The sequence below is a fragment of the Archocentrus centrarchus genome, chromosome 4 (genome assembly GCF_007364275.1).
Source record: "Archocentrus centrarchus isolate MPI-CPG fArcCen1 chromosome 4, fArcCen1, whole genome shotgun sequence".
Classification (NCBI taxonomy): domain Eukaryota; kingdom Metazoa; phylum Chordata; class Actinopteri; order Cichliformes; family Cichlidae; genus Archocentrus; species Archocentrus centrarchus.
The window spans coordinates 1,063,649-1,206,847 of record NC_044349.1 but is presented as its reverse complement, the minus strand read 5'-3'; the positions used below and the strand labels follow the sequence as shown (position 1 = coordinate 1,206,847).

General features: G+C 44.5%; 8 protein-coding genes across 12 annotated transcripts; 5 read left to right on the top strand and 3 right to left on the bottom strand.

Moving 5' to 3' along the window:
- Window positions 1-3,027: 3,027 nt before the first annotated feature.
- cpt2 (carnitine palmitoyltransferase 2) lies at window positions 3,028-8,146 on the top strand. Its single transcript, XM_030726925.1, is given in 7 exon segments — window positions 3,028-3,525; window positions 4,790-4,870; window positions 4,972-5,078; window positions 5,163-6,261; window positions 6,263-6,465; window positions 6,863-6,950; window positions 6,997-8,146. Coding segments are annotated over 7 exon segments (2,019 nt in total). The 5' UTR covers window positions 3,028-3,325; the 3' UTR covers window positions 7,238-8,146.
- A 10-nt stretch (window positions 8,147-8,156) lies between these two features.
- magoh (mago homolog, exon junction complex subunit) lies at window positions 8,157-10,896 on the bottom strand. The gene is made up of 5 exons (XM_030726923.1): window positions 10,707-10,896; window positions 10,357-10,413; window positions 10,046-10,158; window positions 8,458-8,540; window positions 8,157-8,380 (listed from the first exon to the last, which is right to left on the bottom strand). The coding sequence occupies exons 1-5, from the start codon at window positions 10,795-10,797 to the stop codon at window positions 8,281-8,283; spliced, it is 444 nt and encodes a 147-aa protein (XP_030582783.1). The 5' UTR covers window positions 10,798-10,896; the 3' UTR covers window positions 8,157-8,280.
- A 1,378-nt stretch (window positions 10,897-12,274) lies between these two features.
- aatf (apoptosis antagonizing transcription factor) lies at window positions 12,275-15,234 on the top strand. The gene is given in 4 exon segments (XM_030726563.1): window positions 12,275-12,593; window positions 12,596-12,672; window positions 12,675-12,713; window positions 12,716-15,234. Coding segments are annotated over 4 exon segments (1,614 nt in total). The 5' UTR covers window positions 12,275-12,322; the 3' UTR covers window positions 13,943-15,234.
- A 1,073-nt stretch (window positions 15,235-16,307) lies between these two features.
- On the bottom strand, window positions 16,308-22,577 carry uck2a (uridine-cytidine kinase 2a). Of its 2 annotated transcripts, none has more exons than XM_030727653.1 (7): window positions 22,453-22,577; window positions 20,793-20,952; window positions 20,578-20,674; window positions 20,119-20,261; window positions 19,682-19,779; window positions 19,542-19,590; window positions 16,308-17,604 (listed from the first exon to the last, which is right to left on the bottom strand). In XM_030727653.1, exons 2-7 carry the CDS (start codon window positions 20,929-20,931, stop codon window positions 17,468-17,470), a joined length of 663 nt encoding a protein of 220 aa, XP_030583513.1. In that variant the 5' UTR covers window positions 20,932-20,952; window positions 22,453-22,577; the 3' UTR covers window positions 16,308-17,467. The 2 variants fall into 2 exon arrangements, with proteins under 2 accessions (XP_030583513.1, XP_030583512.1); XM_030727652.1 differs by having other exon boundaries at window positions 22,373-22,572.
- Window positions 22,578-23,662: 1,085 nt separating this feature from the next.
- On the top strand, window positions 23,663-31,074 carry tmco1 (transmembrane and coiled-coil domains 1). Its single transcript, XM_030727096.1, is given in 8 exon segments — window positions 23,663-23,846; window positions 23,849-23,878; window positions 25,920-26,000; window positions 26,091-26,150; window positions 26,257-26,303; window positions 26,572-26,639; window positions 29,875-30,019; window positions 30,597-31,074. Coding segments are annotated over 8 exon segments (567 nt in total). The 5' UTR covers window positions 23,663-23,809; the 3' UTR covers window positions 30,696-31,074.
- Window positions 31,075-33,538: 2,464 nt separating this feature from the next.
- Window positions 33,539-37,917, top strand: aldh9a1a.1 (aldehyde dehydrogenase 9 family, member A1a, tandem duplicate 1). Its single transcript, XM_030727292.1, has 12 exons — window positions 33,539-33,697; window positions 33,852-34,009; window positions 34,475-34,620; window positions 34,923-35,052; window positions 35,136-35,270; window positions 35,609-35,805; window positions 36,290-36,430; window positions 36,525-36,713; window positions 36,803-36,890; window positions 36,965-37,106; window positions 37,282-37,394; window positions 37,482-37,917. Exons 2-12 carry the CDS (start codon window positions 33,868-33,870, stop codon window positions 37,574-37,576), a joined length of 1,518 nt encoding a protein of 505 aa, XP_030583152.1. The 5' UTR covers window positions 33,539-33,697; window positions 33,852-33,867; the 3' UTR covers window positions 37,577-37,917.
- Window positions 37,918-39,930: 2,013 nt separating this feature from the next.
- Window positions 39,931-44,286, top strand: med8 (mediator complex subunit 8). 2 transcript variants are annotated; one of them, XM_030728340.1, is made up of 7 exons: window positions 39,931-40,937; window positions 41,153-41,271; window positions 41,467-41,611; window positions 41,693-41,833; window positions 41,925-42,012; window positions 42,094-42,333; window positions 43,803-44,286. In XM_030728340.1, exons 1-7 carry the CDS (start codon window positions 40,932-40,934, stop codon window positions 43,871-43,873), a joined length of 810 nt encoding a protein of 269 aa, XP_030584200.1. In that variant the 5' UTR covers window positions 39,931-40,931; the 3' UTR covers window positions 43,874-44,286. The 2 variants fall into 2 exon arrangements, with proteins under 2 accessions (XP_030584200.1, XP_030584199.1); XM_030728339.1 differs by having other exon boundaries at window positions 41,150-41,271.
- An 11,709-nt stretch (window positions 44,287-55,995) lies between these two features.
- LOC115778950 (pre-B-cell leukemia transcription factor 1) lies at window positions 55,996-118,091 on the bottom strand. 3 transcript variants are annotated; one of them, XM_030727337.1, is made up of 9 exons: window positions 117,401-118,091; window positions 116,535-116,608; window positions 72,177-72,421; window positions 69,556-69,746; window positions 66,166-66,301; window positions 64,700-64,859; window positions 62,214-62,326; window positions 60,808-60,897; window positions 55,996-58,763 (listed from the first exon to the last, which is right to left on the bottom strand). In XM_030727337.1, the coding sequence occupies exons 1-9, from the start codon at window positions 117,586-117,588 to the stop codon at window positions 58,671-58,673; spliced, it is 1,290 nt and encodes a 429-aa protein (XP_030583197.1). In that variant the 5' UTR covers window positions 117,589-118,091; the 3' UTR covers window positions 55,996-58,670. The 3 variants fall into 3 exon arrangements, with proteins under 3 accessions (XP_030583197.1, XP_030583198.1, XP_030583199.1); XM_030727338.1 differs by having other exon boundaries at window positions 64,811-64,859; XM_030727339.1 differs by lacking the exon at window positions 62,214-62,326.
- Window positions 118,092-143,199: the final 25,108 nt, after the last annotated feature.

Genomic DNA, 143,199 nt, shown 5'->3' with positions numbered 1-143,199 from the left:
CCACATTATCAGGTACCTTGTTTTTTCCAAAGGTGTTGATGGCGAGGAATCACATAATTATAAGAGCACCAGATTACCTTCAAAGCAATAAAATCAATAAAGTAATGCTGAACAAACATTAAGGGAAAGTGGACCGATGGAGACAGTCAGCTGTTCCTGTATGGCTGATTAGGGAAATCATGCAGTGATGCTGCAGCTATTCTGTGGAAGGTAAATCACTGATCTGGATATCAGAGTGTTCAGATCACTGAAACAGAAACACTGGACTGGCTGAAGGCTGTGATCGAGGAGACACGCAGCTGTCATCCTGCTACGTGGTTACATGAAGGCAGGCATTGTTTAAGCTTTGTGTAGGCTGTATGCTGTAGTGTCACACTATAAATAAAATAATGTAAAAAAATAAGAGGCTGTACATTAAAGGAAAACTTAAAATATAAGGAGAAAATACAGTAATAGGATGTGCAACTGGGTAGTATAATTTGGGGGAAAAAGAACAAATTTACAGAATAAAATAATTTGAAAAAATGTACAGACTGATGTAGTGACACCCGGCAACAGCACAAGTTGAACCCGAGCTCATATTCCAACTAATAAAGCCGCCTGTTACAGCACAAAGTAACCGAATTTTGTCATTAATTCTGGCTCTGACTTTGGGTAACCGGAAGTATAAAACCGTACAGTGGAAGTAGCCGTCTGTCATGGCAGCCTACGTATGCTCTCACAGAAACCTGTGGATAGTCTCTGTAGTGGAGGCAGAGCAGGTTTACTGCACACAGAGTGAGGCAAACATCAGAAAATCTCATCAGTCTAATGGACACCCTGTGAACCTGCCTGCTTTTGTAGGGCAGCACAGGGAGGCCGGGTGCCTGGTTGGGTGGGCTTCAGATAGCAGCAGAGGGCTCAAGGCCAAGCACCTCATTCATGCTGGCTTGACCACTCCCTCGCTTATCACAAATACGGGCTTGGCACAAGCCATGGGAAGCCAGGTGATGCTGCTGGTACGCTTCACTGAGCTGTTTTTTCCTGCGTGGAGGATTTGAGCTCAAACCACACAGCCGCTCAACAGGAAAACACTGCACTCTGCTGGCTCAGAGGCCACATAACGACATATCATTTTATAATTTAGCTTTTACAGCGCAGGAAATAATTATTGAACAGTCTCTAATTTTTATGTTAGTTTCATTTTAATGGAGACAAAATATCAACCAAAATCCATTCTGTGGACAGGTGTATAAAGCACACCTGTCCACAGAACCAGTTTCTTCCATTCCAGCCTCTGCACCACCGTGGGCCAAACCAAAGAGCCGTCGAGATTGTAGAAGAAGGTTGGAATGGACTACAAGACCATCAGCTGAAAGCTTGGTGAGAAGGTGGCAACTGTTGGTGCGATTATTTGGAAATGAAAGTGAGCATCAATCACCCTCAGTCTGGAGCTCCACCGATTTTGCCTCATGGGGTGAGGATGATCACGAGAAAGGTGGCGGATCAGCCCAAAACTACATGGAGGAGCTTGTTAATGATCTGAAGGCAGTTAGGACCACAGTCACCACGAACAGCATCGGTAACACGCTACGCTGTAATGGACTGAAAGGGTTGAGGTCAGATGAAACCAAAATCTAGTTCTCTGGCATCAACTCAACCCGCCGCGTCTGGAGGAAGAGAAATGCTGAGTATGACCCAAAGAACAGCATCACAGCACAGAGGTGGAAACACACGGGCTGACTTCACCGCATTGAGGGGCCAATGGACAGAGCCACGTACCATTAAAATCTTGGACAGGAACTTCCTTCCCTTCACCGGAACAATGAAGATGGGTCATGGATGGGTCTTCCAGCATGAAAATGACCCAAAACATACCACGAAGACAACAAAGACGTGACTAAAGAAAAAGCACATAAAGGTCATGGAGTGTCCCGTCCAGTCTCCAGACCTCAGTCCTACAGAAATCGGTGGAGGCAGCTGAAGCTTCGAGTTGCAGCCAAGAAACCTGAAGGATTCAGAGTTTCTGTAAAGAGGAGTCGAGCAAACGTGACCAACTACAGGCAGCGTCTCACCGCTGTGCTCGCCAACACACTCAAAGCAAATCAATTTATAATGTTTATGTAACATTTTTTTTCTGGAGTTTTGGTTGATATTCTCTCTGCATTCAAATTAAACTACATAAAAATTACCAGACTGTTTATTTCTTTGTAAGTGAGCAAACTTACAAATTCAGCAGGGATCCATATTATTTCCCCACTGTATCTCAATTTTTAACGATGCAGACAGCATTTTTGTTCAATACTTATCATTTCCCACGATATTAGATTAGATTAGATAAGATAAAACTTATCAATCCCCATGTCCCTTGCGGGGTTCCGTAGTTGTGCCCCGGAGAGCTTTCTTTTTTGCCTCTCCATCTTTAGCTACCTGTCTCATCAGATGATAGCACGATTCAAATGAAAAAGCGCGCGCCGGAGCGCCTTTTGTGTGTATGTGTGTGTGTGTGTGTGTGTGTGGGGGGGGGGGGGGGGGGGCTAATCAGGCGCCGTGCCTCTGTTATTGATCATATCATATGCACACTGTTAAATACAGAAAACTAGAGAAATAATTTCCCCGCATCGCTTTGGCGCCCCCCTCTTGTGCGGCGCCCCTACGCATTGCATAGTGTGCATACAGTGCATACAGTGCATACAGTGCATAAAGTGCATACAGTGCATACCCACTTTTAGCACTTTGGTGATGTGGTGAGGAGCTGAAGCACGAGAGGAGAGCAGGTTTGGGAACAGTCCAGCCTGCACAGCTGGTTTGGCAGAGCAAACTCGATTCACCTGCACTGAACTGACTCCGGCCGCTTACCTGCTCCAGCCTGCAGTTCATGTTTTAATTTTTAAACAACATGAAGGCCTTAGATAATTATTCACAAGATATTTAACACACACACACACCACACCACACACACACACACACACACACACACACACACACACACACACACGACTCCCCCGGAAATCTGGATGCAGGATCAGGTGTCACGTGACACGTTGTACTGGTTAACTTCCTGTTGTCGGTTTAGTTAATTATTTCTTCCCCTCTCTAACGTGTTTCTTTACCTTCTTAAATTATCAATTCGTGGCCTTTGTTCCCCTTTGCTGAACTGTCCCCGGGTGTTATTCGGAGGCGACCAAAGGAGGTTTATCGGCTGCTAATGTTAGCTAGTTAGCTTCCTGCAGTGACAGGTGAAGCTCGCTCCCGCCAGGCTCACCTTTCACCCGTCAAAGCCGTTTTTCCGCCGTTTTTCTCCGCCTGTAACCCTGTGCAGGTCCTCGGTCCTCAAACCAGCACCATGGCCGGTCTGCTTTCAGCGCGCTGCGCCGCCTCTCTGAGGAAATCCGGGGGTCTCATTTATTTAAGGAGCGCTGCTCTGGGGGTTCATACGAAACAGTACAACAGCAGAAAAGCTTCATCCTCCTCCTCCTCATCAGCATCGGAGTATCTGCACCGTAGCGTCGTGCCATCCATGCATTACCAGAAGAGTTTACCCAGGTGAGGAGCTGCATGGCGAATTTAGCCACAATGTCCTTTTTTATGTTACCCAAAAATGTCGCTCCGGCTCCTGAAATGTGTGGTTTCATGTGCACCGGAGAGGTCCAGAGTAAGAAAGGTGTCAGAACCAAAGGTGACTTATTTTACTTTCTGAGGAATGTAGGTTAAAGGGCACGCTGGGTTTAAGCTCAGTGACCACTAGGGGGCGGTGATGCTTAAAGAGACAAAATGTGTGCAGAGTTTGGGGTCTGAGAGTTAACCATAGCACAGGAACAAAAGTGTGTAAAAATATTTCCACTACTGTATAAAATTAAAGATCCTGGATCAAATGTCATTATTCAGTCATTATATACTGTATTGTTCCCGAATAGTGCCATGCATTACCTGCAATGCAGAGGTTTGGGGGGAAACACATAGTATTATTGTAGCAGAACTACACACCACAGGTTTCAGTATGCACACACAGATGGAAATATTTGAGAAGATGTCAGTTTGAGGTGATCTGAGTTTGTGACATGGTGCATCATCCCTGTGGAGGCAGGCATCAAAGGATGGACTGTGGTCATAATGTGGTCACATGATCACAACAATACTCCGCAGCATTGAAATGATGCTCAGTTGGTGCTAAGTACAAAATCTCCAACACGTTACACCACCACCACAGCCCAACCATTGGAAGGAGGGATGAATCCATGTCTAATTCTGGCCCTGCCATCCAAACGTTGCAACAGAAATCGAGACACATCAACATTTTTCCGATCTTCAGTCGTTCGATTTTGTGAGCTGTAGTCTCAGTTTCCTGTTCATAGCTGAGAGGAGTGGCACCTGGTGTGGTCTGCTGCTGCAGCTCGTCTGCTTCAAGCTTTGGCGTGTTGCACGTTCAGAGAAGCTGTTCTGCACAACTTGGAACAAACTGGTTATTTGACTTCCTGTTGCCTTTCTCCTTTCTCTGGCATCAACAAGGCAGTTTCACCCGGAGACCTGCCGCTCACTGGATAACAGCACTCAGGCAGCCCATCTGGCACCAACAGCAGCTTTTAGTTATTACAGTTAAATAAAATTAGATGTAAAAACCATTTTATTTAACTGAAATAAAAGCTTAAGTCACTGAAACAACACCAAGTGTTTACAAAGCAAAAATGAAATAATGTTGAAAATACTCTAGTTTTTGCATCAGGAAGCTGTGGTGGGTTTTTTGAGCGTGCCTGGATGACTGTGGGTCAGCTGCCTTCACTGAGACTTGTTTTTATTGTAACACATATAGATTACCCATACCAAAACTGGAGGATACTATCAGGAGGTATTTGGCTGCCCAGAGGCCTCTTTTGGATGATGACCAGTTCAGGTGAGTTTCCACAAGTAAAATGAACCTTCTTATTTCATTATCTGATTGTTGAAACCCACAGTTGAAACCCACACGGAGCCGTCGCTGTCATGTCCCTGCAGAACCACAGAGAAACTCGCCCAGGATTTCCAGGATGGTGCGGGAAAGCAGCTGCACGAGGAACTGGTCATTCAGGACAAGAACAATAAGCACACGAGCTACATCTCAGGTAACTATGACCAGACTAAAGCTCAGCTTCTCTGGTGGAATGACCACCGATAAATGAGGTTAAAAGATTTCTTTTGTTTTTCAGCTCCCTGGTTTGATATGTATCTGTCTGCACGTGACTCTGTGGTGCTCAACTTCAACCCCTTCATGTCCTTCAATCCCGACCCCAAGACGGCGTACAATGAGCAGCTGGTGCGGGCGACCAACATGGTGTGTTCAGCTGTGCGCTTCATGAAAACGCTACGAGCCGGCCTGCTGGAGCCGGAGGTTTTCCACCTGAACCCGGCCAAGAGCGACACAGACGGCTTCAAGAACTTTATTCGCTGGGTCCCGTCTTCGCTGTCTTGGTATGGGGCCTACATGGTGAACGCGTACCCTCTGGACATGTCTCAGTACTTCCGCCTCTTTAACTCAGCTCGGATTCCCAAGCGTGGGCGAGATGAGCTCTTCACCGATGAGACAGGGCGCCACCTGTTGGTCATGAGGAAAGGAAACATGTACGTGTTTGACATAGTAGACAGGGACGGGAATTTGGTGAAGCCTGCAGAGATCCAGGCCCACTTGCAGTACATTTTGTCTGACTCGACGCCGACACCGGCCTTCCCGCTGGGCGTTCTGACCAGTGAGAACAGGGACGTTTGGGCTGGGCTCAGGGACAAGCTGATAGCTGCTGGGAACGCAGAGGATTTACGGGTCGTGGACAGCGCCCTTTTCTGCCTCTGCCTGGATGACGAGAGCATGCGGGACCATATTCACATCTCCCACAACATGTTGCACGGCGACGGCTGTAACCGCTGGTACGACAAGTCCTTCAGCCTCGTTCTAACCAAAGACGGACAGACTGCTATTCACTTTGAGCACTCCTGGGGCGACGGCGTGGCCGTGCTCCGGTTTCAGAACGAGGTCTTTAAGGACACCACCGAGAAGCCGCTGGTGCACCCGGGTTCGGCCGCTGCTGCCGTGGATTCGGCCTCCGCTGTGCGCAGACTGCACTTCAAGCTGGACAGGGAGCTGGAGCACGGCATCAAAAAAGCAAAGGAGAACTTCGACTCGGCCGTGTCGAAACTCACCATTGACGCCATGGAGTTCAAGAGAGGCGGGAAGGAGCAGTTAAAGAAGAGCAAGCTCAGTCCAGATGCTGTAGCCCAGCTGGCTTTCCAGATGGGCTTCCTGAGGCAGTACGGACACCGTAGCCACGTACGAGTCCTGTAGCACCGCGGCGTTCAAGCATGGCCGCACAGAGACCATCCGATCAGCTACCGTACACACCAGAAAGTGCTCGCACGCCTTCGTGAACCAGCGGGGCAAACATAGCGTGGAGGAACTGCGAGCCATGTTGCACGAATGCTCCAAATATCACGGGCAGCTCACCAAGGAGGCGGCCATGGGTGCGTGTGACACACCAGGATGCAGAATTTCATATACCATTAAATACAGTATTATAATTGCAGATATCGTCCCCTCTTGCTACATTTTAAACATTTAATAACCTCCTACCAGCCAAAGGCAGTTTTTGCAGCCCTCCCAAAAGCTTTTAATCAATTGAAATGTTATCTCATCAGGTTGCCTAGCAGCGGGCTAAAATGACCCATTTTAGCTCATAAACAACATCTGTCACCATGTGATTAAATATCAGTTTGCCAACAGCATGAACATGCCAAACAGTACTGTAGTACGGTATGTTTTAGACTCATTCTTTATGTTGATGAGGAGATTGATTTTACACAACGCTGACCTGAGATCAGTGCTTCCTTCACTGACTGCTCTTCTCACGCCTCTCTCCAGGTCAGGGTTTCGACCGTCACCTGTTCGCCCTGCGGTACCTGGCCACCTCCAAGGGCCAAGCTCTGCCCAGCCTGTAAACTGACCCAGCTCAAATACAACAACAACAAAAACAAAACATACATTACAATCAAAATACAAACCGCCATCAACCACAACATCCTCTCTACCAGCACCCTCACCAGTCCCGCCGTCAGTCTCGGCGGCTTCGCCCCCGTGGTGCCCGACGGTTTCGGCGTCGGCTATGGCGTCCATGACGACTGGATCGGCTGCAACGTGTCCAGCTACCCGGCCCGTGACGTCCACGAGTTCCTGCGGTGCGTCCAGAAGTCTTTAGAGGACATTTTTACTGTGCTGGAAGGAAAGCCTCTCAGCTAAGAGTGAAAAAAGGGTATTTTTACACTGATGCAGGTGAGAGCAGGTATCAGTCACAGCACCTGATCAGCTGATTACATTTTTACTACAGTGGTTTTTTTTGATAGGAGATACAGGGAGAACAGAAGTTCTCAAAAAAACAGTTTCCTCTGTCAGCAAATGTGGATACAAATCATAACTGTTCAGTGATAAATGAGTGATGGTGTTATTTTGGGTCAAAGCTGAGATTCAGATTATTTGGTGAAAATGTGCCCTGATCTGTAACACAGAGGATCGAAGCAAAATCAAGAGCAGTGACATCATTGTTTTGTCTCCATTGTTGTCATATTCACTGAAACTGCTGAGCTCTAATAACAAAAAATGCCATTCAGACGTTAGTGCCTGACTTTTATATGCACAGACATCCTGACAGCAGCGTGCTGCAGCCTCATGTTAATGTTAGCTGTGATTTAATTCTGCTACTACACACTTGTAGTGGTTTCTCACTGAGGCTCTCCCACATTAAGCACCATTTCCTTAAGTCATTTTCCAGTAATGGTATGATTGTATCATAAAGTGACACACAGGCCGATTAACAGAAGCAATAACTCAGAGAAAGTCGAGGCTGTCCTTACCCTGGAGTCCATTTGGCAGTCACACAATTAAGATGATCTTTGAGTGAGTGTGCAGGAAGCTGATCGGACTTCATTCATGCAGTTAAACCTCCCGGCAGCAGGCGGCAGTCTGGAGGCAGAAGCTGTGCCTTACTGAATGTGAAGCTCAACCGGAGCATTTACAAATGACTGTAATGCTGAACTGTCATCGCTGTTTGTTTGCTGTGCTTCAGTGTATTTTGAAATTAAACCTAATTTAATTTTTTCTGCTCTTATTTGCCTTCCTGGTTCTTCACTAACAGCTGATTAAAGACGATACCATGAAAAGATTTCTTTTCTCCAATCACTATTTATTTAAAATAAAAAAAATTGTTCCACCAAAAAGCAAATGTACAAATGCGGTAGTACAACAGAAACATGAGCTAAAGTAATTAAAATGAGCAAAACCACATTTTAGATGGGCTTGATCTTGAAGTGTAGGCCGATCAGACTGAAGACGAGACATTTCAGATCTTGCACCAAGTAGTAGAAAACACGAAGGCCTTCGGGGTCCCTGAAAACACAGACGCGCCCTCACGTCAGTAACAAGCTCACACTTTACAGTCCCCGACTCCCGGATGCGTTACTCACTTTGACTGGTTGACGTCGATCAAGGAGCCGATTTTGGAAGTTGTGAATGAAATGTGCTCGTCCCCGATGACGATCTCCAGCTCCTGTGAAGGGTGAGATTTAAATAAAAAAAAAACAGCCTCAGAAAAATGTTCTTGTTGAAAATCATTAATGCAGAGTTGATTTAGGAGAAATTTTAGGCCACTTTCTTTAACGTGTGTCACACAGTTCTATTTTTACTCTGTCTCCACCTCCTTTTGCTTGCGAGGGGCAGCCAATCAGAGGATCATTGGCTTCATCACCCTCCTACACAGGACACAGGTTTGAATCACAGGATGAACCAAAGACACCAAACCGAGGGACTGATTCCAGTTTGGATTAACACATGCATAACCTCACTGAGCATTTGGCCTTCTGCTTTTATAATCATTGCAGTTGGCTGCTCACCTCTAAGGAAAGCAGCTACGACTTAGGGAGCATCTATCAAACTAGGACACTCCTCCCACCGGAGAAACAGATTAACTGCGTCCGGTTTTTAAATACTTCCCCAGGACATGAAGCCATTTGATTGATGACATATATCCACAATATCATATAAAACAAACATTTTATAGCCATACAAGCAACGAGCATTAGAGCATGACTATATTAGAAAATTATTCTGACGCAAAGATGAGCCTTCAGATGATTTAACCTTTCATCCCATATGGCGATATGACCTTTGAAAGTTTACCTAAAAAATACACAGATCAAACATCCAGAGTATGAATGACCGGCTCTGGTGCAGTTTTGCTGTGGAAACTATGATATATCCCATGATATTAATGCTCAAAGTTTATAGCCACCCCTATTCACGTCGAGGGCCTCTAAATAGGAAAATATTCGTAATAAGAAGGTAAAATTTTGCATGGTGTCATTAAAGAGACTGCAGCTACTGTACAAAGAAAATCAGCTGATTCTGAGGGGAGGTGGGAATTTTGTAGACTGACATTTAACAGGTCTCTCCTGCAAATGAGACCAAGTCTCAATAGGATTACCTGTATAAATAAAGGTTAAATTAAAAATTAAAATATCTAACTGTTGAGATGACTTTGCAGCCATTTCTTTGCCAATTCCTGACTCCAGTTAAATTCTGTTGTTGGGTTTTAAGTGTTTTGTTTTTTTTTTTTTCAGAATGTGCACTTCAGATATTTGCTTTAGCTGGAAACAGTCAGCCTCAGTGCAGCTGTGAGGTATGGGCATCTCTGCAACTGGGACCCAGAAGAAAGGAAGGCTGGAAACAGTCCACTTCGGACAGGTTTGAACTCGTGGGTATACTCAATGTGGTTCAGGTGGGAGAGCTGCGTGGACAGAGCGTGCAGAAGGCAGGGAACATGATATCTGCTCTCAGTGAAGCTACCAGAATATTCTCACACTGGCACAGAGACGTTATGCCAGCAACGTGGTGGGTTAAAGACCAGCTGATGTCTGATCTGACCACGCTGAACATTTGCCTTCTCACATGGACCTTGTAGAACACCTCTGGTCTGCACTGCATGTCTGAAAGCAGCTGAAATGTAAGAACTGGGAGCCCTGCAGGTAAATATGGAGTAATAAAGTGCTCACAAACCTGTCTGCCAACTCTGTCAGGAGGCGGCCACAGAGCATCATCTTCTTTGGTGATTTCACTGTCGTCAATGATCCTCTTCAGCTCCTCCATCACGCTTTTGTGTACGTACGCCTGATTGTCACATAGGAAACACATAACTCGTTTTTAAGGTTGGCCATCATCTTCCCTGATTAATAACCACACCACCTACTCTCAGGTTATAGCACCAATTACACATAAAACATATGCAAGAACATCCCAGCGCCATTGCTACTAATTAGGCTCTCACTAAGATCAATCTATAATCGTTTATAATCACACGTCACCTCTTCCTTTCCTGATCATCACGTCATTCTTGTAGTTGCTGTTGTTGGCGTACCTCAGTTTACCTGCGAAAACACAAATATTCAGTTAACGTGGGGAGCAGCGCATCGCTTCCAGATGTTTGTTATCGTCCCTGCAGGCCGCATGGCGCGTACACACTCACGGCATTACTGCGTTTATCCTAAAAAAAACACGTTACCGTACTAATCTATCCATAACGTCAACGAGCAGCATTAATGCTACACCTGAACCCAACCGGAGAATTTGGCGCTTCGAGTCCGCTGCGGCCTATCCAACCCGGTTAGCTTCAAACCACGGACGGCTAACGCGTTCGCATTACCGCTCAAATTACACTCACCGTCAGGCCTGAACTCAAATTCTAGAAACTCGTGTCCAAACTTTCCCTTGTGCCCGACATAATATCTCAAATAGAAGTCGCTCGTTGACATCTTTATTCTCCTGAAAGCGCTCTTCCTGCTCAAGTCTGACGAACAAAACTGAGCTAGCAAGAACAACCCGGAGCCTCGCCACCCGTATACGCATGCGCAATGGATTGTGGTTGGTGGGGCTTTCTTGACCCGAGTTTTATCTTACAGGCAGGACACAGCCGCGCGACGATTCACACAGCCGGAGTTCAAGTCTTTCCCATCCATCCATCCATCCATCCATCCATCCATCCATTCATCCGTTACTGTTTTAGGGTAATTTGCACTTTTTTATTTTTTGGTATCTTTCTGTAACAGATTTATAAACCTGTATTAAAAACAATGAATATTATTAATTGTATTAAACCTATAAAATTACACCTGGCTAAATAAGCTTCTTATGTTTATATTACTCTTTTCTTGCATATTTCTATTATTTGACTTATTGTACTTCAGGATGGTGTTTATGCATTTGCGTGCTTTTACCCATAAAACTATGAAATATGAAATGCATGACTGATTAATGCTCTGCTGCATTTTTTCATGTTAATGTTCTAAAGTTAAAATTTTAACAGAATTATAATTGTAAAAGAAATGTTATGTTTTATTTATTTAGTGAGTTATTTTTGCATTCACAACCCCTTCATAAATTAAATTTCTAGTTTCCTGTTGTGGAATTTGTGAGTGTTTGAGAACACTCAAAATCATCAGGACACACAACAGTGAGGACTCACCTGGTCTCACAGCAGCAGCTTCTGAAGCAATCACAGGAAACGCTGTAAAATTTGGCATGTTGACCAAAATCCTCATCAGCGTCTACAGATGTGGAGCTGAGAGCATCATCACAGCGTGGTGTGGAAGCTGCACAGTTCAGGGCAGGAAGGCTCTGAAGAGTGTGATAATAAACTGCACAATACATCACTGGAGCAGCCTTCCAGCTTCTACCCACAAGCCATCAGACGCCAGTCAGCACCGCCCCTCCACCCTCACACCACTGTTGACTGTTACTGTAATTATTATCATCTGCTTTTGCACTAATTTGTACAGATCTGTTTGCAAACGTACACAGCACAGGTACGACTCAGGTTTTCAAACTCATGTCTTTTTTTAAAAATTCAAATTTATTGTTTGCAAATTATTACTAGCTATTTCTTTTGTAAATTTACTGCCTCTTTTATTTTTTATTATAATTTTTATAGTTGTGCTGTGTAAAGGCAGTTGGCAAAATAGGAATTTCATCGTGTGAAGCACCGAGTTTATTTCCACTGACTGTGTGACGACATAACTCCTAAACTCCTGTTCAGTTCTTAAAAATAAAAATAATAATACTCATTCTAATAATTAATAACTCATTGACTTGACTTCTACTTAAGTCCTCAAATTTTGTTCTGGTTTCTGCAGTTGAGTCAGCAGCAGCTTCAGCCTGACAGTCCGCGCGCAGGGCAACACTTTTATACGTTTTAAGAAATTGTCGCATTTTTCTAACGTCATCAAACTGCCGTCGCACACGGAACGGGTCCGCACGTGCAGTGGCTGTAAACTTTGAGCCATGGCGGGCGCGTTTTCACAGGAGCTCGAGGATCTGCTGAACCCTTTGCCTAAATTCGCGGATCCGGAGGATGATGATGATGACGAGGCGACCAAAGCCAGAGTGGTGGACAGGTTTGATGAGGAAGACGAGGAGGAAGGGCCGGTCAGCGCTCTGCGGAAGCGCAACACGACCCTGCTCTCAGACACGGACAGACGGTACGTGGGGAAGCCAGTGTCCCGAAAACAGCTGCTGATGGAGACTGAGGAGGAGGATGATGAGGAGGAGGAGGAGAGGGTGAAGATGATTCAGAGGGGGATGAAGAGGCAGATGACAATGAAAAGGGTTTAGATGATGATGATGAAGAGGAGGAGAGTTGATGGGCAGTGATTCAGAACTGAATGCTAAACCTGCATCAACGACAAGATGAAGACCTCTGACCTCATCTTTCCTCAGAAAGTGGACTTCCGCAAACTGACAGATGGTATGGATAATCTGGGAGTGAGTGAGGAGGATGATGATGATGAAAGCGGTGAGGAGTCTGAAGGCAGCGATGAAGAGGAGGGCTCTGATGATGATGATGAATTGGAAGGTGATGACGATGATGGAGCCGTGCGCACGTTTTCTCGGGACAAAGTGGACGAGGAGGTGGAGAAAGGGAAGGCGGTGAAGAACCAGCTGGACCTGTGGGACCAGCTGCTCGAGGGCCGGATCAAAATCCAGAAAGCTCTGGTGACCGCCAACCAGCTCCCTCAGCCGCAGACCTTCCCAGAGTTCAAGAGGAGGGGGGAAGGGGAGTTCGCGGCGGCGCTGAAGAACACCCACAAGGCTCTGAAGGCTCTGCAGAGGTCCCTGCTGGAGCTGCACGACCATCTGCTGCACCAGAACGCCGACACGAGATCCATCGCCACCGGGGAAGACGAGGAGATAACCAGCGACGATGAAGAGGAGGGGTCGGTGCGGGAGGCCGTAGCGCCCAAACGAAAACTGGAGATGGCAGAGTACCCGGACTTCATGGCCAAACGCTTTGCAGCCTTCCAGCCTTACCGCGACGCCACGCTGCAGAAGTGGCACGACAAAACCAGGCTGACGACGGGCAAGAGCGGCAAAGGTTTTGGAGCGTTCGAGAGGAACATCCTGACTCAGGTGGAGCAGGTGCTGATGGACAAGGAGAGGCTCCTGAAGCGGACCCAGACCCAGCGCTCAGAGTACCGGGTTCTGGGGAAAGTGGAGGCCCCTCCTCTCACGTCTGAGAATGCCCCCACGGAGGGAGGCGAGGCAGCGCGGCAACAGCTGAAGTCGAACACGCATCTGAAAGATCTGGATGAGGACGTATTCGACGACGACGACTTCTACCACCAGCTGCTGAGGGAGCTGATCGACCGCAAGACGAGCGCGGCGGACCCCAACGATCAGGTGGCTATGGGCCGACAGTGGCTGGCCATCCAGAAGCTGCGCAGCAAGATCAAGAAGAAAGTGGACACTAAAGCCAGCAAAGGGCGGAAAGTCCGGTTCCACGCCCACAGCAAGCTGGTCAATTTCATGGCGCCCGTTGACCACAGCTCGATGAGCGACGAGGCCCGCAGCGAACTGTACCGCAGCCTCTTCGGTCTGAGCGCGTCCGTGAGGGGGTCGCATTAACACAGAGATCAGGACTGAGAGCGAGCAGCAGCTCTCCTGGAGCAGGAACTCAAAACAACATGCAGTTATCTAGAAAAGTCTTCTATTTTAGATATGACCTGAAAACGCGCACACTGTGTTTCCATCACATGTGGATGAAGTAAACTGATTATTTGCTCTCATTTTGAGTTTCTCTAAGTAATGAGTCCCGGCATATCCCTACAGTTGTTGTTTCATGAAGTTTCCTGGAGCTGCAGGTTTATCCGTGTTTTTGGTGCTGTTAGTGCGTAGTGTTGATTTTGGGGCACAGCTGGGAATATGTGACATTACATATGTTACAGCTTCCCTGGATGCACTCCTCGGCTACAGTAGAAAATTAATTTTCAGGTTTGACCATTATGTAATCGTTAAATTCATGTTGTGTACTTTATTACAGATTTACACCCTGACAGGAGCATTTTGGGAATCTGTTCACGGCGGCGCTCACAGATATAAGGACACATTTAAGCTCTGATAAAAACTGAAAGCTAACTAATGACACGCCCACCCAGACTGTGCAATTTAAAGCCAAAGCTTGTTTTTGTTCAGCATCACATTTTTCTATAACCAGCTTTGAGCCCTGATTGGCTGGGGGCCCGTCCAGGCTGTACCCCACCTCTCACCCTGTCACAGCTGGATGGGTGTCGGCCTTCCCGTGATCCTGAATAGGATACGCAGTTAACATCTATGACTTCTACTAACGGGAGGTTTTATCTGTTTTCTGTTAATTCGCTGTTTTCACATGGAGCTGCAAAGGCCAATTTAAAAAATTACCCCAAATGCTTTTTTTTTTTTCTTTCTCCAGTGAATTGAAAATTTAATTGAATCTGAAAATCATTATTTCAGCTTATTAAGTCAAAATTAGGGTTATAATTGGTCTGAGGCTTCCCGACTCAAAATGCTGAGAAAATAACCAAAAATTGAGTCGAGTCACAGTTTTGAGATAACTGCCTGAAATTTCGACTTACACGTGGCAACATTTTTTCTTCGGTCATGGAAGTTTTTTTTTTCCAGTGGTGAAAATAAAACAGATGAAACCTCCGATGCTTGTTTCTGTTACTCTACACTGGTGACGTTTTAGTATTGAAACTGATACACGACATCGCTCTGATTTGGGCTTCAGATCGTCACGCTGTGCTTATAAACTATGACTTCGCCGGTCCTGATACAGATTTCCTTTTATGCCTTTATGATGATGTGTAGGTTTGAAGAGCCAAACTTAGAGATGAAGTTTTATAGAAATAAAATAAATAAATTTGTGATTAAAATCAAAATCCAGATGTTTCCTGGTTGTTAAGCTGACTCCTGTGAGCAGGACTCAGAGATGTCTCGTTGCTGTTTCGGTTGTCTGCACAGGACAGAAGTTGTATATGAAACGTGCTGATCGATGGTGCCTGTTTGCAGTTTAAGCTGCACATCTGCTGACTTACAGCATCCCGCAGTCGATTCACACCTACTCTGATGAAACGTGTTCATGCTTCCGGTTGTCAGTGAAGATGATTATGAGCAGCTTCATGAATATAGACAAAGCAGAAAGGAGGCTTTGATGTACTGCAGGTGTGCCTATTTCATATGTTTTTATTGTAATGTTGGTATTTACCGGAGACAGTAAGTCCCTGTAGTAAATGTAATAACTGATCAACGTGTTGATTTATTCTTCCTTACACAAACCTGGTTACAGCAGGATGAATATTTTGGGTTAGTGGACTCGGGGGTGTTTGTTCATTTGAACTGTTTTAACATCCATGTAGATGCGGAGAATAAAAATCACTGCATTTAATCTATTAATAGATTCAATTGGCTTCTCTCATAATGTAAAAGAGCCCACCCACCACTTTAATCATACTCTGGCTCTTGTCCTAACATATGGCATAGAAACTGAAGACTTAACAGTATTCCCTGAAAGCCCCCTCCTGTCTGATCATTTCTTAGTAACATTTATATTTACTTTAATGGATTACACAGCAGTGGGGAATAAGTTTTATTACAGTAGAAGTCTTTCTGAAAGTGCTGTAACTCAGTTTAAGGATCTAATTCATTATTATGCTCTTCAGTGCCAACACAGTGCAGAGCAGCTACCTAAACTCTGCTCCCAGTGAGGTCGATTATCTGGTTCTGTTGGAGGTTTTTCCTGTTTAAAGGGAGTTTTTCCTTTCCACTGTTTGCTCATAGGGGGTCGTTTTCACTGCTGCGTTTTCTCTGGGTCTTTAACTACAGCATAAAGCACCTTGAGGCGACTGTTGTTGTGATTTGGTGCCATATAAACAAAATTTAAGTAATTTTAACCAAATGCAACAAAGTCATTGTTGATAACAAGCATCAAAACAACGCTGCAGATATCTGGTATCACGTTCTTCTCTGTGGCATCGTTAGTTCATCGATGATTAACGACACTACAAACTCAGGTTGTTCTGACAGAAGTGAACTTTATTTTGTTGCCTCCTCCGTTTAAAGCACATGCTCGTGCCTCACCGACACTTCTCGAAAATGCGCCACAGCTGAAGGAAAAGGAGGACAGCCACCATCGAGGCCGGCTACATACCGTTCAGCACCGGCTCAACCCACAAGCCTCAGCTCAGCATCGAGAATAAACTGAATTCAGGGTTCACATTTGACCTGCAGCAAATAGTTTCAAGTGCTCTTTAAAGCATTTTTTTATTGCTTGACTGCATAATTAAAGTAACTATACATCTTTTCTCCCTCCACTGTATCTGATACTTGGTCACAGCACTAAGCAGCATGTGGCACATCAAGAATAAGAGAACTGAGAACAGAAGAAGAGTCTTCATTAATAGAAGCTTTTAAAGTGAAAATAACAGTACCTGAGTAGTCTCACACACACAGAAAGAAAACTCAAACATTTCCATATTATAGAGCTCAGTCCTTTGTAATGAAAATGTACCTAAACATGTGCATCTGAGGGTTACAAGGGAAAATTATACTTTGTGGTAATTCCATAAAATAACACGTTTTCCTGATTTGTTAACATTAAATGAGCGACAGCGACATTAAAGTGAGATTTAGACCATCTTTGGCGGTGATGTCATACATCAGGTGTTCGAGGCTAAACTGGTTGTTTCAGCTGAGCTTTAGTATCATTTTTGTTAAACAGGCCTTAAATAAAGGTTGACGAGGTCACGCTGATAAAGGGATTCGAGCCCTGCTGTTGAAGAGCATGTCGCGGCGCTGCAGTAACTGCAGCTGTCGAGTGTGCGTGAATCTTTCTGCAGTTTCCAGCTCAGTGCTGGTTAAAGGCAAGCAGCAGTTTGAAGTGAAATTAAAACTCCTCCCTCTTCAGTTTCATCCAAGCTAAACACAAAATTGTACCTCTGCTGGGAACCAGCTCCACAAAGCCTCCTTTCATTTAAATCAGTCCAAGCAGACTCGCACCAAAAAAGGAGACCTTCTGGCTGCGTGGCAGTTGTGCCACCTCGTTAACAGTAGCAACGATGAAGGGCAGCACGTCCGGGCAAACCTTCCTCTTTCTCCCTGAAGGACCGGTGAGCTTTAGTGGGGCCGGGTGTTTGACTCCACGCTCGGCTGCTTCTTCGCCGTCCCGTAACCGCCGAACCACCCGTTCAGCCGTTTGGTCAGACCGCCGTTCAGGATGTCCTGGATGTGCTGAACGATGAGATTTATTGCGACTGCATTGAGAAACAAAGATGTTTGATGGTCACGGTTAGTCTCAGTTTACCTTTGACCCACAGAGCAAAGCATCTCTGCAGGTCACCCTCAAAACCTAAAGCTGACCTTTAACCCTCACACGGCCAAGCTATTTCACAAAGTTATAAAACAAAGTATCTTTTATCTGTTTGTTGAATCTGTTCATCAGACCAATAATATTTTATTTTTACAGCATTTCTATTATAAAACGTTTAAAACCAAAATTATTGAGACAATCTTGGTTTACAAACACACCTGTTCATTGTTTCTATGACACCTGAAAAAATACGTTTTTAAAACTTCACTCACCGGCCACTTTATTAGGTACACCTGTTCAGCTGCTCATTAATGCAACTATCAGCCAATCACATGGCACCAACTCAGTGCATTTAGGCACATAGACATGGTGAAGACAACATGCTGAAGCTGAAACATCAGAATGGCAAAGCGAAGTGATTTAAGTGACGGTGGAAGCAGCGCGGTCGTTGGCGTCAGACGGACCGCTCTGAGCGACTAGGAAACCGCTGATCTGACTGTTTCTCCCATGCAGCCATCTCCAGGGTTTTCCCAAAAAACCAAGGAGAACATACCAACCCACCAGCCTCGAAGCAGAATGTGACACTGGGTGCCACTCCTGTCACCCGAGAACAGGAAACTGAGGCTACAATATACACAAGTCCACCAAAACTGGACAACGAAAGACTGGAAATATGTTTCCTGGTCTGAATTTCTGCTCCAGCATTCAGCTGGTATGCTCACAATTTGGTGTAAACAACATGAACACATCCCACATTGTATCAATGATTCAGGCTGCTGCTGCTGCTGGTGATGGTGATGGTGGTGTAACGGTGTCAGGGATGTTTTCTTGGTGCACGTTGGGCCCCCAAGTACCAACTGAGCACTGTTTAAACACCACAGCTGTTAACCTTTGACCTTCATGACCCATCTTGTGCTTCCTGTAATGTCATAAAGTTCAAATCCTCTCAAACTGGTTTCTCGAGCACGACGGAGCTCACTGCTCTCACACGGCCTCCACAGTAAGCAGCACCTTTGGGATGTGATGTCAGGATGATGTGATGTCAGGATGATGTGATGTCAGGATGATGTGATGTCAGGATGATGTGATGTCAGGATGCAGCTGACAAATCTGCAGCAACTGTGTGATTTTGGTCCACATCAACACGACAGCATCACACAAACCATGAAGAATTAAAGAGGCTCTGAAGGCAAACGGGGGTCCAACCCAGTACCAGCGAGGTGTACCTAATGAAGTGGCTGGTGAGTATATATTACCTTATGCTAGTATCATTTTACCACCAAATTACAGAACTGGTGACTCCATAAAATTCTGATCAACAACAAATTACAATGACATCATAGTCGAGATCTTTGTACTTTCAAAATAAATCTAAACAAATATTTCAAATGCTACGTGAATAAGATTAGAAGATTAGACTTCTGAAATATCTGAAAACTGACATACCTAATTATCTACAAAATACAATAAAACCAAAGCCTACATATTTGTTATCTGTGGCACACCGATGGGTTACAGTCTGTACAAAACTATGAAACTATGAAATGTGGCAGATTTATCTGAAGGCTGGGGTCCAGACTTTAACTTAAAGACTTTGAACCTGGACCGTTACATCTGAGCAACTCTGTGACTAGCGAGCAGTAACGGGGGGCGCTCGGAGCAGGTGTCCCACAGCCAAATATTTGGAGAGCAGCGCGGTGAAGCAGACAGAACTGTTTTGTCCTCGGCTCCTTTCCTAAGCACGATTCCCAGCAAGGAGATAAACACAGCCGCGGCCTTCCTGATAAACACTGTTGAGTCTCCAAAATTTGTTTCTCTACATAATCTGTAATGTAATATTTATAATGCACTTCACAGGCAAAGCTAAAGAGCAGAACTCACCAATGTTGTCAACTCCTCTCGGTATTATCACATCAGCATATTTCTTTGTCTGAACAGTGAGAAAAGAAAGAAAACCTGATTTATCTGCGACGCCACGTTCAGGGACACTCTGTGGATGTGAGAACAGGACATGTACTCACGGGCAGACAGAACTCCTCAAACGCAGGCTTGACAAAGGTGATGTACTGCGCTATAATGCTTTCCAAATCCCGACCACGTTCACTGATGTCCCGCAGCACTGACGGCAAACAAGAAAGGGCTCAAAGTTCAAATGGCATCAATGTTTCCACAGTCGTTTGCATACGTGCGTCCTTTTTCCCCACAAAGAGATTAAATTAAATAAGATATTATGTTAATTAGTGAGTTGACCTATTGGGAAGCAGTTGTCACCTTTGGGCAGAGCCGGTGTTTCCACAGCTTCTAGCAAAGAAGCTTTTTTCTAAGATATTAAATCATCTTTAATTTTCACGAGTCATTGTTTGCAGCCCCTTCTGGGGCCTCACTTTAATAACGACTGACTTAACGAGCCATAAAACTCACCACCCGCGTTTAAACAGATTGTCTAGCCACACATCACCTCTCCGTGATAGACGAGTGTCTGCGTCCGTGTCCACGAACAGCTTCATCTGGAAAAAGTCTCGAATCTCCTGAGAGTAGAACATCAGGATGCCCTCAAACAGCACCACATCAGCGGGGTACACCGTCACGGTCTCCTCTTTCCTGACATATAAAAGAGAAAAAGAAAAACACTTAAAACAGCATCCGCTGTGGTGAAAATTACATGAATAGACTAAAAAGCCAGTGAGTTATTCTGAAGGGCTCAAATGTTTTTAATGCTGAACGTACCGGACCACGGTAACGTTATTTTACAGGACCTTTACTACAAAGCATTCTCATCTTTTCAGATGCTTTTCTCACCTTTGAGGGCTTCCATTCATTTCACATGAAAATCAATTTGCCCTAAAGGTAACGAACCCACCACAGTGGGCATCATGTCTGCAGCAGCGTGATGCTGCGTCACAGACCTCTGAGTTACCTGGAGTGAGAAACAAAGTCATAAACAGGAATGTGGACCGTTTTCCCCTCCTTGATGTCCCACAGGGTTGTGATTATGAGGTCGTTGTCAAAAGCATCTGTGCAGAAGGAGAGAGCACAAAGCAGAAGCCTGAATGACCAAACAATGCTGGAGTTTCAATCTTCGGTACCCTCGAGGCCCAACGACCCCGCGTGACTGATGCAGAGGGGACGTACCTGGGTGGTCGAAGTTGAACTGGCCCTTGAGCGCCTTGGCCTTCTGCTCCGGGGTGAGGACCCTGTAGAAGCTGTCCTGACTGAGGATGGCCACCTGGCGCTGGTGGTGGTCGATCTCGTTCTGGCCCAGCAGCTCCATGATCTTACTGCACACCGACGACTGAACACAGGAAAACGAGCCGATCACGCGCTGACCCCGTTACCCGATTTAACGCGTCCTCACGTTTTTTTGCACTGAAACCAACATTTATTTTACGCTTGAAGCCATCGTGACGTGAAAACACAGCATGATCCATTCCTGGAAATCATTGATGCCAGTTCAGGCCCACACTCATAACAAAGAGCTGCAGTTTGCTCCCTCTTCAGATAACATGTCTGGGAGAACAGGTGGCTCCGTGAGCAGTTACTCCTGTGGGAAAATGGAGGCATAACACCAGGAAGTTGAAGCCACAAACAACTGCCTGCTGAACCACAACCGCCTTCCCCTATGAAATCAGCCTGCTGCCACCTTTATGAATTATGTTGATTAAAGGAAATACGAGGTTAAATTAGGAGGCTGAAGAGAACCAAGCTAATTGAAGGTGGTTCAAAAACTCTGTTTGTGTGAGGACATTTTACTAATGCTGAGAGGAGCTCTGAAATTTGGACCCAACCACACAAACTGCATGTTGAAGATTATATGAAGGACCAATATGCTTCATTTTATTTAAAGGCAATTTTCCCAACTTGTCAGGAGCATAAAAGGAAGCTGAAGCTTGCTTTATGTTCTTATGTGATATTCTTTGTGCTTATACTGATTGTTCTGTGCCACATTTCCTGATTTATGTAAACTTGAGCCAATCAAAAAGTGGGTCATTTTCCCAAACTGTGGGATAAAATGCTGAAGCCTGATTGCTGGGATTCTCCACTATGCAACAACCTGTGACCCTAATGCAGCATTTTCTGGTCTTCTGAGACAGAACACCAACTGGAAACCAGTGGGAACCTTTAAAACGCTGCACAACAAACAATGATAAAGCAGATATTTAGTCTGCCATGACACCAGAGACGCTGCCAATACTAAATTAACATCAAGTGAGTCTGGGACAGTGCACACATCAAGAGCACTGTGCGACATCAGCAGAGCCTTTAGAAACTGTGCTCCTGCAGACAGCCCTGTGCCTTAGACTTCTGTCTGAAAGTGGATTTTACACTCTCTGCAGCCAACACACCCTGCGCAGCTGATGCCAATTACACGGACCCACACTCGTCTGTTCCCTGAGCTTTGCCACACTTGACATCCCCTCACATGATGAAGCGTGGAAACAAAATACGGGAGTCCTTCACGGAAGTTTGAAATCTAAATGTCAGCCTGCCTTGAGATAAGTGTAAGGCCGGTTTTACTTTTACTACCGATCAGCAGTAACCAGGCCGAATCATCGAGTCAAGATTTTAAACTAAACTTAAAGTAAACGCGTCGTTTCTTTAGGTGAACTGCCCGTCCTCTGCATCCCACAGCACAACAGATACTTCAACATCACACGGCTCCAAGAAATGATCCAAAGGAGGAAAAAAAACAACACAATAATATAAAAGCCGACCTTCCCGCTGGCTGTTCCTCCGGCCACACCGATGAGGAAGGGCTGCCGACTGTGTGTGTCATGATTTTCGGCTTGGTCACCTGGCTTTGTCTCGCTGTCTCCTGCCATGTTTCATCTGCAGCGCGCTCCGCACCTCTACGCCAGGCGGCTGCGCGCTCCTCCCATTTGATGATGATTTAGCAGCGATGAACTCGGTGACGGGCCGTTAAAGGGCAACAAAGAGAAGACGAAGATGCTGCATTTCCTCCTTTTTATATTTTAACGGTCCAGTTGTGGACTTTTTGGCTTTACCACAGCTGGCTTCACCTCGGGTGGGTGTAGGGTCTCCTCGGGGCCAGTATTGGTTTTGGGGCCCCTGCTGACCCCCTTTATTTATGACACTTAAACCAGTGACACCAGTGTGAAACCAGTGTTTTTATTAGAATGAAACTCTAAACCTCAAACGTGTTGATTGAGAAGAAAAATGATGCACAATAATTTTATTAAAACATGAACTGTTTGAATCTTTTTGGCTGCACATTACCAGCAAACATGACTCAGTGGCAGAAACCGCGAAGGGGCCCTTATAGTTCATCAATGCATGAGTGATGCGAGCTTTTATAATATTTTTCTTTGTATTAATGACCTTAATGCCCAAAAGAGGCTACAAGATGGAGGAAGGAGGAATCTTATGGCTGATAATGTTTGTCAGAGATAAAAAAATTTATTTTGGAGCTCCAGATAATATTGTAGCAAGTCAAGTTCAGCATCTGTGTTCTTTCTATGTGTAATATGTGTAATATGTGTAATATGTAAGCCTGGGTCTTGGTAATCTAATGTAGAGTATCGGGGATGAATGTCTGTGGTGTAATAAGGTAATCCAGCAATGCAAAAATGACACAATGTGGTCAGCTGACAAAAAATGTCTCATTTTGGTTTTCCCAATCTCAGAAAATATTATTAGATTTTTGTCTCATTAATTTGTGATTTTTTTCTCTCGAATTTATCTTTTTAATCTCCGAAAACATCAAATTTATTTTTTTTATTTATTTTAAAAATGTGCAACTTTAGTCTTAGATCATTTTCCAGCACCCGTGGCTTCTTTGTCCTTTAAATATATGGTTTTATTTTATTTTATTTATTTTTTACTAGAACTGCCCTATACGTTCGTAGATTATTTTTAAAACATTAAATCACTTATTTAGTTATATTATCAGCACATTAGCAAATATAAACTTTATTATTTAAAAAAACTTTACAGTTAGATTTACCGCGCACAAATAAACACACTTTTGTACTGGGTCCGGTGACCCGGAAGTGCTTCTTCCCTGCCTGACCTCCGCAGTAACGCTGACGGGGCTGTAAGAAGCCGGAGCTCCGCTCAGCGCTCTGGGTTAACTTGTGATTCACACGGAACTTTTTCCCTCTCTGCGGCCGGACAGACGCGACTCTGACACCATGAGCACCATGTTCGCAGACACCATTTTGATCGTCTTCATTCCATCTGTACGGCGCTGTTAGCCGAAGGTGAGCCGGATCCGTCTGACAGGTGCTCCACAAAACACCGTTAGACTTTCAAAGTTCATATTAGCCTGCGTTTCATGTGGGGCAAACGCCTTTAAAACTGCTGATATTCCTTTAATTTTGATACTTTTGTTGAGCTGTAGTTCGTTAGCGAAGGAATACAGCTTAACGTTCGTGTCTTCCGGTTAAAGTTTCACAATAAAAGCTTCGACTCCTGTCTGACGCTTTCCTGCGGGTGAATATTGACCTCAGTTAAAAAAAAATTTTCTGTTACAGTTTTCTCAAATGTTTAGTTTAAATACGCAAATAAGGCATTAATTACTCTGATTTGTGGACGTTTTTCATTAACGAATAGAAATCAATCTAAAAATGATAAAAAGCCAGGATCCAAGGTCTTGTTTCATTTTTTCGTATAGATGGCCTACATATACAAACATTTTGAAAACACCAAATCAGTTTTAGTCAGAGGCTGACAGATGAGGTCAGGCAGGAGTCTCTATGGATTATGAGGAGAGACGACATTGTGATCTGTAGTGAGAGCAGGTATGGTGGAAGAGAGCCTGGAGAGGTGGAGATATGCTCTGGAGAGAAGAGGAATGAAAGGCAGTTGAAGCAAGACAGAAGACGTGTGTGTGTGTGAATGAGAGGGAGGCAGGTGGAAAGGTGAAGCTACAAGGAGCAGAGGCAGTGAGGTTGGATGACTTTAAATCCTGGGGTATTCAAACTCATCCAAAATAATTATTTAATTATTTAAGGAGGCGAAGAAGAGCGTGCAGGCAGAGTGGAGTGGGTGGAGCCGAGTGTCAGGGTGATTTGTGACAGAAGGAGAGCAGCAAGAGTGAAAGGACAGGTTTACAGGATGGCAGTGAGACCTGCTGTGATGGTTTGGAGACGGTGCCCTGAGAAAAAAGACAGGAGGCCGAGCTGGAGGTGGCAGAGCTGAAGATGCTAAATTTCCATCGGGAGAGAGCCGGAAGGCCAGGATAAAATGAGTACATCAGAGGGACAGCTCAGATTGAGCAGTTTGGAGACAAAGTTAGAGAGACAAGGCTGAGATGTTTGGACATGTGCAGAGGAGGGATGGTGGATATATTGGACAAAGGATGCTGAAGATGGAGGAGGAAATGAGGAAGTCCTCAGAGGAGGATCATGGAGTGAAGGAGGACATGCAAAGGGTTGGTGTGACCGAGGAGGATGCTGGGATAGGGTGAGATGGAGACAGATGAACCCCTAAAGGAAGCAGCCGAAAGAAGAAGCAGGTCTTGGTCTTGCAGCAAAGGAATTATTACCAGGACTGTGATTTTATTTTAAGTGAGATTTAATTTACTCGGGCTTAAATACATCTTGTTTGTCAACATGTGAGCATGCATAGACTTCTCTTAAGTAATGTAACGCTGACAGTATGTAGAGAAATGCTCATGTGAGCAGTCACCCCCCCCAAACCCCTGGTTTGTACCAGGAAAACCTCTACAAAGGTTTTCAAAGAGGTAATATCTGTTTTTAATCGTTCTGTAAATCAACAAAAAAATAATTTAAGTCTAAAATAAATCCAAAAATATCGCTGAGTCTGAAAGATGACATGTAGTAAACCCAGAATATAAAATTTGACCAGTGCGTAAAATAAAAATAAATCAAATGCAGAGGCCAAAACAGCTCATGAAGTTTTCTTGTTGTAAAAAGTGATTTTAAATAGTGGGTATTTACTGTGTGCTCACTGATCACTTTACAGAAGCCTCCTTATTTACACACAAGCCACACGTCTCTGACTTCAGCCGTCACGTCACGGTCGTCAGTTGTTTTTAATGTGAATTTCCACAGACACAGATTAGAAATTCTGACCTTCAAATCAGCCTTGAGGGCCTCACTGTTTGCAGCACATTCTTACTCTTTGTTTATGCACAGCTGCAGAAAATGATTCTGAGCCAGGAGGAGGTTTAAGAAAAGTGTAAAAACCTCCCGCTGATCGAATTGATATCGACTGCTGGCCACTCCTGTGCTGAACCGCAGTGGCAGTCTGTTTTTGCTAACTGGTTTCTCTCCTCAGGGATTACCTGGGTCTTAGTGTATCGGACTGAAAAGTACAAGAGGCTGAAGGCTGAAGTGGAAAAGCAAAGCAAAAACGTAAGTGACTCAAGCGCCGGCATCACAGTGGTGTGATATTTGTTATTTTTCTTCAGACTGTCTAAAGCATTCACTGCATCTTCTCTGATGTTAGTTGAGAAGAAAAAGGAAACCATAACTGAATCTGCTGGACGTCAGCAGAAGAAGAAGATCGGTAAGAACCCTGGAAACAGGCTGCTGTCCTCTGACCTCAGTGACCTGCTGTCGTGATGAGGACCTCTCCTCTTGGTGACAGTGTTGTGTGTGTGGTTGTATTACAGAGAGGCAAGAGGAGAAGCTGAAGAACAACAACAGAGACCTGTCCATGGTGAGAGACGGTTTGTTTCCAGTTAATGGGCTTAATGCTCTCTGCTGAGGTTATCCTGTCATCACAGCTGCTGGAGTTTCACGACATCATTCCATAAAATAAAACAGCTTCTGAATCTTCTTCAGAATCAGCTGGTTTGTTTTTTCAGTAACAGGCCCTTAAACCACAGAGGTGGGACATAACTGTGCCACTAATGATGCAAAACTGCAGTCAAACGTTGTGTGGTTTCAAATGTCCGTGTTTAATGTTGAGTGTGTTTGTTTTGTAGGTGCGCATGAAATCCATGTTTGCTATTGGTTTCTGCTTCACAGCTCTGATGGGCATGTTCAACTCCATGTAAGTTACTGCAGCATAAAATACTGTTTTATATTGTGTTAAAATCCATCCATCCATCCATTTTCTTCCACTTATCCGGGGCCGGGTCGCGGGGGCAGAAGCCTAAGCAGAGAAGCCCAGGCTTCCCTCTCCCCAGCCACCTCCTCCAGCTCATCCGGAGGGACCCCAAGGCGTTCCCAGGCCAGCCGAGATACATAATCTCTCCAGCGTGTCCTGGGTCTACCACGGGGCCTCTTCCCGGTGGGACATGCCCGGAACACCTCACCCAGGAGGCGGCCAGGAGGCATCCTAATCAGATGCCCGAGCCACCTCAACTGGCTCCTTTCGATGTGGAGGAGCAGCGGCTCTACTCTGAGCCCCTCCCGGATGGCCGCACTCCTCACCTTATCTCTAGGGAAGGCCAGCCACCCTTCGAAGGAAACTCATTTCTGCCGCTTGTATTTGCGATCTTATTCTTTCGGTCACTACCCAAAGCTCGTGACCATAGGTGAGGGTAGGAACGTAGATCGACCGGTAAATCGAGAGCTTCGCTTTTACGCTAAGCTCCCTCTTCACCACGACGGACCGGTGCAGCGTCCGCATCACTGTAGAAGCAGCCCCGATCCGCCTGTCGATCTCCCGTTCCCTTCTCCCATCACTCGTGAACAAGACCCCGAGATACTTAAAACTCCTCCACTTGAGGCAAGAACTCGTTCCTGAGCCGGAGAGGGCACTCCACCCTTTTCCGGCTGAGGACCATGGCCTCAGACTTAGAGGTGCTGATTCTCATGCCAGCCGCTTCACACTCGGCTGCGAACTGTTCCACTGCGAGCTGGAGGCCCCCCCCTGATGAAGCCAACAGAACCGCATCATCTGCAAAAAGCAGAGATGAGACTCTGAGGCCACCAAGGAAGAAGCCTTCCGCCACCTGGCTACGCCTAGAAATTCTGTCCATAAAAATTATGAACAGAATCGGTGACAAAGGGCAGCCCTGACGGAGTCCAACACCCACAGGAAACAAATCCGACTTATTACCGGCTATACGGACCAAGCTCTCACTGTGGTTGTACAAGGACTGAATGGCCCGCAACAATGGGCCAGACACCCCATACTCCCGCAGAACCTCCCAAAGAACACCCCGAGGAACACGGTCGAATGCCTTCTCCAAGTCCACAAAGCACATGTAGACTGGTTGGGCAAACTCCCACGCACACTCGAATATCCTTGAGAGGATAAAGAGCTGGTCCAGCGTTCCACGACCAGGACGAAAACCGCATTGTTCCTCCTGAATCCGAGGTTCGACTAACGGACGCACCCTCCTTTCCAGCACCCTGGCATAGACCTTACCGGGGGGCTGAGTAGTGTGATACCCCGAAAGTTGGAGCACACCCTCCGGTCTCCCTTCTTAAAGATGGGGACCACCACCCCGGTCTGCCAATCCAATGGCACTGCCCCAGATCTCCACGCAATGTTGCAGAGGCGTGTCAACCAAGACAGTCCTACAACATCCAGAGCCTTCAGGAACTCAGGGCGAATCTCGTCCACCCCAGGGGCTCTGCCACCAAGGAGTTGTTTAACTACCTCAGTGACCTCACCCCCAGTGATGGTCAAGTCATCCCCCTCATCCCCAGACTCTGCTTCCACTACAGAAGGCGTGTCAGTGGGATTCAGAAGGTCCTCGAAGTATTCCTTCCACCGTCCGACTATAGCCTCAGTTGAAGTCAGCAGCACCCCCCCCGCACTATAAACAGTGTGAGTGAAGCACTGCTTTCCCCTCCTGAGTCGCCTGACGGTTTGCCAGAATCGCTTCGATGCCGTCCGAAAGTCTTTTTCCATAGCCTCACCGAACTCCTCCCACACTCGAGTTTTTGCTTTGGCCACTACCCGAGCTGCATTCTGCTTGGCCTGTCGATACCTGTCAGCTGCCTCCGGAGTCCCACAGGCTAACCAAGCCCGATAAGACTCTTTCTTCAGCTTGATGGCTCCCTTCACCTCCGGTGACCACCATCTGGTTCGGGGGTTACCACCACGACAGGCACCAACCACCTTGCTGTTGGTGCCTGTCGTGGTGGTAACCACGACAGGCACCAACCACCTTGCAGCCACAGCTCTGAGCAGCAGCCTCAACAATGGAGGTGCGGAACATGGTCCATTCGGACTCAATGTCCTCAGCCTCCCTCGGAATGCTGTCGAAGTTCTGCCAGAGGTGGGAGTTGAAGATCTCCCGGACTGGGGCTTCTGCCAGGCGTTCCCAGCGCACCCTCACAATACGTTTAGGTGTGCCAGGTCTGTCCAGCATCTTCCCCCGCCACCTGATCCAACTCACCACCAGGTGGTGATCAGTTGACAGCTCAGCTCCTCTCTTCACCCGAGTGTCCAGAACATACGGCCGCAGATCTGATGATACGATTACAAAATCGATCATCGACCTGCGACCTAGGGTGTCCTGGTGCCATGTGCACTTATGGACATCCTTGTGTTCGAACACGGTGTTTGTTATGGACAAACTGTGGTTTGCACAGAAGTCCAATAACAAAACACCATTCGGGGTCAGATCGGGCAGGCCGTTCCTCCCAATCACGCCCCTCCAGGTCTCACTGTCATTGCCCACGTGAGCGTTGAAGTCTCACAGCAAGACTATGGAGTCACCAGATGGAGCACTCTCCAGCACCCCACCCAGCAACTCCAAAAACGGTGGGTACCCTGAACTGTCATTCGGCGCATAAGCGCAAACAACAGTCAGGACCCGTTCCCCAGCCCGAAGGCGCAGGGAAACTACCCTCTCGTCCACCGGTGAAAACTCCGACGTACAGGCAGCAAGCCGGGGGGATACAAGAATACCCACCCCAGCTCGCCGCCTCTCACCGAGGGCAACTCCAGACTGGAACAGAGTCCAGCCCTTCTCCAGGAGACTGGTTCCAGAGCCCAGGCCATGCGTTGAGGTGAGCCCAACTATATCTAGCTGGTATCTCTCAACCTCACGCACTAGCTCAGGCTCCTTCCCCACCAGAGAGGTGACATTCCATGTCCCAATAGCCAGTTTCGATAGCCGGGGATCGGTCCGCCAGGGCCTCCGCCCTCGGCCACCGCCCGACACACACTGCACCCGACCCCTACGACACCTCCTGCGGGTGGTGGGCCTGCAGGAGGGTGTTAAAATACTTCCTCTTTTTATTCAAAAATCAGGCAAAATATATCAAAGTGTAACTTTTAATGTCCATTGCTTTAAACGAGTCATCTGTCTGTTTACGCTCAGCTTTGATGGAAGAGTCGTGGCGAAACTGCCTTTTGTGCCGCTGTCATACATCCAGGGACGGTCACACCGCAACCTGCTGGGCGAGGATTACACCGACTGCTCCTTTATTTTCCTCTACATCCTCTGCACCATGTCCATCAGACAGGTAAGGCCTATATGTCAGAGGACACACCCATCAGGAACAAGTCTGTCAGTCCCAAGTTTACAGGGACCGAATAGCTCGCTGTCTCTCACATTCATGCTAAGAGGAAATCATCATCTAGTCTTCACAAGGAGTCCAAGCACAGCTGTGTCCTCTACTGCCACCCTCAGGCCAGACTCTGTATTGTTTGTCCCTCTTGGCACTGCTTCAGCTCTCATATCCACTTTTGTTTCCTTATGTGTAGCGAGCATCAACAGCCCCAAATTACTCTACAGCAGGAGGTAAACAATGAACTGCACCTCAGACTGAGTATCAGTAACTGAGTCGCTCACTTTAAGCAGCAGGGACTATTTTTTTTAGCAGTGGATGAATACACATCCACATTATTGGTGTTAGCAGGCAGCTGTATGTGCTGAATAATATACAGTGATATATCGTGCACGTGTTTTTAGGGTGCTCAAAGTTATTAAAATATTCAGAAGTCAGTTTTACGATCGAGCTGGAAGCTTTTCTTTTACTGTCACTGAACTCTGAGGTCGAGCGTGTGTCTCTGAGGAGGTTCTTCTGTGTTCTCCAACAGAACATCCAGAAGATGCTCGGCCTTGCACCCTCCAGAGCTGCAACCAAACAGGCCGGAGGCTTCCTGGGACCTCCTCCGCAAGCCGCTAAGTTTTCCTAATCGGCAGCCCGGCTGTTCCTGCGCTGCTGCCTGCGGTCACAGCGCCCCCATCAGAGCGCCGACGGAACTGCTCCCGCTGGAGTCAAGTCTTACCTGTTGCAGCTACTGTACCACTACTTCCTGTTTGATTTCCCATTTATTTTGTTGTTTATTTAACATGAAAGCTGTTTGAGTTAGAAATTAGAGGGAAATTCTAGTTTATTCTGTTGATTACCAAAGGTTACAAATGTCTGCTGTTCATTCAGCACAATTCATGGAGTATTTGGAGATTTTAATTAAGGACTGACACAGGAACATCTGATCCAGCTTCAGTATTATTGTACATCATTGTCTATGTCCTTGTGTCTTACATATTAATAAAGTTTTATGATTATATTCAGGCATGCTTTTCTCTGTGTACTATCATCTAACAGACTGTAACACAGAGGGAAGACATGGAGTGAAACTAATTACGATGACTTGGATATTTTTAATGAATAAAAATGAGAGTATGCTGATGCTATTTCACAGGCCTGTGTTTAACAAAAACTCAGCTTGGATCTTTTTATTATTGTCAGTGATATCAATTAAAAAGTGCAGACTGTGGCAGAAGAGAAATAATCTAAAAGCTGTTACCTGATCTCATGCATGGAGTTCTGCCCACAGACGCCAGAATTTGTCGTTTTTTCTTTATTTTGTTTTGGCATAAATATTCTTTTGGCTCGGACTTGCATCCATTTAGCCTCTTTACCATAAAGGTGTGACTGATGGGAGTGCGGCTGTGGGTGACTCATTTTCTATCACCTCCCTGCCTGAGATGAATTTCTCTGCTGCTGGGAACAATCGAAGCCTCAAAGTTTAGGGCCTAGGTCTACAGAGAGCTTCTTGGACTTGGTTTCTATTCTTACCATTAACTGTATATAAAAGATGGACTTAGCCCCCGTGCTGTCATACTTAGCCTTGGGGTAATGTCGGTACTATTCTTAGGGGTCTCCATATTCCTTTTGGCTGAAAACTCAAACTCAATTAAAACCAAAGTTTCCAAAAAAGCTCACTGGATTGAGCAGGTTCTGATGCAGGCTGTTAGTCATCTTAGTTACACACAACGCAGTTAAAAAAACAAGACACAGACAGTAACGTGGTTAACACTGAGATACACGCACAGAGAGAAACTGTTGTTCGTGCTCCTTTTTCCAGCTGAGGAGATCCTGTGCAGAGACTGAATAAACTCAAACTGTCCAAATGATCCACGGAGATGAGCAAGCTTTGTTGCAAGAAAGTATTAGTACTCAGAAATATTCAAACACAAAAAGTAAAAAAGCCCTCCTGGGAGTGTGTGCCTTAGCTGTTACTGAAAAAGAGGCTAACAATTAAAGACGACGACTAACACTATCACACCCACTCACTACTCACTGTGTTTATACGCTTCCCCTTTCTTTGTCTAAGATTTGTGCTGAGCCAGCACTTTTGGAGACATAGTCATCAGCCTAATATGTCGAGTCATCCTTTCTGTGGCCACCTGCTACCACTCAGGCTAGGCAAACTAGCCAAACATTGGAGAGAATTTGAGGCCAAATTTGCCCATGGGCTTGTTGTTAGGACAGATTTACGCTTTTCTGGCAACAGGTGGGATTGGTGTCCTCAACATGAACCCGATGAGGGCATTTTAACAAACTGCTGAGCTAGGCATGAATTTGAATTAAGCAAGAAGTTCAATGTCTGGCCATAGCAGAAGATGAGAAACGGATAGCATAAGCTTTGGGGCCCTGAACGTGAATAAGAGCAGTTCAGCGGGCCTCACATCCCTCAATTTTATCAATTTTAGACACACAGTATGCATTTTATTTCAGTGTAAAAAGCAGTTTAGTTGCAAGTAAACAGAAGTAGGAATGATACCTATAAATATCAGCATTGGGGTAATAAAAATATTCCAGCAGTAAGCATTTTCACCATACTGATACTGGACACATGAGTCAGGGGTGGATCTGAATAAGAAACCAGGGAACTTCAATCACAAGCCACGCCTGCACCAAAGCCTACTTTATCTTTGTTTTTTTGTTTACTCTAATGGGGATAATCCATCTCATGAACATCATGATAAATTAATCAAGACCTGAAACTGTCTGTTGGGCTCATGAAGTCATCAAGAAAAGAGTTTCCTGTTGTAGAGTGATGATGTTTATTTAAACTGACTTTTTTTTTTTACATCTATAGAAGTCGCCTCCTGCTGGCCATTAGAGAGAATGCAGGTTTAAGCCACCGCCATCTTTTACATACAGTCTGTGGCCCTGCAGAGTGAACTCTGGGTTCTCACACACAGGTGTGTCCCTTTCTAATCTGGTACATTCAGTTTGGCACAGGTCAGGTCAGGACATATAAAACGAGCAGGATGCCACAATCTGACCACAATTTAGAGCCACAGCAAAAACGTTACAGTTCTTTTAATAAATTTATTATAATAAATAACAGAAATGATAAAAGTGTTGTCAGCATTTAAAAAGTAGCTGACTATTTTCATGAAGCATAAATAAAGTGTCCCAGTAAGCCGTGAAAGAGTGACTGTGAGCACTGAAGCCTGCAGGTGGTTATAATTAACATTAATTTTAATGGTCTCTGGGAGATGAAAACTGCATTTATAGAATCAACAGTGAAATCTGATTAAAACAACACTTAGAAACAAGTTGAGGTTCTACCACGTTCTCTGCCGCTGTTCCACGGTTCTCCCACAGATTTCCAGTTAGGACTCTTTGAGGAGCACATCCCTGTCTTTAATAATGTCTCTGATTCAGCAGCTGTTTGCTTTACTCTTCGCACCCTTTGCGCCTCCGGTGTTAAGTGATAACATCCCGAGTTTTGCCCCCCCGGCCTCCCGGGTTTGGATCTCCCATTCGGTGAGGGTGCTATCAGCAGGAATGAGACGCACCCGATGGTAGCACGAAGGAGGCGTGTCCTGTCTGCTTCACTGATCTTAAAATGTGAGCTGCCTTTGAGATCCTTCCCAGTCTTCTGCAGGAGCATAAACGGTAAAGCTGCAGCTTTTTTTCTATTTTCATCATATTTAAACTGCTTTTCCCGCACAAGTTTAGCTCGCTTCGCGTTAGCAAAGCAGCTTAAACCACTGATCCTCAGCATCGTGTGCTCGCTAACGTTGCTGAATATTTTGCTGTGTTGTTGCAGGCGCTTTGTGTGTAAAATGGCCCAGTCAACTCTCGACTCGATGCCCGGAGCCTCGACGGGGACCGTGGTGGTCACGGAGCCTCTGAACTTCTGGGGCGGCCAGCGAGTGAAGCCCAGGGAGGAGAAAAACGCGGAGCCCGTGTTTGAACCCGCAACCGGTGAATATACCGCTCCCTAAAATCTGCTTCAGCCTTTAAAGACGGGCATTCAGGGGAAGATAAGGCGTGACAGTTTAAAGTTTTGCAGTTTCTCTAAGTTGCATCTGAAACTTTAACTTTTTCAAGTGGCCAAAGTGCCATGAAGACGCTCAGAGTTCCGTTATGTAACGTAGGCCTTTTGCCAGTTGTGGAGCAGTTGTGCTTAGACAGCCACCAAAGGTCAGTTTTGAGACGGTAAAACCCTGGAGATTAAACAATATAGATGCGATACATTTCACTGTGCATTGTACTGTGTATATGCATATGACAAATGAACCTTATCTTGTACAGAAAATCAGAAATATTAGGGAACGTGTATGGAAAAGTGTCTCATGTAGAGGAACTGGGATCACTTTACTCATGTTCTCTGCCTCGGGCCCTTTGTTCCCAGCTCAGGTGTGTAACCTGTTCTTCTGCTGTCTGCAGGCCGGGTCCTGTGTCAGATGGTACCCTGTGGGGCCGACGAGGTGGATGAAGCCATACAGAGCGCCTATGCTGCCTATCAGAAGTGGAGCAAGATGGCGGGCATGGAGAGGGCTCGGGTGATGTTAGAGGCCGCCCGCATTATCAGGGTGAGACGGTCAAGCTGTTGTGTAATAACCATGAGCAGTCCAGGAAACTGTCTGGTTCAGTGTTTGTGCAACATAAATTGGAGCGGGCTGTTGGAAGTCTGCAATAAGACACTAGTTATTCATTAACACCCCCCACCCCCTTCATTGCTGGCCTACATTTGAACTAAATTAACCTTTTGTCTGTTTTTTCTGTCACTGCATGATTGTCAAGCAAAGAATCTCATCCCACTTAATTACTGCAAAGTATCAATTAAAAATGATTTTTTTTTTTCCCCTTCATGCACATTAATAAACAAAAACAGGAAAGAAGGGAAAAGCTTGCAAAGCTGGAAGTGATCAACAATGGGAAATCCATCACTGAGGCTGTGGTGGATATCGACATTTCCTGGCAGTGCATCGAGTACTACGCCGGTCTGGCTGGTACACTTGCAGGTGGGTGCACCAATACTTGTTTGTCAAAAGGTGGAAACATCAGTCTGGTGGTTTTTAAAGATTGTGCTGTCGTTTTGGTGCAGGCCAACACATCCAGCTTCCCGGTGGAGCGTTTGCTTACACCAGGCGGGAGCCTCTTGGTGTGTGCGTGGGTATCGGTGCATGGAACTACCCCTTCCAGATTGCAGCGTGGAAGTCTGCTCCTGCTTTGGCATGCGGTGAGTTTTATAACACTGTATATATCATCCTGCTGTCAGTGATCTGCACAGCAGAGCACTGTGAAATATAACAGAGCAGGGGGCTGAAAATATGCACATGGAAAGAGGAAAGGCTGCAACTGTGGCTCTGCTACAAATAGAGCAGCAGAGCCATCTGCAGCTGTACAGATATGTCTGTCGCATCACTGAACATCTTTAAAAATGACCCTTTTGGCCTGTTTAATACTGGACCTCAGCACCCATTCCCACTGGTCTGCCTGTTTTGTCTCCTGTTCTTTAGCCATGGATACCGCTCTCCAGGTCTTAACTCGCAGGGTTGAACTTTGGTTGTTTTTTAGGTAACGCCATGGTATTCAAGCCCTCTCCGATGACTCCTGTGACTGCCGTCATCCTGGCTGAGATCTACAAAGAGGCCGGGGTACCTGACGGGCTTTTCTGTGTGGTCCAAGGTGGCGCAGAGACCGGGAGCTTGCTCTGTCATCATCCAAAGGTTGCCAAAGTCTCCTTCACTGGAAGTGTGCCTACAGGCAAGAAGGTACGCAGACCAGCACAGCAGGGTTTCCCACACATGGCCTGAAATCTGGCTGCTGCTGCATGATGAGTTTTAACATGGGGAGTTTTTACGGTAGTTGACTCACTTCTGGGGTCACCCTCAAGTGGCCACTGGAGGAACTGCAGTTTTGGCACTCCTGCTTTGGCTTCACTGCAGCTGACAATAGTCCGTGTGACCTGATGTGAGCTGGAGGGCCACTCTAACAGACCTGCTGCTGCTACAGAGATCATCAAGGCTGTAAAGAATGACTGTGCTAGCTCCAATCCAAGATGGTGGAGTTCCATTATACACTGCCATAAAGTATATGGGGGGGACTTTCTCTTGTACGTGTGCACACGCTGCTTCCTCACTACTGCCATAAAATACTGTGGATTTCTATGTGAAAACACTGCACAGTGCCATGTTTTAAAACTAGAGATAAGTTGGTTATACAAACCCACAGACCACACCTGCTCTTTACTCTCAGGTCATGGAAATGTCTGCAAAGGGGGTGAAGCAGGTGACTCTGGAGCTTGGAGGGAAGTCTCCCCTGATCATCTTCAAAGACTGCGATCTGGAGAATGCAGTGAAGGGGGCACTCATGGCAAACTTCCTGACGCAGGGACAGGTGAGACCGTACTGTTGTAACATTATTGCACAGCCTGATCCAAGGCAGACTCTCAGAACCTTCGGTGGGTTAACTGTACATCTGAAATATGCAGGTGTGCTGCAATGGGACCAGAGTGTATGTGCAGCGGGAGATCATGCCACAGTTCCTAGAGGAAGTAGTTAAGAGGACCAAGGCGATCCCTCTGGGTGACCCCCTGCTCGAGAGCACCCGGATGGGAGCTCTGATCAGCAAGCCACAGCTGGAGAAAGTGCTGGGCTTTGTCAGTCAGGCCAAGAAAGAGGTGCTTTTCATTAGCTTCAATACCACCTTAAACCACACAGTTTCCATATTGGTGTAGGTGTTCTTAAATGTAGTCATTTCACCCCCCAGGGAGCCAGAGTGCTTTGTGGAGGAGAGCCTTTTGTCCCCAGTGACCCCAAACTGAAAGGAGGGTATTTCATGTCACCATGTGTACTCGGTACGTCTAACGCTGCTGATAGCACAGCGCACACACAATCAGCTTTCTTTAACACACAAAGTCTCTCAACACAGACAACTGCAGAGACGACATGACCTGCGTGAAGGAGGAGATTTTTGGCCCCGTCATGTCCGTCATGCCTTTCGACACAGAGGAAGAAGTGATCCAGAGGGCCAACAACACCACCTTTGGATTGGCCTCTGGAGTCTTCACCAGGTCGGTCTGTCGTGACTCAGCAGTGTGGCGCAACTGCTGATGGCTTGCTGTTTAAGATAATCAGTTTATTGCCTTCTGTTGGCTGCGGTTCAGGGTCTCCACAGTGCAGGCAATTCATTGCACACCAGCTATTTCGAGTTGCATACAGTTTTGTGTTCTCGTCCCCTTCCTGCAGGGACATTTCTCGAGCCCATCGCATGGCTGAGAACCTGGAGGCAGGGACCTGCTTCATCAACAACTACAACATCAGCCCTGTAGAGGTGCCGTTCGGAGGGTACAAGATGTCGGGTAAGACGCTGTGAGCTTTTAATGGTCTGAGTGAATGCTGCATTTGCTGGATGAGTGCAACACAAACGTTTCTCCTGATCTCCGCAGGCTTTGGCAGAGAGAACGGCCAGGTGACCCTCGAGTACTTCTCCCAGCTGAAGACTGTGGTGGTGGAAATGGGTGATGTCGACAGCCTCTTCTAAAGTTTCACACCGCTGTGCCAGAACTAAAACTTTGCTTCTCCCTTCACTTAGCGTGCTAACAAACACATAGTGACTGCAGAGGGTGTACGTGCCTTAAAAAGGCATACATGCTGAACATGAAATAGGACTAGAACTACTCGTTTCCTACTAAACACAATGCACTTCAGTGTTAAGTCAATCAGTGAAGGCTGAATTTCAAAAGGGTTTTACTGATGAAGCACGCAGATGTGAAGCATTGGAGAAATCAGCATAAGAACAAAACGTGTGCCTAACAGCTGGCAGATTTTTGTACTGTTTGGACAGCTGCTCTTATGAAAATAAATTTGTAGAGGCAAAGTGTGTCTGTTTGAGTGAAACTGCATGTATGTGTCACTGAAATCAGCTCCAATTTAAAACGGTCATCTCAAGGCATAAAGACTCCACAATACTTGAAAACCCCAACAATCATGGCTAAGTCTGTTTCCTTCTAACAGGAAGAGATGTCTATCAGAACTGGGGGGGGGCTTTGGCCTCAAATAGTTGGGGGTGAGGGAAAAGGAGAGACTATGGACCCAAGGATGGGTCCTTTAACTACAAACTTTACTGAAAGGAACATTTGAAGCCAAAACCTAAAAGTTGAGCTGGTGTCTAGAGCAAAGTGGTATTTGGATAATATACTGAAATGTCTACGATATGGGGACCTGATTGATCAGGACTGTTTGTGAGGAGAATTTTAAATTCAACCCTGGAGCCCATGGAGAGCAGCTTTGGGACAAATATGAACTCTTTCTTGGTGCTGGCACCTCGGGAATAAATTGATGTTGGTAATAGACTTTCACTAATGCGTTTCACATTAGATTATATGCTAGCAGATGCTTTATATAATTGTAGATCCTTGATTCATAACAGCTGTTAGAACTGTGGCCTCACAGCAAGAAGGTCCTGGGTTTGAACTAGGGATGCGCAGAACTGATATTCAGTATCGGTCCGATCCTGGCCTAAATTACTGGATCGGATATCGTAAAGAAATGAAAAAATCCGACCCGACCCGACCCACATTAGCTGGATTAAAGTTTTCGGTCGTCGTCTTCTTGTGGGTCTGCGGTTGAACAAACCAGCTTAGAGCTGCATTACCGCCACCTACTGGAATGGAGTGGCCGATCAGGAGTTACAAAAAACCCTGAGATTCTATAAAGTGCTCCGTCGTTGCGACGGATTCCCTTTGACACTGATCGATCATCGCTGACATGTTTTTCCTCCACCGCTCTCTGCGTGTTCGTGTGTTGTGCTCGCTGTGCTGAGAATCAGCTGTTATTTCTCTACTTCAGCTCCCGGACATACTGCTAGCGACCGCAGCTGTTAGCACTGGTGACCGGAAGGACCCCTTCCCCGTCAAAAGATTTTTTATACTTTAATCCCTGATTAAATATAGACCTGCAGTAGAAACGTATTTAGGAGAATGCTTGTGAATATAAAGCATTACAAGACTGCACTCACGCAGCCCCCAGTTTTTCAACATAAACACTGATGACGCAACAGCAGCAGTCAGCTGTTTTACGTGCAGTCTGTCTGCAAAGAGGCGGAGCCGGTGAGCTCAGATGGACTAAATGTTTTTTATAGCGTCCAGATGAAGCTTTTCTCCCTGTAACCTCCATTAAACCTTTACTGGGACACAGCTGGAGGTCCTCCATCAACCACCTGATCAGTAAGTGAAGAAAAGAGAACTTTGTAGCTGCTCCATCCACCCTGTTTGTTTCACACAGGGAAAAACTGCAGTACGGAAGTTAAAATATGCAGATGAACTGTTAATACGAAAAAAGTATTTCTTATCCAGTTACTCGGGTAACTCGATGGAATAATCGATAGAATACTTGATTGCTAAAATAATCAATAGTTGCAGCCCTAATGAAATTTGCAACATACCCTAAGCCAATGCATCACCTTCTCACATAGGAGCAGCAGGATTCAGGTGTTGATTGTTGTAAGTAAAGTTGATTTAGATAGTGCTTTACACAGACAAAAAGTCACAAAGTGCTGTACAATAATTAAAACACAATATAAACAACATCAAAAACAGATAAAACACCATGTTAAAAAATAACATTACCATATTAAAAGCAAATGAATAAAAATAAAGTCAACAGAAAGCCTGGTTAAACAGAAAAGTTTTCAGCTGTTTTTTTAAAAGATGCCACACAGTCAGCTAAAAGGAGATGGAGTGGTAAACAGTTCCAGAGGTTTGGCGCCACTGCCTGAAAAGCTCTGCCCCCTAGTCTTTAGTCTTGTATGTGGGACAACTAAAAGATTTCGATTTTGTTGTGTTTGAGACTGTTGACTCATGTAAAATTGATCCAGGCATTTAAAAACAATTTTTAATAATAATACAAAAAAGATCAGATTTGTATCGGCGATATCCAAATGTAAAATATCGGTATCGGTATCGGACATAAAAAAGTGGTATCGTGCCATCCCTACTTTGAACCTGCTGGCCAGCAGGAGTCTGCAGCTTCTTTCTGGGTACTCAGGCTGCCTCCCAGAAGCATGTATGTTAGGTTAATTGGTGTGAATGTGTGTAAGAATGATTCTCTCTGTGTGTTAACCTTGGTAACCTGTGCATGGTGTACCCCCATCTCTCTCACCCTACAGCTCCAGCTCCCCCTGTGACCCTGACTTAAATAACTGGATGGATGCATTACCAGTTAATTTCATGTTTCTGCAGTCACAGACATTTTTAACATGCTCTTTAAAGTGTATAAATATGTCTGATTTTATGATGTAATGATTGTGACAGGAAGGTTCATATTGCTAAACAATAATTGCCCTGTGTTAATGATAAAGTGGCAGCAGCATGTTGTAGTTTTAAAGCAGCGATTTACCTTTTTATACCTGCAGTGCAGTTTTATAGTGCATGCATCAATGCAGTTAATACAGCAGTCATTGATCCTCAACTGAGAACATGCAGAACGCTTTGTGACAAAACATTAAAGTGACTTCTTCTTGTAGTTTTTATCTAGTTTTACAGATGACAGCGTTTTAAACTCTAAACTGAAACCTGTCTCTTTAAATGTGGAATAAGAGGGTCAATTTTACATTTTCAAATTCATTTCAAAATTTGACGATGGAAAAATAAATGATATATTGCTCATTACTGGATTGGTGAATAATAATGAAATAATAATAATAATAATACATGTGTTTCTTTGAGTGGGATTTCTTGATGAAAATGTTTTTTTGGGGGGTCTGACTGAAACTCGAACCGCACATCGAATAAATAAAAAGTGTTTCCGCCACGTCTAACTTGAAGGCTTTTATTTCGGCAGTGATAAACCGGAAGTGTTTCTGTCTCGCTTGAGGCTGGCTAGCTTCTACTTTAACAATGCAGGTAAATAATTTTGAAATATATTGTGAACGACAGCGTGATAGTTTCCTAACTGTATCAGCGTTCATTGAAGTATTTGTTTATAATATCCTGCTAACGTTTTTGACAGGTTTAAATGTTTGTCCCGCTCTCGGCGCCGTTAGCCGTTTCGCTAGCACAGCCGGTGCCGTGTGAGTGTGTTTGTGTGCTTTTTAAACGGAGTTTGTGTCTTTCAGCAGCGGGAGGAGAAGCAGTTGGAGGCGTCGGTGGAGTCTCTGATCTCCCGGGTGGCTCACGTTAAAAACGCTTTGCACAGTTTCATCTATAAGCTAGAAAATGAGTACGAGCGTTTGACGTGGTGAGTAAAACCATAACAGAAGCTCGACATGGATTTCAGTCTAACTCATACTTTGCTGCTCCAGTGATTGAGGACGGGAACATTTAAACACACAGAGTTTCCAGAATCACTTCAGCACCGGGCTGCTGTTAAAGGCTGGCGTGTGGATACACAGATCTGAGCTGAAACGTGTTCTTTGTGGGTGATTTTGATCAGGCCCTCAGTTTTGGACAACTTCGCCCTCCTGTCTGGCCAGCTGAACACGATCAACAAACTGCTGAGGAACGAGAAGACGCCGTCCTTTCGCAACCAGGTTATAATCCCCCTGCTCCTGTCTCCGGACCGAGATGAGGACCTGGCAGTGAGTATCAGAGCTGCGAACACGTGTCCATGTGTCTTTCATTTGAAGCGGCCTCTCTGAGCTGTCCTGACTCGCTCTCAGAAACTCACGGAGCAGCGCGTCCCGGTGTTCAGTCACGAGATCGTCCCCGACTACCTGCGGACCAAACCTGACCCTGAGGTGGAGGAGCAGGAGAAACAGCTGAGTGCGGAGGCAGCGCGCATCGGCCCCGATGTGGCACAGGTCAGCGTGGACGCACTTAGAATAATGTATTCTGTCATTTTTGGGAGCACTGTGCGTTTTTCAAGCCTCCAGGTTTTCTTCTCACCAACAGAAACAAATCCAGACGTTGAATAAGCTGTGCTCCAACCTGCTGGAGAAGCTAAGCAACCCTCGTGAAGACAGAGATGCAGAAAACGCTGGTGTGTTGCACTTCGGCGGCACCTTTTCATAAGAAATCAGACAAAAATAATCCTGACTCTTAATTGTTTGTTTCTCTCCAGCAATGCGGCAGAGCAAACCGTCTTTCAACCCCACCGACACCAACGCGTTAGTTTCAGCCGTCGCTTTTGGAAAGGGACTCTCCAAATGTAGGCCTCCTGGTCCCGTGGCCGCTGGACACCAAGGACAGGGATCCATGATGAGTGGAGGTCCAACCTTACAGCAGGTCACTATTGGTGGGGGTTCAGGCCAGCAAGCAGGTATGGGAGGACCTGTGGCACAACAGCAGCAAGGACAGACAGGTAGGAGACCTGGAGAGCTAGGTTAGTGTTCCACCTGAAGCTCAGCATCACACAGTTCTGTGAGAGCCAAAGATGGACAGTATAAACTGAGGAATTAGGTTCGGGGTCTGAAAAGCAAAATTACCCTCAGTTTTGTTCTTTGACTTCAGTTTGAACATTTTCCTGATGACAGCGGGCTCAGCCAGGGCCATCGGGACGTTTCCCAAACGGCTGGTCATTTCCAGGCCGAACCGGCCGGTGATCAGATTTTGTTTTTTACCCAATTAAGCACAGCAGCACTCGTGGCCACAGGTGTTGTTTACACCTGCAAATAAAAGTTCTCCTGTTTTAAAATTATGGTTTGTCCATTGTACGATCAGATAAAAGGCCCCAGCCCACCCCTGGGCTCAGCCGTTAGTTTCCAGATTATAATGAATGAAATGTGACGCTAGTTTTGTAAACGAGGACATTTTAAGAGGCAGAGAGGAGAATTATCCAGGATATGTTAATAAGTCTAAGTTGGTGATGGCAGAGGTGCTCAGCTTGAGGCTTTCTAACAGGATACTCAAACAATTTAACATCATACTACGGTTTTGAACAAAGGTAAGGTCATGTGCCCGTTTTACCCGTTCTTCCATCAAAAGCAGAGGCTCATGGGAGTGTATCGCCCATCCCTGATTAGGGGGCACTAACAGTCTTATTTAATATAAGTTTCGGGACATAAATTAGTCCATGATGGGTGACTATTATCCCCGGCTTTGCAAACTTGGAGATGATTTAAAATTTGGTAGAAATGTCAGGTTTTTTTACACACCCAGAGCATTTGTTTGTTTCATCAGGGTTCAGCCTTTATCATTTAGTTTACAGAAACATGTTAGCATGTGTGCTGCCTCTTTAATTTGGCTTAAATTGCGCTTCAAAATAACCATCCATCGTCTCTCCTGCCTATCCTGTCTGCGGGGCTGGAGCCTATCCCAGCTGTCACAGGGCGAGAGGCAGGGTACACCTGTGCAGGTCGCCAGCCTGTCACAGGGCCAACACAGAGACAGACATTCGCGCTCACAGTCACACCTGTGAACAATTCAGAATCACATTTAACCTAACCCCACTGACTGCATGTCTTTGGGCTGTGGGAGGAAACCCATCAGACACGGGGAGAACATGCGAGCTCCACACAGTTGGATTCGAACCCAGGACCTTCTAGCTGTGAGGCAGCAGTGCTAACCGCCGTGCTGCCCCCTTAAAATAACCACCACAGTAATAGTGGGAAGTTTCCCAGTACAGCGTTACATTATGAGATGGAAATATTAATTTTCATGTGAAAACCGTTTGCTTAGCTGTGCCGATACCCACTGTGTACTTTACAGCGTTTGGCCTGCGTAACAGCATTTTATGGATGATTTATTTTTGTTTTACAGCTGAAGAAAGAAAACTTAACGATGTGTAATTAAAGCTGATCTCATCTCACTTTTTTTTTTCCTCTTTCTCAGGAAAAATGCCGAGCAGCATCAAGACAAACATCAAATCTGCGTCTGGTTCAATGCATCCATACAACCGATGAGCCCCTTTCTTCTCACCTGTTAGCTTTCAGAGACTCTCCTACAGAGGTGCTGGCCATGGTACTTCTCCTCAGTGGGGGGGGGGGGGGGGACTGCTATGGAGGACCGCACCAATAAGCTGAACTGGATTCTGCCCATTATTCATTTATCATCTGATTTTAAGCTTATTGGTTTCTCACGTGAGGAAAGTTAATTGCCTGCGTCTGAATTATTTTCAAGGAAAATGGGAAAAATATCATCCTTAAAATTCAAAAGCTTTTTTTTAAATCTGTCACTGAAGCTGTTTTTGTTTTTTTGATACCTCATCTGAGCGGCGGTGTTTGAGCCACTAGGTGGCAGTATGCTTTCATTAATGGCTTTATATTTTTGGAACTGTGCTCAGGACACTTTCAATTAAAAAAAAAGTTTTAAAGAATTCCTGGTTGTGTAATAAATACACTGAAATCATAATTTAACTGAATTATTCTTAATGCACCGAAGCTATGTGTACAAATGAATAATTCTTAGTCTCGATGTGGACGCAGTCGTTCCCATCAAATGACCAGCCCCACATGTCAGACGTGCACCACGATCTGATGTCTGTTCCACATTTCTGCCCCTTATTTCTTCTTCTGTGCTCTTTGTCCATTTGGCTGCGGTACCAAAGGTGAGAATAATGAGGGTGGACGTTGCTCTGTGTGGCCTGATAATGTCAAAGTGTTTAAGGGGGGAAATGAGGAAGTATCAGTGCTGACGTGTGAGGGGGGCCTCTCTCTGTGCCGGCTCTCTCTGTCCACTCCAATCCCTGTCCTGCTGCACGGCACAGTGACCGTGCTGCTGTCACAGCGTGCGGGCCCGTGGCTGACCTACATACACCCTCTGTCCCCAAACAGGCGGACGTCTCGCTGTGTCAGCCGCCGTGGTCAGATGCTCTGCTGAGACAGCTCAAAGCTGCACAAGGTCACACTCGTGTCCACGGATGAGGTCTAAATTTTAAACAAAGAGCTAACGGCAACATCCTGCGACCATCAGAGAACGGTTCAGCCGAGGTTTTCTGCCAAACTACCATCCAAACTTCGACACGCAGAGGACGTGCCAGGATGGACCGTTTTCATACGTCCTCATTTTTATTTGGATTATAGACAGAACAACATCTTAGATTCTTTCCTCTATCTATATATATATATATATATATATTTTGACAATCACTGGTGCAATTTAATATGTATATTTATGAATATTTAAAGAGGTGACATTTCCCAAAGGCTAAAATTGTATTTAAATGCATATTTTGAAATCATATCTAAAGCTGGCTCTCCCGCTGCTGTTAAAGTTTTTTGTGGCCATCAAACGTGTTTTCTGGGCTGAACTTCCTGCTCCACAGAAGTTAGGAGGTTCTGTCAGGTTTTCTTCTTCTCGTATAATAATGGCACACAGTAAAGAAGACACCGACTTTTCTGATTATTTAAAAACAAAGATGGAGGCGCTGATGGAAGCTGCACTCCCTGGTGAGGCACATACAGCACTGATGATGGCAGCTAATCAGGTCTCTGCTGTGCAGTTAGAGGATTCATTTGGTCCCCATCATAAAACATGATGAATCTGAACAAAGTCCATTTACACTGTGGTACAAAACCGAAATGAAGCAGCTTCAAAGTTGAATTGGCAGCAGAGTCGGACTTTGTGCCTTATTATAGAAATGACTGTGGATTAAAAATGTAATTCATTTTGTGGCAAAATGGCATAAAAAGTGTACAAAAGTATGAGAAACCAGTGGAAAACACACAAACTCCAGTAACCGAACAGCAGCTGATGATGCAGCCTTGAAGCTAAAATAACACTGATCTCAAACAGGAGCTCTGCTTAGAGCCACAGAGTGACTGCAAACATCACAGCTTCTGCCTCCAATCACTGTTTGCTAAACCAGCCTTTAAATCACATCTAATTAAATACTAATTACTTCATTTTGCTGCCTTATTAGTTACAATATATTTAGGCATCATATTAGACAGAGTTTGGTGCACTCTGTAGAAAACAGGTGAAACACAAACAGCAGTGACTGCGGTCTGCCGGGCTGAAGCGAATATTTTCCTTAAAACGTGTCTGATGATCTGAAATGTCAGTGACTGAGTTTCTGCATGAAGCAGCTCTGCTGAAAGCTAACAGCTCCACGGTTTAATACAGACAGTTTGGCTTGATGTGCTTTTACCAAAAATCTAAATCTCATCATTTCTGGCTTCTAGAGACGTTGAAGCATCGAAGATGACAAACTGCAGCCTATTGTGATGTCATTTAGCCAAATTCTTACCTCCACCTAGGAGGAGCGTTTGGATGCATGTGTGTCAGTCTTTGAATGAATTCTGATAAAACTTTGCGGGGTGCAGAGGTCAGAGGTCATTTTAAGAATCCATTCAAACTTATTTTCTATCCACTGAGATTATTGAGGTCAGCTTCATGACATGTTAGTCCAAAACTGATAAAAAGCCTTAAAACTTAGAAATTATGATTCTTACAGTTGTGATGTGGATTGTCAACATACGAAAAATACCATATAAAGATTTAAAAGCTCATGTCACACTTGACCTCTGACCTCTCCTTCAAGGTCAGTAAATTGATCTGAAGGTCAAAGTGATAATAATGCTAATAATAACGAAGTGGTAGGCCACGTAAAATCACAGAGTGGGGTCAGAGGATGCTGAGGGTCATAGTGCACAGAGGTCACCAACTTTCTGCAGAATCAATCACTACAGACCTCCAACCTTCATGTGACCTTCAGATCAGCTCAAGAACAGTGAGAGCTTCATGGATGGGTTTCCATGGCAGCTGCATCCAAGCCTTCCATCACCAAGCTCAATGTAAAGTGTTGATGCAGTGGTGTAAAGTGTTGATGCAGTGGTGTAAAGCACGCCGCCACTGGACTCTAGAGCAGTGGAGACGTGTTCTCTGGAAGGATGAATCACACTTCTCCATCTGCCAATCTGAGGGAGGAGTCTGGGTTTGGTGGTTGCCAGGGGAACGGTACCTGTCTGACTATGTAAAGTTTGGTGGAGGGGGGGTTATGGTGTGGGGGTGTGTTTCAGGAGTTGGGCTCAGGCCCCTTAGTTCCAGTGAAAGGAACTCTGAATGCTTCAGCATACCAAGATATTTGGGACAGTTTGATGCTCCAACTCTGTGGGAACAGTTTGGGGATGGCCCCTTCCTGTTCCAACATGACTGCACACCAGTGCACAAAGCAGCTCCATAAAGACATGGATGAGCCAGTTTGGTGTGGAAGAACTTGACTGGCCTGCACAGAGTCCTGACCTCAGCCTGATAGAACACCTTTGGGATGGATTAGAGCGGAGACTGTGAGCCAGGCCTTCTCTCCAACATCAGTGTCTGACCTCACAGATGAGCTTCTGGAAGAATGGTCAGAAATTCCCATAAACACTCCTAAACCTGTGGAAAGACTTCCCAGAAGAGCTGAACCTGTTACAGCTGCAAAGGGTGGGCCCACATCATATTAAAGCCTCTGGATTAAGGATGGATGTTACTCAGGTTCATGTGAAGGCAGACGAGCGAATACTGTTGGCAGTGTGGGGTGTGTTTCTTATTGCTGTTGTTTATATTGACAGCATATGGGCATATAAAGAATGATGGGGATTCTAAATATCACATTATAGTTTGCCTCCAAATGTCACCTCACACTTGACCTCTGACCTCACTGTTACATTTAAAGAAAGTGAGGAGAACGAGGAGGAGCTGCCGGGTTAGTTAGAAACATACTTTAGTACGGGTGTGTGTGTGTGTGTGTGTGTCAAACTCAGTCACAGAGGGCCAACAGGATTAACACTGAAACCAAAAATATGTTAATCAGCACTATGAATTTGAATGGCCACAATACAGCAACTTTTTCCTCAACACATTAAATAAAATTATATTTTTCTTCAGAAACAACATCAGGGAAAATGAGAACATTTCAAACTGATGAAAGTTTGCAAAAATTTTTTAAAACTGTGATGCAGAAAGAAAGTCCAGAATCAAGAAACAACAAGCTCTTTAGTTCCTCTCTAATTCCGTTTCTTTCCGTTTCAGGTAGCTCATCGCACCTGTGTGATCAGGCACGTCACCAAATTCAGAAGCTAGTTCCTCCAGAAAGACTGGAACTGATTTAAACCTTTGCCTCTTATAAAGTTCACTGTCTGTGTTTCGGTGCTACGGTGTTTGCTGCGCAGCGTTTCCTGCTGTGTGACGCACGGTCAGCTCACCTGTGCAGGTCTCCCTCTGCAGCTTCTCCCGCATCTGTCCCACCAATCCGCTCTTTTTACCCGCACATCGAGGCGAGGAAATGAGACACGGTTTACCTTCGATGTCAGCGAGCAGGTCCTCTGCCTCCCACCTGCTTTAAAAGTAGTGTGGGGGGGGGTCAGGCAGCTTAAATGTCACTGTAAAAAGTGCTGACCGATGTTTTTGTCCGCTGAGCACTGATCAATGTGCCATTGGCAACGCAGGTTTGTGAGCAGGGCTTGGCCTGTGCGCCAGCTGTTGTCACTGTTGCCAACTCCTCAGTAAGGAAAGTAGCTGCGGGCTGTCCTAGAGGTCGCTGTATGACCCCCTGTGAGGCCCGGGGGGAGGACGGGGGACTCAGTAAATCCGCCGGCTGCATCACGAGTAGGGATGGGAAGTTCGACACTGTGTCGAGCTTCTGAAGCGCAGGTGTTTCGAAACACTGCTCTGAAACACTGCTCTGAAACCTGGTTGAAAACACCTACATCACGTGACCGTGGCTAAGCGAGGCTTCGGCGCGTTTCACTCCTGCTGTTTCCAGGCGGCCGTGGCGCTGGGATTCATTCTTCTTCTCTTTTTTTTTTTTAATTTAATGAACCTGTCATTTTTTTTGAGCTGGACTTTGTAATTGCTCAATTATTATTATTATTATTATTTACCAATGCTTCTATTTAATACAAGCAGTACGGGCCTGGACCTCCGAAACCCGTCCATAACGCTGATGTTTGTAGCCCCTCCTGATGAAAAAGATCTCTTAGAGCCGAAACGGTCGCGACCGACCATCACTGCCTGCGCCTGTGGCCGCGCAAGCGCTGCTGTGCTTATTTGGGTCACTGCAGCTCTCCGTCTTTAACAGTCTCCTTGTTTCTCCAAAACATGTGTTGATCAGAGTTATTGATACTCAGGTATAATCAGGAGCTTTGTTTGGACTTGTGCAGGGCGCGACTGTGTCCTTGTTTCATCGAGCAGCATTACCAAGACGTGGCAATAAGCAAATTGTCCAGCAGGTGTCACTGTGCAGATGGGTTTCAGATTGTTTCGAAGCTTCGATACAATCCCGGCACGAATGCTTCGAACGCTTCAGTGTTTCACAAAGCCTCGTTTTGCCCATCACTAATCACGAGGATTAAGCACACGAAGACCCACCTTCGCTATGAAGGTCACGTGATTTCCGGTACAGCCCACCTTCCGCTATGGTGTTCAGGTATGGAGTTGAGGTATGAGGCACGCTCTTGCCTTCAGCCAGGGACTCTTGGGGGTCCAGGCGATGCCAAAACATACGAAGGGATGCAGTACGAAGGCTGTATGTACACAAAACACGAGGACAGCAGAGGATTTCAGGTTTCCGGTCTATCTCCAAAAGTCGCTGACGTCACCGGAAAAGTCGCTAAATTTTGAAAAACTAGTCGCTAAGGGGGCCTGAAAAGTTGCTAAATCTAGCAACAAAGTCACTCAGTTGGCAACACTGGCTGCTGCAGTGCAGAGTGGGATTTGTAGTATAAGTGGTGGGAGCCCTGTTTAATAGAGGGCCATTAATAGCCATATGAAATCATATCTAGTCCATGGGCCTTGAGCAGTGGCGGCTCCAGAAATATTCTGCAGGTGCTAAGGGGGGGCTAAGCATTTTAGTGAGGGTGCTATGAAGGATCATTTGTTCTTCCTCAACACGCACAGACACTATTCTCTTGGGGGTGCTATGACTTTTCCAGGAGGAGCTATAGCACCCCCTAGCGCCCCCACCCCCCACCCCTGGCGCCGCCACTGGCCTTGAGTTTGACACATGCTTTAATATAATATATTGTTATTATGACTTTATGTACATTACAGTAACAGGTTCTAACAGTTTAAATAATTTGAGTACATGAACCCTCAGCCCCCCCTCAGCAGATGACCCCCCCCTCCCTGAGCCTGGTTCTGATGGAGGTTTCTTCCTGTTAAAGGGAGTTTTTCCTTCCCACTGTCACCAAGTGCTGCTCACAGGGGGTCGTTTGGACTGTTGGGTTTTCTCTGTAATTATTGTAGGGTCGTTACCCACAATACAAAGCGCCTTGAATCGACTGTTTGTTGTGATTTGGCGCTAAAGCCCCCCCACCCCCCAGTTTGTTGTTGGAAAACAAATTTATGATCAAAAGCTTTTTTCACTTGATATTTATTACTAAACATTTGAATGAATTTTTCTAAACAATGAAATGAATACTACACTTATATCCATTTAAATAAAAAGATAATTAGACTCAGATTTATGTGAAGTATATTAAAATAGGTTTGAACAGGCAAATAACTGAAGCTGCTCGTTGCACCGAACTACAAAATCCTTAAAGTACATTTAAAAAGCTTTTCTCTGTTTTTAATACTTTATGCATTTAATGTTAGAGCGTTCGAAGCTCCTTCTGTGTCAGTATTTAATGATACTACAGGATTTTTGTATTTACTACTTTGTTCCTCTTAATAATTGAAAGCAAATTCAACAACTTAATTATTTAAGTTTTCATTCAGAAAAAAATGTCACTTCGGAGACGAGCCCTGCTAAAGGCTAACTGCCTTAGATTAGCTGAGTAAGTGTCCCAACATGCTCCCTCTGTCACTGTGATTAATGAGCAATAAAGGTCAAAGTTGAACTTTTATAACAAAATGACAAAATAAACAGAAGCCAAAGCAGAGCCTCTCTGCGGGATGCTGTCTGTGGGATGAATCCCGTTATTCCCAAACATATTCTCTCACTTGGGGCTTCGATGTTGGCCCCAGATCTCCCGTCTGCTTTCAGCTGCAGTGAGATGTGGTGACGATGAAGGCTGTAACACACGAGTCACATTAATTTCATACTTACCAAAGCATTCACAGATCCCTCATACATGGATGGGGGTGTGTCGCTGTGGAAACGTATGCTCCCATCAGGATGGAAATATCGTATCCTGGGATAAAGGAGCAACTTTACAGCGATCGCCTCGTTGTTTGGAGCCCCTTTGTATCTGTATCTGCTGCACACTTTGAATGTGGGCCCCCTCACTGTGTTTCATGAGCTTTTTCTCCATTGTTTCCTTTAATGATTGTGCCTTTGTTTGACTCATCAGGTCACAGAGACCATGAGGGGTCAGCAGTGTTTTACTTTTGGAGCGCAGAGCTTTGGGAGTCGGCCCAGTCATGAAAAAATGATCCCTGAAATTACTGTTTTGACAATTAATTTAAATTCAGAAAATGAAGGCTGTGTGTGTGCGAGGAGAGCCGCAGAGAGGTTTTATATCACATCCAGTGCCGACTGCCTCTGAGCCTCGCTGTACACGGTGGATAATGGGAAAACTCAATATGACAGCTGCCTCCTAAATTACAGTATACACTCTATAGCAGGGTACACAGAGCAGGGGTAACTAGACGGTGTTTAACCAGACACAAATCCATCCTGACAACATAATCAGCATTGCTATCTTTGAAAGGACAGGATTTCCCTCTGAAGCGACACTCTGCAGTGACCAAATGTGTCAAATGACTTCATGTCCAGAAATGCAGGCAAAACATTTAAGTAGCTAAAAAAAAAAAAAAGACACAAAAACCTCAAACAAATCACTGAGAGAAGCGAGCAGAGAGTGGACGTGAATAATTCGAGGATACGACTGCACTAATTATTCCAGCAGCCCTGAATGCGGATGTTCCTGATTAAATATTTTTTGTTTCATTTCTGATTTATGTTTTGGGGAGATAACTTTCTCATTTATTTAATAAGAGCATCTCCTGGCACGGTTTTAAAGGTTTTCTTTATTTTTCCTGTAATTGAAGAACATGATAAGGTCCATAACTCGCTCATTATGGAAGCTTTAGGCAAATATAAAGAAACAGTTTACAGCCTTAAACTCCCACACCCAAAAAAAAAAAAGAGGCTCAAATATTCTGCAGAATCTAATTCAAATGTTCCACGGTTGAAGAAACTTGAAAGGCTGCGATGACGCACGCGGATCTGTGAAATCTTTTCCAAATGTCTTCTTTATGAAAGTTGGGATCAGAGGAATTCATTAAGGATATGTGGGTGGCATAGGCAAAACGAGTACTGAGGCTTTGCCAAACTGAACTGTTTCCAAATCTGAAATCTGCAACGCTGACTGGAACACACCCACAGCCACTAATTACTTGACCCTATTCCTGCAGAGCCGCGTGGAGTTATTTTGTGATTCATATGCCGTCTATCAGCAGAGGAGAGGACTTGTTTCATCATATTAATGCAGAAGGCTTCCCTGAGACAAAGCTTCTCCACCTCAGACCTCGCGTCGTCTACTTCAGAACCCTTTCCCTCAGGCTGTGTGTGTGTGTGTGTGTGTGTGTGTGTGTGTGTGTGTGTGTGTGTGTGTGTGTGTGTGTGTGTGTGTGTGTGTGTGTGTGTGTGTGTGTGTGTGTGTGTGTGTATCATGCTGGCAGACGATGTATCCGATGCACATTATGCATTGTGAATAAGCCCTGGCTCTTGATGAGGCTTGTATTGTCATTGATATAATGTGAGCCCTGAGCCCTCCTGCATGTGCCACATGCATTGTGGTCATTGTAGTTGAGGATGATTGATATGAAATCCCATTGATGAGAAGGCTCAGATGCACTAAACTGAAGGTGATGAGGTCAAAGAAGACAGACGTGATTATAATAAACACGTCTCGTAGGTTGCGATCCTGTGCCTGTTCCCTGTCGGAGAGCACAGTGCAGAGATCTGGATTAGACTCTTAATCTAAGCTAATAAACATCAGGGTGCTTTAATTAATGAATTAATTTGTATTTCAGTCAAAAATGATTGTTTAAAATGAACTTTTTAACCTGTTTTTCTGCCTCCGAATGTTAATTTTCAGCTGTTTTTAGTTTTTAACAACCAGCATGAATGAGAAGTCTGCCCGCTCATGATTAAACATTTATCATATACATGATTTCCCTGTTTTACATCTTATCACTGTTCAGAGTTGCAGTGAAACCTTTGGAGGGTTTGCGGTTGCACTGGTCAGGGATCCTGGGATCGAGCAGGGAAATGTATCATAGCTTGGAGGAACTTTGGGCTCTGCAGCTGTTGCAGGTCTATGGATGTGTGGGTTACATTGCTCAGCAGGTCTTCAGTGGCTCAGCTGCTAGAGCAGGTTTTCTGGTAAATTTCTGTACAATCAGAGTTTTTTGCAACCACAGGAGTCGCCCCCTGCTGGCCCTTAGAGAAAATGCAGGTCTCAGGCATTCAGGTCCGGAAGCTTCGTGCATATTTAATGCTGTCAGTGGTTGGCTGTGACCGAACTGTGTAATGCTGTGTTTCAGGTGAAACAGCAGCACACCTCTCCAGGTTCCCTACCTGGCTGTCTTTGCTGCTGTTGACCCTCCCACACCTGCTTGCTGGCCTGAACTGTGCTGGCTTCATTTTTTTAGACTCTGAGGTGGAGATGAGCTGTGAGCTTAAACCTCTTGAGCTTCATGTCAATCAGCTGCCTTAAGCTATATTGAATGTTCACAGTAGCTTATAATTTACTAACTAGCTAGACACACATGCATCAGCTACCAATCTGCTGGTACCCTAAACTGGCTGTGCTCTTAACTTACTAGTTATAACAGTACATATGAAATAACTTAGCAGCACAAACTTAATACTGCAGAGCACCTCTTGTGGATTGAAAAGCCATCAATTACACAGTTAACTAACAGCGGTCCACTTTAACAGATACTTTATTTACAGCAGCTGTCAACCTCACCTGTCAGTTATGTAAAAATACATTTTTTAAAAATAAATAATGAAAAATAAACCTTTCAGAAAAATGCAGGTGTGCCTACGTAATATGAAAGAAACTGTATTTGGAAAACTGTATTTGAAGTGCAGACAGATTTTTTTGTTTTAACTGTTTTGAACATGAGTCAATTTTTTATATAGCACTATATCACAACAGTCACCTCAAGGTGCTTTATATTGTAAGGTACAATAATTACAGAGAAAACCCAACAGTCAGAACGACCCCCTATGAGCAGCACTTGGTGACAGTGGGAAGGAAAAACTCCCTTTAACAGGAAGAAACCTCCATCAGAACCAGGCTCAGGGAGGGGCAGGTGGGGGTGAGGGGAGGGAGATGGGACAAAAGACATGGGGAAGAGATCCATGTCCCACTTACCAACATGGAGGAGGCGGGGTTTAGGACCTATGCAGCACCTAGCCACCAGGGGGCAATCTAGATACGCTATCAGTGGCTCTGTTCAAATGTCCCACATGAACCAGCGGGCACAGTGCCAGGAGCAGCAAAACACAGGTTAACACTTCATAATACAGCTGCAACTAAGGCTGCAAGTACCCTGTAATTACATGTAAGTACATGTATTTAACTTCTGCGTAATTTCCGGGTGATTTAATTGCTTTTTCAGGCCGGAAATTACGCAGAACTTAAATTTACTAACAGGGTACATCCCTGTAAAACACCTGTACTTACACGTAATTACAGGGTACTTGCGGCCTCAGTCACGGGCCGTATTATGAAGTTATAAAAACAAATGTATCATGTACATAAAAAGATTTGCTTTTTAATGAGTTTTAACCAGACAGCAAAGCTTTTTATTTCTTTTGAAAAGGACTGAATCCAGTTGAGTTTAAGTTTGAAAGAAATGGCAGAAAAAAAACGAATAGAGTGGGTTTTCTGCAGGTACACATCTCTATCTGAATTCCCTCCCAAAGCCTGGATAAAGGAGTTAAGGAGGTCCAGATTCTGATGCTGATTGGATTTACTTTAAAATGAACAATGATCGGTGTAGTCTCCTTAAGAACCTGCGGTGCATTCGTCACAGTACAGCATGTTTTGCAGCCTTTTTTTTTTGTTAAAGGACGCAGACGTTCAAAAGAATGCAGCGTGATTTTCCTCAGAATGGGATTTGCACCTTTTCACCGTGTAATGACTGAATCAGTCTCACAATGGCTTCTTGGTTTGCAGGAGCACATGAATAAATTACCGCTACGCGTCCAGCACTTCCTGCCTTTGATTCCTGGAACACTGGCTAAAAGAAGCCCTTTGATAGAAACAAGGAGGCCTCTCCATGTAATTACACTTGATCATGTTTGCATATGTCACTCCCACAGTCTCTGTCACGCTCCCTGATTTTGGATGCTCCTGGGAACCTCTTCCTAATCCACAAGTTCATGTTTCAGCTCCTTCCTCCTTTTTAATTATTTCTTTTTTTTTTCCAGAGGAGGGATGAATCGAAGGAGCGGAATCAGACATCCTGTCTGGTTTATCTGGAGGAGAGAGATAAGTGTGGATTCCGCCTCTTTCAGGGAACGCACATTAACCATGCCTCAAAGGGAGCGCTGGGTGTGGGGAAGGGTGGTGGCGGTGGTGGTGGGAGCAGAGGAGGTGTCTGTCTGCCGGGAGCACACAGCTTTCACTCACTTCGAAAACTGTGAAAATGTCCCCTTCACACCCTCGGCAGCTCGGGCCGAGCTCCGGTGCTGTTAGCGGTGATGAAATGCCTCCGTGCCACGGCATAGTTGGAAGTGAGACGTGCGATGCTATCCAGAGGTGTCGGGCTGACAAGCCTACAATGTGTTAACTTGTATCCTACAGTGACTCCTGACCCTGTTACAAAAGTTTGTGGAGCAGAAAAGCGCAAACAGCACCTGAGACGTTACCGGAAAAACGACAAAACTGCGATTTATGCAACAAAAGAAACTATTTATTTGGGATACGCATTGCCAGTACAAATCAAGAGACCATAAAACCTACACCTTTCAGCTATTTTTCTCCACAGAAAACAAGTTTTGAATGGAATTAAAAAGACAATAGTTTTCCATTTGATACCTTTTTACATACGCAGATCTCAAAAGTTCAAACCTGTCAAGAAAAAGGCGCCACGATTTCACTCTGAAATCCTTATAAAAAAAGAAGTTAACATTCAAAACACTGCAGTACGTTATTTTATTGAAGAACAAAAAGACATGCAACAAATAAAACATTTCATGTTTTACAAATTGTTCATCTTTCTTTTCATGTCTCTTCGCCTTTTATGTTCAAAACCCCAAAAAGCATCATTACATGAAGCTTCCGTAATATTTGACAGGCAATGTGAAAAGCAGAGTTAAGCCTTTCTTTTCTTTTTTCTTTGAGGGGCGCAAAAACAGTCCTCGGGTTTGCCCTGCGCGGCCGCCGCTGTCACTCCGATCACTCCCGAAGACACGACCGGGGCGGGCGCTGCGCGCCGGCCCCTCGGCTGCAGCGCTGCGCAGGTGAGCCGCGCCGCTCTGAGTCACTCACATGAGTTTGTCTGGTGTGATCACGCCGTGGTTCAACACTGCAGCTCCGAGACATCCGTGATTTCATACATAAATACTGTAAAAAAAAATGATACCTGTGGTTTTCAGGCTGTTTTTGGCTGTTTGGGATCTCGGGACTGAGTTTTGTCTCAGGGTTCAGTTCCGCTAAAATCAAAGCCAAAGAGAGGGCGATGTTAACACTGACTTTTCACGTCACCTTCATTGGGACAGCAGCCATCTTGGATGCAGAATTGTAATGATGATATGAGTATAAAATATCAGGAGGAGTTCACCCGAAATCCAACAGGAACTCAGAGAGGCTGCATTGAAATAGCTACTGTCCAAATCAGCAAAAGAAGTGTAAAGGTGCATATCTACATACTGTATATAGAGCATTCTTGGGCTAATTCACGTCTAATGGTAGCATAAAAAGAAACAAAAGAATATCAAGTGAAACAAAAACCGGTGACTTATTTGCAAAATGGAGACATAAAAATATATCCAAACATCATCTGGATTTGTGTGCCATCAGGGTATTTGTTTTCATTTGAATTTATATAAACACTGCATTATTTTGGTTTTGGAGACAGAGTACTAGAGCATAATGAGATGCCCACGAGTACTGCACATAATAAAATCCTTCAAACAGAGGGAAGAAAACTGTGATAAAGCTGATCCCAATGAGGAGAAAAATTCAGACTTTTTTTGGTATCAAAGTATGTAAATGATAATCATGTATACATTACTTTCTACTGTACATACAAATGTCACAAGTCTCATTTTGGACTGGGGTCGCGGTCCAAAGCAGAACGTGTTACAGGACAGGTGAGCGGATTGAGCTGAACATTTATGGATCATATTTATGGATCAATCCTGACGATTCACAGAGACATTTTGAGCACAGAAAATTATTTTTGATTACAAAGAACAGTGCTGATAAAGGAGCTGCGATTTTCTGCAAATACTGTGAAAACATGCACACGTATAATTTACCTCCTCTGAGGGCTGACAGATCCTTATATGTTCATAACTAAACCCAACAATCCTTAGGATCACAAAACGAGCCGAAAAATAATAATATGGGAATAAAAATGATGGAACATATGATTCAATATTGAAGTGAAGATGCTGCTTAGCGACGTGTCCTAACATGTCTCAGTAAATATTAACATCGAGTATCATAAGAGTCTGTGGAAAATAGTTATTTCAATTTTACATTAATTCAGCAACTTTACATTAAAATGTCTGAAAGGCTGAGCCTCAGTTTGGAGAAATTATTGCTATTTAAATGCAATTTACTTATTGGAAAAGAATAATGTGAGCAAAGCTCGATTCTGTACTCAAAATGACTGAGATGATTCTCAGATGTTTGGCACAAATATGATTCCATACGTGAATAAATGTGACTCCTAATAAAGGACGTGCAGCGTCTTCAAACCCGACAACACGGCAGCCTAAAACAGAACAGCTGTTCCTGTTTGTTACCAGCAGTTTTTGGCTGGCAGACGTTTACAGACGCTCCCTTTGACCTCCATCAGTAGATCTTATTGTGCTTTAATATCATATTGATTTGTAACGTTTCTGCACTGTTAGTTAAAATGTAACTACTATGGCACAAAACAATAAAGGTCTTTGATGTCGGTGTCTGCCGTAGAAGTTCTGAATACAAATGATACAAACTGGGGCTGGATACTAATATAACTGGACTAACATAATAATAATAATAATAATAATAATGATAGCTTACAGTGTGTGGCATGAGAAATGTAAGAACATGAGATAATGTTTTCAAAATTCACCTCCAGGGCTGAACTTTGGCACCATAGGTAAAAACAAAGCCATTAATCAGGCGTGTGATGAGAGGGCTTTGATGTGCTGTGTGAGAAAACTGTAAAAATATGAAACTTTGTAAAAGTGAAGCCTTTTCAATTTCGTTTGCCATGTTTCGAATAGAGGTAGAGTGAAAGCATCTCAATTTACAAGACGTGGGCCGATATGCTGCTGTGAGCCTGCTGAGTGAAGATATGCTGTAAAGAGAAATACAAAGAGGCAACATGGACATCGAGTGGAAACTGTACAAACTGTGAGGTGTGAATATGAGTCCCCTACGCGCACAGGCTGCTAACGGTGCCGCCGTGGTCCAGATAGGAAAAGTGAACAGTTTTGTCTGTGATGGTGAAAACGTCGTCTCCAGACCCCGACCGTGTCCCGCTGCGTCACATCCGGTCCCAGAAAAGGGTGTCGGGTATAAGTTTTGGGTGGGGAGGGGGCGCGGTGGATGGAGGAAGGCGGGAATCAAGAGGAAGCGGGTGGGTGGAGGATCAGTTGGAGGTATCGGAGTGAACGCTTCCGGGTCCTTCTGTGGGTGATGTCACTGATGAGGGGGTTGGAGCATCCTGCCAGCCACCGTTTGCCTGAGAGGGGAAAACAATAAGAGAGAAACGAGAGCGGGTGTGAGCGCGTCGCTCGATGCAGCTCAAACACATCGATGGTAAAAACGAATCCTGGGGGCACAAACGCCCTGAACTACGCGGTCACGCACGGCCGAAAGCCAAACGGCCTCCTGGATTGGAGGAAAAGCCAACAAAGCTCACATCACAGCTAATAACGCAGAAAAAAATTAAATGGTGTCTCCAGCTGAGCAGAAACAGAATCACCCAATCAGACGCTGCACAGCACCGAAAACAACAGAGGAGGGAAGTCAAAAATAAACTCCTGCTGCTGTCATTTTAAACAACGTGAATATATGTAAATTATATGGAAGGGCGTCTGAAACAAAACGTGCACTAATTATGACGCTGACAGCAGGAATTAACATACAATAGGAGCTGCAGAGGTCCTTTCACTGCCACAGACAGGCCTGTTAAACAGCATTTAGGGCATTAATAGTGAATTTAAAACCATCAGAAAAATTGGAAATGGTCCTCGACACCCTTTCATTTCACAGCATGTAATGTGGGGTCAGATTGTATAATGTAATCACCCACAGCAGTCATTATCCCGGCTTTTCTCACTCATTAAAGTCGGGCTACACAGGGCAGCAAAACTGCTGGTTTTTTCAGGGCTCTTCCTGCATTTCAGTAACAGTGAAGTTATGAAAGCTTTGCCATTTTTATACATATATTTAGTTTTGAAGCAAAGCCAAAAAATATTTAAAGTGTATTATTTAAATTGTATTTTCAGTTAGAGGAGCCTTTATGCTCCAAAGTTTACCAAATCAAATGGAACGATGCTGCTTTCTATAAAAGATTAACAGCTTTGGCATAAATTATTATTATCCACAAAAATATCAGATCAAACCAAACTGCAGGGACTGAAGGAAAAACGGGCAAGTGAAGAGCGGAGAGTCCTAATTTAGCAAGCTTAGCTACATAAATCACAGGCAAACAGGCTGCCAGGCAGATCTCCTGCTCCTACATTATGCATGGCAGAGCTTCTTTACAGGGTATAAAGTGAATAACACAGCACACTGTGGCAGTGTAAGATGTGGTAGAGCAAGCAGGCGTCCAAGGAGAACCGTATCTGTGAGGTCAAAGGACTGAGAAAGAACAGGGCCTGAATACGTTAGCGTCCTCTCAGGGTTAGCGCAGCTGGCTGTGGGATGCGCTCGGAGCAGCCAGGAAGCCTATTTGAATACACATACATGTTTTTATACGGGAGACATTTCATCTGATTATCATATGGCCAGCGAGGCACGACGACGACGACAGCGGAGGAACCCAGCCGCGGCTGTGACCGTCCTCGTCCTCTCAGCGCGGCTCGCTGTCAGGGCCATTAGTGTGGCAGGAACATGATCTGAGCAATGCGCTTGGATTGCTGTCCCAAGTCCACACTCTGCTCTCCTTGTGTCTGTCTTATCGATTTTCCCCTTTACGACACGGCTTGTCGCTGTGAATTTCCCTACTGTTTGCCGCCGCCAGCTACCAACCCCCACCCCACCCCTTCCCCCGTGCCCCCCCACATCTATACCCGAACTCTGCAGCAAAATAAGACAAACACGTCGGGAACAAACCCCTATGGCACACGAGGAGTCGTTTCCTGCAGTGTGAGGCTTTATTTTTAGCGAGACAGTGGTGGCGTCTCCTGTGAGGCATTAACGAGAGCTTCTCGGCCCCGGGGCCGCTAATCACGGGTCAGGTGGTCAGAGGGAGCCCAAGTCCGGAGCAAAGAGGTGTCACCTGTTTGTGAGGCTCCCTCACAGCTGACCGTACGTGGCTGCAGGTGCTACTCCAGACCTGATTGAACACGACAGGCTCAGAAGGCAGCTCTGCATGTGTGTGGCCGGCACCACGCCTGCGTACGCCGGGCAGCATGCTGCCCGTGGCACGAGCGATGGAGAAGCAATCAACTAGGTGACCATGGAGTGGAGACAAGTCCTACTAAGTGGCATTCTGAGCCCTATGGCTTTGAAATAATTGGTAGGGAGAGAAAGAAAAACAAGAAAAAAGGAAAGCTTACATTGATGCCCTGCGGACTGTACATCTGGTTGGCTGTGAGTCCTTCACTGTATCCGCCTGTCTGACTGATAACATGGCGAAGGGTATCCACCTGAAACATTCAGAAAGAGCAGACAAAGCAAGGTCAGAGTCAACGCAGGGGAAGCACGAGAGAAAAGAGAGAGATGACAAGACAACAAGAGAGGCAACACGAGTACACTGCTGCAAGCATGTCCTTGGAGACAACAAGGTCCAAAACAAAAAAGGGAATTCAGGATGAAGAAACGTTTGCTTTTTGCCAGCTGAAATAAAACTGTTTCCAGGACGAACGCAGAGTGACAGCTAATTTTCTGCCCTTGGGACCGAGAAGGAGCTCTCAGACGTTAATGACTCTTTTCCATTAAAGTACAAGTAAGCAACTGGTTTTAATACACCGGGGTGTGAATGACGGGGGCAAAAAAAAGGCTGACTATATTTAGCTGAACAAGATTCGTCACATACAGCATGTGTCAAAGCAGAAATCATTCAAGCAAATTAAAGACCCCCCCCTTTAATCCCACAGATGCTCTCCCAGTCACAGAAAATTCAATAAAAAAAAGTCTAAATTTGCTTGATTAATGTCTTATTTTGTTAACATATAGTGTATAAGTGTTTAGAGGTGGAAGGCAATTAAGTGCCGCCCACATCAGAGATCCTCAGGGTCTAAAATCCCAAAAAGCTTCAGCGTGATGGGAAACAGGATAAAGACCCCAGTTTGACTTTTTCTGGCAGTCACTAATGAGTCAAATATCAACATGCCAATTTAATATATTCCTATGAGTTTAAGTTTTCCTTAATTTCTATCAAACATTTACTGTTAAATAATAGACGCTTGCATTAAATATGGCAAACGTGTCAGAATCTCACACTTCAGATTGCTCTAAATGCTCCATTCCTGACAGTTTTTTTTCTACTCTTGGCTCTGTATGATGTCACTGAGAGGGGATATTTTTAATGAGGTCATCACAGTGAGCACAGAAGCCCCACCCACTGCTGCTCAGACCTTCTATTTATAAGGGTCAGCCAATCATGAGCATGTTGACTTAAAAGGAGCTAAAATGAATTGTTTCAGCATAAACTGAGAGGGTGCATAAGGCCTGGAAAAAGGAGCTCATTTTGAACTGTGACTCATGCAAAGCTATTGTGGAGCCAATTGTTTTCAGTGGGTGTGGCTCTTTGAGGATGAAGCTCTGCGCTCCGCCTCTGCAGCTTCTTTGTAACCGTCTGGTTCGACTGTTGGAGGTTTTGTCACAGTTCTGTAGTTCTTTTATGCTAATATAATTTATGCTTCGTCTGATGACTGCCTTTCTGATACTGTAAGGGTGAAATCACTGGCATTACTAGCCGACCCGCCCCCGTATCAACTCCTGCTCTGCGTCGGGGCCCTACCTGCGACTGCACGTTGGCTCCCACCTGAGCCCCCTGGTACGAGTCCCCATTGAGAGACTGCACGCTCATGAACAAGTCCCCCGAGTTTGACATGTTAAAAGAGCCAGCAGAACCTGAAAGGAGAGAGGGAGCAGTCGAATCACAGAGAGACAGAGAGCAAGCAAAGAGGAGCAAGTCAGTGTGTTCAGCCTGGAGGAGCGGCATGCAGAGGGTTAGCCAGCAGCCGCGCAGGCTGTTAGACCAGAGGACAGGAAAGCAGAGTATCAGGTAGATGTTTTTACCAGGTAAGTCATTATTATTATTAGCAATAAAGAATATTAAAAAGAGCCCAGTTTGATGAGCAATGCCCTCAGTTGCTGTCTTACCCGGGGAGGGCGGCCCGCTAACATTTCACTGAAAGACAAAACTGTCGAGTGATCTTTGGAATAATTTGGAGGATCCAATATTTTAGAGGAGTGAATACAACATTCCGGTTTTCCTTCTCACACCTGAGATTTCATCCGAGGAGGACAGCAAATGCAAGCATTTCTCAGCAGCACTGGGCTGTGGGAAAAGATAAGTCTGGCATTTCTTATTGATTACATTTAAAAATAAAAACTGACAGCGGTTATCCCTCAATACGTAGAGCTCCGACTCAAGACTAAAGCACCTGTAAAGCATCACATGACCACACATGTACACTGATCGTGGGTGTGCAGGTGGAAACAGGAAGCAGAGGGTGGGTTGCATACAGGAAATACCACAGAGGAAGAATGGCATCCTATATAAGCAAAAAGCTAAGAGGGGAGATTTCTTCACTTCAAGTGATGATAAGATGAGGTGGAGCTGTTACCACAATAAACGTATAGCTGTAAGGATGGCCATGGAAACACAGCCTGGGAGTCATCGCAGAGCGGTGACATGTTTGATTATCAGAGTGACACTGGGAGGATTATCCATCAGCAGAGGCAGCCATAACAGTGGGAATAGAAGCTAATGAGATTCCAAGATGGCAGCCAGGTCAGTCCCATTGTTTGCGTGTCTGTACCTCAAGTCTGTGATTGTATGTTTCTAATGAGCGATGTTTTAAGTACTTTGGGCATCAGTGAGAGGTACTTTCTATCCCCCCCTCAGTTTGGGGTTTTTTGCTACATGTTTCTGGATTACCGCTGAACTCTGAAGCTACCCTCAGTTTGAGGCCTGCCTGGATCCACCTGCAGGAATTAAAGTCGATGCAGACACAGCAGTGACTCCTGCAGGGTACAGGAGATTACAGAGTTCTATATTTTTTCTGTTATTTCTATTTAAACCTGCATAAAAGCTTCGTTTGGCTCCTCGCTCATTCACAGGAGATGGAACCCTCTCAGGTGTTCGTCTCTCCTCCCGGCCTCGATCTTTCACAGCAGATGTTTAAACCACTATGACTGTGCATACAGTACATTTCTACACCTGTGAGCTGAGCTATAATCCTACACATTACTGTAGTAAAAATAAACCCTTTCATTGGTTTTCGTTAAAGTTAAAAGTTTCTGTGTTAAATTAACATTCACTATAGAACTTATTATAAAAAAATCAATTATAAATATTTGGTTTCATTCCTAACTGAGAATAAGTAATATCCCTGAACAGCAGGGCTCTGCAGTTTTTAATAAAGGCTACTAATTCATTTCAAGGATTTAATTTCACCTGCAGCTATTTACAAAAAACAGAAACAAATGGATTCAGCATCATTTTACTGAGGAGAGAGGCCAGTTTCACATTCCTCTATAAATGATGAGTATTAAGTGTGAATTGAAATTTATGTTACATTAGTAAAAATCAGCATGAGAGTTGGAGGCAAAATAAGGACAGAATCAGGAAGTGGTTTTGATTTAAAAAGAAAAAAAACCTCCAATGTGCGTATCAAAGGTAAAAAAAATGAACAAATTCAACGTAATCCTAATCTAACCTGAATCCTGACACCGCGTACGGGAGACGGCAGAAGTTACAGAAATGTGAAGAGTTTTGTGATTCTTTCCTGTTTTCCTCTGATGACCATATCAAAACAAAACAACATATCAAGGTAAGCAGGATTAATGTGTTTTTCACTGATGTGCACTAACAATAAGAAACATATAGAATATTACCAGACTTATCCTTTGAGTGTCAGTACAGACCATGAGGAATACAGAGTGAAATAAGCATACATGAAGAACAGGATTATTTGCCACCAAGACAAAAGGACAGTAAGAATATGGAGACTTGGCACGGGGTTCATGTCGGCTAATCTTGGACACACTGGGCTAATTAGAGTTGGTAAGGGGAAATATTTCATCTGTTCAGTAATGGTGCATTATCAGGTCTTGTTCTGTGTATAACTGGCTTTCCTTGAAAGACCTATTTATTTTGATCCTTCACAAATGACCAGCAGCAGCAATGAAAAACCTCAAACTGACTAAGCTGTAGTAATTCATACAGAGGAGGCACATGTCTAATAGCTGAGCAGAGCCAGGGACTTCCTGTCTCACCTGCAGAGTTTGGAGTTGAGGGTGAATTTGCTTGGCTTCCATGTGAGGATGCATTAGCCGCATTCACGGCAGTTCTCGCAGCGTACATGTTGGCTTCTTCTTGGAACTTACCAATGTTTTTCTTGTATCTGATTCTTTTATTCCCGAACCAGTTGGAAACCTGAGCAGACAAACAAGAGAATATAGTTTAATTGTCACGATATATTAGCGCGCAGAGCCTCTCAGAAAAATCATGGCAGTGTTTAGCTTGCATGGCCTTAATGGCATGCAAAACACTGCAGAGAGCCTCTGTCAGAGGTATGGGCTTCACAGACTGGTGCTGTGAATCTGCATTAGTGCCAGAATGGAATGATTGCCAATAACAGTCTCATTATGTCACCATGACTGCAGCTATCATCAGAACTCACGCAAGCACCAATCAGTCAACATCCGCTAACACCCATTACGGCTAATGGACTCCCAGATGAAGCCGGGGGGGTAATCCCAGCGCTAATGATAAACAACATTAAAATGAAAACCAAATCAATCCTGCAAAGTTTCCAATGCACAGAGTAGGTAAACATTCTCCTTTATTATGGCCAAGAAACGGAAACTCTACAAATCATTCGGCTGCTGAGCAGCTTCCACAATCAGGCCCAGCTGCACCCTCCAATCATTCCTTAGAAATTAATGAAACCAATTGAGAAAACAATCCATTCCCAAATGATGGATTCAAAACACAAACCGCTGTTTACCTTGGCACCGTCATTGCTTTCCTTATTATCAACCCTCACAGGATTGAAACAACCTGAGTGCTAGAATGCAGAGATGTTTTAGGCTTCGCGCTCGCCACGAGACAGATGTCGTTTAAGTTACCGTTAGATTTAATCATCGAATGCCTCAACTGATCCCAGCGCTGAATTTCAGGAGCTGGAAGCAGCTGCTGATTAATCAATTAGTTGCTTTCTCAAAGACATCAAAATTTAATCTAATGTTCTATTTTTGTTCTTTTACTTAGCCAAAAAAAAATATGTATACAAAGTACTTTGGGTTTCTTACCATTTGTGGCACATGTTGTAACAGTACTTGGACTGTATTTAGATTTTATTTTGTAGGTTGTGAGAGCATGTGATCCACTATAAGATTAGATCAATAGGAGCTATGACAGCTGAGTTGTGCTTAGCTTGCATTACTTCAATAGGAACACTGTGTCACTGGTCAAAAATAGCTTTGTCTGGTTTGATTTACGAGATTACAGACTCATGACGTGGCGTATTTATACTTTGAGTCCTTTGTTGTCTTAATGAAAGGCACTGCTAAAAGATTAGAGGCGCTGTCTGTACTCATGACAGTCAGAAAAACCTATTATTAGGTTACTTGCCAAGACGCTCTACGGCAGCTTCAAATTAAAACTCGTCTTCGTCCTGCTATTCTTTGTGCAGCAGTGTTCCTACAGGTGGTGTGAGGTGGCGGTGGTCTGCGTGTACCTGGGCCACTGTGATGGCACACTTCTTTGCCAGCTCTTCTTTAGCCTCCTCACTGGGGTAGGGGTTACTGAGGTGTGAGTAGAAATACTCGTTCAGGATCTCTGTCGCCTGCTTGTTGAAGTTTCGTCTTTTTCGTCTGCAAAGAGAACATCGAAGGTTCAGACGGGGATAAAATTCAGTTCAGGGCAATGAAAACATCTTTGAGCTGGTATGAATGCAGCCGAACTGTCACTGCAGAGAGAAGTCATAAGGACTCAAAATCAAATTTACTCGTTTGTCCCTCAGCCTGTATCCATGAGCTAACGGTTTGGGAGTTTGCCACTGCAGAAATGTTTGCTTTCTCTTCAATATAGTGGAACCAGATGGCAGTCAAATCATTAAAGATTTGAAACAATTATTCTACTCTGTAGAAGAAAGTATTCAAGAAAGAATTTCAAATATGGAAATGATGGCCTGACTGTGTCTCTTGAGTTAGCTAGCCGTACGCTAGCTGCACGCTAGCTGCACACTAGCTGCATGTTCGCCGGCTGTAGTTTGGTAGAAAGAAAATATTTCCTCACAAAACTGCTCACAACAAAGTTTTTCGACTTCTTACAATAACCAGGTCATCACTTCTGCTAAGATACATTGTTTCTGAGTTTTGAAAGTATTTTTGGCATTCAAGCATCAAAATGCATGTGCCATTTAGTTCCTATGTATTCATAAGACGGCAGGCATCTCTACAGAGGCCGTCTCCAAAACTGGGCAGGTCGCACCAGAACAATATGGACTGATAAACTGCACTACAGACCACATGCATGCAGCTATGGATGCTACCAGCTACAAATTCAAGTTCATCCACAATGTTGGAGTCACCTTTAAACATGGCATTTCTGTAAGTTCACCCTGCTGAACATTACAGTATGTTTTAATATCGAGGAAGCGGTTTTCAGCACCCCACTTCAAACTCAAGCCAATCAACTAAACTGTGTTTTATAAGCTCAGCATCCGTGATGTTAGCTTGACACCAGCATGGTCTCTGCGGGTCTGTCTGGCCTTGCATTGGATGTACATTACCCCCCTTTGTGCAAACCTCTGCTGCACCAGAAACTTTCAATTTAGCTGCAGCTTTGCTCGGAGACACTTTGTCAGGACTCAAGAGAACAATTTGGCCCAGAGCTGCTGCACTACAGCTCTGTTTATGAGCAACTGAAAAAAGCATTAGGGCTGGCAATAAAAGCACATAACTGGGTAATAATAATTAAGTCAATATCTACTATTAATTGTGGGGAAATAAAAAAGAAATCACAGTCTCTATGCTAACATTTTCAAAGAGGTTTAATAACTGAATATTCAGATGTACAGTCAGTGAAAGGCTCAGTTTCAAACCTTAACACTGTTGTGGGAAAGCACTGACTATGTCTGCTATGAGCGTGTATTTATTCTGTGATTAGACATAATTTAGTCAGGAATTAAATCCAAAAACATTATCTTATACTATGTAGATAAATAGATATGCATATAGTAGAAACAGCAAGGAAAGCATAGCTATGGTTATCATATTTTGCAGTTTTATATTGTCTGCAGTATGTCTTCTCAGCTGGACGCTTTTTTTCTTCATTTTAAACCTGCAACCATTCATGTTGTTGGTCTATTGGAGGTTTCTTCCTGTTAAAGGGAGTTTTTCCTTCCCACTGTCACCAAGTGCTGCTCATAGGGGGTCGTTTTGACTGTTGGGTTTTCTCTGTATTATTGTAGGGTCTTACCTATAATATAAAGCACCTTGAGGTGACTGTTTGCTGTGATTCGGTGCTATATATATTGAATTGAATTTAAAAAGTATTAATTGAATGTTAATTTCAGTAATTGCTATGTTTGATAATATCATTCCTTTGGCCACTATACTTCCATAGTGAAAATCTGACTGCATTACACCAGCAAATATGAAACAGCACCAGCATTCATTTTTTTAATAACAGCTTATCTCGAAGGGACTGGCTGCTAAATGCTTCACTGCTTACCTGCAGAATAATAATGTACAGTGGGTTCATTAGTACTTTTATTTTTTATAAACAGCTGTGATGTTGGTGAGAACAAAAAGAGTGAAGTTCGAGGTGATGAAACCAAAACAAGCTGAAAGATGCTAAAATGCTCCCCGGAGCTTAGAGGAAGTGTGGACTCTGGTAGTAACGCTGTGTAAGGTTCTCACATTTAGTGACAGTGTTCTGATTTCAGTTTTTAATGATGTGTGAAAAGCTGCTGATCTGGTGTCAGCCATGAAGCTTTTCCCAGTCTTTATCCGTCACTCTCATCCCTGCACGTGTACGTTTGCACTGTATTGATTTTACTCATCACTCTTTGTTGGTTACTAACAAACCAAACCTGCAGCTTCACTGGAATCGCTTCTTAAACTTCACCTTTATGTTTAACTGCTTTTTCTTAATTTTCAACTATACTGCAGTTTTGGTCTTACTGTTTATGCCCTTTACACTGTTCAGTTTTCGCCCCACTCATGTAAAACCTCAGCATCGGTTTCCCAGCACGCTAAAAATGCATGACAGCAGAGAGAAGGCAGGAAATACTAACACACATTCTGTCATGCTTTGAATATGAAAATGAACCCAGCGATATCCTGCCAGCACAACACCTTGAAGCAGACAGATATCACACGCTGATGCTCGTGCGTTGACTGACCCCTCCATCTCTTGCACAGATCAGGTCATGTCTGCGTGTGCCACGTCTAAAGAGGGCTTTACATAAGCTGGAGGGGAACCCTGCAAAATCTCTTTCCATGGATCCACCGGTGAGGAGATTTGTGCTAAAATCTCTGTCCCCCGCTCCAAAAGCCTGCATGAGAATATGTAAATGTGCACAGCATGGGCTCTAGCAGCCAGTAGATTAATCAGCGGAGCCGAGCACGGCAGTGCCTCTCAACCAGCGAAAGCTCTTCCTCTCCCTTCCCCTTTGCCGCTGCACCACCACAATCATTTGCAAGAGAATGGATGGGGAGCTTTGTAAGGCAGCGCATGCCTCATTTAAATGTTATGCCTCCAACTCAGACTGTGAGTGAGATTTATCCTTGGAGAAATGTATGCAAATCCAAAGCACGCATCAAAGAGAACAAGCGATTACATTAAAAAAAGGGAAGCAGTTAGTGTTTTGGATCATGCACGGAGCTCTCATTGGCCAGCGTTGCTGGGTATGCAAGTCCAAATGGCACACAGTCATCCAAACCAGTCCAGCACGTGTGGTAAACAGCATGTGCTACACCATGTTCATAGCATGATAGGCCTCCTACATCAGCCATTCATATGGATATGAGGCTGAGAGGGGAGAGCACACCGAGAGGTTTTTGTAATTTGCAGCAGAGTGTGGTGTGTAGGTGCTGAACGCATGTGCAGCGACGCGCACCTGGCATCGAGGAAGCGGGAGCGCAGGATCATCACGGCCTCGCAGGTGCTCTGCTTCAGCTGCATCTGGATGGCGCTGAACTTGCGGTGGATGATGCTCACCATGCGTTCGATCTCTTTGGGCGAAATGGGCCGCGTGCGCGACTGCTCTCTCAACAGGTTCATCACATGGGTGGTGAACTCGTTACACGCCTGTAGGGAAGGTGAACACACACACACACACACACACACACACACACACACACACACACACACACACACAAAGACACGCAGGAATACGTCAAAAAACACACACTTCACTTAAGGTCAGACAAAACTGCAGACGAGACCTCAATTTGTCAAATTTATCACATGGAGTCGAGTATTTAAAATTCACAAATCCTGCGCTTTGCTTAATGTAGTTCTGGGGCGAGCCTTCTCGCAGAGCCGGGGGAAATATAAGCACTGATATTTTTCATATTTAACAGAAATGGTGATGGCAGTATGTTGAGAGGAACCAATGACAGCTGCTCCACTCTCAGACACACTTTTCACAGCATAGCCAGCCCTGAGAGACGAACACGCCACAGCGTTTTATTCATTCCCCCCACCCCACCCCCCCTGTGACACCAGCCGTGAATCTGCCACGATATTACACTCCGACTCGGCGCCTCTTACTGTCTCCTCTTCTTTATTTCTTCTCTTCCTGTCGATCTCTCCCTGGATTTCGCCGTGTCAGGCTTTGTCTGTGTTTGTCTATCTGCGTGTTCATCTGTCTTACTCGCCTCATCTGAAAGGGATGCTATTGTCATGAATGCATCGGTTATCAAGGCAATGAGAAGAACCCCCCCCCAAAAAAAGCATACTTTCAAGACTATACTTGGAATACACACAGACGCTGCATATGATGGACTATTCTGGGGTAAAGACACAGTCTAAAGTGAATTCCTACTGACAGCGACGTGTACTGAGGAAGCAGTCAAAGGGTTGCCACTTGATTTAAGATTGATCCCACCTCAGCGAGGAGTAAAAATCTGGATTAAAGTTCAGGAGGGAAAAAGAAAAATGGGAGATGGACCAGCTCAGAAATCTATAATCAGGCTGATTTTGTACTTTCTCTGCTGAAGGCCTGCAGCTCTTCAAAGTGTGCAAAGGTCCTCAAATCTGATACAGTTGTTAAAAAACTAACATGTTTTCATTGTAACTTCATAATATTTAATTTCTATCAAATGTAAATCAGCAAATCACCACATCTGAGAAACTGGAGCTGGAAAAGACTTTTGGTAATTTAACTTAAAAATCAAATAAATCACAACTCAAACATTATTATTGTTATCCTGTTTCACACTCGTGCCATAATGTCTGACCGTACAGCCAACAGATTTATTCCACAAATGTAAAATCAAATGAAGCGGACCACGAAGGCGTACTGAAGTCATCAGAGGTCTTCACCACTGATTTAATCATCTCAAACTGAACTTTGAGCTATGTGTTTGTTGGAGACTTTAAAGTCAAATTTGAACCCTGCCCAGATTTGTCTTACAAGGCAAAGCTTACAGGCCACCTGCAAGTCGTTCCAGGTACTCCCATCATCTTAAACTCGCCTTTTCCTTTTGTGGTTTATGCTTAAATCCACGAGGAAAGAAAGACAGAGTGTAAAACAGTAAGAAGCATAAAAACAACATCTCATTTTATTGTGCTCATAATTCTGATACATTTAAAGACTTTTAAGGATTCACAGATTTAAGCTGCCGTTAAGGTCGACATATTGATCAGTGTTTGATCAAATTGTATCATCAGGACAGCCCAATAACACCGACTCAAACTTCAGTCTTCTCCTAGCCATCGGGTTTGGCTGCACAGAATAAATCACCACTTTTTTCAAAGCTTTCTACAGAATTTCTCATCTTTGCCCAACTGTTGCAGAAATCTCCCCCCGTGCAGTCTAAGAGTCTCTTTGCTCCTGCATACAGATTGCTTTAGAGACCACCCTGCTCACAGCCTCCAGCCCTGCTCTGCTGCTGGCACAGCTGAGACGACATTAAAGTGCACGGCATGACGTTGCTTTCGGCGCGTCCCGCTGCGCACAAGGACAACGGCAAGCATACAGTGAACGGACAAAACCAGTCACTTCCAAAGAAGAGAGAGTTGCACAGAGGCCTTTCAAACCACAGAAAATTAATTTTCAGTGTGTTCATCGCTTCATTTTTAAGAGACACTCATTTTTATAAACTGTAGGAAAAACGAGAAAATGCCTATTGTGCAAAACGTGCATCAAAATAAATGATTTCCAATAGTGCGATCAAAGTTCAGAGTCCCAGGAAGTCATACAGGAAGGCCAAAAGAACTACGTTTCCTGGAAAATGACGTCATTTCCTGTTGTTGCATTTAAGCGGCTCGCATGAAACCACGTGGATTATAATGTTTCGCTGTTTGTGCTTTTTTATGTGATTTCTGCCTTGGGCCATCAATTCTGACTGTTTACCTTTGTTCCATAGCTTCCTCTCATCACTCCTCTGGTCATATACGGATATGTCGCACACACTATCCCAGAAACATTGTTGTGGTTCTGTGGAAAACCCCCATCCACCACGGCTCTGTGATGCTGCCCGTGTTCACAGTCAGGTGGGTGTCGGCTCTTACCTGTTCGTACTTCTCCAGCTCTGTGTGGTAGATCTGTCTGATCTGGGACAGCTTGGCCCTGTAGTCAGAATGCTCTGCCGAGTTGTCCGCTCCCGCCCCTCCAGAGGCGGCCGCCGCAGCCGCGGCCGCCGCAGAACCTCCACCTTTCTCCGGACCGGACACGCCCTCTGCCAGCAGCATGTTGTCCAGTCGCATGAGCTGGGGGTCCGGGGGCTCCTCCTCTTGGGCGCCGCGGATGCTCAGCACTGCAATGACAGGAGAGGGTCAGAGGTCAGTCATAAAGGTCACACCTGCAGCAGCGTGATGCACCGTAACAAGCTGTCAACCGCGCAGCTGACACCCCTGAGCTGCACCCACACATCCAGCAGCTCAGTGTGAGCCATGCAGAATAACAAAGACAGACACAGGCTGAGGGAGACTGAAGTCTGCCTCACTCATGGAAACATGGGCTGTGGTGAAGAAAGGAACATTTGAAGATGGATTCTCTCATTTATCTGTCCAGCTTTCAACCTCCTAATTATTTTTTTTCCATTAATGCCCCCCAAAATTAAGGATTTTGACAGGTCTGAAGAAGATGAGTGGAAAGACGTTTCCAAGATCAAATCAGATGCTCTCTTTTTGTAGACATGAGCCTCTTTGATTTGCATGTTTTAGATTTTTTCCCCAATTTGTCCACAACCGCTCCAAAACACACGACTCTCCAGTCTCCATCAGGCTGCTGATTCTGACCATCCACACGTCCCTATTTTAATCAGCTCAGCTGGCTGCCAGATTCACCTGAACTGAAGCAATTAGTCCCCTTATGTGGTTCATATACCGACAGAACAGTGAGCAGCAACTGACAGCTAAATAAAAATATTACCCAGTTTCCAGGCTGTGAGAATTTGCTGATTTTTCTCTGGATTACAGCTTTGGATTTTTGACAAAACATCTGAAGAAATATTTCATAATTTTAAAAATTATTTTCTTTGCAGCTCACTATTATCAGCAAAGCCTTTTGCATTCACACCAGCCTTCCTTTTAATAAACATTAATATTAATTAAAAACAAAACAAATGAAATGCAAATACAGTATGCATGGTTTACAAAAGACAGCTATTATGATCGATTTATTTCAGTTTAAAAAGGCTCCCCAGACCTCTTTGTTTGTCCTTAGACAGACATTAATCTGTATAGCAGGTTTTATTTTTCCTAAACAAGAATAAGAAAAAAATGGGGGTTCAATAACATTTATGTTAATTTTTATTATAACTATGTTATTTTGGATATAAATCATGTAGAGATAACGTAGGCAAAGTGGAATTTCTCTTAAAAATTTTCTGAGATGTCATCTGACCTCATCCCTAAATGCTTTGATTTTATCAGTACTTTATTTATTCCTTACAGTATTTATTCTTTACAGTACTCTGTCAGCTGGCAGAGTTGCAGCAGTGTGTGTGTGTGTGTGTGTTTTGGGTGTAAGCTGACTTCATGTCTAAAACATCACAGTATGCTTTATATTAAGCAATATTAATGCAGTACAGTAAACAAGATTAAATTATATCAGTAAATAATCTGGACCAATACTCCTGCCTTCCACTAGAGGTCTCCCTTGCCATTCTTTAGCACATCAAAGTCCCCACCTTCCATTTTCTGAGGTGAGCACACTCCCAGACTGAGAGGCTTCCTCCTCCATCTGAGAACCATCCATTTCAATATAAAACCTTCTCCTGTGTGAAGCGTTGTGCTGCTAGCATTCAAATTGACCCCAGAGTGGACATCGAAAGCGCATCGATGGCGGCTGGCGTTATCGGGCCTAACGGGAGCTCTGACTCTGTGACTTTGCACCCTTTGAGTGTCGATAGCCATTTAAAACAATACCACTCGTCATTTGTCTCGTTGTCATTGAATGAGAAGGGACAGGCACGGAGCACTTCATTAATTCAGAGACAATAGGAGTGCTTGGTGCATTAACCCCAGACTGCTGTCCGGGTTGGTAGGCCCGGGCAGGGGGTCACTGGGATGAGAATGAGGCCTGCTGTACTAGCAGGGGAAGAGGAGGGGGCTCCACATTCACCCCCACCTTTGCCTTTAAGTGGACTGGAAATGCAAATATGGCAACTGTTGACGAGTGGAAGAGGTCAGGGTTTCAGGCCACAGGCTCAGTAGGAGGTAGATTGAGTGTGGGAGGAGAAAAAAAATTGGTGGGGGGGGGGGGGCTCTTGGGATGGCAAGACTGTACAAAATCCTGTCTCATTACCCAGAATCCTTCACTCCAATAATGTTTGGACGGGCTTGGAGGGGGAAATCTCAGACGGGTTCACACCCGCCTTACCTCCATACCGTCACAACTGCCGCCGCGTTATGACCCAATCAAGCCTGCTCCATCAGAAACTCTGAACCCGCCTGTCTGCTTTAGTTAACGTACATCAGCCGTGGCCCCCGCCGCAGTACAGAGAGGGACTTTTTCTGCACTTCCCACCTCATAAATACCAAACTGAAGTAGGTGTTAAAATGGGAGCACACCACAGTGTCCCATGGAGGAAAACGAGCTGCACTTTCTGGAAGCGATTTTTAGGAGGAAAAACATTTCACAACAGAAGAAAAAAGAAGCGTTTCAGTGACACTGAAAACAGGACTTACAGGTCACGGTCACGTTTGAAGCTGGAGAGAAAACACTGTCTGGGTTTTAGACCTAAAGCTCAGATAAATGATATAATAACACCTTAAAAATAAAGACTATGCTGTCTTAGCTGAACACTGGTATTGGATTTCAGCCTATCGGCATGTCAGATGAAGTTAATGACGGCAGTGGCCGGTGTTTATCGGTTTTGCCTTGGTCCAGTGTTCAGATGGTGTGATGACGATGAGAAAGACTTTAAAAGCACTAATCATCAATTATGAAGATTCTGTTCATAAAAACAAGGCTTTCTAACACTGCCTGTCAGGTGTGTGCATGTTTAGCTGGTTGGTTATTAAACTGGGTGCACTAACGAGCCCCTCAGTTCATTCACAGCTGCAAAGAGGGAGCACACACTGGGTCAGTCCAACCTTCTCCACAGCAGCTCAGTGACGGTTCATTTAAACTAACATTGTGAATATGTTCTCATGAGATGGATGTCATAAAATATTGTGTTAGCCTAACAAAAATATTACTGCCTCGGCACTACCGCCCCAAATGCTGACTACAGTAGCCCTGAAACTAAGCCTGTGGGGGGGTTGTGGCTCAGGAGGTAAAGCAGGTCATCTACTAATGAGAAGGTTGGTGGTTCCACTCCTGGCTGCTCCAGTCTGCATGTCAAAGTATCCTTGGGCAAGATACTGAACCCCGAGTTATCGCCTTGATTGGAGCGTGAGCGCGTCGAGCACTTGGATGTAGGAAGTGCTTGTATGACTGTGTGTGTGTGTGGGACACGCTGTTTAAAGGGCATTTTAAAATTGGCCCAGAACGTTATAACTGGTGCATCTCTAATAAAAATTATCTTTTTAATATTTACATGAAGTACACGGGACAAGACGTCCTCTCCCGCTTCCCAAGCCCGGAAATAAAGAGCAAAAGTCCACCAACATGTCCTCACAGATGTTTCAGGCAAAAATCCTAGGCCAGATTTCTTCCCTAACCCATAAAATGTCTAGACTGTCAAATGAAAATGGAACATAAAAATTCCCTGTGTCCACAAAAATGATTCAGTCCGTGTCTGCCAAGTTCCAGCTTAACATTGGAAGTGTTTATTTTACTTGGCTTGAAGCTCCTCCGACATCAGTCTTAGAGGAGCGCCTGTTGCAGAGAAGGTCATTTCTTAGGAGATCTCTTGGAAGGGAAGCAGAAAAAGTTCTAGCAGGCTGACATTTTTTTCTCTCCGAATAAGAAAGGTCACGGACAAATGGAAAGAAAATGACTACATCCAGCTATGCTGCTTATTCAAAGCTCCGCATTATGCTCAAAATCAGTCGTTAAAGGTGTTTTAAACTGACAATTAACACAAACTCCGGCGCGATCCCCAGGCCTCGCTTGTTGACACGTGTACACCTTCACTAATCAGCCCACATAACACCTCCTCCCCTCGTATCCCGGCTCCAGTCTTGCTGCTGATCCAGCTGTCTTGGAGAGCATCTGTCAGGAGGGACCCAGGAAGGAACAATGCACTACGCCATGTTGGCTGTGTACTGCCATCCCTCATTGACAGCACATTGTCACACTTACAGTGTCCTCTGAGCTGGGAACAAGCTAAGTAGCTCCCTGCCTATAATATCAGCTCTTCCTGGCATCTCTTATCGTAGAATCTGACGGGAACTCCACTCTGAGTGGGGTTAATCTGGATTTCTGCATTCATATTTAATTTAAGTGCCTAATCAGTGCTGTCGTCGTCCCGCGATGGGTAGCTTCCCTTACATGGGGAAAAAGAAGTGCAGGCCTGCAGTATTTGGAAGTGATTGAAGCAAATGATGATTTATTTCTTCCACCCTGAACCTAAAGCGCATAATTAAAACCATGGAGGGATTATCTCAAACAAATACAATTAATAAGGAAAAGAAAGGGATAATGTGCCTCCATAAAATTGGCTTTGCTGTGGGTCATAATTACACGACTCAGTGAGGGCCACTTTATTGGCTAATGGCAGCCTAATTGATTCATCCTAATGTATTTCGAGCCTTGGGTCTGGTGGGCACTCCCTGTCCAATAGTGCTGCTGAACTTACTTAGCCACCCGCAGACAAACACTGAAGCTTCTCTCAGGGATAAACACTATCTGTGTGTGTTTGTGTGTGTGTGTGTGTGTGTGTGAGGTCCCCCCCCGCCCACTCTTTGTCGACTAGCACACATTTTTTGTGTCTCTAATGGATGCCATTTCTCTCTTGGAGGTGTTTCAAAGATGGCTTGTTGTGAGACGATGCCTTATACCCCCCCCCCTTCCCCCGTTGTTGACAAGCAATTCTCACAAAGAGGCGTGCACTCGGCTTTATTGCTTTGCTTATGCGTTAATAAAAACATGGGATTTTTTTCTTATGCCTTTGTTATTAATGAATTTATGACTAAGATGCACCGTGCAGGATTGTGTGCCGGGAAGGAAGCACGGATTCGTTGTGTGTCCGTGCGGATGGATCGGGTCAGGATGGTCGGTGGTTTTACTGCTCCGTGTGCACGCCGACAGACGAAATGTCACCGACTGAGAAGACGAGAAAAGTAAACTGGAATGGGAGAACATGACATTTGTTTAACCTCCCAACATCTGGCCTTTTGCAAATCAAATCGATATTTAATAAAAGCCCAGGGCAATTGGCTTTTGGAGAGGTGGATGTTTAACTGTCTGGTCGTTTATCTGGGAATATTTATTTCATTTCCACGGAGCTGAGGGAAAAAGCTTTTGCTCTTTGAGGATAAGCTCGGAGTATCATGCTCGGAGATGATTTACGTCCTTGTTTGGGGGAAAGCAGCTCGCCTAAACCTCCTCCTGCTCCCCCCACGTTGCTTGTTTTTCAGCAAGCACATGTGTAACATTCTCCGTTTCCCATTTATTAGTCATTTGAGAAGACTGGCTCATGGCCTTACATGAAGACGGGTACAGGTATTAAAATATTAATTGAACAACTTGCAGCAGGGATGCTTGGTTTGAGAGCAGCTCTGAGTTTGGGCTGAGTCTTAATTGAACAAAGAGCAGAGAATAACCCGTCTTCTCCCTCTGAGGGGAACCAAACAGAAGTGGGCTGGCAGCCTGGGGCAACAGAAATGCTGTGGAAGGACGCAGGTCCATTTTAGATTGTCACATCATCTCACCACACTTGATATGATTCAAGAATGTGAGGAATATTAAAATTGACAGCAAATACAAGCAGGATCCAGGTCTAAAAATATACTTTTGAGTCAGTGACAATATTTGGGATTGTATCAAAAGCTTGTCAGGGGATTAAGATTTCTTCCAGGACACTGTGTGCATCTTCAAAATGATTCCCTTTTTTTTGTGGCATAACAATATCAGACTCAAACAGTTACTGCACACCATGCTCTGCAGTCCAGATATCTTATCCTATCAGATTAACAGAGGCAAATGGCAGGCTGTCAAAAAACATTACCATATGTAATCCCCTTCTAGATTTCGGAGGCATGTCGACAGGGACTGTTGGCATGGCAGCCTGTCACGGCGATCGGGTGATTGGGGGGAAGCCTTATGTTTAATTAATGACGCTGGGCTGGTCTGTCATAGTTAGCGAGATGGACGGTAAAACATAAAGGCCTCTGACAGAGATTGGATGCCTTATTTCAGACTGGTGGAGGCCTTTGGAGCCCCCCCACTACACACACACACACACACACACACACACACACACACGCTCTCTGGGCACCCAGATACTGCGAGTCATGTGTTACGTCATGAGGAGCAGCGCGAGGAGAGGCGGCCAAAAGTGACACTCGATGCCGGTCAGGTGACAGCGTGCCCCGGCAGATCAACAACCGCCCGGTTTGACATTTTGAAGAGCTCTTCAGGAGGACAGAATACGACCGGTGACGGTTTCCATCAGTTTTTCTCTGGTGCACACAAAACAATGTTTCTGTGGTTTTAGGATTAGCACCAACTGGCTGCAAAGAAGAAGAATAAATATGCACGAGGGTTGATACTCTTATTAAAATTCAAACTTTTGCTTAATTATGAGTACTAACATTATGCTTTATCTATTACCATCTAATACCACTTTTAAACACCTGGGGTTTTATTAACCTTTTTGTCCCCATAATGTCACAATAATCAGAGTAAAACAGATATTTGTATATTGGCTGATTTTCTTTATGCATATGCATTAAATATAGCAGCTACACTGAAAAGAGAAAATGATGGATTCACTGTTTATTATCTTTAAGCAATATATCTCATAAACTGGTTAGCATCTTCCTGTGAAAGCTCTGACTGAACCTGCTCCATCAGCTGTACGGCTGATGCTGCTCTGCTACATGTGCTGCCGGCCGTGCTGAGTGCACCGGATACCAGAATTCCTCTGCTGGACAAACCAGCCGGTCCGTTACTCCCAAACAGTTTTCTTATCTATGCATATCCATATCAATATATTGGTAATAAGCAAATGTCAACTGACAAATACTTTAAATTGATTTTTGCTCTAGTTCATCGTTATCCTTTTGGCCTGGCAGAAATTATTCATGGACAGTTCCATTGTAAACTTGGCTGTAGGAGCTGCATTTAACAGAGTACACTATTACTGTGTATCAGTGGTTCCAAAGTGCTGCAGCCCACTTAAAAACCTGAAAATCCCATGCCCCCCCCCCCCCCCCCCCCCCCCCCCCCCCCCCCCCCCCCCCCCCCCGGTCATCTGATAGAGCCGGCCTGTGGCTGGAGGCCCGTCTTCACTCTCATCAAAGTACAAGAGGAAGTGAATGATTTACTCAAAGATTTGATTTAAAAAACATAAACAACACAGACTGTTGGCTATAAATTGCTAATACCAATATGTGACTGCTACTGGGACAAACTTCAATACAACAGTATAAATTTAGGTCAGAGTAATATCACAAACTAACCACCTCCTATTACCACTTTTAATTCACTTTTTATATACAAATAAATACATTTACATAAATATGTAATTATGCATACTTGTGAGTAATTTGAAACTGAATTTATGTTAGTACCTTCATGGCCCACCAGGGGGCTGCGGCCCACACTTTGAGAACCCCTGCTGTGTCTAAATGGATCAAAGTATAAGTAGCATGTGTATGATGCTAAACAGTGCTGTGAATGGGGACCTAGCAGGGGGAGTCGTACTGGGACAAAACATGGACTAACTTCAGGAGAGCGCACAAAAAAAATGAGTGAATGCCAACGTCATCATCTCACATCGAATACTGAAATAAAAATAAAAAATGATATGGTTAAATGGCATTTATTTATGACTGCAGCCGTTCAGTAGCCTTTTAATTAAAAATATTCCACCAAGACAGAAGACCAGAAGTTCAGTAGTTCTTGTGTGATTAACTTGTCATTGTGCGAATAATTATTGTAGATGTGTAGCTTTAGTAGGCTTTACAGTTTCTGCAGTTTTAAAATATTATTTTTTCCTTACTTAAAATCAGCATGTGAATAAAAGCCTTATATGTTTGAAGCGATAAACAGAATTTAATCCCGAGCCCCTCTTTAAAACATTACTGTCGGCGAGAGCCAAATGCTTTTGCATAATTAACCCTTTGTGGTCGGGCAGCGGTCGAGCCCGTCTGCCTGGATTTACAGTGACAGGACCGGCCCTATTTGTTTGTATTGGTGCTTCACTGGATGCACTTCATTGTGGCTTCAGCAGTTAATAAATCACAGGAGAAGCCCCCTCTTTCTACACGAGCCTGTGCTGCGGTGGTCCCGTCACAAGGCAGGCACCAGAGCCGAAGCGACAGCTACATGCTAATTCAACATCGGCATAATTCATTATACAGTCGCAAGTGTACTGGAATGGAAAGAGAACCAACATACACCAGGAGGAAGACGACAGGCATCAAACTGTTAAATCCTGCTCTCCTTAAGTCCCCTCTGTTTGCCTTTGTAAAGACTCAAGTATTCCTGCCAGCGATATAAAATTATACTTCATTTATGAGATATGCAGAAAAAGTGCTTCAGGATGTGTGAAGAATAAAATAATTTTACTGCATTTCTTCCATAAAGTCGTGTAATTCATTTTAAGTGAGAAAGGTTAACAGACAATATCAAAGAGGTTAATGGACAATGGCGACAATTAAGTAGCAACCGAGCTCCTTAACGGTGTTGTTAAAAGGAAATCTGCCTTTTTATGAAATATCTATACAGACACTTCCTGTAAGTCACGCAGAAGCCCGTGTAAAATGGAACATCGAAAGCCAGAATGGGAGTTACCGCACTAAAGGGGAAATTAACAAAAAGATAAAGAGTCAATTAAAGCGATAAGGCCTCGTGCTCTTCAGAAGGTGAAAACCAAGGGGAGTGGAGCTGACAGCCTTCACATTAAAGCGCTCCGCTGCTCTCTCATCCACCATGTGGCCCCTCTGCTTCGTCATCAGCAGTTTAGAAGAGGAAGAATCGTCTTTGTTAGGAAATCCCGATCACACACTCCGGTCCTCTGCACGTACCACTAATGGATCCACAGAGGCCTCAGGCCACTAATAACACCGGCAGACAAAAACATAAACATTTACATGCTTTTTTATTAGCATCATTTGCTCTTCTTCTGACATTTTTTTAAAATAAACTTTTTTTTAGCAGAATGAAATGGTTGACCTAATCTCCCCGCATCCAGGATGAAGTTAATTCTCCGGCAGCCTCGGGCTTCCATCTACTTCTATATCTACTGAGCCAAGAACAGCCAAAGTTACCTTTCCAAAGAATATTTAAATATATCTGCTTATATTAAACAAACCATTTTGAAATCCCCGTGGCAGACTGAGCAGGGAGATGCCGTTTCTTTCATGTCATTTAGAGAAGTTGAAGAAATTTATTCTGTTACCAAATTAGAAGAAAAGTGCAGTGCAGGTAAGTGCAGTAAGGTAACCGTCAACATGCATGAAGCAGTGACCCCTACCAGCTGCTTGTGCTGGGATAAGAACACGATCATTGTTCAGTTCAGGCAGTTAGATAATAAACTGCTGCCCTGGGCTGGCTTGGAGGCAGAGACACTGCAAACAAACTATAGCAGGGTTCTAGCCAGAAAAAGATTACAGCCCAGTGTGCATGTGCGTTGGGGGCTAGTTAGCATTAGCTTGCTAATGCTAAACGCTAAATGCTGTGCTAACTTGTTATTCAGTGACGGTGAACTGTTGGATAATATTATGTATGTAATATTCTGTGATAATGGTTGATCCTACGGGTCATTGAAGGCACCTGAGTCTGATTGGACCATGTGACTTGATGACGTAGGGAGTGTGGATCCCTCTCTTCTGTGTTGTTGCTCTGAAAATAAGATGCATGTTTAGCTGCAGCTGTTGTTAATAAATATTCCTGAGTGTGTTAACCTTGTGAGTCTACGAAGACAAGAAACAAGACGAGCTCCTGGGATTTAATAGGACCCCAAAATTGTCCTTTGAGCTCCCGTTTTCTTCTACCCCCCCCCCCTCGGTTTCACGCTGGTCGCTACTTTGCCGCACAGACTCAAGCGTGAAAAAGGAGTGAGGTGAGATCACGCGTGCACATTGTGAACTAAACTGGCCGTGCCTGGTGGTGGATTGCAAATTGCGGAGAAATTTATTTATTTATTCTTTAGCTGCTTTGCCATGCTAAATGCTAAATGCTAAAGTTTGCGCTGTGCTCCGATTGGTCAGCTAACGATGAACGCTGTGACACTAGGTAAAAAATTCTGAGCGGTTATTTTTGTTGTGGGTGGGATGAGGATTGAAGATGATACTCTAGATGGGATCGTACGCAATTTATGATATCACCCACTGTGTTATTGAGTCCTGCTTCAAAGACTTTTTTAATTATTATTTATTATATTATGGTGGTTGCTATCTTATTATTTAGGAGTAACCATATTTGGACCAGTGTGTGATGCGTTATTAGCGGGGTCTGTTGTGTTTGGTTTGGAAGCTGCATACATAAACAGTACAGGTGTAAAACTGTACAAACACAACAATTCACAGCTTGTTTGTCAGATAACTGCATTGAAAATGTCACCAGTACTGAGGCCCAGTGACATGAAGCAGCAGAGGAAGCCTTACAGCACAGCTAGCAGCTACAGCTGCCCACAGCCTGACGTCAGAGAAGCAATGCCCCCAATAATAATCATTTTAAAGCTTATTATTTATGCAAAGATTAACCCCTCATGTCAAATTACATTTAAACACATGGCTCCCTAACACAGCACGTCTGCTCCATTCTGTATTTATAATGTGTACCTGTACCTGTGGGCAGTCTCCACTCTTTTCATAACCAGAGAAAATGAACAATTTTGAAACCGACAAATATCCATAACAAAAGGTGCAAATATGAGCCCATCTGCTTGGGTTCACTCCACTGTGCAGCTCTTCAGCCAACGCTCAGGATGGGCAGCAGTTAAAGAGCATCCAGACAAGTGTCCCGCGTGAGACCGTGAGCGTCCAGCAGCATGCACCAGACTGGGGCCGTCCAGGGCCTCGGGCATTGTGTTGACTGGGCCTGCCATGTCATTAACAGTCGCCTTGATCTGCTCCACCTTATTAAAACCATTCCTTCAGGAGAGCAGACGAGCATGTCACAGTGTGAAACCAGGCCAAGGAGGGAAGGTGACCACACTGCTACCCTCAGCTTGTGTGGGAGGGGTGGGGGGGCGGCAGGGATATGCGAGCACAGCGCGGCAGCTTTGTTGTCAGCCTCATCGCAGACCCCCTGATGTCCCTGTGATTCCCTTGTCAGTCTGCGTTAATAGAACTCACAGTGGTTTTGCTCCTTCACGTTCTTATCTCCTGTAGCAGGACGGTCGCGCGGCCCAGCAGTGTCTGTTTAGCCTCAGCTGACCGGAGACGACTGCTGTGCCGAATATTGACAACGTCTCTCCTGTTACTAAGAAACACGCTCCGACTCAGGTATGCAGAGACTCAACTGATCCCCGCATGTGGCACCACATGACCAGAATTAACCAATGCAGAGGATTATTAGAGGTTGACTTCCTTGAGCTCAGGTGAACTGAGGAGTTAAAAAGCTGCAGCAGAAACCCACAGAACCTCGGGACTGGGAATACTGGCAGCTTCCAGCTCCATCCCATTCCATCTATCCGACTACACACACTGGTGTGTGGCATGCTCCTCGGAGCACAGCTCTCCTACCGCCAACCAGTTTATGTAAAAGTGATTAACAGTAATTAATCCTTAATCACCATGATTAGCCAAGTCGCAGTAAATTAAGCCACATCTGGAGCAGCTGAGGGCTCGTGAATGGCAGCAGGCATGCTGAGTGTGAATGCCGCTGTTTACCGAGGCCTACCTGAAACACCTGAGCGCAAACAGCACGAACATCACCTCAGCCGCCTGTTTGGGCTCTGTGCCTCTGAGAGGTGAGGACAGCCCTCCTCTACAGAGAAACCATCTGATTCAGTCCAGAGATGTTTGTGCAGATATCTCCATTCTAATCAGACCTGCTGCTCCTCAAAGAGTCCACTGACTGAGAAATCCCTCAATACGATCTGATCACAAATCAGCGCTTGGAGGTTGATATTCATACATCACAGCTGAAGTTTTATCTGCTTATATTACAATTACAAAGGATTGATAAAGATGCTGTAATGAGCGGGACACTATTAGAAGTGACACAATCATTTAATCTGTTGATGAAAATGAAATTAACTGGCAATAAATTTGATAAATTATCTCACGTCAGTTTTAAAGCACAAATTATTCACATCGTCTGGTTCCAGGTTTCTGCTTTTCTCACAGTTCTCACTAATATCTGAGGCCAACACAGTCTCACACTTTCAGACTTATTAGGAGTATTTTTCATAAACGCATAAAATGAACAGACATTTTTGGTCAGGATCCCTTGAACTGTGACCAAGAGATGTTCTGCGTGAGACTGGAAGAGTAATTTCTTGCTACCAATCAGCATTTCCAACAGCGATACATCAGCAGTAAGCTGCTATAAGCCAGTATGTTTTGGTGATGTGGCTAATGTGTTATCAGTCAGTGAGACCAGCCTGGAAATGTCAATGAACCAGTGAAGATGTGGGCAGGAAATGCTTCCGTCCAAGTCAGGCGAATGTCGGCGGGCGTTTTTTACATGAAAGCTGCTTTAAATAAATTATACCACCTTAAAAAAGCAGAGAGAGGCAGTGAAGCTGAGTACAGGGTTTGTTACACAAAAAAGAAAACTGCAGAACTCGTCGGCCTGTTAAGTTTTACATTCGTGCTGTTTTTTTTTTTTTTCTTGGCTAGAGGTCAAAGGTTAAAAAAAACAAGCAAAAGATGCTCATTCAGATCCTTTCTTTGTTCTTTTGCACTAATTTGTACAGCATATTTAGTCCAATACCATGAGTTATGAATAAATTATGTTAATGATGTTAATTATAGTGTTACAGTGTCTTTGTTAAACCTGGTAGCTTTGTTAGCTAGCATAGAGCCTGCATGTTTGGACAGGACTAGATTCATTATTTTTCTCTCTACGGTCTAATTTGAGCTTCTTTCTCATCTTTAATATTTAGGTGGCACAAAAAAAATCACTTACTTTGATTTTCCAACTTTAGCTCTTAGCCTCTATGCTAACTAGCTGCAGAGCAGGTTTTATTTCTTTAACCTGTAGAACAGCGTTGAGTGGACTGTGTTTATGCTGCAGTTTGGCTTTGTGGAGCAGCAAAATCTTTATGTAAAAAAGGTCAAACTAGCAACTAAGTAACAAATCTAAGCAACATATCTGATGTTTAATATTGGTTATAAAGATAGACACTTCAAATTGGGATGGTAATATGCACACAAACACATAAATATGACTGTTTACATGTTTGTATAAGCACACTAACTCTGACTAATGGTTCGGCCTGTACCGTAAGTATCCTGGGAAGTCACTGAGAACAACTATAACAATTGTGGCTCCTTAATTCTGGTTACGTGAGTGATTTGGCTACAAAAACGCACGTATATTTTTGGGTTAATATTTTTACTTAAACAGCCTTCCTATAAATTGACCTTCTACATCGTCGCAGACACCAGAGCAGATTCTCCATATTCATGTTAGCCGGGTCCACGTGCTGAATTGTTGATCGTCGCCTGAAGATGTCTCGCTGTGTAGCGGCAGAAGCGGCGGCGCCTCTCTGTAGCTTTTTCCTGCCAGATAAATGATGCAGGAGGACTGGTTGTGTGCCGGGAAACTGGTTCCATCACAGCGGGTGTGCTGTGTCTCTTAGCCCAATGTTTCTCTTGTGCCCCCCTGGAGAGTTTTCTCCCTGCGCCCCAGTCTCTCCCTGTTACACAGCTCCAGATTAATTACACACTTTAATGAGCTGAATTATTAATGGGGCTCTTACTTGGCAGTTTAAGGAAATGCAGAGGAGAAGATGCCGTTGAGCATCGGGAATTGGGGCTCTCATTAAAACATCACACAACGCCTTTGGGACCAGTGTTATTTAGCCGAAGAAATAATAGGATTTGGTATTTTACATATCAGGAACAGTGAAGCTACTTGAGTGTGAATCCACAGCGAGAGATAGCGAGATGAGCCCTGTGCACAACATTATGTCACCGAGACTGCAGGCCCGAGGAAATGAAAGCCACTAGGAGAGGCTTCCTTTCTGATTGTTCAGCACAGATGGGAGCAGTAATATCTGGAATGAGGTGGACTAAAGCGGGAGCGAAATGAATGAAAAGAGAAGCAATTTCTAGGTGAATATGTCTTATTCCCTTCTCCTTCTGAACGGGATGGTTGTTATCCGGAACGCTCACGGCAGTGAGGATGTTCATCAAACTCGGGATTGTGGGAAATTCTCATTATGAAAGCTGTGAAAAAGCTGCAGGAAAATGAGATTATTCACATAATATCACACATGCTGATAAGAGAAAATCCCACAGTGAAGAGACGGGAAATGAAACCAGGAAACAAGTTCCAGGGTCGTTCCCGAGTCTAAATTTGTATTTCTGCTGGAGCCAAATTCAATCTCCACATGTTTGACATATGACATACAGGTATTTGTGTGATGTCTGCGTATTCAATAAGATGTCACAACATTAGGAATATTGTGCAGCTAATATACACAATCTGTGTAAGAGCAGAAAGAGGCAATTTGTTCTCTAAGTACACTTTAATGCATTGAGAACTACTTTTTCACTGACAAAGCATCTTTATCATGAAGATGTTCGTATTTCCGATGTCACGATGGGTGTTTATCAGACAGGTCTGCTGCACTAACATTCGCCGCGTGTCTCGGGAGCAGCAAACGGCTTTCACACCCGCTCGTGGAATCCACGGTGGGATCCCAGGGGATCTCTCTCTGTTTGTGTACAAGCTGCTGCCAGAGACGACTGTTCCCGGTGTTTGGGAGGAAACAATAACGGGCTCATTGCACAGTCAGATTATATTACAACCCGCTGCTCTGCATGGCTACGACTCTGAATGGATTTTGGTTTTATTGCCACATTTGAGAAGACACTTCAGGAAAACTGATGACAGAGCAGCTGACAAATAAGATTGAGATCTGAGTGATGATTTTGCCTCTGTGTCTGAGCAATATTAGCACAAGTCTCTGATTAGTAATCACCGTGAAGAGTAATCAGATGACCCAGAATGGCCCGGGTGACCGTGCAGGCAGGCGTCTGGATGGCACAGTGTCTTTGTGCAGCCGTGCAGCTCCAGACACAAAGCCCTGGGGACACTGCTACCACAACACAGCTAAACACAGCCACACAAGTTGAGTGCTCAGGATTAAAAGGGAAAAAAAAATGACCAAGCGGCTCATTACGTGGGCCCTTTTTGGGTCAGGGAGCAGATGCAAATGTAGGTCAGAAGGAACCCCTGTTGTCAATCAAGAAAGACGAGAAAAAAGGGTGGAGTAACGGTGGAGGATGGAGAGGGTGTCTCCTCCAGTGAAAGATCGCGCCCGCTGCTCTTCCCAGCTCATCCCCAAGGACAGAGGGGATCAAATCATCCGCAGAGGAGAGGATTGGAGCTAAGCTTCAATGAGGAAACTTAATTAGACTCTTGCTTGTGAGGTTAATTTGAGCTAACCGACGCGAGTAAAAAAGCATTAACATTTTTCCGAAGCAGGACCGGCCCAACATCCAGCTCTGCCTCCAGCCTCACGTCAGCACACCATACATCACCACCGCACCAATAAAGCCTGTATCCTGCATGCTTTGCAGTTGGACGATGAGGCCGGCATGACCTACATGCCGCAGACCTCCAGAGAGTCCAGGATCTGACTCCTCCAGCAGCCTGACGGCGAGTAAACTGCACACGTTAAGTCACCTTCAAGCAAGATCCACTGTCACATTTCCACGCTTCAATTCCTTTAGGATGACTTGTGTTTTTCCCCCTCTTTAAGTGCAGAAACACTTAAGTGCATCATCCCATCTTACTCTTACACTTTCGGCCAATTCAGGATCCTCTTAGAAAATCTCGGCATGAGCAGCAGCGGCTCCTCCAACTCTAGCACTTCATTTCACCTCACACTGAGCTTAGATGCAGCGCTAACTGCCTAGAGGTTGACACTTGTCTGAATAATGTTATGCTAATGCTCTAGTCTACCTGTATTTACCCCTAAGTGCAGCAAGCAATCTGTTGATTGCAAGAAAGCAATTTTCCTGAAAGAGGGGGAGAGCGAAGACTGAATGAGAGGGTAACAAGAGATCTTCTTTAAGCTGCGGCAAAAGCAATTTACAGAGGACGACAATTTTCTCTGGCTGTGAAAGGAGTGCTCTCTCTAATTGTGCCTACGCAGAGCCATCAAGACGGGGATACAGAAAATAGCAGAGCAGGCTCGCACGTATCCCACAGCAACATTGAGGTATAAGCAGGAAAACAACCATAAAATCTCATCCCTTCGTTTAGACGAGGACGGGTTTTTGTAAATAAACCGAGATGCCCGTTCACACAGAAGAAAAAGCTCCCGTAAATGCAGGCGTAGACTAATTACGTGTAGGTCCTACATTATATAAAACAAACTATAGCAAACATGGTGACATGTATGAGGCAGAATGGCTTCCATTTCGCTGCTCTTGTTTCTTTCTCATAATGCAGCTCCAAATGCTGTGATGATGAATGGGGACATTGTCCTTTTAATTTGTTAGTTGGTGCTCGTGTTGCTGGAGAAGGCAGATGTAGAAATTAATTGCTCTTTCTGACAGGGCGTGGGGATGGTGTTTGTGTAAATGTGTGTGTGTGTGTGTGTGTGTGTGTGTGTGTGTGTGTGTGTGTGTGTGTTGGGGAGGGTGAGAAGGCTTCTAAAAATAAAGCAGCAGAACCGTGTGTGTGGTGCCAGATTGGGCTCAGAGCTGTGCTCGTCTCGCTCTGGCTCGACTTCTATCTGCCCGTGTGATAAAGCTGCTAACAGGCCTTTATCAGGGAGCAAGGGGAAATATGCTCCTGCCAGATTAGGCCCCAGACTCTGCCAAGGTTATAAACAGCCTGTTATCTGTGTCCCAAACAGAGTAATCCACGCTCTATCAGCACCCAAACATATGGGCCACACAGAGCAGAGATAGCCACTGATGGACACTTGGTTTTAATTGCAATGAGAGCCAGCGGAGCATCTCTGGGTGAGAAAAAGGACATAAAAAAGGTCTGTTATTGTGGACGGCTCCCAGGCCCCGGCGTAGCCGGCCAACATTCACAAAGACCAACCTCGACCTTTCTGCAGCGCTGCACCTGCTCTTCCCTGTGCGCCGAGGCGATATCGTGAACGAGCAGGGCGGCATCACTGTTACATTTCCAGGAATCTATTAAACCCCTGTTGGATATTTGTTTCACTCTCAAATTAATATTTTCCCTTTTCATCCTGTGTCATTTGGTGTCTTTGTGCATTTCTCCAGCATGCTAAATTAGATCTTGGCAGCAGCAAGTACGCATTAATTTGATTAGGCGCTGATGGGCTATTTTCAGTTCTCGACACAACACGGGCCATTCTTCAGCCGAAGCTTCACAAAACATCAGTTCTCAGATGCACTCTGGCTCCCTAATCAATAACAGACTTAAACTCGCCCGGATGCAGCCTTGGTAAACAAGAGCCACTCAGACGCTCCGTCTTTCAACACAAAACACACTCAAACGAGCTCGGAAAAAGTCTGAGTGAAGTGAGGACAGCAGACGAAGATGATTGAGTGTGAACTGAGTCTTCCAGCCCTGCAGGAACCATGTAGCGCTTATGCTGCCGTTAATATGAGCTATTATATCTGTATTTGAGACATCAAAGAATACCTCATCCTTTTGTTCAGCTTGTTGTGATGGACTGCTAACTGATTCTGGACACTTGGTAGCATATGCACAACAACGACAGCTCATAAATTTCACGGATAAGCAGCAGGAAGCGGTTTACACGTCCTGCAGAACAGAAAGAACATTAGCATCACTTTAGTGTCATGATGCTACTCAGGATTTACTCCTTTCTACCTCCATGTTGGTCTTCTCTGGGTTGCAAAGTGGCTTGCAGATGCCACTGAGGGCAGACTAAATGATAAAGAAGGCGGGCCTGATGTGAGATTTGCCAATTAGATGCATAACAGGAAACTATGTCACCTTTTCCCAAATTTAAGGACCAAAGATCCCAAAAACTGTAAGGTAATATTTAAAAGAGGAAACTGTATCCACAGGTTTCCTAATCGAAGGTTGCTGCACTCTGTCTGCATCGCTCTGACGTTCACGTGCTCTTCACTGTGTGATTGTCGGTCAGAAAAGAGCACTTTACATCCTTTTCTGGCTCCACTTTTCATTGTTGCTCAGCTGCTTGGGGCACTTTTCATGTCTACAACACTATCAGCATCTCTATGAAAATGCATCATTCTTCTTTTTTTTAAGCAGCACCACATCTCCACCTGCCCTCATCCTTCTACATGACGGCTCTGTTTTCATACTGCTCTCGCCGTGGCCACTGGCAAACACATTTGATATCTGATATGGTGGCACGTCCCAAAAAACTAGTTGTGAGAGACCACGAGATGATTCTTACCTTCCAGCTGCCGTTACTGGAGCACTTTGCAGTAATTTAAGCTTAGAGGTCAGATGTTTTCCCCCTAATTGTAGTTAATATCTAGTTTTTATATACACAGGCTCGATGGTGTGAATGGTGCTGGACGGGTCTGTAAGCAGATTAATGTGACGTGAGAAAGAAGATTTGAATTCTCCAAATAATTACTCTGTATTAACTCTCCCAATGTATGAATGTCCATTCACGTGTCGCCCTTCTCTTTGACATCAGGTCTCTCATCACTTTACAGTGTGGCCAGTTTCAGCAGACATGTTGCACAGCTCAGTTTATACTGCCTGATATGCTGACGCCACTGTGATCCCAGATATCAGCAGTTAAATGTTCCCAATGTGAAAAATGTGATGGTCAAACCTGTGAAAATATGTGTTAAAAATAATAAAACTGCACCGTTCCTTAAAAAAAGGCCATTTGGCTGATGTAAGCCAAACAAACTGAAAGGATGCACTCAGGTGTTACTAATGTGTGGATGCACGTATTCCCACATTGTTGCTCGGTTTTGGCATCACATAATAAGAAGCCATACATGGCGTGCAGTGCGAGCTGTAACGAGCAGCAGCTCCTGCGTTAATGAGGACTGAGGTAAATCTGGGAGAGATTTAGACCCTCCACTAGTCTCTGTCTCCTCATATAAGCAGCAGCCTGCTCTTTCTGTCAGCAGAGCTGTGATCTGAATACCTCTGCCTTCATAAAAGATTCAGGCTATATTGACTTCCTACTTTGGTTTCCCCGCAGAGCCTACCTCTCTGCTTCCTTTTAAATTCTGCTCTCGTGGCTAAGGATGCGCACCTGCCTCGGGAAAGGGGGGGGGGGGGGTGTCTCCGGCTTAACGCGGCGCTTTTATAGCCTTTCCTGAAGCACATCTAGAAGATATCATTCTCTGTGCAGGATATATACATCTCATCATCATGGGAAGATGACCCTGAAAATAAAGATTAAATATCTGATAAGAAAGAGCCGGCTCTTATCATTGTTCAGTTAATCGTGCTAATCACTCAGCTGCTGCAGACTTGCAGGGTCAGTTGGGGATTACTGGCATTATAAAATGCCACATCACATCTGCTATGCTAAATATTGATATATCATGTTCCTTTTATTTCAGCATCTGTTTCCTGCTCTTTACTGCACATCATTACAGACACAGGCTGGGCTCATCTGTCTCTCTATACAATATTTCCAACAAAACCTACACAAAAGGGCACAAAGTCTAATAAATTCCTCATTTTATGTACTGCTCCCAGATTTCTTAGTCCTGTCTAATAAAGTTTTAAATGTCATGAAGGACCTGTAATATGGATAGTATAAACTAGAGCCAAGAACACCGTACAGTGCTCTGTCCCGTATCTTTTTATCCAGTAAAGTTTTATATCTTTGAATCAACTATAAAATGGTTTTGAAATAGTCAACAGGGGGGTAATTGGCCGACTTTATTGTTGTGGTGATCTGTCCCAACAGGCTCGTTACTCTTTCCTGACAGTAAATGAGGAAACTGTACAGAGCCGCCTTTCGATGAGCCCGTGCAGGCTGAACTGCACTAATTAAGATGTATTTAATTTGTCTTGGAAAACAAATGAAGTGAAAAATAAAAGAGCAGAAATCAATGATATGTGATAAGGATGTGATCTCCTGTGGTAGCTTATATTCTAGATATTTATATAAGAAGAGCTGGGCTCGAGCAGCGCAGCGTGTTTTTGACCTCTACAAGCAGCGATAACCTTCTGCCCAGGATCTCTGAGCTGGAGTGGTCGAACAAACAAAAGCAGACCAGCATCTCCGAGGCGCAGCATTTCACACTTGGGTAGAGGCGGAGGACGGGCCTTTAATGACACACACACACACACACACACACACACACACGCCCCTCCACCCCCCCAGTCACCTAGAATGAACACGCTGTGCTGGAAATAGACCGGAAACTCTGCCTCCACAGAGGCCAGAAACCTGGTGTTGCCTGGCTGCCAAACAAATCCTACCCCACAGCCAGAGCCCCCCCCCCCCCCCCCCCCAACTATGTCTCAATCATCCAAACCTAACATGATCGAAGCATGTTATCCACTGAGTTATATGCAGACACCAGTGTGCACATACTTCCATCAGCTGATGTGCTGTCCACTGATGTGTGATAACGCTGCGGATGGCACGAAGCCCAGACGTGAATTTTCCTGTCGTGTCGTGTGCAGCTACCAACAAAACATTACACTCACTGTACAACAAAATCCTCATCAAAGCGGAGGGAATATTTCTGTGGGGGGGGGGGGTCTGCTCACTTCTGAAATCCAAGCATGAATGTGAGGCTTACAGCTGCAGCCAGTTAAATGAGCAAATCCTGCGATATCAGTGCAGATACCTGAGAATATTCTTCCCAGTAACAGCTCCGTACCTTTCAATCAACTGAACTGGATACACTGGAAAATACTCTAAGGGAGTTCTCCCAGTGCTCCGACCACAACAGAGTTTAAACATGCTGAAACAATAACTCTGTCACTGATGTGCCAACTGACCAAAAACATGTCAGATATTTTAATAATCATGCAATCATTGGAGCGTTTTTGAGTAAAAGTGCCAAACGTTGCCTAATTCTGCTTTCTCAGTTTGTCTCTCGTGGGTGTAAAATGACTCGATTTGGTTTTTGGATTCCTCTGCAAGAAAATGTTTATGACCTAATCTGGTTCACAACATGCTCCCAAAAACTGAATTTATATTAATGAAACTATAACATGTACCATAGAGAAAGTGTGAGAAGTGGCTCCTTATGATCATCTATATAAATCTATAAAATATGTACATAAAACCTCCGTAGCCATCAGTTTGGGAAGTGAAGCGCTAAAGCATGCACAGCTTTATCGTACATTTACACGATGAACGTGTTGCTGTGAAAAAACTTGAAGCTACCAACTAAACTAAAGTAATGTTAATTAAGACAGAAGAAGGTCAATGGGTCATTTTTCCATAAACGTCTTTTTGCAACCAGCGTAGTCGCCCCCTGCTGGACATTAGAAAGAATACAGGTTGAGGCACGCCCACTTCATCTGAAGACATGTCCTATATGTATTTATATATGTATGAATATACTGCCCACAGACCTGCATTATGGTACGCAAGTGCTCAGCCTAAACTGAGCCAGACTACTGCTGTTATTGTAAGGTAGCAGACGGGAGGCGGTACTTTTTTAAACCTTATTCTGTCAATAAGTCAGAAATTTGACTGGTGATTCCTCACATGCAGTTTTTATGCCCTGCTACCCTCTGAAATTAAAATTATATCAGGTAATGTTTGAAAATACCTGCCAAAACAGGTGCTCAGAGGGGTTCAAGATGGCTGCCAAGTGGCGCGACTTGCTGCAGACACATTTTTGCACTGAGCATTCGGTTCCAGCTTTTTGTATTCTGATGCTTTAGATTTGAATCACTGCTTGACTTTTTTTTGCACGTTTAAAATGACGCGTGTGTTGCTTATCTAGTATTAATACTGAGTGCTTTTTTATTGATCGCACTTTCTCGCCGCTAGAAGCGTCATGGCTAGTTTGCTGCTTGGAGACAGGCCATTTCATACATAAAGTAACTCACCTGTGCCTCTGTGCAAAGGCTCCCAGTATTAAATTCCACCTCCCAAAATGGATCCAACCCCCCCCCCCCTCCAGCACTGAATTCCCTGGCTTCCACCAGTCTGTTATGACAAAGGGAGTAAAGGCAAGCAGCACTGGGGTAAAGGCTCCAGTCTCCTAATGAGCTTCTCTGTTCCAGTATGTTGCATAAACCCATTACCTCCCAGCACATTACCTCATTCATTTCTTATATGTGGATAGCTCTCCTCTCCCAAGAGCACGGCATTTCAGACACGGGTCGTGGTATACCGCATGAACATACACACTTGTAAAGTCTCAAAGTAAGAGTCTATAATGTTTCTATTTCATACAGCTATTGAGTTGACCCTGAGATATCAGAAAAACACAGAGGGGAGAAAAAGAAACTCCACTGGCAGGAGATCCATTATTCAGAGAAAAGACAAAGAGAGAAAAACAGAGAGAGGAGGAAAGAAAATGTCTCCTCTCGCAGCAGCATTATCTCAGTATGTGGCAGCTATTGCAGTGCAGGATGAGAGACACAGGAGGTAGAGAGCTCCACTGTGCCTCCAGCTAATCTGTGGATGCAATCCAAGATGATGGGGTCCCTAGATTATCGTGCAATTTGTCTGATGGTTGAGTTTAGTAGGTTCTCAGATAAAAAAAGGGATTTCAGTAATGAACAACTCTCAAATTATAGCCTGAACAAATAGAGCCGGTTGCTAAAAACACTGGTGCTCGGAGGAATTCGGGGGCCTTGTAGTGGCTCACATGATGAATAGTGAAAAATGCACATTCCTCAGCTCTAATTTCACCGATACTCAGGCACTAATTTCTAATCGCTTCTACTTTGCCATTTTATTTTCAATCACTGCTGAACAGCGGTCACTTCCTGCGGTCGTCTGGATCACATTACTAAAAGGAGCAGATTTTACTCCTTAAACTGCTGGAAGTCTTTAAGCATCTAAGCACGACAAAAAAATCCATCAAAGAGGCGGCAACTGAAATATCTCCATGCAGCAGAAAACTATTTTCATTCACTAATTATTTTCAATAGCTTCAAGTTTTGTTTTTTGTTTTTCCTGTCACTGTTACCCTGCTGGAAAAAACCTGCAAATTATTTTCCTGGAATGAGTGAGATTACGTTCCCTGAACCCCTGGAAGGCTTTTAATGTGAAGCAGCTGAGCAGGAAGTATTAGTAGAAATGAGCTTTTCATTTATTAATTATTTCAACTTTTACCTTGCAACTCTGTCAAATTAGCATACTAGCATAGACATTAGCATTTTTACCACCACAATGTTGGTTTTTGGTTCTACATTATCAACTAATGCTAGCTTAGCGAGATACCTGCTAATAAAACTGGAGCACAAACTTCTTGGATGTTATTTGTGACATATTTGCATTAAAATGCTCCAAAAGGAGCCGTCAGCACAAACACATCTGAGAGGTCCAATTCAGTGATTCGAATGTCTGCAGTTCAGCAGACCTGAGCTCAGCGCGTGTGTCAGGTTAGCGGCCGCGCCTCACGCTTTAAAAGATTTGCTGGATTTAGGACGTGAGCGTTCATGGGGACGGATTGGCTGTTGGACTGGCTGTTGGACCCAGCCTCTGGAGGCTGTTAGAGGAACTTTTTCAGCTCCGTGGGAATTATGGACTAAAATGTATAAGATGAGAAAACCAGAGAGTGATTATGGTAGATGATTATGCTGCACTGATCTAACCAGTGCTGTATGTGTGTAGGATATGCATCTAAATATAGAAATACACTAAAAGAGGAAATATTAAGAATAAAGCTGGTCTCAAAAACAAAAGATTAAAAGAGACTGGCTCTTATACATATTTACCTTAAATGTGCACATATTATCTTTCCAGTCTCTTCGTGAGCATGCACTGCACTCTTTGACCCACACTTGTGCAAATCAAAGACATGACTGGCTTTCATGTAACAAACCACTTTAAAGAGTGTTGTCTTGATTGATTGTGGAATCACGATGAATAAATCTTGTCAAATATCAATTAGGCCATACTAATCCTCTGTCTTTTCCCAACCAGAGAATATTTATGCCTGTGGAAGACGATATTAAATTACTGCGACAGCCACTGCTGTTCACAGCAGCTTCACATGTGCCGTAAACTGAGGACACGCGTGTTAGCTCGCACTCTCGGAAGCGTTTATTCAAATTCTCCGACACCTCAGCCGGAGATCGGGCGAGCCTTAATCCCAGCTCGGTGTCAGAACGCTTTATTTTGCCGCCATAAATCAAAAATGATCCCACAAACAATGGGCCTATTTCTCAAGCGGACACCGGCTCATTCCATACTGCAGAGGGAGACTGTGGCTCTGAATGAAGCACTCAATATGGCACAAGTGTTCACATGGATATCAATATTTAATCAGAGTTAAAGGCAGCTGCAATTCACAGAGACAATAGATGGGAGTTTATATGGAGAGCCGTTGCCATCAGCCAAAGCGTTTTGGAGTCTGTGTGACTTCCTTGGCACTGAAATGGGAAAAATAAACAATGATCCAATCAAGGCCAAGTGGGATTCTGTACCACGAGCCTGCATGCAATAACTAAACCTTCTTACATTACAAGTGATGAAGAGAATAACGTGAGATCCCGTCTCACGATTGGTTGATTCATCGCTCATTTTTAGCACTCCTATGGCAACGAGCACAGAGGACACTGATGTCTGTTGTCGATGTTATTGTTTGTCAGGCTGAGTCAATAAGTAATGTTTCAATCGGAGCCATTTGGACTTTGTTAGAGCGCCGATCACGGCCCTCACACATCAATCAAAGGAAACACTGTGAGCAAATGTGTCCCCTGTTATAATTGGATGCAGCCCTTTTTTCTATCACAGTGACAGTGTACGCAGCGCTGGAAAACTATAATGCGAGCCACAGTGAATCATTCTGTTTGAAGCAGGAATGTCTGCAATATGAAATCCATATGAATGTTTCAAAACCTCCTCCAAGTTTCCATTAAAAGAAAAAGAATCTTCTAATAAAGTGCCACAGAAAATTGTCACCATCTTTCTCCTCCTTCAAGGGAGGGATGTGAGGCTTGGCTTGGCTACTGTCCCCTGCATGTGGAGCCCTTCTCTCCTTTACTTTCTTCCAAAGCTAAGTTAAAGAAAGAGCATCAAAATCCCAGCTTTAATAATTGAGAGAGAGACTGCAGCGTATTCTGCTCAGGCCTTCTTGATGTGAAGAGTCCTTAAAAGATGCATGGATGCCTCCCCAGAGGGAGATGGAAGGGCTTCATGGAGCCAACCCTCTGTACACTTAAAGATTATGTGTGCATCCGCTAAAGCAAGATGACCAGAGAAATGCTCAGAGGACCATTATTCTGCACAGAGGGGTTTGAGGGATGGGCACCAAGCTAATAAGATGCTATCAATATTCATGCCTCTAAATCAATTATATCCACATGTACTTCAAATGCAAATCATTTGGCAAGCGAGACATTTTCAGAGTGACTCTGCAGACTGCAATAATTGAATTCAGGAGATCCAAAGCTAGGTAAAAGAGCACTTAGACACAGACTTAGCTTTAGCGGAAGAGCAATAAGGATTCCAGTAAACATAAATGTGTCAGCTGTTTGCAGCAAACACATTCAGGGGTTTCTAGTTAACTCCGGCCGGAGCGCAGGCTGTGCCTTTAAAATGTAATCTCTGACTCAGATGTATCGCTTTCTCCTCACCCCACCATTAAGGCTAGGGCCTAAATTATTGATCCCCTGCCTTCATCAGCATAGCAGTCACGTCCGAGCGCAGGGGATCTAACTCCGGCTGTGTCCCCACGCTCCAGCCACTGAAATAATTAGGAGGAGTTCTCATTAAGGGAGAATGAAAGGTTGAGAACGAGAGGAGGGGAGAGCAGCCCGAGGGGCATTCTGGGTGTTTAATGTCTTCCCCTGGGCCTCCAGATCATTCCGATCAAATCCTGAGGCTGTGTCTAAAGACGGCGGGCCGTGCCACAGGAAAATATGCACTCTGCGTGGACACACAAATAATACATCAAGACATCAAGAGAGGGGAGCGATGCATGAATAAAAATGCAGCATCGTGCAACCAGATTAATAATAAATTGTCAGGATTTGGATCAATAGTGTGAGTGCATAACTTCAGCTGTATGCATAAGACTAAAAGGGCTCCTATACATGCAGCGTGCTCAGCAGTGTGAATGAAGTGGAGCTCAGCTTGTTTTATTTTTGCTGCTGAGGGAATCCACGGGGCTTTGGTGCCCCAAGGTAGTTCCCTTCTTAACGCTTAGTGAATCATACAGCCGAATATTCACACACAGTGTGTGTGTGCGTGTGTCTGTGTGTGTGTGTGTGTGCTGTATATGTTGCCACTGAAGAGAGAGGCTGAAAGTAAAAAAGAACATGAATTAATTGAGAATGGCAGCATAATAAATATTTGATTTGTAACTATTTATAGAAGCCAAAGACATTTTAGAGTGTACCAAAAATAACAGCATGTTACATGTGCCGACACTGCACAGGAGGGAAAAAATCACCTTTGATTTGACTCAGTCCAGGACTGGATCAGACCAAAGAGCCGGCAGTATGGAAGTTGCCTCATTCATTTTTCAAAATAAGAGTGCATTACAAAGAAATTGCATTGTCATGTCTCTGTGTAGAAGGACGCACTGAGCAGTGCCTGTAAACTGAGTTTGTGAAGGAGCGAGCAGAGGAATTTGCATGCTACAGTTACATTCGTGCCAAAATGGCTTTCCCAACGACGGGTGAAGTCCATGAATCTTTCTGTCACATTGTGCTTTCAGTGTCGGCCTGCCTCACGCTGCGACTCCCGAGCTCTCTGAGTAGCTCAGTGTCGAGGCCACACCCCTCGTTAGTGGGGAGGGTTCATTATGCAAATGATCCTGCTGGAGCGGTATCAACGAGGCGCACGCTCCGTTATCATTTTCTGCCGCCGGGGCTCTTCTTCTCCCCGATCGCTCATACGGAATCATGGCCTAATAGCATCCCATTAACATAATTGCCAGCACAACTAGTGTTCCGTGTCTCAGAGCCACTCTGCTGCTCTTCCAGCCGAAAAAGAGAGAAGAGGATGAGTGAGGGTGAGGATGTGGAGGGGGGGTAGAAAAAAATTTAATTAAGCCAACGCATTGGCCACTCCCTCCCACAGTAAATGTGTGTTTTCCTTTCTTCTTTTTCCCAAACAGGCGAGAGGGCAGAGCTTTTATTTCCAGGAGACCTTGAGAGTCTCCCTGTGCTCCCGAGGAGCCGGCAAGGTGCTCAATATTCCACTGATGAGCTCACAGCAGACGCCGGAATCATGCCCAAACCCAGTCTGCCAGGCAAAATAAAATCCCCATTATTTTTTAATTAATCCTTAATTAAAATATATTACAGCGCTGATTCCGCAAATCTCTCTAATGTGAAGATGCAGCCTATTTGAGCATATTTACACATCTATAATTAACACGGCACATTCTTTTAGGCTAACAAGCCGTGGACTTTAAGTGCCAAGGTGGACCAAAACGCGGTCGCGGCCATGCGCCGTACGGAGACGCTGTGAAGGAGGCCCCTTCAAACACTCCCACAACACAACAGAATACCACTGTGGTCCACTGAGGATGCTCCACAGGGTTCTTTTGTAGCTGGTGGGTGTACCGTCACTCAGTCCATTAAGGGACTGCAGCATCAGCTACAGCAGTGAGGGGGAATAGTTGCAGCAGGAAGCCATAATCATGTGCTGCGCTCCTCCTGCATGCTGCCATTACCACGCCCCCAGCTCTCCTCTCTGCACAGCCACCCGTGCTGCTCTGATGAATTGATTGACACCATTTTCCATCTTCCTGTGCTGTCAGAGAGAGAGCGAGAGCCACACAGGGAGGCCTGCTCCTCTGGCTCTCCGGCTGCAGCACTGTGGTCACTTCTGAAGGGTCTCCACTGGGAAATAGACCCACACACTATAACGGAGAACTGGCATCGCTTTGCCTCAATATGTGCCTTCCATACTCATAAAGTAAAAAAAAAAGAGAAAGAAATGATATTGTATGTTTCCCTGAAACACAAATGCTCACCATAAAGGCTCCATCACTGCGGGCTGAATGCAAGAAATGTGTTTCCCCACTGCAGCCTCACAGCTCAATAACACGTCTGGCCTCGTTACGCTTATCACAATGACAACTAAATAAGCACAATTAGCAGCAGTGTGGATGCCCGGGTGACTGCCGATTTCACTCCCCAAATTATCCCGGAGATCCCAAATCTTAAAAGTAACAATTCCTCATCAAGCGATGCTTAATTATCACACACATCGTAAATCAAAAAGAAGGTTAAAGCAGCATGTCGACATCACAGGCAGCTCTCGCGTTGCAGCATCAAACCCGTTGCTACACCACAGAGGTGTTTTTGTCTACTGTTGTTGGCTCATTTTTAATTAAAAGATTAAAAGTTCATTTGTTGTTAATGGTCAGGAAATCAACACTGTCTCAGTAATAAACTTAAAACAAACATAAACACACACAGACACATGCAGACCCTTTCCTCTCCCTCTCTCTCTGCAGCCTGCTTTAATTTGACACCTTGAGCTGGGGTAACTAGGTGGGGAGCGAGGAGCCGCAGAGGAATTCATTAGGCGCGCCACTGCAGGGTCCTGGCTCAGAGCGTTAATGACATTGGAGGATAGGGAAACGAGACAGCCCAGACGTAAAATGAAATAAACATGAGGACTGTCAGTTCTGACAGCACCAGCAAAAGGGACAGAGTCATTTGGGCCGGAGACCTTCAGCCCGGAAGATCAGACCAGACGGCTTATGGACCAAAACAATATTAGTGTGGGAGCACAATCATCCTCACCAGGCACTTAGATTAACACTGACAGCCACTGTGTGCGCGTGCCGGCATTGATCTTTCTGGGTTTCGCTCTTCATATCATTAAAAATATCCATCACTTGGCGCTCCTGCAGCATTCAGATACACGACTGCAATTAAATTATTAATGTCACAGCAGCCCCCCCTCGCCCCTTCACCTCCCACTACCACTGCCATACAAACTGCACTCCTAATGTGGCTGCTGAAAGACATTAAATATACAGCAATCTTTGTCTGGCTTCACCCTGGATCAATTTAGATGACTACAAAAATAACATGTGCAGGGGAAAAAATAGAGATGCTGGCCACAGAGTATGAAGACACGGGGACGGGATAGCGCTCACTATTTCATGTCACTTCTTTGAATAAAAACGTCATGCACTGGCAGGTAGATCAGGAACAGAACAAGGGCAAATTTGCTTCTAAAATGAGGCGACTTTACTGTGTTTTTTCCCTGTGTTCTTCTCTCTCTGTCCCTCAGCTTTAAAAAAACCTAAAGAATAGTTTTAAATGGGAAATGAACTGCTATTAATGCTTTTCTAGTCTTACTAACCACTCAGAGCGCTTTGAAACTACACATTCGGTATTCACACTGACACTTCAAGAGCTTTATTGATGGCACACCTGGGGAAATGAAGGGTTCAGGATCTTGTCCAAGGACATTTCAACATACAGACCGGAGCAGCCCGGGCGGACGACCTGCTCCACCTTCTGCTCAGCTTATAGCTTCATCTCAGCTGTACTGTAGTCACGATCAGTGGCGACTCCAGAGTGTGTTGGGGTCCGGGGCAAAAATTCACAGGGGCACCCCCAAGCCAGCACTCATCACATTATTTAAAAGAACTGCTCAGTCACATCACAGCTGGACCCACCAGGCTGCTCTCCTAGCTAACGGCTGTAAGCATCAATGTAAAGAAAAAGAAATAATGTGATGCTAGCAGAAGTTACGTTAGTTAAGGCCAGAGTAGCAGCATTTACTTATTTTGCCTCATATTTAATTGTTATCAGCCCTGATCACCACTGAGGCCCCACTGAGGCCTCGCCTGGTGGCAAACCAATGATGAGTCGACAGCCCGTACTTTCTGCTGAAGGGTTGGTCGATTGGAGGAATCCATCCGCTATCAATGACTGTTGTGATTTTTTTTATTGTTTAATTTGGCTAATTTAATGGTTTGCCTCTTTGAGAGTTCAAATCAGTAAATAATTAACTTGTAAAATGTAACTGCTGAATGGCGCCACGAGGTGCTCTCACCTTTTGTCGTGTCGAGCTGTGGCGATGACTGGGATCCCCGTCAGGTATGTCCAGTGAGTGCAGCCCTGTGGAGACCCGCCAGCTAACATGCTATCAGAGCCCATGATAGGCTAGCTGTTGATAGCTTTTCACTGACACCACCACATATTAAAGGTTTTGGCCCCCTGGCACTGGATAGCACATATTATCCTCTCCTGTTTGCTCTGGCTGAGGTGGTAAAGCGGATTCATTTAGGACCTCTGGGTTGCTGGTTTTCTCCGATTTAGAACAAAAATAAACCCAAATAGGTCAGTTTGTACTCATCTTTCACAATCAGTGAATATATAAGGGTGCGAGTGCACAGAAGGAGTGGGTGTACAAGTATATAGTATAATCGCTGTTTGTTGGACTGATGCTGGATGGCTACAACGTTCCCAAGCCCGGTCTGCAGTACGGTCACACAGATATTATTAGAATAAGTATTCCACATGTGATTCCTGAATCTTTGAAGCCAGAGATGGTCGGATTCTTCCACGGCTGCTTTTGTACAATTAAAAAAAGTGTTATCAGCTGAAAGATGTCGACGCTATTCAAAGAAACAACAATGCATACAAAGAAATGAGTAATTCTTTTCGAGCGCGACTGAGTGCGGCCTGTGTTTGGAAGGCCTCTTCATGAGAGCCTTTTATCCCCGTTCCTCAAAGGACACAATAAAGCTGTCAGTCAGTGTGTCAGTCAGTCAGGACGCAGCACCAGTCTGTAATGCTTTCGGACTGGGACAGTCTCCTCTGGTGGATGCTCCATATCTGACACAAGCGCACTCACACAGCTGATGGAGCTGCGGTCTCCTGCGATATGGCGACTGTGAATGGGTGGCAGAGATGACCCTTCTTTCTAAGCTGCTCAGCTTCAAATATGAGGCTCTGCTGCAGCAGGCATCTGCCTTGACGAGCGTGGGGGGGCGGGGGCAAGTTGCTGACACCTGTCTCTCCTAGGATGAGCCCGCCTTTGTGACGTGGGAGCCCGGGTTGGCTGTCGGGACAGGGCCGAGACAGATATGACAGGGCCGCTGACAAGGGCCAGGCTGCATGCTGGGAGCAACACTGCAGTCCAACACAAACAAGACTCCTGCTCTCTTCGCTGGGCCTGCAGTGAGAGGCAGCTGAGAAGCCTCAGTCCGTGTGCACCGAAAGCGACGCTGGCTTCTCAGCACTGCTAATCACTGTTGCATGGACGGACCTCTAAAACACAAACACTGAACATCAAGTGCAGCTTTAGCTGTGTTAGTGGCAAAGGATCCGTGCTCCTCTGAGACTTCAAACTCAGCAAACAAAGGAGCGCTCTCCTCTGCGCTGGATCCGTTCATTATGTCAGCCTCGCTTGGCACGCTTATGTATCTGAGCTCCATTCCAGAGCAGACGCCTCCTAATTGTTATCGGGTCTGTGTTGAGACAGTGTGAGCAGAGAGACGCTGATAAAAACTCCCCTGGAGCTGATGAGACTCCTCACAAACAGCTGCAGAACTCAACAAGCTCTGGAAGTGGAGGTACAGTGGAGGGTGGAGAGGCAGCAGCGGTGCAGCTCGCCGTGCTCTCTGACCACAGTTAGAACGATATGACAAATCGGCCTAGTTTTGCTTTTAATTAATCATGCCTGGCTGACAGCTACCTGTGCCACACATCATCATTAGTCAGGAGGAGAGGAAGCCCCAGCCACATATAATAAGAGAGGAGGACACACCTCATTAACTAATTTTCCTCCATTTATTTTTTTACAGCAACAACGCAGTGATAGAAGGAATATTTACAGCTGAATCTCCTTAACTACAAGCTAGCTGATTGGTTTTATTGCACCAGGACGGAGTTAGATAATATGTATCATTAGACGATACCAATATGTGTACAGTCGAGTATTATTTATATTAGTATTATAATACTATCTATGCCACAGTTTGTCTGACTGCCAGTTTGGGGACCAGCACATTAAATCAATAGAAAATTGATTTGTATCAGTATTCACAGTTCTACATGATCTCCACAGCAGTGATGACCTTGATTTGTACATTTTTGCTTTTCTTCATATAATAAGACGTTTCCTTGGTTACTGCCAGAGGAAGGAAGGCGGTGATGAATACAAGAACACGGATTTTAGACAAAACTCAACATAATTATTTGAAAGACAAATGAGGTTCAAACCTCTCCCCAATCTGTTCAGTGTAAACACACAATCCAGTTCACAGACTGGTTTCTTGGTTCAACTTGACCAGCGGTGCTCGGAGTGGTCTTTAGCAGATTTCTGTAACTTCTGTCAGGCCCGCAGGAGGCAAAGACGATAAGACTCACACTGCATTAACAACACTGAACTGTGAATATTAGACCTGCAGCTGCTGTGTTTCCTTCCCTGCTAACTCCAAACACTGAAGAGCCCGTACCCACTGAATAAAGGAATACGGTCCAATATTTGGTGAGCGTGCATAGAATAAAAACTTTGTATTTTGTGTTTATTGCTCATGTTCATGCTGCAGTGACAGTATGATCACAGGTACTATCAGTGACTTCTATTCAGCTCCTGATTGAGATCATTTCCTGTTGTCCTGGTAGTGGGTTATCTGGCACCAATATCTGAGCCTAATAAAATGCAGCGCCATAAGCAATGGTCATAAAAATATCTGTGTCCTTAATCCACTCGTGTGTGAGTGTGATAATAAATTATGCGATCCTTCTAAGTTTAATCAAGCCATGTGATATCAGCCAAACGATGTCGACTGTGTGACTGTTTCACAGCCAAATAAAATGTCAATCAAGGGTCTTATGAAAAAGCATGCATGCTTTTTGAAACAGTGGTTATGTATGATGCAGACGTCTACTAAACCTTCATTTTTAGATATGAAGGGATGCGTTTTTAAACCGGCCAACCCCAAAACAACGTCCAGACATCTGCTGCTCTGTGGGCAGCAACGCAGTTGCCCGAGTTGAAAAAACACTGAATCCATATCACAGGATCTTAACGGCCTGTATGCGCATCAATATGTTCAGTCTGTTCAATTATTTAGACGATCGTCTGTTTGCCTCCTTTCAGACTGAGAGGATGAATTTAATTAAAGGGCAAAACACTGTCCACAGACGGCTGCAAAGAAATGCACGTGTGACAACAAAAGTCATTGTTCCAGCCTCTCACAGAGGACTGATGCTGCCTCTCAGCGCTCGGGAAGCCTGCCGATGATTGACAGCTCCATCTTTATAGAGGCCATCCAACAAAAAGGCAGAAAGAGAGGGGCCATCCCCGCCCACCGAGCTGAAGGCGCTTGGAGACCAGCGGAGATAAAAAATAAATAAATAAAAGCAAAATCAACCGTCTTAAAGGCAAACGAGAAAAACACGGCACCTCTCGGATTCTCTTTCATGTTTGGGAATACTGATCCTCGACAACTTCTAATTGGGCTCATTGTTTATCGCAGTCGGTCCAAGGTTTACCTTCCATGCAGGCATTTTTACAGCCATCCGTATGTTGTTTAATCCAAAGTGTTTGTCTTATTTTACCCATAAGGAGATAATTACCAGCTTCATAAGGCAATAAACGGCTTCTTACATCGAAGCTCATGTACCCAGGATGTGGTAGGTACAAATAAACACATTCCAACTGCTTCCATTTGCAAGGGAAGAATATTTGAGGTGAGACAGACTGCATGCATGTGGAAAGAGGGTTGATGGATATCATCTACAACGTGGAAAAAAAAGCTGTTAGGGTAATAGCCTTCCTGAACTCACACAAATAAATGTTCCACAGCCTGTGCTGACACAGTTAAAAATGAAGAGAAATGTAGCAATGTAAAATTCTCTACAAGCTGTTAATATTTCATGAGTAGCCGCTCTGACACTGTCAGTGCCTACCTAATTTGTATGGCACGCAAGGAGAGGGGAAGGGAAGAGCTGGAGGAGGGAAGGAAAAAAAAAGGGGGAGAGGTGGATGGAAGTGGGAAGAAATGGAAGAAGATAGAAGATAAAGGTGGAAAAGTGTCTCCAAAAAGATTTCCGTCTGCGCTGAGCGGGCTGACAGTGAATTTTTTGGAAGTCAGCATGGTACAAAGAACATTTGAAATGGCCCATTTAACAGCACCGTACTCCACTCCCAGCCGATGCCACCATTTGCATACTTCATATCAGATGAAGATGGATGGTGAAAATCAGTGTCACTGAGATGAGCGTTTTATCAAGGTTACACTATCCTCCAAACTCCTAAAACCTCTTTATCTCATCTCTGTTGTCGGAATATTAACTTATCAACACAATCTCCTTACAGCAGAGACAGGAGCAGTGCGGATTTATCAGCTCGAAGAGCGATGGCAGGGCGGCCAGCCGGCTCTTAGAAATACAGGTGAAGATGATTTTGATTATCACTGTCCTGGTTTTTTTAATTAGCTGATTAATTGTGCTGTTTATAAAATATCAGAAAATGCTGCAGTGATGGTGTAATGTTAGTGCATGAACAAATAAGAAATCAATCAAAAAGGGATTTGTCACTGGTTGCATTTTTTTGCTGTTCTTTAACAGTGTTTAGCAGCATCGCCATAAGCTGATGGAGATTTCACCGACTGATGGAGCGGCTGTTAGCAGGCTAAACTCAGGATAGCTTTGCCAAAATTAACTTTGTGTAATTACAAAATGAAAATGCTTGCTGTTACCAGGTGTAGGCTGCCTGCATGTTGAGCCCATTTCTTTGATAAAGGATCATCACATTAGTCCATCCCAGTCTGTCGTGTAGCGTATGCTAGCGTATGCTAGCTTGTTTCACAGAATTTTCCAGTTATGTTTTTTGTATTTTGCCGTATGAATCTTTTAGAGGTTTGAAAGCAGCAGCAGGCAGGAAATAGTCTGAATTCCTGGATTAAACAGTTCAATACTGGAATCATGTGGAGATGATTTACATTCCTTTGGTAGCGATAGCATCAGCTAAAGGTTTGATGAGGGCAACACGACAAACATGGATGAAATGTCTCCCTCTCCTCAGCCCCCCCTCAGCAGATGACCCCCCCTCCCTGAGCCTGGTTCTGATGGAGGTTTCTTCCTGTTAAAGGGAGTTTTTCCTTCCCACTGTCACCAAGTGCTGTTCATAGGGGGGCGTTTTGGGTTTTCTCTGTATTATTGTAGGGTCTTTACCCACAATATAAAGCACCTTGAGATGACTGTTGTGATTTGGTGCTATATAAATAAAAGTGAATTAATTGAATGAAATCTAATTTAGAAATAATTTATTTAGTAGTTTTATTCAAAAAGAGTTTGGAAAAAAATCCTGAGAGTGTGTAAAGTGTGAAGGTGTCTGAATACTTTAATCCATAATCTGTTCAGTCAATTAAAAGTTATTACATTTATGACAGCGGTGCGACAGCTGTCACTGTGTGGCAGTGCGACAAAATCAATGTGGGTCGATTTATTAGAAACACAACCTTCTCTTGTACTGACTTCATGCAAAACTGAAACGAGTTTCCACTGTATTAATAAATCACTGTATTAATAAATTAATAACAGGTCTATAACAGAAGTGTGCGTTTTCAGAGCTCAGCGGCTGCGCGGCTTTAACAGACGTACGTATTGTCTCGCTCGGCTGGAGCGGTGACCCCCTTGTAGAGTATTAATGGGCCCATTTCTCCTCCTACAGACGATCCTGGCTCCAACAATGTTCACATCACAACCTCTCCAGCTCTGCAATCCATGTTTAGTGAAACATCATTATACCTTTCGCTGTCAGCCTACAGAATCCTTCCCTTTGTGTCCATGATTAGCTGCTGGTTCCTCATTATAGAGGTGCAGATCCATTTCAAGCCTTTGTGACTCCCACCTTTACTTCAGTCCACTAGTCATAAAAATGTCATGGCAGCTATAGAGCGCACAGGTCACAGTGAGATCTAACAGGAATCACACACTCGGGGCCAAATCCAGCAGGGCAGACACGGCTGGTGGTCACACTTTGGAAGCTGGTGAGGAATCTCTGCGTACGACTTTCCGCATGCTCGCCCTCTCCAAACTCCTGACACCAGCCTGAAAGTGACTTCAACCAAGAGCACATCCTCCGCTCGCTTCCCTGGTGTGATGTTGCACCGCAGAGACAAAATGACAGACCATTTATAAAAACAGGAAGAGCAGCTAACTACAGTAAGCACAAGCTATTTCTGGAAGAGGATGTCTGCAAGTAACAAAGAGCTGCCAAACTCTAACAGGTCCACAGCGAAATAAAATAAGTTGAAAAAATATAATTAAAAAGCTGCATCAATGCAGAGAAACTCCAGGTTTCGCATCTACGTTCCCACCTGCTGCGACCCCTGCTGATGCCGCAGACGATGGCGCTCCACGCTTTAAGTTTCCCTCCACTTCGCTGGTGTCGGTGCCGGGAAGGCGTCCAAAGCCACGATACATTTCTGCTATGGAACATTTGTTTCCTTTCAGGGGGGCGCAGGGCCCCAACATGCTCCTTCAACATTTTTCTGTCCTGCCACATTGCATGACAGTTTATTTTGGGAAGCGCAGGTTGGCACCTGAGACACAAAGCTGACAAAGCACTAGGTGTCACTTCAATGAGGCCAGTTGGTTCCATGACAATGCCTCTGGCCATGCAGTCCTACAAGATGGACAACACTGTGCTGAATATCTTGGCAAAGCAGGAAAACAGGCATCAGCTGTTTGTACAATTTCATCTTCAAAGGGGAAAAAAGCGACACGCAGACTCTAAATCAGACTGTTGCAGGAGGGATTCCACCTTAGATTGCTGGACATTAATAAAATGTGAACCGCTGTGATGGACTGTTCACCCGCTGAGCGTGTTTCCTTGGCTTCCACCCAATGCCTGCTGGGAATAGATCCAGCACATCCAGCTCCCTAAATAGGCACAAGCTGGTAAGACAATAGCTGGATGAATACATATCTGAATGGCTGAAAACAACACACAACTATCAGATCATCCTTTAGTGTAAAAAAACAAAACAAAATTCAGCTGAAGGTAGAGTTGAGGATTTGGCCGCCGCCTTACCTGAGTGACAGAAAAGGTGAGAAATTCTGGGCTGATATCAATATTTGAAACAATTTTAGACGATATCTGAAGATTGGTATAAATTTAAAGAAGTTTATTATAAAGAAATAACAGTTTTACAGGTGACCACTCATGGCTGTCCAGATAAAAACACTCAGCCTCAGATGTAAATGATCCTGCACTGATCAGATTAGTCTAAGCCACACCTCTGTAACAGAACTACTCTGATTGGGCGCTGACTTGGATAACATTTCCTCATGATGCTAACCATACAAAGCCAGCAATCTGCAGCAATCTGCAGTAATCTGCATTAATCTGCAGTAACGTAGCATTTCCTCTTTTTCATGACTGCTGTCAATCATCTGGTTCTGACGTCTTCTCTCTTTTTTGCCATAGCAGAAAAAAGTTACTTGTTGTTCGATGTTTCTGAGCTCCAACTCTCACACGATGAATGTTTCACAGCGGAGAAGAAAGAAGAACTCACAGCGCCAGCTACTGTTTTAAGCTGTAATTACACAGTAAAAAAATTTTGGATTTGGCAAGTCAGACTTTTCAAAATCTAAATGCCAGCGGGCGCATCTCTGCTGACATGCTAATATTAGCAGCAGGCTGTGGTGCTGTGCAGCTCTGGAAACAGACTTATTTGCATGATTGTAGTTATTTATGATTTTTCTGTCTGTGGTGCCAAATGCAAAAATGTTTCTTTATATGACCTGGAAGTACACAAAGTACAACATCTGCACGCCATGACCTGCATGGTACAAACTGACAACCGCATCAGCTGAGTTAGCATTAGCATTGTATAATGCAATCCTCAAAATTTCCACTCTGACCGTGGAAAAAATCTCTCCTCAGATAAATACGAATAATATGTCTCAAAGCACACGAATCATAAGAAGCAAAACTGATGAGCTTTAATCAAGTCGTCCTTTTCCATAGGAACAGTTTGGCCTCCATTTACTGTACAGTCAGGGCATAGATGCTGTTTAATTTTGCTCATATTTCTTATTAATCGCCCCTGTGAGCATGTTTTTATCAGAGCTGGTGGAATGTCAAAGAGATGAGCAGCAGCAGTGGAATTGTGACCTGCATTAGCTCGGCCAATTATGAGCCTTCACGGGATACTTATTGTTGCTCCGCGAGGCTGATGGCGGAGCTGAAAGGAGAGTCAGCAGATCCGTGGACGCCACAGTCGCTGGAATCAAAAGGAAATTTACGATGCACACGATAAGCTCAGAAAATACACGCGTGACACCGAAGTTCAGTTTACTGGTGCTGGGAAATCAGAAATGCTGCTTTCCAGCAAATGAAGTGCTGTATAAATACACTACCTGACACACACACACACACACACACACACTCCTGGCTGAGCAGTGAATGAATATCCTGTTTCCCATAATGCAGCAGTGACTGAGTGCAGATAAGATTACCAACTGCTTCAGAAAGACACACACGCAGCGTGTGCACGCGCTCAGACGCTTGTACTGTAAAGTGACAGAGCAACTGCTTTGCTGTGTTAAATATCAGATGCAAATGAAAAGAGAAAATCTATCATGACTCTAATGCGGCCTGATAGGAGGGGGCGCACTCTTCTCCGAGGAGCCGAGCGGTGTGAGGAGGGTGATGTATGGAGGAGCTGGATGAGAGGTGAAAAGCGTAGCGAGACGGACGGAGGGAGGGGTGGATTGCTGGGAGGGAAGAGAGGAGGTAAGGGAGGGGGGGCACGCAGTCCTGCCAGACTCCTGAGAGCCCAGGGCAAAAGTGGAATAAATGTTGATTAGTGTTGATTTTGTCCAACGAGCACCCGGCAACTGACAGTGGGACTAAGCTGCAGCGAAAGGGAACCATTAATCTTGGTCTGGTTTAAGTAGTGTATATTAATTTGTGTCATTTCCACTACGTGGAGAGAGGCCTCTCTCTCCCTCTCCCCTTCCGTTCTCCCTCCCTCCGGTGTTGGAAAGCCTCGGCAGCCGAGCCTCCTTCGTGGTGAACGTACAGTGGAAGCCTGGAGGTGGCGTCTGCAAGTAGCAGCAGGGGAGAGTGGAGGAAATGAGATTCCAAACACTACATTATGGAAAATGAACTCCTGGGGGGTTGGTATGGCAACCACATTCGAATGTGCCATTGCATGTTCAATTTAACGTGCATAACAAATTTGCAGACTTGATTACATTCGTAACATATTAAGTAGGCCGGTACAGAAAAAGGCAGAGCAAAGCTGCAGGGACTGAGATTGCAGAGAGAGCCTTGATGGAGGTAAATGGCAGAACAGTGATATTTAGGCGCAGGAGCCGACATTCAGGTAAAAGATTGAGGCCCGCGCTCTTTTACAAGTCTGCTTGGATCTCGCCTTCAGTCTGTAATCTCCACACTGGCAGAGCTGCTGGGAGCTAAATGTAATTTTTTCTACAAACTGCATTCCAGTAGCCTTCAGCAGAGAGGAAGAAAATCATTCATCAGTTCAGGAAATTCAAAAATATAAAAACGATGTAGAGCTGCTGCTTCCTTTTCACAGGGATGAGGAGAGAAATGTCTCCTGGAAAAAATGGATCACTTTCCTCGTGCGTGTGATGTCAGTGTTAATTACCAAATTGCAGCACAGTAAGATTCCTATAATTAAGCTCCTTAATATGATTAACATGTATCAATTAGGCGACTGACAATTTGCATAATGTATAATGTAACCACATTGTTCTATACTGTAATGGTATTAACTCGCCATTTACAATGCTGTCACTTGCTGATGACTCTGTGATTACGATTCTGCATCAAATGCAGCGCAGAAAAACTCTGCCTTATGTTGGTTAATCAAAACACATTTTCCCCAGTCGCCGACATCCTCGGAGCAGAATTAGACTCCAGCTCTTCCTCTCTCTCAGTGGATGATTAAGCAGAGCGATTGGGGAAACAGCTGTGGCGGCGAGCTTGGCATTTCTCTCCTGCTGGATGCTGCTGTATCAGCACGGGGGGGGAGGAAGGATGAGAGGGAGACAAAGGCTGCACGTATCCGTGTCCACCAGGAGACGATCGCGAGAGGGGCGGCGCGGCCCCCGTGACATCCACCTCGACATGTAATACGGTACGCAGAAGGTAATGTGTACTGTTACTGCTCTGCACTCGCAGCGACTCCCAACAAGCCCTGCAAATGTTTTCCTGCTGCTCGATGATGTATCAAGTCCAGCTGTGACCTTTAGCACCTATTAGACCACCATATTCAGAATTATTGTCATTTTTTAACCACTTTCCAGCATTTAATAGACCATCAACTGATCAGTCATGAAAACATCTGGCATATTCATAAAAACAATTAATCAACAATTTAACGTTGATTGCTTCATTTAGTGGACTGAATGGCGATCACAGCTTTCCCCACGATGAGGTGTTCAAATCTCAATCAATTGATTATTTGACAGAAATGAATCTGTAACTGTTTAAATTGTTTGAGCATAAAAAGTCCAATAAGCTGACAGCTCTGTTTGCTCCTTGTCTTGATCTCAAATGACAGAAAACTGAACACTTTTTTTTCCCAATAATTGATCTGATGAAGTTACATTAAGTCACTGATTTCTAATGAGTCACAAAACAATCAATGAAAAAGCTGCAAAACCCTCCCAAAGATATTCCAATTCTATTGCTGCTTCATACGCCATTTATCACACATCAGCACTGGAGGTGATATTATCAGTTATTAAGTATTGACCAGTAGTTTCAGCACGGCACCAGCTGTATCACATTTTAAAGGTTACATCATACCCAATCACCTCAAAGGCTGCTTCAAAGCGTTTTCCCGGTGACGCGCAGAGCTGAGCCGAGCTCTGTAATACAAATAGGCAGATGCCAAGCATCTGAATGGTCTGACAAGTCAATGTAGTGTAGGCTTCCACGCACCTTCCATAATCAGACCTCTGGCTCATTTCATCCTGTCAAACACTGCTCGGCCGCCCTCTATAAAACACCCTATTTTCACCCTTCAAAAAATAACATTACATCACTCGGCTAGTCATTTTTATAAATGGAGGATCCCCTAGGCTTGAAACCTTACACTACACAAACACGGGCCACGAGAAAGCTGGCCTTTTGTTGAGGTTGAGAGGAAAAAAATTAAACAGCGAGTCAGTGCAGCACATTTACTGAGCAGCTCAGTCGAGGAGTGGTTTTGTTTGACACTGCCAGAGATTTACGATGCTGATGAAGTGTTTACAGAGGTCAAGGCGGCTCATTTTCCAAATCACTTTGTCAAGCCTTTGCTTATCTAAAGAGGCATTTTCATCAATCATAAAAAAGGAGACGAGAAAGAGAAAACATCTCACCTTAAAAATATCCCTGATAAAGATACATTAATGCATTCACATCTGCCAGCCTGCTAACTCAAAGAAACCAGTGAGTGAGAGGGTGAGGTTAAATCGCCCGATGGCAGCCTAAAACTGTGTCTGTGAGGAGCAACCAGAGGGAGCACCAACGCTGACCTCTGCTCCACATTTTACAGAAATACGGTCACATAATTAATACGTTTTATAGGTTTTATGCTTCGTCTTCTCCTCATCTCCTGAAAGCATGATACCACGCACACACACACACACACACACACAAACACACACACAAACACACACACAAACACACACACACACACACACACACACACACACACACACACAGCGTCTGAAGAAGAGCCTTCCTTTGAAGTAAAATAGCCCAAATATGCCTGGAATGAATCTGGGTAAAGTCAGAGCCGCTGTGTGTCAAAAAAAAAGGAAGAAGAAAAGCTAAAAACACTGGTTTAAATAAAGCGTTCCTTCCTCCTCTTCCTCCTCTTTGGTGTCAGTGCTCTATTGTGCTTGTTTATACTGCACAATATTTCTGCTGGCCATCGCTCACTTCTTCCCAGTAAAAATACACAGAGCAGGTCACAAGTTCAGGCCCTAGATCAGCGCTGGCATTGTGTCCTGCAGGTGCTGTCAGCGGCTCCGGGGATGGAAAATACACACAGGCAAACAGCAGCTCTGTGGATACACACCATCTCTGCACGCCGGCGGTAACTGAGGACAAAGTTAGAGCGGCTCAGCTGCAGCTCAGAGGAGCCGCCACAGCTGCACGCTGGAATCAGAGCGCTTCACGGCGGTTTCTTAGCAATTTTAGTGCTGAAATATGGAGAATGTTACAAACTTCAAACCAAAGTCTAAACAAAAAGATCTGCTAAGAATAACTGTGCTGTAAAAAGAAGCAAATTTGCACTTTACTGCAAACATGAGCACTAACGTCTTAGCATAAAAGCTAAATAAATAGCTGCTTCGTTTCAGCAACATAAATTCAGATTTCTGTAAATGTGCACAAATCTGAAGTTAAATTAGAATACATTGGAAAAAGAGAAGAATTCATGAACATAATTCTCACTGTTTTACTTTGATTTCAAAAGGAGGCCGAGCCACTAGATGGAGCAACAAGCTGCGACTCCCCCAAACACATCAGAGGAGTGAAACTCAGAAACGGCTGCTGTTTACTAATAAATGACCAAAACAATACTGACTCATAACGTCGCTCTTTACATAGAAATGTGCTCTGAGGGTGTTCAGTTATGAGAGCGAGCATGTGTGCTGATATCTGACCTGTCAGTGAGTCGATGTGTCCCGTGGAACAAAATACTTTATTTACACTGACTCTGCACAGCTGAGGCGTGAGGACGGTGAGATTACACAGTACGCTGCATTCATCTGACAGGAAATGAAGAAATTTCAAATGTTCATGTAAAAAATAACAGAAACTGCATGAACTGTAGTAAATGTTCCTCTCTAAAACTAGAACAAAGCTAACCAAATAGCAACATGACAGGCAGCAGATCTGCTGCGTGCAGCTCCATAAGCTGCACCTTGTATTTATAGGTTAGCAGCTGAAAGAGAAAACAAAAGGGAGTGCAGGCAGGAAGGGGTCCAAGTTACTTTGTACTCTCAGAAGAGCCGAACTTTGGATGAACTCCGAGAAGCGCCAGGGAGTAAAACACTATGCATAACTGTGTCACTCCCCCTCGATAAAACCTACCAAGACAACAAAACCGAGAGCGAGCCAGCAGGCTTCAAAAGGCCCCCCCTGCTCTCTCCTGAGGCAGTGGCCGTTTCAAGATAAACTGCCACGCTCGGGGGAGGGCGAGGGGGTGAGGGTGGGCAGCGAGGTGATCTTCAATGAAAACCTCAATGAAAGCATCCATGAAAGCAGCAGGGTGGGATCACACACACACACACACACACACACACACACACACACACACACACACACACACACACCCACACACACACGAGAAACAATGCAAACAGCACCAATCGCCGCTGCCACAAAGGTCAAGTATGAGCAAGTGCAACTTTGGAGGCAATGAAAACAGTATCTCCTTCACCCCTTCCATTTGATTTCATGCACTAACGAGTGTGAAACACACAGAAACCCCGGCTCTCACTGCTTTGGCATCTCAGTATCTCAGCAATGCAAGTTTGCAGGAGTCCTACAGCACGTCAGTGCAAAGACAGGGAAATAAAAGATGGAGGTGCACGCCATCAGTCTGAAGTGCACTGAATTCTCTCTGTGCCAATTTCAAAAATGTCACCGGGAGAATGATTTGGAAACATGACTTACGCCTCCTATGTTACGTTATTTCTCTCCTAGCAATTATTCTGCTGACATGCTCTCTCACAACTGCTTTAATAGAGAGACACAATACATAATAGAAAGAGACGTATTCAGCAGACTTGACAGTTAACTCACAAGGGGAGACATCAACGCGCTCGTGACAATTTTTGCTCAATACTCTCTATTATTCCACAATAGCATCAAAAAAGAACCTCATTCATATTTTGACACAATAATTGATAAGCACTGTTGGAGGTAATTGTCCACAGTTCCTATTGTGAAACTGCTAAAACACGCAGACTTTAGCGCCGCGCGAGGAAACACATGTCTTACATGTCACTGAAATTTATATGCTGAATTGTGTTGTGACTAAATCAGGTTTCCAGCGTGAATGTGAGCCTCAGCAGCAAATTAGAGTCTGATGATGGGGAGAGCGGGTCCTGTGAATCCCCTCACCTGTGTGAGAGCAGCGGGACACACTCCTACATACCTGTTTTCTCTTTGATTTCACACAGGACGTTGAAAAGCGCAGGCTTCATCCTGTGACAGTTCAGAGCGTGTTTCCTGAAACGGAAAAGTGGCTTCATGAGCGACCACAGAAAGCAAAATCATCATTTTATCAAAAAAAACCTCATCAGCAGCTCATCGTTTTATCACAATCAACATCTTTAAATTCAGCACTTTAAATGTTTTAACAGCCAAACGCTGCAGAACAATTACAGTAAAAACCAAAGTGAATTATTAGCAGCTGTATGCGTGCATGTGCTACAAACCCACCTTTATGTATTCTCCTATATTTACACTATGAAAATAAAATGATAGCATTTCAGATTGTTGTGCTTCCTCCATTCAAACAAACAAACAAAGGATTTCTAAACGCATAACTTCATCTTCACTGAATTGAAGGCGGCGCGCACAAGATGGATGAAATCTTGAATTATGTATCGTAAGTGGGAAAGTTGCTGTGAGCTGCTGCGGAGACAGCGCGGACTGCTGCTCAGTTATTCCGTTTCATATTCAGAAATAAATGATGAGCTTTATGTGAGCGCGCTAATAAAAGCAGCTCTCCGCGCCGGACTGAAAAGTGTTTTAAAAATACCCTCAGTGGGCGACACGCTGGCAATAAACGCCATATTCACACACTTTAATTTTCGGCCGTCGACTTATTTTAATTCTGTCGGCTTTTGCAGAAAGCGGCGCGCTGCAGTTTCATCTCCAGCGAACTGCGTCGGAAATGTGGAAATTTCAGTGCACATATTTAGATTTTTGTCATTTTTCTTTCTCCGTCTTTTTATTTATTTTTGATCTACTTTGGCGCCGCCGCCCCCTGACAGCGAGCCGGCGCATGTCCTTTACCTGGCTTGGGCTTCATCCAGACTTTGATCCGTGATGGTCATAATTTGCTGTAAAATGTCTCCAATGTCCTGCTTTCTTCCGTCGCCGTCCGTTCCCCCGGTGCCTTCTTGCATATGCTGCGGCAGGCCGGGGTGCCCTGCCATGCCTACCCCCGTGTGAGAGTGCATCAACCTCGGCTGCTCGTCCATCTCTTCTTTTTCTTCTTCTTCCCTCTTATCTAATTCTCTGTGGCGCTCTCGCTGCTGAAATCCTGCAAAAATACATAAAAGAAAAAAAAAAGGAGGGAAGGAGGTAAAAAAAAAAAAAATTAAAAATCCCGATAACTGCGTCGCACACCCGGGTTTCTCCTCGCAGGAGCGGTCAGTGGCTGCGCTCAGGGAGAAAAAGGGTTTTCGGAGAGGAAAGCGGAGAAACGAGCCCTCCTGCTCTCTGGCTGTCTCTCTCTCTCTCTCTCTCTCTCAGCTGGTCGGGGCTGAATGTGAAATCTGATCTGAACTGCTGCTGCTGCCTTCACTGGAGTAGGGTATGCGTAAAAGAGACAGGCAGCTGCTTTCTACTACTAAACATGCACGTTTTCTCGTAATGCCGCGCACTGGTCCAGCCCTCCCCTCTTCCTGCCAAATTATGAAAAAAGTGTCTGTGAGAAATACGAAGTGTGGCTTTATTTCACTCACTCCATCCTCTCGCTTCTGTCATGTAAGCTGTAGTAGACGCCGGGCAGGCAGCAACATAGCAAAGAGCATGAGAGTCAGACTCCGCCTACGCGACATGATTGGGAATATACTGTAAGACTATTTAGCCCCACCTTGAGGTGCCTCTCGTGAAACGTCTATCATTGGACTGTGAGAGTGGGATTCAGAGGAGAAGCTGGAAGAAGCAGAGAGGCTGGACGGAGCTGGAGTGATGGATAGAGCCTGAACTCCAAATAAATAATCAGGGGTCTGCTTCAGCTTCTCCTCCTGACCTCAGTGAGAGCCCCCACTGGCCCCACGGAGACCATTTTGTCTCCATGCTGTGCCAAGATAAGGGGCACCAATCAAAACTATTGGCTATTGGCTCTCATTTGTTATAAATATTAGATAGATAATGTGCAATCCATCTACTGATGAGACACATTATGAAAAGCACCTTTCTGATGTCATTGATATTTCACTTTGAGATCAGAATCTGGCTCCTGCAGTCAGACATGCTTGTTTTGTTGCAGTAGGCACATCGACTTTGTTCATTCATTTTCAGGTATGTTGCAGGGCTCCGCTTGGCTGACTTTGGCAGGGTCCTCCTAATGTAAGGCGGTGACCCATGTTGCGCAGCCAAGCAGCAAGGCCCGAGTGTGTCTGGCCAGGCTGAAAAGTGCCCTTCAGGCCCAGTGCTGCCTCACTGCTGCTGCTTCCCTCCACCGCTGAGTCTTTCAGAGGGAAGAGAGCAGGAGGAGGAGAAGGAGGGGCAAAAAAAGCTCCAGAGTGGAACTAAAGTAAGAACAGTGCTGTGCGAATCACTGGCCTGGATGTATACATGTCTGACACACATAAAATGGAGCGTATGTAAATACATAAGAGGGCCTCTGTGTCTTCTTGCGAGCTGAGTTAAAAGATTCATTGATGACAGCAATCTGCAAATTCTTCTCCACTTGGAATTAATTTCAGCATGAAAGATTTCTGCAGCTCTTTGTAAACAGTGCCTATTGAAGGAGCGCATTAGCGGAACAACATTTCATGTGAAGAAAAAACTGAAGCACGCAAGAATGCAACGCATAGCTGTGGATGCAGGCGGTCAGTGTGTTAAAGATGCTCTGTGGAGTTTTCTCAGAAAACAACTACATTATGTTTTATATTCAGAGTATTGTTGCATGTCAGTGGAAGAATGTAAAACTCTGGTATGTGTGTGTTGACAAGTAATTTTAAATAAACCAGTTTTTCTTAAGACTCTGGTGTCACTCTTCACCTTATGTTGCAGCTTTTGAGCAGGTCGTAACAGTTTTATTCACGTTTGTTACATTGTTCAGCCCTGTGTGTGTGTATGCATGAGAAGAAACAAAACTGTACTTCATGTAACAATACATCAGCACCATGGTACTACTGCTGATCAGAAACTCTACTCAGTTTCCCTTAAATATTCACTACAAAATCAATTCAATTCAGTTTTATTTATATAAGCACCAAATCACAACAGTCGCCTCAAGGTGCTTTATACTGTAGATAAAGACCCTACAATAATACAGAGAAAACCCAACAGTCAAACGACCCCCTGTGAGCAGCACTTGGTGACAGTGGGAAGGAAAAACTCCCTTTAACAGGAAGAAACCTGCAGCAGAACCAGGCTCAGGGAGGGGGGGTCATCTGCTGAGAGGGGGGAGAGACAGAGATTAATAATAACTAATGATTAAATGCAGAGTGGAGGATAAACAGAGTAAAAAGAGGTGAATGAAAAGAAACGGTGCATCATAGGAACCCCCCAGCAGCCTAGGCCTATAGCAGCATAACTAAGGGAGGGTTCAGGGTCACCTGATCCAGCCCTAACTATAAGCTTTATCATAAAGGAAAGTTTTAAGCCTAATCTTAAAAATAGAGAGGGTGTCTGTCGCCTGAATCCAAGCTGGGAAACAGAAACAAAACAAAACACAACATATATATAAAATACTTAAACTCAGGCAGTCACAACTGTTCAGTTTGATTCAAATGTTGCTGAGTGCTCATTCAGAAAACACCCATTTCACAGAGTTTTCACTCTGGCAGACAGCTGTGCCCTCTCGTAGGAGACAGTGGCTAATAGAAAGAAACTCAGTGAGAAAATAGGTCTTCTGGGCATTTTAATGTTAACTTATTTTTGAAATGGCAGCACGTGTAAATGCATCAGGCTGGAAATGTGATGGATACAATAAAAGCTCGTATTTTATCATCTTATTGGGGCTGTTTCACAGTAAAAACATTTCCTGAATGATATTAAACTGTTTAAAAATCATCAGGCTGCAGATTTTTCTCCCTCGCAAATCAAAATATACAAAGTGGAATGCACCCACTGGAATTCCTTTGTACAACCATTAGCATATTTGAGCTTGAGGTGTAGTGGCGGTGACATCTCAGACTCTCTTCCAAAGCCTCAGGTGGAGCTGCAGTGCAATCCTGGAGCTAGGAGCGCTCCCTGTAGGAGCTCCCTTAAAGCCCCAGCTATGTAAATTGGGAGCAGAATATGTATGATGGATAATAGTACGTGTGGTAAGTTTCCCTGCCATCTGCTCAGTAGTAGAATAATGAGAATACCTGAGGGGGTCTCTGTTACACCAACATCCATATGACTCCCCAACATCTGCTAAGTTATGTTAGCAGGGCATTTAGAAATCTAAATATATGCTGATACTTCCAGGCTACACAGCAAAGCAAACAAATCACAGAGCTGGCAGTGATCTTCTTCCATTTGCTGCCAGCCTGATGCACGATCAGCCACTCACCGGTGATGAAACAGGAGATGCTAATAGACGTCCTGTAAAGGGTTTCATTTGCAGCAGTGATGTCAGCGATGCATTACGGAGCGCTGGGATGAATGCATGAATTTTTCCATACTGGAGTGCCACTGACCCTGGTGGGGTTCTGTGAAGCCATCACAGCTATTAAAAGCAGCAACGGCAGACTCTAACAGCCGTGGCAAATGTAACGCTCAGGTGTAGGACATGACAGCAGCTCCAGCGCTCACACCTCTGCTCTGCAGATCCTCCAGGGCACCAGCAAAGGACAAAACCTGACATGAAAACAGCGTAAATGATGTGACCTTATCAAAAGAATCAAATCAAGAAGGAAGAAAATTACTTCTCCTACAATTTTTAAGGTCTATGTTCCTTTAGAAGTGGCCCAAACTGTTTTATCATAAACCTGCAGACAGCTGCACTGTTATTTTGGTCCTTTATGGATTATTCTGGGAAAGAAGAAACTGAAACACCACCACGAGCTGGAGAAAGGTGTTGCTCCAGGTAACTAAGTCGCTTCATTAAGTATCCACTGCCTTTGACTTTTGTGCACTTTATTTAATATTAAATTAATCTACGCTCGATGCATCAAAGAAGATAAGAGGTCCTCTGCCATTTCTGGAAATTAATCAGTAAATGCATTAAAAATCAAAAACTGAAACGACTCATCTATAAAAGCATCCTCACACTAAATCCAGTCATTCAGAGTCCCTCTCACAGCGATCGCAGCAGTACTTTTGGTTAGAAATACTATCTTTAGTTCTCTGTGGGCTTTAACTCTGGATTATAGTTGGACAGCAGGAAACTTGACTCTAGGTCCTAATTCTATTAAAAGCTGAGCCATCTGAACCATCTTCATCCTGCCCTCAGCGTGACCAGCCTCCCTGTCACTGCTGGCGTTATGCTACCACCACCGTGCTTTAATCTAGCAGTGACATGGCATTAGTTCGGTGATGAGCAGCGTCTGCTGTTCACCAGATGTTATTTCCATCAAAGGTTTTAGTTTAATCCGGCCTCGAGATCATTTTTCTAAGGCTCAGCGTTCCTTCGATGCACTCAGAGAAACAGTCATTTGCTTTTTGCTCATATTAGCTTCCGTCTGCACGGCCTGGATAAAGACGCAGGTTCTATCATCTCTGAAGAGAACGTCTTCAGCTTTGAGTGACCTTTGGGGTCTCCATCAAAGATCTGCCTGCTTGGTAGCTTTGACTCTAGAAGGAGCCCTGAGGGTTTCATTTCATAATTGAGCCCTGATCCATGCCTCACCACAGCGTCCACAGGAAGGTCTCCAGAGAGTTCCTTATTAATGGCTGGGTTTTTATTGTGACGTGCAGGGTGAGCAGTAGGACCCAAACTAGAGGGCACTCCAGAGTGTGCATCTTCTTTCCTTAATTTTAAAGGATGTGATTTGAAGCCAGTCCTTCTTTGCCAATATCCCTCCTCTGCACTTTGCCTCATGATATTTGCTCTGTAGTTTTAGCAGCAGTCGGGAGGACGGGAAGACGGGAGGGACCCGATTACAATAGTGTCAGGATATGATTGCTTTTATTAATGATAAATTTAGAGAAATCTGGATTAAGAGACTTGTAGAAGCATGTGTTCAAATTCTCACAGCTGGAATAGTCTGTTAAAAACTCAGACGATCAACAGGCCTGAGAAACCCTGACAGGAAAAGCACAGAGGGCGAACGGAGGACGAAGGGACAGGCAGCCAGAGGTGGGCCGGTTTCCATGGCACCTGAGAGAGAGACCTTTCTGCTCCGGGCCCTGGGTCACGTCATGTGATGAGGCTGTGCAGATAAATCCTCCCTCCCATCCTGCACAGCTTTGAGCCCATGAGAAGGCAGCTCTAACAGAACGGATTCAAACCCGTAACCTTCCTGCTGATTCTGATTCAGACTGAGGTGCTGCTGCATGCGTGTAAACAAGCTCACGGTGAAAAGTCAGCTGCAGAATCAGCCGCTTTCTTTTTTCACACTAACGAGTCACATCACATCATGAGTGTGATGGCATGTTAATTAGACCCTGAGTGACCTGGCAGTAACACCGGCTGCCCTCCACGCTGTCTCGCTGTGACAGAGTGGGACCTTCAGACTCTGAGACCAACCCTCTCCTAACAATGCTTCAGCATCTACAGCACATTTCTGTGGAGGGAATAAAATTCCTGCAGTCTTCTCAGGATGCAGATGACGAAAAGTTTATGGGTTTCATAGCTTAAAAAAAAAAACAGCAGGTTTTTTTAATTGTAAAATTCTTACCGGGGTATAAACTACAGTGGAGGGTTTAGTCTTTGGCTCCGGCTCCGGCGCAGCCTCTGCTTCGAGCTGCTGAGTGAGAGTGAGCATTACAGGAAGATCCATGGCACAAGCTGGTTTGAGCAGAGTGAACACCAGTGGAGTGCATTCGGGAGGAGGTCTGAATGGATCAATACATCACAGAACAAAGGGGAACTGTGCTTCAGCGGGGGCCCCAGAACAAGACAGGCCCATTGCTCAACTACTGTCACTGTAGTGTATCACAGGCATCTCACACACACCTTTTCAGAGCCGGAGCCTCTGGTTACAGATTGGGGATAAAGACGGATGTGAGGACGGGTGGATAACTGTGGAAACCAGGGGCACAACCAGCAGACTGACTCAGGCTAACACGCTTTTTTTAGCTTTGCAAACCGTCTTCCACTAACGTTGGAACACCAAACAAAGTGTAAATAAAAACCAAACACTTTTTAATAAGACCAAAGACAGCAAACTCTTAGGTAGTCTTAAATGAGCTCAGGCTCGCAGAGAAACCCACGCTGTGTTTTTACTGCAGAATTATTTCTGTTTGTAATGTACGGCTGCCGAGGGCTGAACCATCACAGCACAGCCTTTCCCTGTGCGCACAGAGACTCCTCCAGATTCTCTGAATCATAGATTTGATTACGTGCAGCGGACGATGATCAGGCGATCAGACGATGATCGTGGCTCATCGTTAGCGCTCTAAGTCCTCACAGCGAGGGGGTTCGGGGTTCAAACCCGGGCTCTTCCTGTGTGCATGTTGCCCCTGTGCTTGCAGGTTTGCTTTGGCTCCTCCCATGGTTAGAAAAACATGTCGGGTTGATTATTGCAAAAGAAATTCTTAATAAAAAAATATAATAACAATAAAATAAAGGCTCTTAAATTCTAAAATTTGCCATCATGGTTGTTGATAAAGTGACGAACTCCTCCCCATCCTAATTTTATTATTGTGGTATTCCACAGCTTTCAGTCTTTTATTAGACTTCGATTACCAGCATCTATTTATTTGTATATAGCTTTTATTTTACAGTCTCAACTTTTTAATGCTGTCCCGGCAGGAGTGTGAGTTACAATCATGCAGTTACTCCTGTGGTGTTTAATGATTTTTAGTGATGGTTTATTATTTTGGTGTTTTGGGGATTTCCGTGTTTCAGATGCTGGTCTGTGACTTCTTGGCTCGGAGGCTCAGATGTTGGGCTTTCTGACTCACAGACCCCAGATCAGAAACATCAGAGGTGAACTTACCCAACCCAATGAGACTGAGCAGAAACGGTTCTGTTATCTACTCGATGAGCAGCAGAACAGACTTAAGAAGAAGACTGTATGACTCCACTTTTCACCACCCTGGTTGTGAGTGTCAGTAACTGACTTCAGTTCAAATCCAGATCTGTTCCCTCTGATGTTCTGGTCCATCACAGGTTCCTGCCTGAAGCTCGTTCCTAAACTGAAGGCGCATCTGTGCGCATCACGGCTTGTAACTTATTTTTTAAACTGCTCCTTTTATTTATATGAAATTTGATATGTTTTATGGTTCTGTTAGCGTGACTTTAGTCTTAATTCTGTCTTTATTGAGTCCTGTGTGTCTGTAGTGTTGTGTATAACTGTACTGACAGGGACTAGAAAGAGAGAGCAGATTTCTCCCATATTGGCTTCTCTTCATTGGCTCCCTGTTAAATCTAGAATAGAATTTAAAATCCTTCTCCTCACCTACAAGGTCTTGAATAATCAGGCCCCATCTTATCTCAAAGACCTCATAGTCCCATATCACCCCAACAGAGCACTTCACTCTCAGACTGCTGGCTTACTTGTGGTTCCTAGGATACTTAAGAGTAGAATGGGAGGCAGAGCCTTCAGCTTTCAGGCCCCTCTTCTGTGGAACCAGCTCCCAGCTTGGATTCAGGAGACAGACACCCTCTCTATTTTTAAGATTAGGCTTAAAACTTTCCTTTATGATCAAGCTTATAGTTAGGGCTGGATCAGGTGACCCTGAACCCTCCCTTAGTTATGCTGCTATAGGCCTAGGCTGCTGGGGGGTTCCCATGATGCACTGTTTCTTTTCATTCACCTTATTTACTCTGTTTATACTCCACTCTGTATTTAATCATTAGTTATTATTAATCTCTGTCTCTCCCCCCTCAGCAGATGACCCCCCCTCCCTGAGCCTGGTTCTGATGGAGGTTTCTTCCTGTTAAAGGGAGTTTTTCCTTCCCACTGTCACCAAGTGCTGCTCATAGGGGGTCGTTTTGACTGTTGGGTTTTCTCTGTATTATTGTAGGGTCTTTACCCACAATATAAAGCGCCTTGAGGCGACTGTTTGTTGGGATTTGACGCTATATAAATAAAATTGAATTAAATTGAATTGAATATAAGAAAAATAATTCCAACACGGTTTCATTTTGCAGTTAAATTGTGGTCCTGAAACAGCTGCATTTTTATTTGTTAAGAAACTTCTGGATTTCTGTTTCACATCTCTGAGGTTCTGTCGGGACTCTGAAATAGTTCATGTGAATTTCTGTGTTTATGATGTTGAATAAATGTAAATAAATCTCTTGTATAATCTGTTCTCAGTTCAGTCTCTGGGAGTTGTGCAGCCTTGTAGAATTACAGCAGCTAGAAAAGAGAAATGTGCAGTTTCACGATTTTCAAAACCTTTCAGGAAGAATTCGAATGTAACAATGAAGAAATGAGTTTATGTAGACAAAGAATTATAGTATCTTTGAACAGATACTTAAAGAAATGGATAAACTGCATCAGTACAAATACGGTGTGATGATTTCTCAGGTCACAGAAAAATAACTGCAGTGAGTTCCCGTTTTTGGAGCTGGATATTAAGCTGTGCCTGATCGCTGTGTTTCCACCTGACCAATCCTTAATATGATAGATACAATGTCAGCCCGTCACGTAAAGGTTACTGACAGTCTAGTTACCCTTCACACACCAGCAGCTGCGTGCCCTTTCTCTCATTCATTTCAACACAGGTCTTTTCTTTCTTTAAACTCGCTGTCATGTTTCTTACAGTACTGTTTACCTTATATGTCAGTGCAGGTCTGCCATGTTTTCATACAACATTATACTCCAACCAGTCAGCTGTTATGAAAGAAAAAAATCTCTGGGGTGAAATTTGAGCAGACCTTTCTTTTAAATCTACCGTATTTACCTTTTGAGCCGGTGGGCTCCTGCAGACGTGAACGAAGCTCTAATCAAACCCGAGATAAATTAAGAGGCGAGCGTTGACTCAGCGTTTTGTTGCCCCAGCGATCCATTGACCCTGAGGGCCGGCAGCGAGAAAATTGAGGAATGCTCGTTTTAATGCCTATCCAATATATACGGCATCTACCTCGAGATGGGGCTGTGCAATCAACCACTAATCCATTAGACAGAGATGTTTTTCAAAGATTGACGCGTTATTGTGCTGCTGTCTGCACTGGCTCACGTTCAAGGTTAACCTTTTAGAGACGCCTGATTGTTGCTAGAAGGTTAAACAACACATTAACATGCATTAAAATATTAAATTATGACTCCATTTGCTATATGAGAGAAAAACAACAACATAAAAAAGGCTTTTAAAATTATGAAGGCAATTGATAAAGTGGGCGGCGAGCGGCGGCGTTCGCTCTCGGGGTAAAACGGGGTTGTGGAAGTGAGATAGTTTTCAGACGGGGAGCCCGGGTGCAGTCCTGGCAGAATGAGGGCTTCTTTTATTGCTGGGTTAATGAACTGATGGTGAGGTCAAGTATTGAAGCCTTTGCAATTAAGGTGACTTTTCCCAGAAGAGCTGGCCGATACACGGGATGAAAACAAATTGAAGCAGCCACCTCTCCTCTCCGGCTGACATTTTAGTCCAATTTCAGCCCGTGCTGCTGCGGAGCTTCACAAATAGCTACAGCGTGTGGTGGTTGCATCGAATACATCTGCCTCCATGCTGCAGGAGGCCAGACAGAAGCCCTTCTGTGTTACAATAGACTGACAGTGGGAGGACTATGAACACGTGATGCCTCCTGTCTGCTTCAGTGAAATACAGCACAGGATCACCAATTAACTAATCTGAGTGTTACAGTAGAGCTACAGTGGCTACATGCTCTCATCCATTTAAGTAATTGTAGAATCAGAGAGGCTGTCCCATCTTAAACATTATAAGGAAGCAATCCCATCATGCTCTCCTTCACCCAAATGTCTCTGACTGACATGCGTTTCCTCTCTAATGGTCCCCCAGCACACCAAGTTCAATTTACTTTGTGCAGTGCCAATAGTGGTCAGGTTTAAGATTCACATATCTGCAGCGAGGGTTGGAGGAGAAAGATGGGGGAGGCGGGGTGGGGGTGGGTGGAAAGACAGAAAGACAGAGAACGAAGAAAGAGAGGAGACCCTGTCACTCGGGATCACCATCACGGAGCAGGTGAAGAGAGATAAATGTCAAAGGACTCTCGGCGAAATAAAACAACAACTCGCCTGCACTCATCCAGGCAAGCGCGAGTCAGCCACAGTTCGTGAGTCCCGTGGCCTCTGGTCTAAACAGACACACAGAGACGCAGCAGAGAGGGGAAAAAAACCATATCCAAAGTCAAAAATAGAGGGGAGAAGGTTTGACTAATACGCACTCATTATCCATAAGCAATTCGATAGGTTGACCCCGATTAATGCTCGTAGGCATGCTGGTTCTGTTTGTTTTTTTCAGAAAGTAAAACTCAACAACAATGTCCGCTGTGGTGATGTGAGCAATTATACCTGGAAAGGGCACCTAAAAGTGCAGGAGAGGCTCCAAAATTTGGTCCCATGTGTGTGGAGAGTGTCACAGCTGTGGTGTGACAGGTCCTCCTGCAGGCCCTATTCTCACAAACACACCGAGGCTGCTTTTATTAACACCCCACCACCACCACCACCCAACCCCCACCCCCCCAAAAAAGAAAGAAAAAACAGAATGGAGCCAGGACTCTGGAGCCAAGTAGCTGTTGCTGGAATTTTTCTGGCCTAATTTGCATTAATAAAGAGGCTGTTCCTTGTCGGAATGTGTTTTATCCAGCTCAAAAAATCCCTGGGCGATCCCTCTCCGCAGAGCACTGGGAGAATCCGACTGTCAGAGCCGACAAGACAAATGAATCCTGGTGTCAGCGCGGAGTGGCTCCGCGTTGACAGATTGAGAAGAACTGTCCCTCTGTCGACAGGCATGCTTCATTTTCAAATTAGTAAATCTGAATAAAATATTTTACCCTTCATTATGAGTGCTGCCGCTGTGACAGCTTTGCTGAGCAGGGCTGGGATGTGGCTGGGGGGGTGGTGGTGGTGGGGAGGAGGGGGGGGGTTGCTGCCAGTGAAAACAGCTTGCACCAAATCCACCTGGGTTTACGCCGTGTGTTTGTAATGTTTGCATGTGTGCACGTGTTTATGATGTGTGGGTGTGTTTCTGTTCTTTTGTGCGCGCGGGCTCACGCTTGTTCCCCCTTCCCATTGATCCTCTGTTCACACACGCTCCCTGAGCCCCCCTTGTTCTACCAAAGAGGACGGGACAAACAAAAATAACTCGGGCCGCTGCGGTACAGTAGTGATAGATTCCTCACACCCCCCCCCCCCCCCCCCCTCACACCTGTACAGCCATATGGAGGCGCGTCAATGTGGCAAAAATAACTTTTCAATGAGATTGTGGAGCGTGACGTAAATACTGCATGTAGCTTTTGGCTAATAGCAACAAAGAAATTCTGGATTTTACAGCGACGCTTGTTCGAAGTGAGCGATTTAACGACTCACTCGTAACAATCATGTGTTAATGCGTGCCACGTGCAGGCTGCAGTCAAAAGGGCTGATCAAAAAGGGTTTAGCTGTGAATGAACAGATGAGTCTCCCGGCTAAACAGTGTGGTGGGTATAAGTAGATGTTGAGTGACAGATTGATGGGGTGAAAGACATAATTGCTTGAGATAAAAAGGAGTAGAAACAGGAGGGGGGGAGTATAAATATAACACACAGGACTCATAATCTTGCAATATTACCCCTCCAGGGTGAGAGAAGAAGGCATAAAGGAGCGTGGAGGGCTGAATCCAGTCAGTCATTCTGGATGCTAAATTAATATGCAACAGCAAACGCTAATATGCCCTTCGAGGAGGACCGGCATATTGTGCAAGACTTTAAGCTTGTGAAGCTGCCTGAAGGCAAATTTATATGAATAAAATAAAACACAATATCCTGCTCTGTAAATTGTAGGATTTTTATTGTGCCGTGTATGCTGTCAATTGTCTTTTTGCTCTCTTCTGTTTACTTTTTCTGGCGCATTTCAGATTTCATAAAAGTGAACATAAAACCAGCATAGCTGCTAGTATTCATTCTCCAGCAGCGTAAACTGCGCAGCGCTGTGACGCGCAGGGACGAGAGCGGGCCGGTCAGAGCGTCTCTCCGGCCGCGCGCTTTGGAAAAGCTACACAGGAGCGATTCCTGAAAGGTATCCCGTTTCCTTTAATCAGTGTGCAGAAAAAGGGCGCCATCCAGCCAATTAATCTGCACCAGCTGACATGTGTATAATAATGACAGGCAGCACAAAGGGCTGCATGTTCCTCCTTATGTAGGCCTTCAATATTTAAAGAAGACTACATGTTTTTTGGCAAGGCTACGGAGATGCTTGTCAGTTGAACTTCTTAGACGTCAGCCTTCCCTGTGAACATCACATCATCAAAGATGACATTTCATCAACTAACTCGATAAATAATAGAACATGGTGTCTGCCATTTGAACCTTGGGTGACAGCATCTGAGGAAATTGTCACCCTGTAATTTGTTTTCTTATGTCTTCTGTCATCTTTTATTAGAGTTATCACCTGTACCTGAAACATCCCGAGTACAGTACGTTTGTGGTTACATACGTGCTTTTCACCCAGTTACAATTAAATCAGAGTGGAAAAGAAGCTGCCCTCCTTAAGAATATCAATAAAGCAAAAAATATTTAAAGACATCCACAGAGCCTGACTTGATTTGACATCCTTGCTTTGACCACAGATAGATAGAAATCGAGTAAACAGAGCGGACAGGGAGTGACAGCACTGTATTTGTGATCTCTTTCTCGTGGATGGGGATTGTAGGGGAGGGGAGCTGGAGAAATGTGCTAGCCCTAATGCCTTATGGCAACTCGTGCTCAGCTGATAACACAATATTTCATGAAGGGTCAGGGCCAATAAGGAGCCTTTTCAATACCACAGAGATGAACAGGGCCTGACTGCCATGATCAAAATGCCAGCCGCACATCACAGACACACACATACAGCAGCTTTCTTTACTGTGATGAAGAAAGATGGAGGTATATCCAGCCGAGTGTGCGTCTCCCAAAACGCTGCTTTCATTTTAGACTTTGCCAACTCTCTGTTGGCACCCTCCATCGAATAAATGTAATGATGCGCTTTGATTAATGTAACCTCCTATTTTAGTCTACTGCTGATTAGCTTAAGAGCAAAATATGTAGGTCAGGGCTGAGGTACGAAATCCATTTATGTTAGCTTCTGCGGACGGTAATATTAAAATTTGGGGGTAAAAAAGGCATAAAACTTTTCCTCACATGGACTCAACAGTTAAAGCTGAAACACACTCACCGGTTCATTCAAAGGCTGCATCGCCCCAGTTCCCCTAAAGCCACGCACTCCTGCATCTGTAGGCACAGAAACACTGAGGAGATGAACATGATGCGCTTTATGTTTTCATACTTTCACACAAAGTACACAGATGCAGTTACGTCCCTGACAGAGAAGTGTTACACATCTGAGCCCAAAGCACAGAATTACACAAAACCGAGACTGACTTCAGCTTCTTCACAAGTGTCGACGCACAAACTAAACACTCCTCATTCTCCCGAGTGCAGCATCATTGTGTCCATGCAGGTAATCATGTGGACAGTCTCCTGCTGTGAGAAAGGAAACCTTCAGTCAACATCTCACCTGATTCTCCAGACGTGAACTAGAGCTTTGTTATTATACTGCAGTGACTCAATGTGGGCAGGTTCACAGAAGCTGGAAACCAGTCTGATGAGGAACAGTCAAAACAATGACGTGAAAACCAGAAAAGGCTCACAGACAGAACTCAAAGGTGCAGTCTGAGGTGGCTTTGAGACAATAAAGCAGCTTTTTTGGACAGAATCAGCTGCTCCTATGAAAGCGCTTACTTGTTGAAGCTTTAAATTTGGTGAAGCTATAAAATATAATAACTCAGGGGAAGGCAAACTGATCAGAAGGTAAAAGTATGGCCATGAGGTCAGAAAATATGCAAACATTGTGGTTTATTGTAGAGTCCCCAAGTGGAAAAAGCAGATTTTTGAGAACCTCGGGAAGGTTTGGGATCAGTCCCGGAAAACAGTCGCTGGATTATGACCTCATTTCTTTTTGAAGATCTAAAAACCATCTGATAGCTTTTTGTGGCTGTTCTATAAAATCTAATATGGCAGAAATCTGCAAACCTGGCTGCATATGAGTAACCTAAGCTCAAAATCAGGACCTCTACCTTTGACCTATTTATGGTATTTATGGTCCAGGGACTGGAATAATCTGTGTGCTAGATTTGAAAACTTTTAAAATCTTATGGTTCCAAACGCAGCGCAGAAGACGAGCGAAGAGGATGAAGATGTAGAAGGAGGGTAGAAACACCACGGGTGCCTACACAGCTTTGCTGTTTGGCCCCCGGTTAGACCCTGACGGTGACTCACAGCCTGGTTTTCATACATTCATAAATGGTGTCTGTGTTCACGGGTGATAAAATGCAGATATCAAAATCACGCTCCTGCCCACATGCTGTGTTTGTGTCCTGATAATTGGATTAGAGGCCAAGGAAGGGTTAAACCTGTAAAGAGATATACGTACCTCAGCTGTGACCTCTTGCTCTCCGAGGTATCTCCCCAGTGCAGGATTCTTATTCAACTTCAAACTGACAGTGTTTTTAATCTTTTCTTTGCTTCTCTCCTGGAGATTGGGGAAACAAAAATCAATACACTGTGGCAGGCGATCTAGAAGCCTGTGAATTACAAAGCCGGGACCCAGCCTCGCCGCCTGCTCGGCAGCCTTGAGCCGGGGACCACGGGAGTATCATCAGAGACCGAGGGGAGGTCACAGGTTCAGGTCAGGAGTACCAACAAAAAAGCAAAGTATTTACTGTCTGCACACGAAAATGAGAAATAAGCTCCACGTGGCACCAGGGGAGCTTCGAATCTTCTCTGTCAATTTTTTTTTCGCCCTGAAAATTGCTGCAGTCTCCGAACTGCTCTCCCGCCGCGCTTCTCTGCTGACTCCCTTCGGATGATATACTGGGCCCGAGCCCGCGATAATGCTCACACTACAAATCTGAGCACAGAACATATTGACACCCGGGTCTGTCATTATCCGTTAATCACGCTGCTGACGGAAGTTTCAATCCAGGCTTCTTGGCAGCCCACCAAGCTGCAGAAATGACCTCAGATAAATCCACAGGGCTACAGAGCATATACGTTCAACTGAACTCGGGACACTAATCAAACTTACACAGTGATCAGCTGATTCACAGAGACTAAAGGAAATGTGACCACAGGAGATGGGTTAACACGATCAAACCTTTTTAAAGCCATTCGTGGTTTAAATTTGTTATTGCACCTTTCATATCAACATTGCACGTGATCACATTTTGTTCATAAAGTGCACACAGCTCCACATGGAGCTTAAATACTGCACCGATCCATCCAGTCAGAGAGCACTGAGATCCTCTGGGCATTAAAAGTTCGTACAGCAGCCATGAAGTGTTTTAGTTCTTCCAACTGGCCAAACTTGGGCAGTTTTGAAGGCCTGAAGTGGCTGAGCTTGAAATTCATCCATCCATTTTCTTCTGCTCATCCTCTTCAGGGTCGCGGGGGGCTGGAGTCTAGGGCAAGAGGCAGGGTACACCTGTACAGGTCACCACCAGCCTGCTGCAGGGCAAACAGAGACAGCCATTCACTCACATTCACACCTACGGGCAATTTATTGTTAATTTCGTTGACAAACTATTTTCGTCATAGTTTTCGACAACGAATCTTTTTTTCATGACAAAAACGAGACGATAACTAAATAAAAACTACCTAAAAGGATAAAAACGATGACGAAATTAATTGACACTTTCGTCAACGAATGAAAAGGAGACGAAAATGTTTGGCGGGAACAACATCCAATCAGAACTTATTCAGTTTTGTGAGAGGGCGGGACAAGTTAGGAAAACATCCAATCAAACACACTATTCTGCCCTCACTGTACGTGGGTGCCCAGTTTGGCTGCCGCTGCTTTCTGTGATTTCAGTATGTGCAGTTCTGCATCCAAATCTGCTTTCTTCTTAAGCTGTTCAGCTTGTTGTTTCAAGATGTTAGCTTCCTGCTTGGCAAAGGAGAGCTGGACACGGGCAGCTTCTGCTTTTGCTCGTGCTCTGGCAGCAGCAGTAGACGATGATGTAAGCTGGCTGGATCGTAATGAACTGGACGCCTTTGACCTTGTTTCCAGTGTATCATCCATTGTTTCTTATTCAGAACTCACTATTCTTGATGAGAGTGATGCCTTTTTACTATTCTGCCCTCACTGTACGTGGGTGCCCAGTTTGGCAGATAGATAAACAGTTCTTCAAAAGAAGAGGCAAAAGCTTTCCGCCATCATCGCAGGGTTTATTTGTCTCTCTAATGAAGGCACTGTAAAACTACAAAACACAACAAAGAACATATTACAACATGCATGTAGTCACATACTATATTTCTCATATTACACGATATCGATTGAAGCTTTAATATCTCAAACTGTAGCTGGTATAACCACCAGAAAAAGGTAAACAATAGTTAGCGTGCATCCCGCTAGCTTCATGCTAACATATAATGGATTTTCCCATAGACAGGCTAATGCGATTAGCATTAACAAGCACGACTGCATATTAATATCAAACAAGTCTACAAATTACCTTACATGACTTACTCGACACGAACTCAGAACACACTCATACTTACAGGCATATATTTCCCATGCTCTGTGAGAAAACAACTTTGAAACAATAACTTTTGAACTGCCGTTATTTTATCAGACTCCAGCAACCTTTCTTCTTCTGCAACAGAAACTTGGGTTAACAAGCTCACCCTAGTGAGCCCCCCTAGTGGGCTAGCAGCGCTACTGCACTCCAGCAGTGGCAGCACACTCCCCGCCTGGTATTTTATACCACTATACATTTTCTGCATGGAACAATAAAATCAACTCTGAAACAGGGCGCAAATACACTCTAGCAATATCATGTCTGACTACTCTGACTTCCACCTTCCGCACTCTATTATCTTGACTAGGAAAGGTTTTAACCACGAGTCCAGTAGGCCACTCAGTCCTTTTCATTTGAGAGTCCTTCAGCAGCACAACATCTCCTACTTGCAGATTGGGCTTTTCTGAATTCCACTTTCCTTTTGCTTGAAGCGTTATCAGATACTCCTGCCTCCACCTTTTCCAAAAAGCATCAGCAAGTGCTTGGACTCTCTTCCAGTGTTTGTTGGAAAGGTCGTTAATATCAAAATGCCCAGACGGTGCAGCCAATGTATCCTTTTTATGTGTCAACAACATTGCTGGGGTGAGAACTGCTGGTGCTTCTGGGTCAGAGGACACTGAGACCAATGGTCTTGAGTTCATAATAGCAGTGACTTCTGCCATCAGAGTGACTAGTATCTCATGTGTAAGATACGATGGATTCAGCTTGAGAAGAAGAGCATCTAAAATATGTCGAGCAATGCCAATCATCCTCTCCCACACTCCACCCATGTGGGAAGAGTGGGGAGGGTTGAATATCCACGTGCTCTTGTTGTCTTTAAGGTACGTCTTCAGCTCAGGATCAGCTGTGTTGAGTTTGAGTTCTTTACAGGCACCAGTGAAATTTGTGCCCCGGTCTGATCTAATTGTTTTAATGGGCCCCCTAATGGCACTGAAACGTCTGAGCCCATTGATGAAGCTTGCAGTGGTCATCGTTTCTATGACCTCGATGTGTACAGCTCTAGTGCTCAAACAAGTGAATATAATAGCCCATCGTTTACTTTCAGCATGTCCTCCTCTTGTCCTTCGGGCAGTCACCATCCAAGGTCCGAAAACATCCAAACCAACATGAGTAAACGGTGGCTCTGGTGATACTCTGTCAGATGGCAAGTCTGACATCTGCTGGACCTGCATTTTACCTCTCAGTCTTTTGCAAGTTACACATTTATGTATCACACTTGACACAAGTCGCTTCCCACTAATTAGCCAAAGTCCTGCTAATCTAATGGCTCCTTCCGTGAAATGTCGTCCTTGGTGTGCAGACTGTTCATGGTATTTTCTGACCAGCAATGTAGCAATGTGCAGCTTCGGGATGATCAGGGGGTGTTTATCCTCAAACGACATATCAGTTGTGGACATACGACCACCAACTCTCAGTAATCCATCTTTGTCCAGAAGGGGCGTCAGCTTCCAAAGTTGACTTTGTTTGGAGATTTGGTCTCCCTTGGCAAGACACTGAAACTCCGTTTTGAAAGCAGCTTGTTGTGTGGTTCTAATGATTACTGTCACTGCCTGTGCCTCCTCATCTCCGGTGTTACCACCATGTGTTTTTGCAACACTTCTTGCTTTTCTGATTAGTGTGGAGAGTGCACGAGTCAAAGACTTCCACGTGGAGAACCTATGAAACCTCTGAACTCCGAGTCCACCATTTTTAACCATTGTGGTATAGGTTGTTACTTCAGGGCAAACTTCTGGATCCATGTCTGGATCCTGCAGTTCAAAGACATCTGTTTGAGAACTGTAGCCTTCTTGAGGTTTTGATAGAAATGTAGGTCCAGTAAACCAGTTGGTGCTTTTGAGAGTTGCAGCAGTTGTTGGTCGAGTTCCATAATCTGCTGGGTTTTCTTCAGTGTTTATGTAATGCCACTGGTCTGGATGTGAAGACTTTCTGATTCGGGTTATCCTGTTTGCCACATAAACATAAAATCTGCGTGAGGTGTTATGAATGTAACCCAGGACTATTTTACTGTCTGTATAGTACATTACAGAATGAATGTCAATGTCCAGTTTGTCCTGAATGAAGTCTGCCATCTCGACTGCTAGGACAGCTGCACAAAGTTCAAGGCGAGGAACAGTATGCGCCGGGCGTGGAGCCAGTTTTGCCTTTGCCATGATGAATCCCACATGACACTGTCCTGTTGTAGAAACTGTCTTCAAGTAAGCCACAGCAGCTATGGCTGTGACCGATGCATCTGAAAAAACACACAACTCTCTGCGCTGTGTTTGCATGGATAAAGAAACTGGAACATAAGATCTTGGAATCTGGAGCTGTTCTAGGTCTTTCATAGAGTCTCTCCACAGCTTCCAATGTTCCTGCTTGGATGCTGGCAGTGGTGTGTCCCAGTCATACTGTTCAACAGATAGGTTCCTCACTAAGTTTCTCCCTCCCACTGTGACAGGTACCACAAAGCCTAAGGGGTCAAACAAACTGTTCACTGCAGACAAAACGCCTCTTTTTGTCAAAGGTTTCTCCTCCTTTGAAACACAGAACATGAAGTTGTCTGTCTCAAGGTTCCAAATTAAACCTAGACTCCTCTGAAGAGGTAGTGATTCCACTCCCAAATCCAGGTTTTTCAAATCTTTTGCTAGGTCTTCTGGAGAGAATGCCTGCATGACACTGTTACTGTTGGATGCTATTTTGTGTAGCTTGATGTTTGATTTAGCTAGCACCTCTTGAGAAGTCCGCAGGACACTAATGGCTTCCATTTCGCTGGGAAATGATGCGAGTCCATCGTCCACATAGAAATTGCGTGTGATGAACTCCTTTGCACAAGCAGTGGAGTCAGTTGCTTCCAGAGCAGCTCGCCTGAGGCAGTAAATTGCAACTGCCGGTGATGGACTGTTGCCAAATACATGTACTGTCATTCGGAACTCTTTCACTGGTTTTTGCAGATCATTCTCTTCATACCACAGGAACCTCAGAAAGTTTCGATGCTTCTCGCAGACTTTGAAGCAGTAAAACATCTGTTGAACATCCGCTGTAACAGCTATTGGTTCTCTCCGGAACCGAATGAGAACTCCAAGAAGAGCATTGTTCAGATCTGGTCCACTCAGGAGAACATCATTGAGGGAAATTCCTTCGTGTTTGGCGCTTGACTCGAACACCACTCTTATCTGGTCAGGCTTTTGAGGGTGATACACCCCAAATATGGGTAGATACCAACTTTCCTCACCTTCCTTTAATGGTGGTGCTGGCTCTGCTTGTTTCTCATCGAACATCTTTTGCATGAAATCAATAAAATGTTTCCTCATTTGTGGTTTTTTGTCTAGCGTTCGGCAAAGGGATGAAAGACGCTTTAAGGCTTGAGGTCGGTTGTTGGGAAGACGGTTTCGTGGTGACCGAAAAGGTAACGGGGCAACCCAAGTGTTGAAACCATCTTTATAGACTTGCTCTTCCAGCGTCTTCAAGAAACTTTCATCATCGACTGACATAGCAGGGATGTCGTCATGTTGTGTCCTGTGGAACACCTGACTGCCGAGATCATTTACCTTTCTCCCCAGGTGTTGTTTGGAGCTTTGCAGACTCAGGTTTAGTGTGTAACAGCTAAGCTTCTCTTTGACTTGTACGTTGTTTGGACATGATCTCAAGAGTGAAGCTCGTCCACTTAGCAGAATGTTGGTCCTGTGTACGCTAACATTGGCTACCTTGTGCACTTGCCCCAGACACACTTCACCTACGATTACCCAACCAAGGTCAAGCCGTTGAGCATATGGCTCATTATGGAGTCCATTAAGCTGTTCTCTTACTTTGTGCACACACAAAATGTCTCTGCCAAGGAGGAGAAGGATTTCAGCATCTGGATCAATTTCTGGAATTTTACCTTGAACTGGCTTCAGGTGTGGATAGTAGGAAGTAACTTCGGGTGATGGGATTTCAGTCCTATCATCAGGTATCATATCACACTCAATAAGACTGGGCAAGGGAAGCTGAGTCATACCATCAAGCGACTCTACTATGAAGTGGCTGGCTCGTCTCCCTGCTACTTCTCTGACACCTGCACATGTTTTCAATGTATATGGTTCTGATTGTCCTTGAATGTTAAAGATGTCAAAAAAGTATGTTTTAGCCAAAGAGCGGTTGCTCTGTTCATCCAGAACAGCGTACATCCTGACCGCTTTCTCTGGTTGTTCGGCAGGATACACTTTGACCAAACATATCTTGGAGCATGATCTTGAGCCGATTGAACCTCCACATACTTCTGTGCATTTTGACGTCACATCAGCTGCAGATGAGCCTCCTTCCTCCCCGCCATGCTCATCCGTGGTCACGGAGCTTTCCGATGTACGGGGAAGGGGATCGGGGTGTAGTGCAGTGACATGTCTTTCACTGCCACACACTGTGCACTGTACTGCTTTCAAACAATATTTGGCTATGTGCTGAACAGAAGAGCAACACTTGAAACAAATCTGTTTGTTTTTCAAGAAAGCCCTTCTTTCCTCCAAAGTTTTACTTCTGAACAGACGGCATTTTCTCAGCGGATGAGGCTTATTGTGTAGAGGACATTGTTTATCGGGGTCTATGTAGTTCTTGTCGGTGAGAGTGTTTGAACTGGTTTCCTCAACACTTGAAATCTCAGTCTTCTTAACAGAAAGAGGAGGATGATAGTTCTGCCTTACCATTCTCTCTGTTTTCGTACTGCTAGCACTGGAAGCAGTGACACAGGAAAAACTTGGGTCATTGCGAATTCTAGCTTCTTCATTCACTACACCAACAAAAAATGAAAATGGAGGATAAGACACTGCATTATCTCTCTTGAACCTTGAGGCAGCTGTTACCCATTTCTCTTGAAGATGGTATGGAAGCTTTTCCAGAATTGGGTTGACTCCGTGGGCTGTGTCAAGATGTGAAAGACCTGGAAGATGGCCACTTGTTTTTGCAGCATGTAGTTCGAGTAGAAGATCCCCCAGTTCTCTTAAGCGTTGGTTGTCTCTATTCATCAGCTTTGGAAAATCCTCAACTTTCTTTAGAAGTGCATGCTCAATCACTTCTGGTGCCCCAAAACACTCCTCCAGTCTCTGCCACACCATCTGGAGACCTGCTGTAGGGTTGTTTATGTATGCAGCCCTGACTCTCCTGGCCTGTGTTGCTGACTGTGGGCCGAGCCATTTGGAAAGTAAGTCTAGCTCTTCCTGAGTTGATACACTCAGATCTTGAATTGCACTTTGAATTGCACTTCCTTTCTAAGTGCAATTCAAGATCTGAGTTGATACACTCAGATCTTGAATTGCACTTAGAAAGGAAGTCTTCCAAGCCCAGTAGTTCTCTGGTCGATCATCAAATTTCAGCAAACCAGAGCTGATCATCTCTTTCCGTATCAGGTATTTTGTTAGATCTGAAGTGTCACCGTGACTGCCCCTTATCGGTGTAGGCGTCAACAGCTTGGGCTGAGGATGGTGAAATCGATCATTCGTTGTCTGTCCCCCGTAATTCCAGCTGAGAGATTCTTTCTTTGGGCTCACAGCACAGTAGGACGGCAAAGGTACAAACTCTTGACTGTTGTACACACTAGGCTGGCAGGTACTTGGTTCCTTGTATGCTTTTACTGTTGCCTCAATGGCGCTACCTGGCTGTGTCACTGGAGGAAGTGGGATTCCAGGAGGATGCTCCTCTGGAGTCTGCAGATCAACACTGAGTTCTGACTGTTGTTGCACATACTCTTGTACTCGTTCTTTGGAGTTGATTGGTGGCACATTGTCCAGCTGGGACTGTTGTGGGTGCTCGCTTTCCTGCGCGGTCGCTTCCCAAGCTTGAGCCTCGGCTAGCGCTGCTGCCGCTGCTTTCTGTGATTTCAGTATGTGCAGTTCTGCATCCAAATCTGCTTTCTTCTTAAGCTGTTCAGCTTGTTGTTTCAAGATGTTAGCTTCCTGCTTGGCAAAGGAGAGCTGGACACGGGCAGCTTCTGCTTTTGCTCGTGCTCTGGCAGCAGCAGTAGACGATGATGTAAGCTGGCTGGATCGTAATGAACTGGACGCCTTTGACCTTGTTTCCAGTGTATCATCCATTGTTTCTTATTCAGAACTCACTATTCTTGATGAGAGTGATGCCTTTTTACTATTCTGCCCTCACTGTACGTGGGTGCCCAGTTTGGCAGATAGATAAACAGTTCTTCAAAAGAAGAGGCAAAAGCTTTCCGCCATCATCGCAGGGTTTATTTGTCTCTCTAATGAAGGCACTGTAAAACTACAAAACACAACAAAGAACATATTACAACATGCATATAGTCACATACTATATTTCTCATATTACACGATATCGATTGAAGCTTTAATATCTCAAACTGTAGCTGGTATAACCACCAGAAAAAGGTAAACAATAGTTAGCGTGCATCCCGCTAGCTTCATGCTAACATATAATGGATTTTCCCATAGACAGGCTAATGCGATTAGCATTAACAAGCACGACTGCATATTAATATCAAACAAGTCTACAAATTACCTTACATGACTTACTCGACACGAACTCAGAACACACTCATACTTACAGGCATATATTTCCCATGCTCTGTGAGAAAACAACTTTGAAACAATAACTTTTGAACTGCCGTTATTTTATCAGACTCCAGCAACCTTTCTTCTTCTGCAACAGAAACTTGGGTTAACAAGCTCACCCTAGTGAGCCCCCCTAGTGGGCTACTGCACTCCAGCAGTGGCAGCACACACACAGTTGCACAAATTTGCTCTAAACTCGGGAAGAACAAACTAGCCTGTGATTGGTCGTTACCTCCGATAGAACTAAGTTATGGAAACAATGTCAGCAGGGAGAAAGAAGAGCCGATGTATGGACACATTTGTCCTTTGATGCTGTGACAAGCTTTAATAATATTCCATTATTTTAATAATGTTTAATTTCGTATGTGTATAATGACTAATTCAAGGGAACTGAAGGAAAAGAATTTACATTTTACACCCTTTATATTTTAGTCGACTGAATCGACTGTAGATTTAGTCGACTATATTCTTAGGATAATTAGTCGACTAAAACTAGACTAAAACTAAAACTACTTAGATGACTAAATTATGACTAAAACTAAATTACATTTCACCACCATGCTGCTTGTCCAGGGTGTACCCACCTCCAGCCCTTTGGCAGCTGGGATGGGCTCCAGCCTGTGGATGATGGCGGTCCTGTTACTGTTAACTGTATTAATGCTATACAGAACTGAAAGCTCTTGGTGTATCGAACAGGACTGCTTTGCCTTGATTATGTTACTTTTTTTTTTGGAAAATTGACAAAAGTTCCCAGCTGCCATAGGTCAGGAACAAAAACTGTCTAGATAAAAATCTTACCAAGTTTAGATATTTTTTGCAAATAAACTATAAAATAAATTGTCAGTTTATTAGGTACACCTAGCTCCAACAGCCCTGCAAGCGGTCCCATGTTTATGCAGCTCATAATGTTCAGTTAGACTCTTTAGATGTAATTATTTTCAAGCCAAAATTAAAGCCTCATCAATGAATCAGAGGGTAGTGGTTACTGTACAAATCCACTGCTGCTCTTTTAACCCAGAATGCATCTGCATGACAGGTGGAAGGAAAGAAAATCCCATTTTGCTCTTAAGGTATCAAAAATACACAAAAATGTGTCCAAAAACAGACTCACTGCCTTCAGTTTCACTGAGAGCCCTTTCTCATGTTTTGGTGTTATGACTCAGATGTGGAATGAAGTGGAAATTTTGGACCCAGTTATTAAATGTCCAGACATCTTTAACTCACGGATTGGACTGAGTAGAGCGACTCCTTAACCCTGGATGTCTCCACGTCACTGCACAGTGATTCATATTCAAACTGATGCACATATATATATATATATACACACACACACAGAGCAGTTTGAGATTTAATATTTTCCTCAGCAAAAATAATGCCTGATTAATTTCTGCTCGAAAGTCCAGCCTTAAGCATTTTGATCAATATGTGTGGAACTACCTGCCAATGCTGGACTCACTGAGTAATTAGCCGATGTGCTTGGCGGGCCTGACGGGGGTAATGAAGTCACACAGGCTAAACGCTGCCAGAAAGAAAATCAGTCCAAATAAAGACGGTTTCTCTTCAAAGCTCCGCATGTATACACAGATAAATTAAAAGAGAACCATAAGATGCTTTAACATCACAGCAGCACAAATCATCCCTGAGCCCACGTGCATTGACAGAAGTAGAGAGCCCATTCATTTGCACAAATATTAATTCCATCCAAGATTGAGGAAGAGTGCTATAAATATCTGCGACCGCCTGATTACTCTGGGAAGATCAAACGAAGACAAACAATGTACTTTCTAAACAGTTTGTTCTGAGAAAATTATGACAGAAATAACTGACAGCTCTTGATGAACAGGAACATCCAAAGATCAGACAAGTTTTTATTGCATCAGAAATTAATTCTAAAAATGATACATCACTCAATGGGTGTATTAAAAGCTTTCAGCTCCCGCTTGAAGAATTTTTGATTTTCCTGACAACGGAGTCTAATTAGACCAAACACATCTCTGTTTGTCTGACTGAAATAACTCAATTATAGAAACTCCAAACATCTGGCTGCACACTTGCAGAATTGATTAGAACATTTTTTCCTGAAATGATTAAATAAGACAGTAATCACTTTAGAGCCAGTTCCATCTCCATTAGAAGTGTGCAGAAGTCAAAAAATGTAGAACCTCAACTAATCCAATCACTGCTGAACCCACACTCCTCATTATGTGCCGCTGCATGTGAGGATGACAAATAGTCAAATGCAACTGTGTGCACAAAACATCATATTTGAAGTGGTTATGTTTTACTTAGCTTGTTCTTTCATCAGTAATGTGATGAATTCTTCCTGCTTTTATTTTTAGGTTGTTTTGCTCGTGGCAGACTGCACAGAGCGTTTGTCTCATTACAATTACCTATATGTGTCGCACAAGGGCATCAAATACCGCCATTCTGTCAAATCCCTCTGCTGTGCTGCGATACGAACGTCGTGTCCTTTGGTGTCAGTGCCTCGATGCACCGGCTGCATCAGTGTTGGACACCAAGATAGCGCGATTTGCTTCCAAAGAATACAAAGTGTGCATTATAAGGCTGGAG

Coding starts and splice junctions, on each gene's coding strand:
- uck2a (XM_030727652.1), bottom strand. CDS start 22,480: ATGGCAGGAGACAGCGAGACAAAGCCAGGTGACCAAGCCGAAAATCAT. Junction 20,675..20,792: donor GTTCAACTTCGACCACCCAG/GTACGTCCCCTC, acceptor CCTTCTGCACAG/ATGCTTTTGACAACGACCTC. Junction 17,605..19,541: donor GAGAGGAGTTGACAACATTG/GTGAGTTCTGCT, acceptor TTCTCAATGCAG/TCGCAATAAATCTCATCGTT.
- magoh (XM_030726923.1), bottom strand. CDS start 10,797: ATGTCAACGAGCGACTTCTATTTGAGATATTATGTCGGGCACAAGGGA. Junction 10,414..10,706: donor ATTTGAGTTCAGGCCTGACG/GTGAGTGTAATT, acceptor GTGTTTTCGCAG/GTAAACTGAGGTACGCCAAC. Junction 8,381..8,457: donor ATCGACGTCAACCAGTCAAA/GTGAGTAACGCA, acceptor CTGTGTTTTCAG/GGACCCCGAAGGCCTTCGTG.
- med8 (XM_030728339.1), top strand. Junction 42,013..42,093: donor CAGAGATGCAGAAAACGCTG/GTGTGTTGCACT, acceptor GTTTCTCTCCAG/CAATGCGGCAGAGCAAACCG. Junction 42,334..43,802: donor ACAGCAGCAAGGACAGACAG/GTAGGAGACCTG, acceptor CCTCTTTCTCAG/GAAAAATGCCGAGCAGCATC.
- aldh9a1a.1 (XM_030727292.1), top strand. CDS start 33,868: ATGGCCCAGTCAACTCTCGACTCGATGCCCGGAGCCTCGACGGGGACC. Junction 36,431..36,524: donor ACTTCCTGACGCAGGGACAG/GTGAGACCGTAC, acceptor TGAAATATGCAG/GTGTGCTGCAATGGGACCAG. Junction 37,107..37,281: donor GCCTCTGGAGTCTTCACCAG/GTCGGTCTGTCG, acceptor CCCTTCCTGCAG/GGACATTTCTCGAGCCCATC.
- LOC115778950 (XM_030727337.1), bottom strand. CDS start 117,588: ATGGACGAGCAGCCGAGGTTGATGCACTCTCACACGGGGGTAGGCATG. Junction 116,609..117,400: donor CTGGATGAAGCCCAAGCCAG/GTAAAGGACATG, acceptor TTTCCGTTTCAG/GAAACACGCTCTGAACTGTC. Junction 62,327..64,699: donor CTCAACTCCAAACTCTGCAG/GTGAGACAGGAA, acceptor CTCTCCTTTCAG/GTTCTGCTGGCTCTTTTAAC.